The sequence below is a fragment of the Quercus robur genome, chromosome 9 (genome assembly GCF_932294415.1).
Source record: "Quercus robur chromosome 9, dhQueRobu3.1, whole genome shotgun sequence".
Classification (NCBI taxonomy): domain Eukaryota; kingdom Viridiplantae; phylum Streptophyta; class Magnoliopsida; order Fagales; family Fagaceae; genus Quercus; species Quercus robur.
This window is the reverse complement of record NC_065542.1, coordinates 11,631,392-11,763,725: the sequence shown is the minus strand read 5'-3', so window position 1 is coordinate 11,763,725 and position 132,334 is coordinate 11,631,392. Positions and strand designations below refer to the sequence as shown.

Below are 132,334 nucleotides of genomic sequence, written 5' to 3'. Positions count from 1 at the left end.
AAAAAAAAAAAAGTGATAAATAAACAAAGTGAGGTTTCAAAAAACAATACATAAACTAAATAAGCTAAAAACTAAAGGAATAGCGGGTGCAAACAGATCCTTATTAGAAAGTAACAATAATAAATGATACCACCGCACATCCTTGATGTGATACTCACTCTACAAGATAAGTGTTTGTGGTGTGTGGAGGGCAAAAGTTGAAATTTAAGTCTCTAAGAGGGAGTTTCATACACATATACACTTAAATTAGGTTAGAATAGAATTTTTATCTTATATAAAAAATAAAACAATAATAAATGATGATGACAATGATGATGGTAATGACCCTATATGGAATCCTTGTAAAAATGTAAGTTCTGATTTGTATTCCACTAAACAAAACGACGTATAAAAGAGTGCAAGTATTCGTAAAATGTTAAACGACTAACCGATCATGAAGTTTTGAGGGAATCCCAATTCCCAGAAATGGTTTGTTATGGCAGTGGCAATTGATTTCAGGGTTTATATATTGTCTTTGGCTTGTCTCTTTGAAACGCAGTGTAGTGTGACTGCTAGCAGTGTCCAGTTTCAGTTTGACATATTCTAGTGTTTTAAAGAAGGTTGGTGTGGCATTGAGTATGACAAAGAGAGAGAGTACAAGTAGGAAAAGAATGAACGCAAAATATGGAACGGAAAGTTAGTAGTGTGAATGTGTTATGTATTCGTGGATTACATCACGTCTCTTCTTTTCATGGACACATGGTTTCCAATTTTTTTTAAGTGGATTATTTATTGTGATCTATTTCAATTAAATGTCTTTTGCTTTAAAGATATATATCGAATTCCTATCCAATATATCGAATTCTTATCAAAAAGAAAGAAAAAAAAATTATATATATATAGGGTTGGGTTCAAGTTACACCTGGTGTAACTCTAAGTAATGTTACACCACTTAATATTTTTTAATTGGATGTGAATTTTAACAAATCTACCGTTAGATTACAATATATTTGTAGATTTTTCATGCTTGTAAATTTTCATGTTGATCAAAAATTAATAACCATGTCATCAATCAATTATTTAAATTCAAATTTTTGTAGTTTAAAATAATGTACAAAATATGAGTTTATTGATCGAATAGTAAATAATATCCAATTGACATGAAAATTGGCAAAAATGTTAAAAACATATAAAACATGTTATTCAACAGTGGATTTTCAAAATATGAATTTTATAACAAGTTATTGGGTGGTGTAACATTACTTAGAGTTACATCTACGATTTGTTTGTTATTCTCTTTCTTTTTGCCTATATTGTGTTTTTATACATGTGCTTCCATGTACATAGTTTTTATTGACAACATTGATGAATATAGTAGAAGTTGTTTAGTAGCCATTGCATTTCTTGTGAGTTTGATTTTGCTGATAATATAGAGATGATTTGCTGATGGAGGAATTGGGGTCAGTGGACTTTCCAAATTGTTTTCTTTTCTTCTTTTTTTTGCCTTCCTTAACACTCCCCTCAAGTTGGAGTTTACCACAATTAGATGTCTTTTAGTTTTAATGTTCCGAATTTTGGAACCAGTTTTCAAAATAAAAAGATATATCAATACAAATCAAGATTTAAGGTGACAAATTTAAAAAGTGTTTTTTTTCAATTCAAAATCTATTTATTTATTTAAGGCGAAAAGCACCTTTTAGTCCCTACATTTTCAGCTGATTCCTATTTTAGTCCCCCACATTTTATTTTTACCGCTTTTAGTCTCTATCCTGAAAATGCTTCCCGTTTTGGTCCCTACGGTTACATCAGAAACGGAGAAAGCTGACGTCGCAAACGGCAGGAATAAATAATACTAAATTAATGTCCATATGGCCTAAATTAATAATAAAAAAATGTTTTTTGGCATTAAAAAATGCCACGTCAACATCTAAATTAAAAAAATTAATTTATTAATTTTAACTAAATAAAAAAAATTAAAAACAGAATTAAAAACTAAAAATCATATGAATTGAGATCTAAGTGTGTCTTGAACAAGAACAACAAGAACACAAACTCAGATCCAAGAACACAAACCCAGAAATTAAAAAACAAAAAACAAAAAAAACAAAAACAAAAAGCAAAACCCAAAAACACCACCACCACCACCATTTGAAATTTCAAATTTGATCCAAAACGAGGTCGTTTTGTTGGTATTTATGCAAAAAGAAGATACAAAGAGAAGAAGAAGAAGAAGGAGGTAGTGATGTCAGATGCATATTGCTTAGACTGTAAGTGGCAGACGGAGGTGGTGTTCGACCACTCGGCCGAAGACACCGTGTGTTCGAAGTGCGGGTTGGTGTTGGAGTCGCACTCGATCGACGAGACCTCCGAGTGGAGGACTTTCGCAAACAAATTGGGCAACAACGACCCGGTTCGTGTCAGAGGGCCGACCAACCCGCTCTTGGCCGACGGAGGGTTCCCCACCATCATAGCCAAGCCCAATGGCGCCACCGGAGAGTTCCTCTCCTCCTCTCTCGGCCGATGGCAGAATCGTAGTTCCAACCCCAATCGCGGTGTTTTTGGGTTTTTTTTTGTTTTTTTTTTTATTATTTTTTTTTCTGGGTTTGATTTCTCAGTTTGCAGCGTCAATCAAGTCCACCAATCTCACCGCCAATCTGGTTTTGTCTCCTCAATATGGGTTTTGGGATTGTTTGTGGATGCCGATCTTAGTTTCTACCACCGGGTTTCTATGTCAATCTGGGTTCTACCACTGGGTTTTAGTCGCATGGTTTGTTTTGCTAAAAACTATGAAAGACCACCTAAGTTTGCTAGGTTTCTATCTTGCTGGGTTTTTAACAATATCGAGTTTTTTTTTTTTTTTTTGGGTAGCTAATTTGAGTTTGGGTGAGTTTGTAGAGAAATTAAAATTTGGGTTTAAGAATTTCTGCTTTGATTCATGGTTGTGCTTTGATTGAAATTAGAGAATTTAAGTTTGATTTGTTCAAAATTTTGAGTTTGGGTTTTTTTTTTTTTTTTTAATTTCTGGGTTTGTGTTCTTGTTGTTCTTGTTCAAAACACACTTAGATCTCAATTCATATAATTTTTAGCTTTTAATTCTGTTTTTTATTTTTTTTATTTAGTTAAAATTAATAAATTTTTTTTTTTTAATTTAGATGCTAACGTGGCATTTTTTAATGCCAAAAAACATTTTTTTATTATTAATTTAGGCCACGTGGACATTAATTTAGTATTATTTATTCCTGCCGTTTTTTACGTCAGCTTTCTTCGTTTCTGATGTAATGGCAGGGACCAAAACGGGAAGCTTTTTTCAGGATAGGGACTAAAAGCGGTAAAAATAAAATGTAGGGACTAAAATGGGAATCTCTTGAAAATGTAGGGACTAAAAGGTGTTTTTCGCCTTTATTTAAAATACATTCTTCTTACTTTTTAAGAAGAAAAACTACTCACTAATTAAACTTTTGTATTTAAGTTATACTAACATCTAATTTTCAAATGATAATATGAAAATTTATCCACTTAAAGCATAGAACAATAGAATCTAACTAGTTTATCAATCACTATTGTGACTTCAATTAATAATAAAATCATCCAATACCATCAAATTATCCAAACAAAGGCTTTAACACATAACTTGATAAAACAATACTAACTAAAAAAAAAGATTAATTTTATACAAAAAATTCCAGATCATGGTCGTTTAGCCATTTTTTTATTAAAAAAAAATTATGATTTTAAAAAAAATTTAATTTATTCCTGGTAAAGCTAGTTAAGCTAAAACCTAATCTCCAATTTTTATTTTGATGTCGAGAGAGAGACTGATCATTTGATTTATGGCTGTATAGGTAATTGGATGACTATAGTTAATAATTTACAATGTAGGACATCTATATTTATATATATCTAAAAGTCGAGACGTAGAATTTAATGTTGTTGTACTCCTGTTGAGCTACCTCATCAACCACATCATACTTTTTTTTTTTTTTTCCTTTATATTTATTTTATTTTATTTTATATAAAATAATTAAATATAGTTAATGGACAAACCTATTAATGCACTCCATTACTATTCAACATGTTACTATTCTTTTTTTTCTTCTTTTTTTTCTTTTTTTTTGAAGAGGAAGACATCCTCAAACTTCATTAAATGAAAATAGAATCAAGATACAAAGCTTGCACTATAGGTGGAGGGGATTCCTCCATCCAGATAACTTCATGTGATACATTTTTCTGCATGCCTAGCTAATAGATGGGCTACTGTATTTGCACTCCTTTTAGCAAATTGCACTTGCGACCGTCTAAGACCGTTGAGCAGACGGAGTACATCCTGAATTATGTGGCCCACCCGAGACGACAAACTTTTCTTCAACACTAGTGCAGACATGACCAACTGATTATCTCCTTCAACGACCAACTTCAAAAAGCCACACTCCAATGCAAATTCCATGGCACGGCGACAGGCAAAAATTTCTACTTCCTCGCTACAAGACATTGATGGTCCTTTGCCTGAAAATGCAGCCATAACTTCCCCTTGTTCATTACGTATGATGGCACCAATCCCAGTGGCTCCTTCATCCTTAAAAATCGCAGCTTCGAAGTTGAGTTTAAAGCAAGTCAAGGGTGGTGGTCTCCAACTGATTGGGTTCAAGCTTAAATAACTTGTGGATAGTCGGGACTAAGCTCGCCTAAACTCCTCAATATAATCTTCTACTCTTCTGTTTAGAACGCCAGGTGCCTGCAACTGTTTCCCACGGATCATAGCATTTCTTTGGTGCCATATTATCCAAGCTTGCACTAGGAATAATTCAAGCTCATCAGTGGTAAGCCTAGCGATCAACTCTTCCCATAATTGGAGCATGTCATCCTATCCCACATGGCACTTTTGCAATCTTGCCGACCATCTAGCCCAAATGTCCTGAGCCACGCCACAATTCCACAATTCCACAGTTTCCGGTTCCGTCTTGCAAGCTTCACAGCAGTTATCTTCAATAATTCGCTTCTTTGACAGATTCACCCGTGTTAGAAAAATGTTGCGGCAAGCTTGCCAACCAAAAACTTTAATTTTGTTTAGCACCTTTAACTTCCACAGGATTTTCCACACACTTCCTCCCACAATGCCCCTAGAACTTTCTGCCCAGTCCAATTACCTTAGCAACTGTCGCGCCTCATGATAGCCCGACCTCACAGAATACTCACCCGATTTTTCGCCAAGCCAGAACAATGTATCAGAGATAAATCTACAACTAAGCGGCACTCGCAAAATGGCTTTAGCATCATCACGATGAAAGTTCTACAAAATAGATCCTCTATCCCACCACCTTGAAGCCTAGTCTATCAGCTCAGAAACCATCATCCTCTTTTCAATGTTTTGTGCCGGATGTAGTACTCTGTTTGTAGGATGGTTAGGAATCCAAGCATCATTGAGAATTCGTATGTGACCTCCATTACCTACCCTCCAGCATGACCCCCTTTGCAAAATTGGTTTGGCTTCCATGATGCTCTTCCACGTGTAGGAGCTGTTAGGCGAATCAATGGCCTTTAAAATATGGCATCTCAAAAAATAGTGATCTTTCAAGCACTAGAAAAGCAGCGACTCCTAGTCTTGCATCAACCTCCATCCTTGTTTTGCAAGCATTGCTAAGTTGAATTGACGTAGATCCTTGAAACCCATCCCTCCTTTTGATTTTGGTCTAGTTAGTTTGTCCCAACTTAGCCAATGAATCTTCCTCTCATTTCTGACCTGTCCCCACCAAAACCAAGCACACATGGACTGAAGTTCTTCACATAACTTAACAGGCAATTGAAATACATTCATTGTGTACGTTGGGATCGATTGTGCCACTGCTTTGATTAGAATCTCCTTTCCTGCTCTTGATAGAATTTTTCCTTTCCACCCTTAAAGCTTTTTCCAAACTCTATCTTTGAGAAAAGAAAAGGTATGGTATTTTCTCCATCCCACCAGTGTTGGTAATCCTAGGTAGGACTCAAACCTCTCCACTTCACTCACTCCAAGTATTGCCTTGATCAACTCCCTTTTCTGGGGTGAGGTGTAACTACTAAAATAGATTGATGACTTCTTCATATTTATGCATTGACCTGAGGCTTCTGCATATAATTTCAGTATCTCCAAAGCTTACTGTGTCTCCCTTTCTATGCTTGGCAAAATAAGAGTGAGTCATCTGCAAACAAGAGGTGTGAGATTTTTGGGGCTTTCCTACAAATAGAAACACCATGGATATGTCCCTCCATTTCTGCTATCTGCAAGAGAAATGTGAAGCCTTCTGCACATAAAAGAAATAGATAAGGTGACAGAGGGTCTCCCTGCCGGGGTCCTTTAGTGGGAGTAATCATACCATATGGTTTACCATTGATCAAAATAGAAAAAGAAGTTGAGGAAAGACAACTCATCACTCTGTCAACCCAAACTCTTGGGAAATCCAACTTAAGCATAATTTGCCTTAAAAAACTCCATTCCACCCTATCATAGGCTTTGCTAACATCCAACTTCATAGCTAGTGTCCTTGTTTTACCTTTTTTCCGACCATGCATCATATGTAAGGCTTCATAGGCCACAAGAACATTGTCTATGGTCAATCTCCCTAGGACAAAGGCACTCTGGGTTGGGGCAATAATATGGGCAATATCTATTTCAACCTGTTTGCCAAAACCTTTGCAATAATTTTGTAGATAACATTGCAGAGAGTAATAGGTCTATAATCAGACATCTTAATAGGATTTTTAATTTTTGGGATGAGTACAATATGGGTATGATTTAGTGCAAGCAACATATGACCATTATTAAGAAACTCAAGGACTGCAGACACAACAGTATCACCAACAATATGCCAAAATTTCTAGTAAAAAAAGGCATTCATACCGTCTGGTCTAGGAGCCTTTGTGGGTCCCATTTGGAACAAAGCTGCTTTTATTTCATCTGTATTGAAATCACTGGACAGTGTTTGTTGCATATCACATGTCACCTTAAGTGGTACTACTTCAAGGCATTCCTCAATTCTTGTACACAGGCCTGTGGAGAATATATTATTGAAGTATTGTACAGCCACACTTGCCGCATCTTCCATATCTTCTAACCAGTTACCCTGTGGGTCCATGATTCCTTGGATGAGATTTCTCTGCCTTCGTTGGGATGCCTTTAAGTGAAAAAATTTAGAATTTTTATCACCATGTTTGATCCAATTCACCCTTGATCTTTGGGCCCAATAAATTTCTTGTTTTCTAAGCCATTCATCCAACTCCTTACTAGCCTGAAGAAAATCACTTCTGTTCAGTTGTGTTGGTGGAGCACAGTTCAGTACCTCAATCCTTTTCTAGAAGCTTTTTATTTCTTCTATACCTGGATGTGTTTTTGAGGCACCCCACACCAGCAACTCCGAAGCACACGCACTGATCTTCTTGCTGACTATTTCCAAGGCCGACATACACCCTTCTCTATTTGCCCAAGCTTCCTGAATTACCTTCTCATAGTCATCCCAAAGTAACCAAACTTCTTCAAACTTAAAGCCACGTCTCCATTTATGGCTTCATTTTCTGGAGAATCAGAGGTAGATGATCCAAAGCATGTGAGATAATATGAGTTATTGTAGTTCCAGGAAATTTAGACCTCCATACTTGGTTCACTACCGCTCTATCCAACCGTTCCTTGGTGTTGGCAGCCCCTGGTCGTCTATCATTCCAAGTGAACGGATAGCCTATGAAACCTAAATCAATCAAATTACAATGCTCCAATGCTTCACGGAACGCATCTAATTGTTGAGCGGGGCCAGTCTGCAATCGGGCTTTTCCGACGAGCTTAACATCTCGTTGAAGTCACCGATACACATCCAAGCACCATTAACAAGGGAACAAATGTGAGAAAGGAGAGCCCAAGATTTATATCGATTTTGCATCCCTAGCCAACCATAAAAACCGGTTAATACCCACTAAAATCCATCACTCTTGGTCACCGTTGCTAAAATTTGGTTGTTTGAGAACTTAAAAACGTCTAAACCGATATCTTCCTTCCACAACAAAGCAAGTCCACCACCAAGACCCAGTTTTTTAACAATAAACCAATTCTTATAGGGTAGTTCCTTGCACCACTGAGTTATGCCTTCTCTGTCGAGTCTGGTTTCCATGAGGAAACGGATGGAAGGCGCTTGTTCCTATATGATTTTATGAAGGTTTTGAACTGTCCAAGGGTTCCCAAGCCCTTGGCAGTTCCAACTAAGTATTTTCATTGCTCCCGGCAAGGGTGATCCTCCAACCCCACCAATATAAAATTTGAATTACCATCACAGATCCCTACTCAGGAGCGCTTCTAAATCAACATCGTAGACCCTTCTTCACAGTCCTCGTCCAAGACGTTTCCCACTAATCTTTCTCCCAACTTAAGCTTGCTGGTGGTAATATTTAAGTCTGACAGCCCAACATCCATTCTACTAATCCTAGTCCACTTAGTTTTTAGTTTGTTAGGCTGTGTATCAGCCAGGCCTAACTCATTATTGACTTCCTTCAGCCCATTATTAGAATCTTCATTCAAATTTAAATCCACATCTCCACTTGGTGCTAAACTCGGCACATGATTGTCCATAATAGGAACCACAGACGGAATACCCTCCGAGATATTTGCCTAAAACTTTGGACCAATCCCATCCAATCCGTTCTTGCCATAATGGGCTAGATGGTTGTCATTGAGGGTCAAAACCCTAGTCATCACCTTCTCCGCTGCGTTCGCCACACTGCTTTCTACAGCTTAGTTGTCCTCCTTGTCCACCTATGCATCACCAGGTGAACTAACATTACTTCGGCGTGGTGGGGATCTATTTCGTCCACTTACTGCTTTCAGCTAGTCCCCATACTGATAATCAATAGTAGTAGACTTTTTTGACGCTGCAAAATGTGCTGGACAGTGTCGGATATCATGCCCTAGAACCCCGCAATAATGGCAAAACACTAACAACCGTTCGTACTTATAATCAATCCAATGATGCTTCCCATCCGATCCCATCAGAAATCCGCCTCTACGAAAGGGTTTGGAGATAGGTAAAGCAACCCTAACCTGTAAGAAGAGATTTAAGTCATCTGTTCGCCGTCGTCGTTCCACATCCTCAACCACCCCCATCTTATTTCCTATCTCCATCACCACCTTTGGGGACATCATATCAAACAGCACACCCCATATCTAAACCCACAATGATGCGTGCTCCAAGACTACATTATTAGCACTCATACCTCTTCTCCACCGAGTAAGCATCAAGAATTGGTTATCAAAACTCCATGCCCCCCCCCCCTAAGGATACATTCAAGGTCATATTCAAATTGGAACTTGAATTGGAAAAGGTTGGAGCCCACCTTAGAAATCTACAGCTCCTAGACCCCACGCTTTCCATAACATGTTTTTTGCTGCTTTACGATTGTAGGGTTTACATGTTAGAAATTTCCCTAACAAGCTTAAACATAGCTATCAATTTCCTCCAATCTGCCCTCGTCTAAAACCTGTATTTCTTCTTCCTCTTTAGACGTTAACTTCAGATTCACCATATTGTTAATAACATCTTCAACCATAGTTGCTATCTCTAAACAATAGTGTCCAGTCTACAGTGAGTGATACGGAATGGGTAAACATGTGAAGGGGTAAGAGAAGAGGGAGAGGGTAAGGAGAGTAGAAAAGTTTGAGAAAGAGGGAATAGAATACCCTAGGGAAAACCCAAGGAGGAAGGGGTTGTTTTCACGAGAAGGAGAGCTCCTACAAGAGGAGAAAGTCTATAAAGGGATACTCTTTTTCTCGTTACTATTCATTTGTTTTAAATGTAAATATTTGACTATTCAACTACCCAAATTGATTTCAACTTTTCATTTTCTTCTTTCTAATTTCAATTAATTGTTAAAATTAAATAATTCATTTTCATTTAGTGATTATATGCACATGTTTACTATTCATTACAAACGTTACTATTCATTAGATGCAAATGTTTAACTATATTCAACTATCCAAATTGATTTCAACCTTTTGTTTTCTTCTTTCTAATTTCAAGTAATTGAATATTTAAACTTTTCATCTTCCTATTCTAAATATATATATATCTCTCTCTTCTTCTCTTCCTCCAAGCTTTCCTCTCCCTTTTTGCCTCTTTATCTCCCTACTACTCTTTACTTTACCATTAAACTTTCTTCATCATTTCCTCTTTCTTATATTTTAACTCTTCTTCTCCCCATCTTATTTTGTATAAATTTGATATCATTTATTTGATTCAATCCATATTTTTTTCCATACAAAAACTGTGAGTACTCTCTCTCTCTCTCTCTCTCTCTCTCTCGATTTTTGTTCTTTTTTATAACTCTAATTTAGCTTGATGGTTTTTTTATTTAATTTTTTGGTGTTGTATTTTTTAAATTTCCTATCACAAATCACTCTTATAACTTTGGTTGAATTTTGGTTTGGGTTAATATGTAGTTTTTTTTTTTTAAATAAAATTTGAGTTTATATCAAAACAAAATATATATGGCTACGAATTTGAATGTGCATACCAATGGACTTCCATTGAATAGAGATGTATTCACAATGTTTTTATCTTCATATAATTCTTTGGTAATGTGAATTTGAGAAAGAGAAAAGGGTAGGCAAAGGATGTATGATCTTTCATAAAATCCCCTATGTCTTGAAGAAAGTGGAGGGCCTATTAGTCTCTCTTCTACTAAAAATTTTGTACAAAAAGCCTTTTGCTATAAGTTCCTTGACTTTTTGTTATTTTGTAATCGCTCTATAGTCTATACTGTGACAAAAACTGAATAAAGTTTTTTTTTTTATTTTTTTTATTTGTAGAGTATCAAAAAAGTAAATAAAAAAAAATTCATGATAGTAATTTTGTATTGTTGCATCTCATGTGGTCGATAAAATTTCTTTTAGAAATCTTATATGTTTTTCTCAAATCTATTTGTTATTTTTATTTTGGTTATTTTATTACAAATAATTAGCATCTCTACCATCAAATTTTTAGTAAATCTGAACTTTCTTAGTAAGTTTTTACTTTGCTTAGTTGGTCATCTTTACTAAAAATGCCAAAAAGAGAATAATATAAAATATAATTTACTTTATAACATCATTATGCTATTAATGTTTTTATGTATAGATACATAAGGAACTTTTTCTTTTTGCATTTTATTTTATTTTATATTTCCACTTTATAATATATGATTTATTGATAATGATCTATTGCATAGTTATCTTTATTTACTTTTTCACTTAGTTTCAATTGTGAGGAAGAAAGAGACGTGGATTTATGTTTTTGAGAAAAATATATCTATAAGAGTTAAATCACATACATTTGTATAGTAATAAACAAAGTATACATAGTTACAACTTGATCTAATAGTTCTCACACTATCAAATTTTTTTTTTTAAATAAAATTATTGCATTGTGTTTTCATACATATCTCACTATATATAATACCTTACTACAAAATATATTTTTGTTACACTACAAAAAATTTCTAATTTAAAACATAATTTCAAATAACACATATTGAATTTTTAATAATATACAATCTAATATATTAATTCAATGACTATCCAATAAAAAATAATCATATCATATTTTCCCGTGCATTGCGCGGGTCTGCAACTAGTACATTTAAAAGTTGAAGGGTAACATTTATTGTTGCTATACTCTTATTGAGCCAAATTAAAGTGTTGGACTTTGTGGAGTTTATTGTGTTTGATCTAGATTATGACCTGACCCAAAATAATATTGTTACGGTTTTTAATAGGAGATTTACTGAGGTTTAGTCCAAATTTTTGGCCCGTTTTGTAGCCCATTGTGAATCCTGTGCATAGGATAGAAAAACTGTGGTTTTGGAAATTAGGGTTTTATGTTATTTTTTAGAGAGAAAACTGTACTGCCACATCTTATATTTTTCCTCAAGAATAGTAAAATCTCTGCAACTCTGTGGACGTTGGCAAATTGCCAAACCACGTAAATATTGTTTTGTGTGATTGTTTTATTTGGCATATATTTTTCTCTATTTTTTGCATCTCACAGATCTGGGAATTCGTATATATTCCCCTATACAACGTAGCATTTGGGTCTGCTTTGGTCCACTTTAGTTAATTCGGTCCAATTAGGTTCATTCGATCCATTTTAGTCTACTTCAATCCATCAGTCTATCTCAGTCCGTTCGGTCCACTTCGGTGATGCTTTTGGGAGGAGATGTTCTTGTAGAAAGAGGAAACACTTCATTGGCAATTATGTTCTTGATAAAATTACATTTTTATTATTATGTTATTACAGTCTTGTATTTTTTTTCCTAATATAAGTGATGAATTTACTTATATTTGCTTCATCTTTAGGTCATTCAAGATATATAGAGGATGAATCATTTGTAAGGAGCACTAAAAAAAAATTTCAACAACACATTACATTATTTACTATATATCTCACTTTATATAATAATTAGATTTAAATACATTATGTTCCTTGAAAAAAAAAATTACAAACTTTAAAACACTTTCAAATAACAAATACAGATAGCTTAATTTATAAAATCTATTATATTGTATCAACTATACTTTATTAGAAGTTTCTCAAAAATAAACTACAATTTATTAGAAAATAACCATATCATTTTAAGAATATCTATAAATCTCATCTACTATTTTCATTTTTTCACTTAACGAAAAAACAAATCGTCAAATTTTTTACAGTATTGCGTAGGTTTGCGACTAGTTTATTATTGAAGTCTTAAATTACTAGAGTGATGCTAAAGATACTATAAATTTTACTATATAATATTTACAAACGGATGTATCACCATTTATTATGTTCTTGAAATCTATCGATTACATTCATTACAACATTAATTTGTAAAAATTCAGTAAAATTTGTTGTAACTTTAGTTTTTTCCAAATTATTTTGGAAATTTGATGATAAATGGTGATTTGGCACACTTACACCAATTTTTGAAAACCATTTTAGAATTTCAATTAACTTGAATTTCTATTGACCCACAATTTTAGGGGTCATATTAGGGTGAAAAAGAGAAGAAATAGCCAATCTGTCATTTTTTTTTCTAATAAGTATAATTGTCAAACAAAAATTTTAGGGCCTCCCTCATAGGGGGCCTAATTGGCCTAGCCTAAGAGCAAACGCTGGTGGGACCCACATGTGTTGATAACATGAAATTAATATATATTTTTGGCTCATAAAGTCAATGTTTGTTTTTATTTTGATCTTTCACATTTCAAAATTTTCATTTGATAGGCCAAGAATGTATTAACCCTTATAATGAATTAACCAATTAATTAGCCAAGTTAATTAATTAATTCAATTTGCATGCAATAAGCATGGTAGCACAAACAAATCACCAACTAAGTAAATATGCAGCAAAAAATAAATTGACATGGTGATTTGTTTACGAATGGGGAAAATCTACACGGCAAAAACCCCACCGAGTGATTTTAAGGTCACCACTCCTGATAATCCACTATTATCACAACAAGCGGTTACAAGTAAAGGAATCTCAATACCTTATACCAACCTACAGTTGAACCCTTACCCCAAAACTCAATTGAACTTGTTTTGTAGTGACAATCTCTTCTTTCAATGCACGGCTCCTAGTACATGACTAACCAATTCGATGCGCGGATGCTAGTACGCGGCTTACACACCAACTTGAGAAAGATGTTGGCTACAAAGTTCTTCAGTTCATCAACACGATGAAGATCATGAAGCTCTTTGATTACAAAACCCTACAGTGTACAAACACAGCAGCTTCTTGAAGAGAAAGATGAATTAGGGCATATGTCTCCGGTTCACAATATGCTTGTGAAAAACTTTTGCATTTAGGTGCATCAGTTGTGACGGCCCTTAAAACAATCCTTATATATGTTTAGGGTTGTGAGAAAAGAAAGCCCAGACATCTATACACAGATTGGAGTGAAATCAGATCTGAAAAATTAATTCTCTTAAATCTCGATAAATACCCTATCTGTCGAGCAGCTATTAAGTATCAGGCTGAAACTACTTTTTAAACCTTGATAGATACTAGCTGTCAAGCTTTAAAATCCAGCACATCTTCACTTGATTCTTGGACAGACTTGCATAATTTTAACACTTGAACTTGAAACATTGTTCCTTGAAACATTGTTCCTTGAAACATTAAACACATCCTAGATCTACCCAATTACAAGTAAAGTGTATTTCATCAAAAGATTAGTCAATTCTATATTGACATATGTTCCTAATGTAAGGTTGAATTTAATCAACCATGTGTTAGCTTTATTCCGTGACAAATTTGCTTGTAATACAACACTTAAAAACCCTGTATTTATGTGGGAATCATGTAAGGGTAGTGTGTAAGAGAGTGTGAAGAAATGCTCAAGACTATGCAGTGAAGCAGGGACTCGCGATTGGATCTCGCGGGAGGCTCGCGGCTTGCAAGCCGCCAAAAGTTGCACAATTGTAGAGCGTGCAGGGGAGCTGAACAGTCATGCCAGCTGGAGCACTAAAGGAAAAAAATCCAAACTGGCCACTCAGTTAGCTCGTGGCTTGAACTCGCGACTTAGTCAAGTCGCGAGGTCAAGTCGCCAGCCAGCCCTATTTTGGAAAAACTGACTCTTCGCATTCCATTCTCACACCAGTATAAATACCTCTCATTCCCACAAAATATAGGTGGCTATTCAGAAAGAAAAACCCTAAGAGAGGTTTCTTCAAAACACCCACCCAATTAGAGAGAGCTACTCATTCTTAGAGAAAAATCTTTGTAGTCTCTTCTCATTCCCTCTCTCATTGTCATACCTATTGAGAGGAGATTTCTATCCAAACACTACCCACACCCATTTAGAGTGTTGAGTGTTTTTGGAGCTTTGGGAAGCATTGGAAAATGCCAAGGATGGCGAATGCTATGGATTATAGTGAAATCCGGTAAACTAGAAAAGAAAAAGGTTCGGCGCAACCTCGTTAGAGCAAGAAGTTTGGAGGGCTTAGGTACATCGGGTAGATTAGGCTTGGAGGGTCTATTACTGTTCATGTATCCCAACTACATTTTCTAGTGGATTATTGACCGCTTGGAGGGCGGCGGAGAGGTTTTACGCCGAGGGCTTCGGTTTCCTCTTTGATAACACATCGTGTGTTGTCCTTGTGTTTGCATCTCTCTTCCCTTTATCTTTGCCTTTTATTTTCTGCTGTGGATGTGATTTTAATTGGCATAGATTGTTTTTCCAATTCTGTATTAAGCTTTTGTTCATGTTCCGCACATTAACTGTTTGATATAAAGCTTGAATTGGTAATTTGTATATTGGGGGTCTAAACGTTCAAGGATATTTATACACATATTTGAACTTTCACCTAACATGATTCACATATGTCCTAACATCATTTTTTATCCTTCTTATTTGATTTTTTTTCCCCCTTAGTGTCAATTCTCATGCTCTAAAGAAGAAACAATTTACTGCAACCATTTCAAGATCTACTCCAGGACACTGTCCTTTCAGCTGCTATTGTGAGCCAAATGTAGAGTCATTAAAAATTTCATTAATAATCTAAGAAATCAATATATGCTATGTTGCTAAAGTGAACTCGCATTGTACTTTAATTCTAAAAATAACAAAAAAAATCCAACTAATTCATGGCTTTTACAATATTGAAAGGTTTCGTACGTATAAATCAAATTCGACATTGTGTTACAGGCAACTTCTTGTTTATATTATGTGATAAACTCTAGCTACCCCAGAAAAATGTTGTTGCTAGTTGTATTAACAATAGCCTTGGTCTTCAAGGGTCATCCATAGATCCTCAACATATTAGTCAAAGTCAGCCACATCTATTCTTTTCTACTATTCTATTCTATCTAAAGTCGTAGTCTTTAATACTTTCTTAATTAACATGTCATTTTTTATTACTTCCACTCATTTTATTTTTAGTCTTCCTTTACCTTTTTTCATTTCCTCAACTTGAATGAATTCACTATTTCTCATTGGTGCATTAATTGCCCTCCTCTGAACCTAACCAAACAAATTGGACATACAAGATTTCTATTTGGTCATGAAAATTAAAATTAGTATTCAATTTTGAAAATTTCAGGATGAAATTTACTTGGTTGAATCTCATCTTGGTGGAATAACTATGGACGTTCTTGTTCTTAGATTAGCCTACAATGCTTATGTAAACAATATGTGGGGTGAGAGGATTGAAATCATCAAAATATCTGTAAAGAAAACAAAACAAAACAAAAAACATAATATCTGTAAATAAAGTGCTACATACCCAGCTGCCAAACAAAATTGACAGACTCAAATCAGAACTGAGTACTTTCAAGTTGTTGTTTATTTGTGTTATATGTCTGACCTTTCTTTTATACTGATATCTAGTGCAGGTTTTCTTTTTTGCTTTGATTAACTTTCTGTTTATGTATTTTGCTCACCAATTTCTTTGCCGTTTGCTTGTGAAAGAGTGATTCATTATGTGCAGAAATGTAAGTTCATGATTCTGACATACCCATATAGGCTTAAGTTCATATTGCCGCTTGCTTTGCTGCAAGCATTCCAATAAGAGAAACCGACTCAGCATTAAAAACATAAGCAATGCCATATTTCATTAACCAAATTTTTTGTCTGCGTTTGGCATTAGTTTATTTGACTTTTTGCTAAAAGTAGGCTAATAAAAATAAATAAAAAATAAAAGAGGTTTTAAAAAAAGCTATACATAAATAAAATGAGGTTTTAAAAAACGAAACATAAACAAAATAAGCTAAAAGCTAAAGGAACCACGGTGCAAACAGACCCTTATTAGAAAGTAACAGTAATAAATGATGATGATAATGACCCTATATGGAATCCTTGTAAAAATGTAAGTTCTGATTTGTATTCCACTAAACAAAACGACGTATAAAAGAGTGCAAGTATACGTAAAATGTTAAACAACTAACCGATCATGAAGTTTTGAGGGAATCCCAATTCCCAGAAATGGTTTGTTATGGCAGTGGCCTGAAATGTGGCAGTGCGCAATTGATTTCAGGGTTTATATATTGTCTTTGGCTTGTCTCTTTGAAACGCAGTGTAGTGTGATCTGCTAGCAGTGTCCAGTTTGACATATTCTAGTGTTTTAAAGGAGGTTGGTGTGGCATTGAGTATGACAAAGAGAGTGAGTACAAGTTGGAAAAGAATGAACGCAAAATATGGAAATTATTGTTAGGGAAATAGAGAATTGTAGAACGGAAAGTTATCAGTGTGAATGTGTTATGTATTCATGGATTACATCACGTCTCTTCTTTTCATGGACACATGGTTTCCATTTTCTTTTAAGTGGATTATTTATTGTGAACTTTATTTCAATTGAATGTCTTTTGCTTTAAAGATATATATCGAATTCCTATCCAATATATCGAATTCTTATCAAAAAGAAAGAAAAAGAATAAAAAATTTATATATATATATATATATATATAGAGAGAGAGAGAGAGAGAGAGAGAGAAAGAGATGGGGTCAAGTTACACTTGGTGTAATTCTAAGCAATGTTACATCATCTAATATTTTTTAATTGAATGCGAATTTTTATGTTTATCAAAAATTAATAACTATGTCATCAATCAATTATTTAAATTCAAATTTCTGTAGTTTAAAATAATGTACAAAATATGAGTTTATTGATCGAATAGTAAATAATATCCAATTGACATGAAAATTGACAAAAATGTTAAAAACATATAAAACATGTTATTCAACAGTGGATTTTCAAAATATGAATTTTATAACAAGTTATTGGGTGGTGTAACATTACTTAGAGTTACATCTACGATTTGCTTGTTATTCTCTTTCTTTTTGCCTATATTGTGTTTTTATACATGTGCTTCCATGTACATAGTTTTTATTGACAACATTGATGAATATAGTAGAAGTTGTTTAGTAGCCATTGCGTTTCTTGTGAGTTTGATTTTGCTAATAATATAGAAATGATTTGCTGATGGAGGAATTGGGGTCGGTGGACTTTCCATATTTTTTTCTTTTCTTCTTTTTTTGCCTTCCTTAACACTCCCCTCAAGTTGGAGTTTACCTCAATTAGATGTCTTTTAGTTAGGCTTTGGATGGCATGGGCTTTAAAGATTTGGAAAAATTTAATGAAGTTATGCTTGCTAAGCAAGTGTGGAGATTATTGGTGGATCACTCATCTCTATTTTTATCGGGTCTTTAGTGCGAAATATTTCCCAAGTGGTTCAATTTTTGATGCTAAGGTAGCTTTGGGATCATATTCTTGGCAAAGCATTGTAAAGGCTAGAAAGCTTGTTCAATCCGGATTGCTTTGGAGTGTTAGGAGCAGTATGAAGATTAATATCTACAGAGATAGGTGGCTGCCTAGAGTGGACTCGGCCTACGTAGTTTCTCCGAAGAATAAGGAGGCTTTGAATTGGGTAGTTGCTAGATTGATGACATCAAGGGGGGAGGGTTGGAATGAACAGCTAGTGGATGCGCTTTTCTTGCCGTTTGAAGCACATAGAATCAAGGCCATCCCATTGTGTGTCACGGACTAGGAGGATTGCATCACATGGGCGAGGTGCAGGTCAGGCTCCTATTCAGTTAGAACGGGATACTAGATGTTGTGTGAGACCAAGCTGAATGCCTTGCCATCTAGTTCCAGTACTGACGGGGTTAAAACCTTTTGGAAAAGTATTTGGCATTTGAAAGTCCCCAATAAGGTTAAGGTGTTCCTCTGGCGAGCTTGTTCAAATGCGCTCCCAACTAAGGTAAATCTGCAAAAAAGAAAAGTGTTGGATAATACTATGTGTGATCAGTGTGGTTGCAGGGCTGAAGACGAGTTACACACTATCTGGGATTGTGATAATATCCGTGAGGGGTGGGTGCCTTCTTTTGCAGATGTGAGGAGTAAATTTCAGAGCATTGAATCAATGAGTGACCTGGTTAGCATCATCAAGGCTAAATGGAAAAATCTGGAGGAGTTTGCGATGATTGCTTGGCTAATTTGGTTTCAGAGAAACAAACTAAGAATTAATGAAGTTGCCATGCTGAGTAATAAACCTGCACAGTCAGCTACGGCTCTGTTGGCTGAGTTTCATCATGGAAAGAAGCAACAAGAACCGAAACAAAGGGCTGGGCCGGTTCGGTGGCAGCCTCCACTAGTGGATACAGTGAAAGTCAATTTTAACAGGGCGGTGTTCTGGTAAGATCAGGAAGCAGGCATTGGGGTGGTCATACGCGACGAAGAAGGGCAGGTTTTGGCTGCTTTTTCTGAGAAGGTGATGATGCCAGCATCAGTGGAGATCCTAGAGATGTTAGCTGCACGAAGAGCTGCAATCTTTGCTCGGGAACTTGGCTTTCGTAAGGTGTGCTTTGAAGGTGATGTAAAACTTATGATGAAGAGCTTGTAGGCAGAGAAGGATTCTAATGCGCTAGCTGGTCGCCTAGTAAAAGACTTCATGTCTATGGGGTTTTTTTCAATCCTATTCTATCATCCATGTAAGGTGGCAAGGCAATCGTGTAACCTATGCTCTAGTTAGGGATGCTAGGTTTTCTTTTCCTTTAAGAGTTTGGATGGAGGGTGTTCCACCAAACATTTTTAGTTATGTTGTTAAAGATTTGCCTACGTAATAAATAAAACCCGAGTTGGGTTGTTCCTCAAAAAAAAAAAAAAAAAAAAAAAAAAGATGTCTTTTAGTTTTAATGTTCCGGCAGTTTTCAAAATAAAGAGATATATCGATACAATTCAAGATTTAAGGTGAAAATTTTAAAAAGCTTTTTTTTCATATTCAAAATCTATTTATTTATTTAAAATACATTCTTCTTACTTTTTGACAAGAAAAACTACTCACTAATTAAGCTTTTGTATTTAGGTTATACTAACATCTACTTTTCAATTGATAATATGAAAATTTATCCACTTAAAGCATAGAACAATAGAATCTAACTAGTTTATCGGTCACTATTGTGACTTCAATTAATAATAAAATCATCCAATACCATCAAGTTATCCAAACAAAGGCTTTAACACATAACTCGATAAAGCAATACTAACTAAAACAAGATTAATTTTATACAGAAAATTCCATATCATGGTCATTTAACCATTTTTTTTAAAAAAAAAAAATTATGATTTAAAAAAATTTTAATTTATTCTGGGTAAAGCTAGTTAAGCTAAAACCTAATCTCCAATTTTGATTTTGATGGAGAGAGAGAGAGACCGATCATTTGGTGTATGGCTGTATAGGTAATTGGATGACTATAGTTAATAATTTACCATGTAAGACATCTATATCTATATATAATCTATATATTACTAAAAGCTGAAGTATAGCGTTTAATGCTGCTGCTCTCATGTTGCGCCACATTAGCTGTCACGTCATTCTTTTTTTTTTCTTTTTTTAAATATAATTTGTCCTACAATTTTAAAATGGTTTTTACAATTTTCAGCCCTATAAATGCACCTCACTACTTATTTATTTACTTCCACTATCACCCCATAATAAATCTAGCCCACTATTTATTTATTTACTTCCACTATCACTTTATAATAAATCTATATAATTAATCCAGCTCACCTCTTATTTATTTAGTTCCACTATCAAGCCCAACCCAAAATCTTTTTAGTTCAACTTTAGGGTTTTGTGCAAGCCTCTTTAGCTTAAAGGGAAAAAAAAAAAAAAAAAAAAAAAAAAAAAAAAAAAAACGTTTTTTTTTTCAATTTTCTTATAATTGTTTTTAACATTTATTTTCTCCAACCTTTCTCTCTCCCTTACCATTTCATCTCTCCACTACTTTTTCAATCTTTCTCCCTCCCTTACCTTTTCATCTCCCCATTATCTTTTCATCTCCCAACTACCCTCTACATTAATATCATTCTTTCTCTTTAACTTCATCTTCCTTTTATTTTGTCTCTTCTTATTCACATCCTCTTACTATAAATTTGTTACTATCTCTTCTATTCTATTCATAGTTTTCCCTCACAAAAAAAAAAAAAAAAAAAATGGTTCTCTCTCTCTATCTCTAAATTTTTTGGTGGATTTTTATTTTTTATTTTTCTTGCATCTCTACTTTAGGTTGATAATTTTTTATATTCTTTAAAACTCTATTTTGGGTTAATGCAATTTAGTTTTTTTTTTTAAATTGTTGTTATTGTTTTTTATTTATTTTATTCTCTTTGATTGTTAAATGTTATCCTATTGCGTTCTAAAGAATTAAATATAGCATATAAAAATATAATATTATTCTATTACATAGCATGATTTGGATAATTTGGTATTTATTCTGTTACATAGCATGATTTTTTATAGTGTTCAATTTAGATGTTAAACTATGAGACTTTACTAATTTTTGTTTATTTTTTAATCCTTTGTGGCGGACAAAGTACTCTTAATAGTTGTATTAGAAGTACTCTATAATGCCATTCATTTAAAGAAAAGCAAAGGTTAGCCAAACAAAAATAATCGGATAGGTGACAAATTTTAACTTTTGTAATTTTATTTTTATTATTATTATTTTATAACAATGCATGTATAGAAATTTAATTCTTAGATTTTGCTAATAATTTTTTATTTGATAATATGTTTTGGGTGGCCAAAATTATAATTTTTACAAAGAAAATAACCTTAATAGATTATCAAAAATAAAATTTTATCCTAATATTGGTTCAATTAATCATTGTTAAGTTTTATTACTTTTTTTTAGTTTACGTTTTTTTGGTATTTTGGATTGTTCCTTTATTACATTTATGATTGTTCCTATAATAAATAAAAATATAATTACAAAATACATTACTCATCATTAGATTAGTTTAAATTGTAAAAAAAAAAAAAATTATAAAACCATCATAAAAATAATTATCACGTGCAACGCGCGGGTTCGCGGCTATTACATCTAAAAGTTGAAGCGTAGCATTTATTGTTACTATGCTTTTGTTGAGCCACATCAACGTATTGGCCTTTGTGGAGCTTAGTTGTGTTTGATCCGGATTATGACTCGACCAGAAATAATATTGCTACAGTTTTTAAGGGGAAAATTGGCATTTTCCCTTAATTTATAAACTATGCAGCAAAATGTCTATATTTTGAAACTATTTAGCAAAATATCTCTGTTTTTTAAACTTGATTTTGACAAAATCGAGTTATGTGTAAAACTCAATATTCTCAAAATCAAGTTCTATGTATATTTTTAAGTGAAACTCAACATTAGCAATGTTGAGTTCCACTTAAATTTTCCAAAAAAATTAAGTGGCAAAATATGCATAGAACTCGACATTGCTAATGTCGAGTTCCACCTGTAACTTGATTTTGTTAAAATTGAGTTTTAAAAATAGGGACATTTTGCTAAATAGTTTCAAAACATGGGCATTTTGCTGTATAGTTTGTAAATTAGGGACAAATGTCCATTTTCTCCCAACTTTTAATGGGAGATTTACTAAGACTTAGTCCAAATTTTTGGCCCATTTTGTAGCCCATTGTGAATCCTCTACGTAGGATAGAAAAACTATGGTTTTGGAGATTAGGGTTTTATGTTGTTTTTTAGAGAGAAAATTGTACTGCTGCATCTTGTATTTTTCCCTGAAAATAATGAAATCTCTGCAACTCCGTAGACGTAGGCAAATTGCCAAACCACATAAATATTGTCTTGTGTGATTGTTTTCTTTGGCGCATATTTTTCTCTAGTTTTTTGCATCTCACAAATCTAAAAATTTTATGTATATTTCCCTGAACAACGTAGCATTTGGGTCCGCTTTGGTCCACTTTAGTTAGTTTGGTCCAATTAGGTTCATTCAATCCATTTTAGTCTACTTCAATCCATTTGGTCTATCTCGGTCCATTTGTTCCACTTCAGCGATGCTTTTGGGAGGAGATATTCTTTTAGAAAGAGGAAACGCTTCATTGACAATTATGTTCTTGATAAAATTATATTTTTCTTATTATGTTATTAAAGTCTTGTATTTTTTTTTCTAATATAAGTGATGAATTTACTTGTATTTTTTTTTCTAATATAAGTGATGAATTTACTTATATTTGCTTCTTCTTTAAGTCATTCAAGATATATAGAGGATGAATCATTTGTAAGGAGCACTAAAAACAAATTTCAACAACACATTACATTATTTACAATATATCTCACCTTATATAATAATTGGATTTAAATACATTATGTTTCCTTGAAAAAAAAATTTTCAAACTTTAAAACACTTTCAAATAACAAATACAGATAACTTAATTTATAAAATCTATTATATTGTATCAACTATTCTTTATTAGAATTTTCTCAAAAATAAACTATAATTAAATTACGATATCATTGTAAGAATATTTATAAATCTCATCTACTATTTTCATTTTTTCACTTAATGAAAAAACAAATCGTCAAATTTTTTACCATATTGCGCAGGTCTGAGACTAGTAAATTATTGAAGTCTTAAATTACTAGAGTGATACTAAGGATACTATAAATTTTACTATATAATATTTAAAAATGGATGTATCACCATTCATTATTACATTCATTTATTATGTTCTTGAAATCTATAGATTACATTCATTACAACATTAATTTGTTAAAATTGATCAGTAAAATTTGTTGTAACTTTAGTTTTTTCCAAATTATTATGGAAATTTGATGATAAATGGTGATTTGGCACACTTACACCAATTTTTAAAAACCATTTTAGAATTTCAATTAACTTGAATTTCTATTGACCCACAATTTTAGGGGTCATATTAGGGTGAAAAAGAGAACAAATAGCCAATCTATCATTTTTTTTTTCTAGTAAGTCTAATTATCAAACTAAAATTTTGGGGCCCACATGTGTTGATAGCATGAAATTAAAATATATTTTTGGCTCATAAAGTTTGGGTTTGTTTTTATTTTGATCTTTCATGTTTCAAAATTTTCATTTTGATCCTTCGTATTTGATTTTTTTTTTTTTTTGGTTCCCTTAGTACCAATTCTCATGCTCTAAAGAAGAAACAATGAACTTCAACCATTTCAAGATCTACTCCAGGACACGGTCCTTTCAGTTGCTATTGTGAGCCAAATGCAGTCATTAAAAATTTCATTAATTATCTAAGATATCAATATATGCTATGTTGCTAAAGTGAATTCGCATTTTACTTTAATTCTAAAAATAACAAAAAAAATCCAACTAATTCATTGCTTTTACAATATTGAAAGGTTTCGTATAAATCAAATTCGACATTGTACTACAGGCTACTTGTTTATATTATGTAATAAACTCTAGCTACTCCAGAAAAATGTTGTTGTTAGTTGTATTAACAATAGCGTGAAGAAGACCATGAAGTAGAACACAAAGTGAGACAGGATTTTATTCCTCCCCCTAAACCACTAATATAAAAAAATCCATTCCCTACAACCTTCCAGCTAAACCCACAAATTTTCCTTTTTAAAACCTCATTTTTCAAGTCAACAAAATACAATTTTTCTCAAAACAAAATGAGTACAAATACCCTTTTGAAATTTGAAGAATCAAGCTCTAGCCACCAAGGCATTCATCATAATTTGCATCAGCAAAAATATCAAAATTTTCTTTTAATAGCACCAACCACATAATTCCTCCAATTCAAATATAAAAGAGGGCTCATGGATCCTAAATAGAGATGAGAACATGAACATTGTCAAAATTTGAGATCATGAAAGAGAGTACAAAAGATTTACAGTAAGACACTTTTATTTGGAGTACATGCAAGTAATACAAGTACAGCTAACTTACAATAATCTTTTATTATTTGCTACATTGTGGTTGCTTCAATGCATACAATGTGAAATGAAACCGATGCTAAACTCAGAATGGGGTTATTGTGTTACATTGAATTAGAACATCATCAGTCTTTTGAAACTTAGGAAGGAGGCAAATGGCATTGTACTGGCTCAACCGTAATGCATAGCTGGCTCTAAAAGCTTTCTACATGACCCTATGCGGTCAGGTGAGATCAACACAAAGGTGCATGGTTGAATAAAACTGTCTATATCAAGGTGGCGAATTCAACTTGTATAGGTAGAGCTTTTTGAATTTCTCATGAACTCATTGCCTTTTGGGAATAAGGAAGCATGACATATGAATACAACTAGCCACATTACACATTCTATAAGTGTGGCCTTGCAACCTCTTCTTGTCACTCTATAGACTACAACCCCAGTGATATTGCCATATCATCCTACCTCCTACTTGTACCTTTTTTTTTTTTATCTTGATTGTCACCAAGCCTGAGAAATAAAAGCTCAGTGATTCAATGTGATTCTGCAGACTGAAGATGAGACCAGTATTCCTTGACAAGCTGCCCAAACAGTGAACCTTCTCTCTTCATTAACTTCATTGGCTCATCATACTCCACTATTTTCCCTGAAATAGAATGGAAAGATTTCCTTCAAAACATTTGAACTTAAACATTTCACCACAAAGTTAACTGGTTTACATGACTATCATTTTCTTTATGATTATATGGCTTCTTGTTTACTTAAAAGGTGAAATAACATCAGCTTGTTCCTTACAATATGAATTGCACATACAGTTGACAAGCACCATCAAGAAAGTGGAGAAACTGCAGCATGACCCATCTGCTCATTGATCCTACAAGTCGATACTAAATTACTAACCTGTGTATAATTCCCCTCCACACCACCCCCCCCCCCCCCCCCCCCCCCTTCCTCCCTCCCAAAATAAAAAAGCCACAAGGACTTTCTTATTTTCTGAACTAAACAAAATCAGGTAAATTATAATTAAATCGTAATCAGATCAACCTTCTTAAAATGATAATCCAATAATATCTCATCTACCAAATCCTCTACACTTTATAAGTTCTCACGAAATAAACTCGAAGGATTCTTGAAATATACTCAAAAGGATTAAGTAAAAAAACCAGGTTTCAGTTAGATAAATATGGACTAGAAACTTCACAGAATAAGATTACCTAACATCAAAATTATGAAAGACATTGAAACAAAAATGAAGGTTCATATCATGCACACATAAGGAATATTCTATTGATGATGGTTAAGGTAATTAATGCAACTCACCATCACTAATAGCAAGAACCATTGTGCAATCCATCACTGTCGGTATCCTGTGGGCCACTGTAATCACAGTACAATCAGCAAATTCAGTCCTGATTGTTTTCTGCAGAATCGTATCTGTTGCATTATCAATTGATGCAGTTGCTTCATCAAGCACTAATATCCGACTTCTCCTTAAAAGTGCACGCCCCAAACAGAATAACTGCCGTTGCCCCTGGCTCCAATTTGATCCATCTTCCAGAACTGAAAAACTAGTTGTTAGTTATCACTGGTGATCATAACCAAAAGCTAGTGTAAACAACATAAATAACAAAGCCTTACCTAAGGAGTCTAAGCCCGTTTCTTTCTCCTTGACAGCCTCGTCCAGTTGACACTTCTCAAGAACCTTCAAGTCAACATTATCACTTTAATATTTGATCCATGAAATAAACAAACAAACAAAAAGCTAATTTTATACAGAAGAAATTTCAACCAAAGCTAGACCTACTGATACAGAAGCAACCACAGGTAGAAAAGAATTGGAGAATTACCTCCCATATTTCCTTGTCAGAATGTTGAGACAAGGGATCCAAATTGAATCTCACAGTCCCATTAAAAAGAGTAGGATCTTGAGGTATTATACCAAAACGCGAGCGAAGATCATGAAGTCCAATCATAGAAATGTCAGTTCCATCTACTATAATCTTCCCTCCAGCTGGCTCCACTAGACGAAATAGAGCACCTATGAGAGTAGTCTTCCCACTACCAGTTCTGCCAACAATACCTATTTTGTGCCCTCCCTCAAATGTGCAACTGATCCCCCGAAGAACAAGTGGTGCATCAGGCCTATATCTGATCTGTTTTAACATTGGTGTTCTTAGAATCTCAGCATAAGAACCTTCTTTAATTTTAACATTAAATCAAAAAAATAAAATATATATATATATATATATATATTTACCTGCAAATCATGTATCTCAACTTTACCCACAGATGGCCAATTTGTTGGAGGCCGGTTCCCTTCTATTACTTCAGGGGCCTCACTAGGTATATGCATGTATTGATTTAGCCTTTCTACAGAAATGATGTAATTTGCTAAAGTGCACTGATTTTGAATTGAGAAGACAAGTGACATGTTTAATGAAAGACCATAAGAAAGTGCCATTCCAATAAATCCTGCAATAAAAGGAGAAATTGTCATAAAGAATCTAATACGCATATTTTACGGCTCAATATAACTCTACAAGCGTGTTTAAAAAACCATCTCCAATAAATTGAAGCATCTATACAAGAACTGTAAATCGTTAAAGATAGAAAAAATAACTCTTCAAGGTAAAACTCACCAGAGCTAAAAGTTCCGGGAGGAAGCAAAACCATGCAGAGTGCTGAAGAGGCAAGAACAACTGCACTAAGTGTTTCTAATCTTTGGATCAACCACTCATTTGCTGCAAAACTATGGAAAAAAGGACTAGCATTTCTGTCAATCAGTTCAAGATTCTTTGCAAAGAATCGGTCTTCCTCCTCAAAAGCTCTTATAGTCATGGCTCCTGCCAGAGACTCAGATAAATGATTTGCTACTAAAGACTTGGTTGTGCCATTGATCCGCATAAACTCTTTTGCTGATGAAAAATAATATCTCTGTAGATTAAGAATTCCAACAATTAGAACTTCTTCATACCAAAGAGGATTAAAATAAATATTTCCATCACACACACACACAAAAGAAAAAGAAGAAGAATCCAGTTCAGGGAACAGGAGATGAAGGCAGTGGCTAGTATACAATTGATCCTTTCAGATGAACACTATTCTCTAGTTTTCAAGCTTTTTGCAAAAATCTCAAATAATGTATATATCTCTTCATCCATTGCACAGAGAATAAGTAAACAAAATATATGGCTCCATGAAAAGAGAGAGGCCAAAATAATCAGACAAGAAAGAAAGGAAAATCTATTCATTATTTAGTAATATTAAAAGCAATGCTTATGTTTAAAACTTCGTAATATTACATAACTCGGAGAATTTTTATGATTTCCTGTAATATAAGAATTACACCAAATCTCTTCCTCATTTTACCCGGTGGCATCCTGACTTTGTCAGATTGCTTTGATCTCTTGATTTCACTTTGAACTGTTCCTAATTCAAACCAATTCAAACATCTAAATTTGTAAGCATGCATTGGAGATTGGACTAAGTTCACTTCATCATCTATTCTCGTTGTCAATAATAGCACAGTACCAACACAAATTAAGGCAAAAACACTATTTATGTGAGAAATATCTAAGTCAAATGAAGGAAAACTTCGTCCAGTGGGAATTTTTTATTGAAATGTTTATGGTGTTACCTGTAAAAGAATTGCCAGAAAAAGCATTGGTATGGAGACAAACAGAACTTGCCAGGTAACAACGGCCAGAACTCCAAGATTAGCATAAGCATTAGTGGTAGCCCCCACAGCAAAGATAAAGCTGAAAGGGACATCAAGATCGACGATACTCAGATCAGATGAGACCTAGACAAGAAAAAAATGATACCAAACCATGTTAGTTTCACAAATCTCTTTGATCTCTGAACACACACAGATTCTGATCAAGATTCATACCCGACTAAGTATCCTTCCCAGAGGCGTGGAGTCATAAAAAGCCATTGGTGCACGAAAGAGGGAGTTAAGTAGCTGTGAAAATAAAGATTTTGATGATTGAAGACCCAAAACAACTGAAAAAAGTGATCGACCTAGCAAAACTAGTGTTGAGGAAATTCCAATCAGCAAGTAAACCGTTATCAACCGCAGTGTGCTAACATTGGGATTTTCAACATTAGCAGCCATCCAAGAGTTCTGTGATATCTGACCAATCACAAATATAATGTGACAAAGACTGGCCATGGAGAAGTACAAGAACCCCTTGTTCTGATTTAGATATTGTAGATAAGGTCTAAATCCCGTGTCTCCAATTTCTTTCTCCTCTAGCTTGATCAATTGGTCTCCTTTAGATCCTTTAAATTGCTTCTCTACATAAGTCTTCCTGATATCTCTCGCAGCTGTTCCAACTCCCTGGGCAGCAGTAACATCTGCAAGCCTATCAGAACCAGCAGTCTCTTTATGTGCATTTACAAGATCCTGAAATTCTTGACTTAAGGCCAATAATTGATGATAAGGAGCTGCTTGTAGGATTTCCCCATCTGACATCAACTGTCAATAGTATCAAACTTAGGATGATTGTGTTGATTGACAGGTTTGATTAGCAATAATATTTATTAAAAAAAAAAAACTACATACAAGAAAAGTTAAATCCAATTATCTATTCACTCTTAGTTAGTTATTAAGTCTTCTTATTGGTGCAACTTTTAAGGACAAAATTGGAAGAAGAGTGAGATTCCATTCATCTGTGGTGTATGAGCATATTGATAAACCAGAAAATCAATCTGAAATATTTTTTATGGGCATTTGGTGGCAAGAGTCACCAGACAGAAATCAGAGGCTTTTGATTAAATAATGTAGACATGGAAGATTTGAGATATCTTAGTCTTGATAAATTTAAGAACTTATTAACATGAAATACCATATAAACAAGTGTTGAGTGAGCTTAGTCTGTTAGTAATAACTGACTTCACCAGGTAATAGTAAATCTGTGAGTCTCACCCTTTCTATAATGCATCTCATGATTAAAATAAATAGAAAACTGCTAGGTTGGATGTGTTTGAGCAGAATGATGTGGTAACCAGAGGACTAATAACCCCCAGCCAATTCAAAACTTTTAAGTAATTAGATTTATCACAAAGATTGCAAGGGAAATAATGAAGAATTTTGAGGAGAGTTCTTAAAGTAGAATACTGACCAGAACAGAATCAAATGCAGGCAGGAAATCAACTTGGTGGGTTACAAGTAAAACTGTCTTCCCAGAAAGTGCTTCCATAACATAATCCTGCCAAAAAATAAGTTAGCTTTCACATAAAGCTATTAGTTGAACAAACAAGACATTGCATACTTTAAGAAAAAAGTGATTACATTGAATAAGCTTGTGGCAGTTTGTGCATCAACAGCACTAAATGGATCATCCATGAGGTATATATCAGCATTTTGATAAAGAGCACGAGCAAGTTGAATTCGCTGCTTTTGACCACCGCTCAGATTAACTCCTCTCTCCCCTATTTCAGTGAGATCACCATAAGGAAGCAACTCAAGGTCCTTTACCAGTGAACACCTTTCAAGTGTTTCTCTGTACCTTTGACTGTCCATTTCAGACCCAAACAAAATGTTCTCTTGTATTGTCCCTGTCTGGATCCATGCCGTTTGAGAAACATAGGCAATCTTCCCATAAACTTGAGTCTGAAAATTTGAAAAAAGAAACCAGATTCATCATGGTTAATACCTTTTGATCTTTTGGAATTCGTGATAGGACGACATTCAAAAACATATCTATGCTAAACTGATTAGAGGATTTACTCTTAACAGGAAATAGAAGTGCAGGGAAACATAGGATAAGAGACAACTCTGTAAAGGTTAAAATATATTATGTAATAATAAAAAGAAAGGAAAGGAGCAGCAGGAACTCACAGTTCCCTGAATGAGTGGAACTTCACCAAGAATTGCTGCAAGAAGGGTTGATTTGCCTGAGCCAACTTCTCCACATATAGCCACCTTTTGTCCTGGTCTGATCTCCATATTTATGTTTTTCAGCGTCGGCTTTGATGAATTCTCTTCCCATGAGAAATTGGCAGACTTGATTAAAATGGTGTCATTTACACTGTCCACATTGGTCTTCCTCTGTATATTTGTGCTCTGCAGCTCTGGTGCCTCAAGAAATTTCAAGATACGTGTAAATGCAACCTTTGCTTGAATGACCACCCCAATAACATCAGGAATAGATCTAATGGGATCCTGAACAAGGCGTAAAGTTGCTACAAAAGTGAAAACGTTATTTGCATGCAGAGGAACTTTGAGAAAATAGCATGCTCCAAAGGTTGCAACAGAGACCAACACAGGAGACGTCCAAAAGAGAAAGCCATTATATGATCTTCGTAACTGCACTGCTGATAACCATTTGTACTCCACCTTCCTTAAATTTTCAATTGCATTTTTGAAATGTTTTTCCCACGCATATAATTTCAACACCTTCATGTTGATAAGAGCCTCGGTACTAGCCTTCAGTCTCTCATCCTGTGCAGCCATAAGCTTACTTTGAAATTCATGCTGTAACTTTGCAAGTGGAGCATTGCAAAGCACGGTGAGAACTATCACCACCAAAGATGCAATTGTTGCTAGCCCCACTGCACGATAAAGAATAACTAACGCAATACAGAGCTGAAGGCTTGTTGTCCAAGTTTGATGGAACCAAAATGGGAACTCGCCAATCCTATAAGCATCCACAGTAACATAATTCATGATCTCCCCTCCTGAATGCGTCAACCTAGCAGCATTGGATAATCTCAGTTGTTTCTTGTAAATGGCAGCTGTGAGCAAAGACCTCACTTTCAGACCAATAAGCCTGCAGCGGAAGTACCACTGCCTTTGAGCTAGGGATTCTATGCTCTTTGAGAAGAAAAGTGTTATTGCCAATACATAGCCTTCATACTTGAAACTTTCTTTTCCCTCAGCAACCAATATAAAGGCATTCAGAACTAAAGGACCAGCAGATAGCGTAATTATCTTTAACAAAGCAAAGAATCCAGATATAAGGATCTCTTTCCAATGGCAAATAATTATTGTCCTCAGAATCGATGGTTGGGAAGTCGGTTCCTTTTGCTTCTGTTTGTTAAGTTGCTCCAAGAACAACAAATAGCAACTTTCTGCTTGATCTGCCTTGCGCAATTTTGGTATATCTTCATCCGCAAGAGTTTTCTCCCTGCCCTTTTTCATCAATGAATTCATCCACCAAAAAGAAAATCTACTAAAGAATCCAGCTTTGGCAAAGGTAGTAACAGGGCAAACAGAATCACTTTTACTTATGCCATTGGCCTCGCCATTTAAAGGGGTATAAAGAGTACTTTCACTGATACTCTCATCACTTGCTTCATATTTATACCCCTTGTACGTACAGAACAGCAACAATATAGCTCCTGGACAAGACAGGATATCTAATGCTGCCTTAATTGATACTTCTTTCTCTAAAATGGCACCAGACAGAGATAGAGCGCAGACGATTACGGCAAACAAAAAGGCAAGAATGCTCAATAGCCTTAATGGTCCTCTTGGAAGCTTTTTTCCCTTAAGGCTCACAGCTAAACTCACCAACAACCATGTGAACCCTTGAAACAACTGTAGTAACCACCCGTCAAGAGGTAAAGCAGTCTTCATTTTCCTCAATTTCTCCTCCAAAATCCAAATGCCAAAGCACAAGTAAACGAATCCAACACAGCCATTGAAAACTGCAGAAAATATCTGCAAATTTGAAAATCCTTGAAATCGAGCTGGAACCACAGATGATTTAGATGATGACTTCTGAACCATATTAAATATAAGCAGGGCCAAGAGCAAGATATCGAAGCAAATGATCAACATGTGATTAATACATGATGAGGGATTGCTTAAAAACACAAAATCAGAACTGCATGGCTTTCCACTACTGTCTGAACAACCAGACTCCCCGCAGAATATAGTCCACAAATCCTCCATAATCCTTTTCTCTTTGCTCTTCAACCTCTGTATTACATACAAGAGCATAAATATACACATACCAAGTTACATTTTCTATCAATTCATTGAAGCAGCCAACCAATTGAATTCAAGAAGCAAATCACAATTAAAAATTTTGGGGGGAAAAAAAGGAAAGTAGAAAAGAAAACACCATTATGCAGCACCATTACACAAACAAGATGAAGTACCCCACCAACGAAATTTTAAGTGCAAGAGAACAAAAACTCAGAAAGTTCAGGGGGTCAAAACCATTAGTGTAGCTGAAACACATGCAATAAAACTCCAATGTAGCTGTCTGCTAGTGAAAAGGAGTTACACTTTAAATTCAGAAAAGTTACTTTACAACCAAAAAAACAAAGAATGACTAACTAATTCAGAGAAGTTCAAGGAATCTAAGCTATCTAGCAGAGCTGAAGCACTCTCTAAGGAACTTCTCCAAATGGTGTGAAATATTGATGCCCATGATACAATAACAACAACCAAGTCTCAAAATTTTGGTGTGAAATATTGAAGCTTTGTGATGTAAAACATATTAAAAGGCTCATGATAGTAGAGAACGTACCTTTGTTGGTCTAAGAACAACAGCTTTTTCTTTCTCTTAGACAGTAGTTCATACAGTGCTCTGGTGAAAACTGAAAATAGTCCTACAAAAGAACCCAATTCAACACCATTTATAACAGGTTATAATGGCCTTCATTAACAAAATTCCATGAGTAACAGACAGAGGACCAGGTAGAAACAGTACCAACATTTAAAAATAAAAATAAAAAACCAAATAAAATGACTTCCAATACGACAAAAAATTATGACTGAGATCCACATATGCCATTGAAAAATACGTAAAACACTCTGTCAAAGAATAATATATAAAATAACAAAAATCACAGATACAGAAGAAGTAGTCAAAACGACTTAAACAACTGAACCATATCAAGATAAGTGTACTACACTTATCAAAATCCTTTATTTAATACAAAAAGCAAGAACCCAATTTAACTTTATTAAAAAATTTGACATCCCAAGAGATTATTATAAATTAAAATTCTGATTTGTGACCCACATGGAGAATTAACAAACAAAACCATATTCAAACGCGTCAAAAACTCACAGATATAGACGAAGGATGAAAACTTCAAAAGCAAACTTTATACTTTATTAAAAAAATGTAAACTGACCAAGGATCGCTAAATGCAATTAATGCTTGTCTGTCTTTTCGTAAACCCGAATGAGTCAATTATTATGGGATCTTGCTGTTTTCTCTGATTTTGCTATATATCAAAACGTCAGAAGTAGTGGTGTGTTGCAGTCATGCAATTATTTTATTGAAAAACAATGCTGGCGTTTCATTTCAATGAGAATAGGTAGGTATTATGTGGCTAATTTGGCTTAGGCTATGTGTGTGTCTCTGAGAAACAAATGAGAAAGAGAGAGAAACTCAATGTTTGACGAAAGACATGATGATGGGAACAATATATTTAGTGAGGTGGTCGGAGTAGGAGGCGAAATCGAACTCTAATGTCGTCATGGCTCACGTCCCACCTTGGATGTATCACGTGTCTCTGAGCAGAAAGAGAATCTGAACCGCAGACTTTTATTGCCACAACTTTGGCATAACTTGTTAGCAATAGGATCATATGAAAGCGACGAACAACCCATCGCAATCTATAATTGTGAGAAAATAATGAGATAAGAACGGTGATTCTAGAATTAATGAATTAGTAGAACGAAAATCCTAAAAAAAATGTTTAATTCTAAATTGGTCCTATCTTCCTCTAACAAATTATGTGATAATTGAAGAGATCTTTTATGTTTAATTTTAGTCACATCACTGTTTCAATAAAATAGCTCAGCTTTTATTAAAAGCAAACAAGGTCTCCACCACAAGTTATCAAATAAAACATAGTTAATAGTTTGATAGACACCTATTTCAGTAAGTGCATCAACTTGCTTCCTTGACGAAGCAAATTAGTGTTTCTTCTGTCTATATTATCTCTTTAAAAAAATAAAAATAAAAAATAAAAAAAAGGAGAGGTAGATGCACAATCATTTCTGCCTCCATTTCTACTCTGATTGATTTAATTCCGAATTGATGTGCTACAGTAAACCGACAAAGTATTTCATTTTATATGTTTTTTTGTCAAATGACAATTTTTTTTTCTTTTTATAAAATGTTAATTGGAAATAGAAAAAAGTTTCACTCAATTTCTTGTGTACCTCAAATGTTATGCAACTATGGTGTGAATAAGTCAGTATTTTTTTTCTTCTTTTTCTTTTTTGATGGAAAGTTAGAAAAGTCAGTATTTTTTTCTGTGTTTATAGTAAAACTGTTGAAAAAATCAGATACATATAATTTTTATTTTATTTTATGTTGAAACATAAATGGTGTTTTTTTTTTATTGACCATAAATAGTGTATTGGTCAATTATAAAATGGAAAATCTTCTCCAAAAAAAAAAAAAGTATAAAATGGAAGAGTGGAAAATTTGGAATAAATATTTTTATTCCTTCCATGTCTCGTCTTCTAACTTTACATAAAAATAAATGCATGGATCATTGTCGCAGCCTATTTTTCTTTATTCACACGTATTTTTGTTTTATTTAGCTTCTTTTTTTTTTTTTTTTTTTGGTTTTAGGCAATCGTATCGTTTTGGTCAAATATTTCAGTGGTGAAATTTACTTGTCGTTGAAACTTTAAAATCGAAAATGATTTATGATGGATTCGAATCATTTGATTTGTCTTCCTCAACTAGCTAAGAGAGACCGTCTCACAAATTCATTAGAGCCACACATTCCATTCCATCTCGTGTGCAGAAAGTGTAGGACTCATGCTATTATACAACACTAGTCATTATTAGTTTTTTAATGCCAAAACCCATAATTATAACTATTAAACCGCAAATATATAAGGAAATTAATAATAACCACATATATAGAATATGTAGTCATAACCAAATAATATTCCTATATTAGTATCTTATTATTAGCGTTCACCAATTACAGAATGTCATCCAAGAAAAGCAACATATTATGTCCTTGATTTTTGTTTCCATTTTAAGTTTTGATTACTTATATTAATAAAAGAAATAAGGGAAGTGTGTGAATTGTGATTCATGAAATATAAAGAGAAGTGTGGACAGACAGAATTTTATTCATCCTACCCACATTACATATACACATAACTACCAGCATTAATTAGCATACCTCCACCGTTGGTGGATTTCTCAAAACAAACAAAAATTGTTACAAATATTAATTTACAAGGCTATCTCAAGAAGTAATTCACAAAGCAATTGTGTACCCTCCCTTATTAGCCCCACTCACCCTTCAGGCACAAACTTCCCTATACGCAATTGCAACAATAACCTTAAGATCAAGATTAAGAGGCTGAAATTAATCATTTTTAGGCTACACCACTGAATTATTGTGTGACACACACACCTCTTTAACAATCCTCATTCAACTAAAATAATAATTTTACACCGATCTACCCACCCAACAATTGGAAAAGTATTAAGTACTCTCAAACTATGGCAAAATTTGTTGAATAGTACTTTTTAAGGAAAATTTTAGATGGATAGCACAAGGGTGAAGTTATTTAGTTATGTAAACTCTTTCTAGAACTTAAGTTTGTCAAACTCGAGTTCCAACTCAAAATCGAGTTTATCAAACTCAAGTTTCAATTAGTTTAAGTCGCATAGCAGTTTGATGTTGTATGACAAATTAGAACTCAAGTTTCCTAAACTCAATTATGGGTTGGAACTTGAGTTTGACAAACTCAAGTTCCAAAAAGAGTCTACATGACTAAGTGTGCATTTGGTTCCACTTTAAGGAGCCAAAACACGCATTTTCGAGCTAAAAATCCAAAAAGCATGTTTGGTAACAAAATGCAAACACACATTTTAGAAAAACCCATTTTCCAAATACAAAAGACTCGCAAAATATTGTGCGGCAGCTGGGCACGAGCTTTTGCAAAAAGCCATAGCGCATTATCAATATTACTGTGGGAAGCTACTGTGAATTTCCCAAATTGCCCACTGTGTTTCAAAAGGTAGATCACGCTATCTACAGTCCCCAATTCCAGAACTAGATCTCATCTCTCTGCTATAGTGGATATTACTGAAGTGAATTAGGTCTTGATTCTTGATGAGAATTGCAGAGTCACTAATCAACACAATGATGAAAAAGCTGCCTCAAATGGTGGTGTCGAAGTTGGTCTTGATTCTTGATGAACCATGAGGCGAAGCCTCACTGCGAGAAGGAAACTGTAATTTATAGAATTCACTTTGTTGAAGTGTGGGTACTAGTTTAAGCATGCAATATGTGAAACACAGCGTCAGAGAGAGAGGTGTTGAAACTTGAAAGAAGACAAAATGTGAAGAAGTGTGTGCGTGTGTGTGTAGGAAAATAGAGATAAGGGAGAAATAAAGAAGACAAAAGGTGGAGGAAAAAAAAAAAGAGGAGTTATGTTGGTTTTACGTGTGGTGTGGGGCAAGGGCATGAACAAATTTTTTTTTTTTTATAAGTAGCTTATGAAAAAAAAATTATATTAGAGTAATGTTATCTTTAAAATATTTTTACAACAAATTTTAGTTAACAATATTTTTACAATAACAAATTTTAGTTAACAATAAATTTTATTTATTATTATTATGTAGTTTTTTTTTTGAGTATGTATTTTTTTTTTTTTTTTTAACAAACCAGACAATGAGCCTGGGACTTTATTGAAAACCAAACCTAATGAACATCAAAACTAGCCGCAGCCATTATGTCCTCAGGCATAGGAGAGGTCCAAACCTGATAGCCATCTGAGTATCTAGCTTTTTTGGCTAAGAAATCAGCCACTACATTTCCACTACGTTGAACATTAGTAAAAAAACAAGACAGGAAAGATGAAGATAAAGAACGAATATCCTCCACGATGTTTTCGTAAGTTGCTAACACTGCATTTCCCTGGGAAACCGCATTTGTAATGATCCCTAAGTCTCCTTCAAAAGTGACACTATGAAGACCTTTTTTTTTTTTTTTTTTGAGAAGCTAGACAATGAGCCTGGGACTTTATTGAAAACCAAACCTAAAGAACATCAAAACTAGCCACAGCCATTATGTCCTCAGGCATAGTAGAGGTCCAAAGCTGACAGCCATCTAAGTATCTAGCTTTTTTGGCTAAGAAATCAGCCACTACATTTCCACTACGGTGAACATAAGTAAAAAACCAAGACAGGAAAGATGAAGATAAAGAACGAATATCCTCCACGATGTTTTCGTAAGTTGCTAACACTACATTTCCCTGGGAAACCACATTTATAACGATCGCTGAGTCTCCTTCAAAAGTGACACTATGAAGACCAAGTTCAGCTTCAAAGTTGACAGCACGCCGACACGCCACTACCTCCAAGTCTGAGACCAAATTCGCCATCGGGACCGCCATGGATAGGGCTCTGACTGGCTCGCCGCGCCAATCTCGAACGATGACTCCTATCCTTGCTGAGTCTGTCGCTCCAAAAACTGCTGCATCGAAGTTGATATTATGTGTGCCCCAGTCAGGTGGGCGCCATTGTTGCTGTAGAATTGGCCGAGGCTTGGATTGATCCTCCACCTGTATCGCCAAGAACTCCTGGAGCAACGAGCTTGCTACGATGCAAATTTGGGATAGAGGATGGGCTTGCCAACCGAAGTGAATGGCATTTCTTCTATTCCACAGAGACCAAGTTATCACTGCAAATAGTTCTTTCCGATAATCCTCACCAACCTGCGAAAACCGGTCAAGAAAGTCACAAAATCTCAAAGGAGGGGGATGGAGCGCAGCTTGGGACCAATGGCATGAAGCCCACATCGTTGCCACTTTGTTACATTGCCAGAGAGCATGCAATGAACTTTCCGATTCTCTATTACAGAGGTCACATATGTCTGAGTTGACGATCTGACGATGTGCCAAATTGCATTTCGTAGGGAGAGCATTGTTGCATCCTCTAGTTGATTTAAGTATGAAATAAACTCTCTTATATATACATTGTCCTTTTTGATAATTTACAGCTTAAACCACTACTTTTATAAGTGCTAGCTAAACATTCAGTTTTTTCAAAAAAAAAATTTTACAGTCTTTACCAAACACTCATTTTTTTTAAAAAGCACAGTTTCATACTGTACTTTTTAAAATCTCCACTTTTTCAAAAAGCCCAGTTTCAAAAAGCTGAACCAAACTCACCCTAAATAACTTCAACCGCATACTATTTTCCTCAAATTTTCCTTAAAATTAAATTACTAGTCAGCAAATTTCACTCTCAAACTACAGTAACTTGGGTACTCCTTCCTCTTACGTGAATGATAAATCACACCATAAATTTAATTAGTAAAACTCACTAAGAGAATGAATACTACATCGTTGTACTTCCAAAGTGCTGAATTATGAATCCCAACAATTGTTATATAATGTCACACCTCATCATTTATAATTTTGAGGTGCAATGATTAAGGTGAGTTGATATGTGCATCTATTTCCTCTATTTTATGTTAGTTTATAATTTAATGATTATATTTTTTGTTATTAGGAGTTGAGTAAATAAATAGGAGTGGACCAAATTATTAGGTTAGTTTTTGAATAAATATTTTCTATTTGTAGCAAATAATGATGAGTTTTCTATTATGTTTATCTTGTAAAAGTCTAATTATTGAGTGAAACTTTACTTTGGACTTTGGTTTCAATGGAAAGAAACAACTCCTTCTTTGCTAGACTTTTATTTTTGTCCAATTCTAATGTCAGTTAATAATACATAATAGTTTTATGATTTAGTGGCATTATCTAGTTCTAGGCTAAATTCCCCCTCTTTTTTCTTTTTTATAATTCAATAATTACAATTAGGGATGGTAACCAGATGGATATACTCCCCACCCTTGTCACCATGTCGAGGAGGGTGGTTGCTGCCCCATCCTTGGCCCACCCTATTTTTGAAAATAGCTAAGATTATGGAAAATTAAAAGAATAAAATCGATTACAAGAATACAATATCTTCAAACTTCAAATATTATATATCTTAAAATTTCAAAATATTTTTATAGAGTTAAGGGTTAGAATTAGAAATGTTAAGATAACAATATTGTTTATATATTAATTTAAGGGTGTATGCAGGTCAGTTATTGGGCGAGGGTTGCACCCTCCCCTTCCCTAAACCTATTATGGCCTTTGGATATTAATTTTAGGGTCATGTTAATGGATGCCCTTAAGACAATTGTTAATAAACCATAATAGAAAAGTTTTAACACCACTTTTATGGAAAATATAAAAATTTGTCAATAACATTCATTATTTTATCATTTTCTCAATAAAATTTTTCTAAAAATAACTCATAAACCAATACCCTAAAAGCATTGATTAACATTTCCCTTAATTTTAACCAATACCCTTTGCCTATACCTTGTTTGACTCAAGGGTCAGGTAAAACCCACCTCATTAAGGGCAAGTCAAATTAGGTACTTGCAGATCAAATTTTAATTGTTATCCTTAGTTATAACTATGGGGAATGGGAATCTGAACTCTGAATATCCTCATACAAAATACAAGGTCCTTAATAGAATATTCCCTCCTAGGCTTATTGTTATTTTAAAAGAAATACAAGAGTTAAAAGTGAATATATATCATGTGAGGCCCAAAATATATCAAAGTCTCGATAGAGATATAACATTAGATTATTTGTGACATATAACATCATTCTTTGTCTTATTAGCAAAGAAAAACATTTCGGCATCCTTGTCTATCTTGGGTTAACAGGTGTTAAAAAAAGCTTCAGCTTTTTGGAATCATACTTTTATCAGTTTATAACCTATGCTTGTGCATAGCTGCAATTATATGCATGGATGCTCAAACAAACTGAATTTCTTACTTAACAATCGCATCAATTTACAACTATGTTGTTATAAAATTTTTGTGGCTTTACTCAATCAAATCAAAGGGCATATGTCAATGAATAATCAAAGGTAAAAAACAGAGTTCTATAATTATACGTCCTGTCACAGGAAAAAAGAATCAAAACCAAATAACATATAGGGAATTTTTCCTTTGCAAATTGCAATAACTACAGATAGCCCTTCAAGCCTCAACTATCAGTCTATCACCTTTCCTCTATCAGTGTCTCTCTCTTTCCCAAGTGCACTTATGCATTATACCAATTCGCATCACATCATAAATATAAATACTTCAGAATCGAATTATTCCACTTAAAAAGCATATAATAGTTCCAAAAAAAATCCATATAAAGTTGCAAGATCTACAGATATTAAAAAATATTCTTGTTATTTGAAACTTGTGAAATTCAGAAACTTTTTATCTCAATTAATTAGAGAAAAAAATTAAGTAATACAAATGAGAGGATACTTTTACACTTCAACAATAGTACTGCATAACTTCTCTTCATAGCCTTTTTTTTTTTTTTTTTTGAGAATCAACCCTGGTATTATTAAATTAAGAAGGAAAATCGGCAACAGCAAAATTAAAGAAAAATAAATTCTAGTGGAATAAACTCCATCCAAATTGCTAAGAGAAAAGAAAACCTAGCTTTCAACGGTAAAACATCATATATAACTAAAATAATTGTAAAGAAAGTTTAACATTTGAAATATAATGAAGTCAAAAATTTAAGAGCTTTATATATAACTTAATTGACACCTCCTAATTAATGAAGTCTAAAATTTAAGGGCTTTATATATAACTTAATTGACACCTCCTAATGTTTCTAACGAGAATATCAAATGCCTCTTTCATTCATTATAATTATCAAATTTATTAAAACAAATTTTATTGAAAATTTTACATAGAAAGTTTTTATACAACACATTGTGATTTTTTTTTTTTTATTATTAAATAACGTATCGTGAATTGGGACATTATTTGATTTAGAATGTTTATATAAAATTTTTTTTAACAAGTTTAAAATAATTAATTTGGACCAATTAATATCATATTATCATTTAATCTTAAGATTAATGTCTAATGTGGAATATCCATTTGAAGACACCCTAGTGGTGGATCAAAATCATCAAATAGACTTAAAGAAATTCCATAAATTTGAATATTTCAAGTTCTAACTATCACGCCATCATTATATAGGATTTACAGGTGCCTCATATACAAGAGATGGAATAATCTGATTAAAGACTCTAAAACATCAATTCTTTATAATAATAATTAAGAGAAGATCTGGTCATTTAAGATTTAAATGTAGATCGAAACAGAATAAATAACATAAGAATGAGGGACTCCACAGTCTCCATGACGGTAATAACAACTTTTATAAAAGTGCATGCCAGAGAATGTACTTTTTCTACGTACAACTAGAACATAAATCAACAAAGTGATCAAGAAAGATACATAAATAAAACGAATATAGTCCTTCCGGATAAGAATAAAATATGCTTTCCCTTACTTGTTCAAATAAATTAAGGTACTTTCTTAAAAAAAAAAATAATTAATTAATTAAGGTACTACTCAACAATATATAGGTTTTCTGACTTTCCGCATATATATATATATATATATATATTCTAAACCTGAATGGAAATAAAGAATCTAGTGGGCACAAATGACGAACTTTAATTGTACTTGAGGTCATTTATAAAGGAAATTCATGGAATTATTTAACGATCCATTTGGGAAGGGGCTGGGAAATGAATGGATTTGGATAAATCCTTATCCTCTTTGGGAATTTAGTAGAATGAAATGAATTAATAAAATGAATTTCATCGTAAGTGAGAGAAGAAGGATTCAAATTGGGTATTACTAAACTCCAGGGTTCTTGAGAGTTAAAAGGGAATGAAACCCAAACATTTTGCTCAAATACTCTATGAGCCATTTTTTTTTTTTAAACGGGCAAATTATATTTTCGATCACTAAAATTTGGGATAAGTGTGCTTTTACTCCTTCTATCACGCCCCGAACCCAACTATAAAAATAGGCACGTAATAACTGCCGCACGCTTATAAAGTAAACACTCTACAAGTGTGTGAGGTCTTCTTAGAAACTAAAATTTATCCTCAAAATTAAATCAAATAAATCCAAAATACCTCAACAATTTCTTTATGAATAGATCTCCAAATTTAATAAGAACAAAATCCAAACCTTATGTACATAATGCCAATTGGCCAATAAATATCAAGGTTTTGAAACCCGGACCTCATGATTCTGAGAACCGTGAACAGTTCTCGCAGTTCTCATAGGTTCCTTTTTTTAAAAAAAAAAAAAATTAAAGCCTTAAACTTCACCATACCGGAATATTTACTATTTTAGGTCAGAAAAAAAAAATCCACTGGTAATGAATTTGAATAAAAGTAAAAAGATATCAAAAAATGTATGATCTGACCTAGAAAACGTCTGATCTTTGTTTCAGTCTCTTTGCTTCCCTCTCAAAAAACGTCTCACATAATCCAAACATAAAACACAAAACAAAATCCAATTCTTACAATAAAGTTGAATTAGAACAAGCAAATATGAAAAAAAAAAAAAAAAAAAAAAAAAGAAGAAAAAGAACAAGAACAAGCTGATCTGACCCAATCTGGTGGTAGGGAGGAGGACGAACGGCGGTGGGGCGGCAGGCAAGGTAGTGCTGCATGGTGAACGCTGATCTCCACTGGCTTTGTCCTTTCGGCGACCTCGATCTCCACTAGCCTTCGATCTATGCACCTCGATCTCCACCGATGCTTCAGATTCTCCTCTCTCTCTCTTCTCTTTTCTCTGATGTGAATATGTGAATGTGACAACTGTGAAGTAAATGTGAGGTTGAGAGTTGAGTAATAAATTGGGTCCATATGAAAATGTGTGGTGGTCTTTATCCCTTAGTTTTATTTTTATTTTTTTTATGTAATTGTGTGGGTTTTTTTTTTTTTATTCAAACGTGTGGTATTTAATATTAAGAAATGGTCATTAAAAAATGCTACCAGAATATTTTCACAATAAATTTTAAGTAATAGATTGTTATTAGCTAATATTGGTGAGTAAAAAAAAAAAGTCAATGGTGGGTTCAAATTAAAACTAGAAACAACTTTCTATATAAGATTTTGATGTAATTCTTATAAAAATATTGCGAAAAATATTATGGATATATAACATAACAATTCTTTCTTCATCTACTTTTGAATTGTATTGTTTTTTTATCTCTTCCTTTAATTTCATTTACTTTTGTTTCTATTGCTTTTTTAGGTTTGTGAATGTGAGCTAGACAGCTGGTCATGTGGGCATTGGAAAGTGGAAATTGGAAAGACAATCTGATGCTTTTAATTTTCTTTTTTATAAAAAAATGGTTATTATTATTATTGGATAGGTATTTCATATTTGGGTTATAGATGGATATATTAGACATAGTTAAAATATGGATTTATAGTTTTAATTGGACTATTTTAGTTAATTTTTCTATTTTTTAATAATTTAATACTTTTATATATATTTAAAATAATTATTAAATTAATTATGACGTCATCACGATTCTACCCTGGTTCGACCTTGGTTCGACCTCAAAAATCTTGAACCTCTCCCTTTTACGATTCAATGAACGGTCCGAGTCTGAAAATCTTGATAAATATAAAATTATTAGAAGACCATCTAATCCCAAAATCACTAAGCTTCTATTCCTACTCACAACACAACATCAAAACTTCCAAAACTTACTATTCTTCATAATCTGAAACTTGAGGGGAAAAAGGAGTGAGCTAACAACTCAATAAGTAACCAAAATCCTAATAAGTTCTATCAAGCAATAGATCTGTAAAGGAAAAGATGTAATATGTGTTTTCAAAGTTATAACATACTACGTGTTTTCAAAATAACTGAAGAAGTTTCGTAGTCTTAAACTAATAAGTTGCACATAGATTACATACTTTAATCTTAAAAATATATCATAGATGGCTTAGAAAATAGTCAGTTTTCCATAAATCAAAATTTATAACTTACAATAGGTTTCAAAAATACATAAGCAGTTTAAGTGACTCAAAATAGTTCAAATACTCAAACGTTTCCAAAATCACATATATAGTTTTAAGGGCTCCAAATAGTTCAAATACTCAACATTTCCAAAATCATATATGTAGTTTTAAGGACTCAAAATAGTTCAAATATTCAAACGTAATTTATATTCTTAACAATCTTATGACTATGGTCACGCTATATTCTCGTGACTAGGCATCAAAGTACCAATGAATAACCCCCCATTAGCTGGGTATCAAAGTACCAATGAATAACTTTCATTGGTTTGGGTATCAAAATACCAATGAATAACTCTCATTGGCTGGGTATCAGAGCACCAATGAATAACCCCCATTAGTTTGGATATCAAAATACCAATGAATAACCCTCATTGGTTTGGGTATTAGAGTACCAATGAATAACCCTCATTGGCTAGGTATCAGAATCAATTCATAGTCAAATTGTCCATAATCATATATATGAAATCATAGTTTCTAACAAAAATATATCTTATTCAAGCATGTATATAAAAATCATATACTTAGTATTAAAATATATTTGTAATAATCCTTTACTTGAAATCAGTGATACTATAGAAATAAAAATTCTAACAATTATAAACAATTTTCAGTAGTTAAAAATACAATAATATAAGCAAAATAAAATCTAATTAGGATAAGGTTACTTACCTTCAAAAGCCACACCAAAAGGAACTTCTCCCTAACACTTCTTCTAAAATCTTTAAATATCACCTAAAACAATTTTTAAATATTTTTACTCAATAATCAAATAATTTAAGAAGGATTTATAACGGTACCCAGCCAGAAGAGAGATTACTAAAAATATCCAATATTTATCCACTTATCTGACACCAAATTCCACCTAATCATAATATTTTTCTTTATACATATATTATTATTTTTTTCGGCCACAACTAATGTCCTAGAGATAAGACCATAACTCCTATTACTATGTAGGCACGTGGGTCATCCTCAAGTACGTGTGTTCCTGTGTTTCCTTTCCTCTTCTTCTTTTTTTTTTTTTTTTTTTTTTTGACCCCTACCAAAACCAATAAACAAAATATAATAATAAAAAGAAGTTGAAGGCTGCTTTGTTTCTTGTTTTAGCCCTCATCTATACTAACACACTCACATCATCAATACGATGCTACTGCTGCATTGACTTTCCTACTCACCAAAAGTACAACTTTTTAAGGCAAAAGTTGTGCAGAACTGGACCACAATGACCATGCCTAATTTTCTGTAGATCCATCTATACTTAACGCAAAAGTGGCCGTAGGAAAAGAAAATCTATTATCGAAACAGTACAGATATCAAGAATATAATTTAATCCCTTCTTTGGTTCAGATCGTAAAATTAATTAGATATTTAAATTGTTTCACTTTTTGGGCAAAATACTCATATAAAAAAATACTCTAATTCCAAATAAACTCTTACCTCAATTGTGTAGTCAAACATTCTCTCTTTGAGTATTTTGAGTAGTCTTCTTTCTCAAAACGTCTGTTACTATATGCTGACTTAAATTAGACTATATATAGCTATGGTTTTAACATTATTTTCTAAAAAACCCCTTAGAAATATTAATTATAAAATTGACCCCATAAACAAATTTACTTAAATAACCTTCCTTTTAATCTTTTTTTTTCCGGGTATTACACCTTCAAAGAAATTTTATAGGCAAAAAAATTTTTGTCCCTCAAATTTGTAGTTGCTTTCATTTTTGTCCCTCTATTTGAGTTTTTTTTTTTTTTTTTTTTTTTTTTTTGAGAGAGAGAGTTTCAACTTATGGCGTCCGCTCCTGATGATAGCTCTTTATCATCAGACCAAGACACCAATCAGTTTTTGGTATAGGCGGGGATTGAACCGCAGATCTCTTATTCAACCATCAAAGACTTTACCAGTTGAGTTAATTAGAACCCACTCTCTATTTGAGTATTTTGAGTAATCTTCTTTCTCAAAACATCTGTTAGACTGTTACTATACGCTGACTTAAATTAGACTATATATAGCTAGGGTTTTAACATTATTTCCTAAAAAACCCCTTAGAAATATTAATTATAAAATTGACCCCATAAACAAATTTACTTAAATAACCTTCCTTTTAATCCTTTTTTTTTTTTTTCCAGGTATTACACCTTCAAAGAAATTTTATAGGCAAAAAATTTATTGTCCCTCAAATTTGTAGTTGCTTTCATTTTGTTCCCTTTGGTTCAACTTTTTGACCCTTAAAATATGGGGTTAATTCTATTACCGTCCCTTAAATATATCATCGGTTTGTTTTTAGTCCATAAAAAATTAGGGTGCCCCTCAACATCCGTTTTATTACATAAAAATAAATGGAGAAGACCAAATCTAAACATTTTTAAATTTGAAGAATCAAAATCAAACTTACACTAAATTTTTAAGACCAAACAATAAAAACTTCTACCAAACATTGCTCTACGATCTGGCTCAACTTGCTTTTTTGTTGCCATCGCTAATGCTAGGTGCATGGCAGACCGCAGAGGACCTCAGATTTAAAGTAATGCACAGACTAACCAAAACAAAAGGAAGCAAACAAGAAAATAATAGTAACATATATATATATATAGAAGTACAAGTACAAGTACATGGACCATGGTGCATCCAAATTGACCCCACCCCGATCATGAATCTTGATGGTGATTAATGCATATATCTAAAAAAAAATAAAAGGAGAGAGAGAGAGAGAGAGAGTGACAAACACACTATGATGGATTGGGGTATTTTTTGTGGATACTCAATGTGTACATGTTGTGCATGTTGAGAACAGAAAGTAAGGAGAATTTATCCTTTGATTGCTTTTTTTCAAGAAGAATATGAAAATGGTTGATGTCATGGTGTTTGATTATACCAATGAAATGAAATCATGTTATGGGGGTGAATCTAAATTAAAAGATGGAAGCTAGCTTGAAATCATTGCTCTGTAGGCTATCTTTGTGGTCTCTGCAGTATGTTACATTTGGCAACAAAGGAATGCGTTGATTCATTAGACATTAAGGCAAAATCATGTCTGAGGATGGCATCATAAAAATGATACAGTGAGAAGTAAAGAAAAGTGTTAAAAAGTGCTAGAAAATAATTATGTAACTCTATAGAAAACAGCCTTTCTATGTTTAATAATAATATGGTTGATGGGTAGTGTTTATTGAGTTGAAAGTTGCTGTTTGAGTTGCTGTACTAAACTATTATTGCTTGATGCTTAATGAAATTTTTTGTTCATAAAAATAATAATAATAATAACAAACTCATTTATATATATATATATATATATATATAATTTGATAGCTATTGAAAATGGGTTTTGATTCTCTTACCTCAATTATTTCACATCTCTTTTCTTATATCTATTTTTATATGTCAAAACGTAGATATTCTCACATCTATTGTGAATATGTTATAAAATAGTAGAGGTAAGTGAAAGAATATATATATAATTTGATAGCTACAAGGCTCTTAACAATTCATGCTTATTAAATCTATAAAGTTCAGTTATTACCTTTACTTATAATATGAGGATCACCCATTTTTTTAAATGGGTTTTGATTGTCTTACCTTCATTATTTCACATTTAAAATGGGTTTCTTATATCTATTTTTATGTGTTAAAACTAATATATTCTCGCATTTATTGTGAATATGTGTATAAAATAGTAAAAGCATGTGAAAGAATATTTAGCTTTGTTAAAAGCTTGTGTTCTTTTATTCAAATTGACCCCACCCCCATTATGATGATGATTCCATGATTTTATGACTGGTTGGAAGCCATAGCTTTCATCATGTACCTCTCCATTTTTTCAACATGGACAACAACGTGGATGATTTCATTACCATCCACGTTCTTGTCGATGATATATATAAGAGTGTTTATAAATTGTAATCATTACAAGTTAAAAAATTGAAGTCTGATGATAATCATTAGTTGCTTAATTGTAACCGATATATATACTAATCTTGGGCTTTGCTCCTTCAGTGTCAAACAAAATGTTGGGAAATTTAGACCCCAGTTAATAGAATTAACAAGTTTTAAATCTAAGTTGTTAATTAGATTTATTATGAATAAACCTTGTTATAACAAACAAACATCAATATCATGTCAAAACCATGCACAGCGGAATAGTATATAAGACAATATATAATAACCCAAGAAAACCAATGAAACAAACTAGTTTCACTGTAAAAAAACTTAGGGGAAAACCTTCCCGAAAAACAATTCACTATAGTAAAGAGAATTTTCAGATCTAGTACAAAACATTTGTCCCTAGACCCTACAAACCCAGTAGATGAACTTACAGCAAAAACTTTCTACCGCTTTAAAATCTCTGAACTCTCTAGTATATGAACGCCACTAATGATGCACAGATCCTAGTACGTGACTAACTCCCTTGCATGAATCCCAGTACATGACTAACTCCAGCAACTTGAAGAAAATGTTGTTGGCTACAAAGTTCTTCACTTCATCAACAATAAAGATTAAGAAGTACTTGGTTACAAAACCCTAAGATGCAAAGACACAATAACTTGTTGCAGAGAGAATAAGGCACTAAGTCACTTTCTGCATGTGTTCTCCATTTATGATGGCCTTTAAAATAAGCCTTATATATGTCTAGGGTTGTGAGAAAAGAAACCCTACACATACATGTCAGCTAGGGCCAAAAATCAAATCTGGAAATTCTAATTTCGTAGATCTCAACAGATTAAGCTTTTGTCCAGCTTCGTTCTTAAATCTAGATAGATACTTTTTCTGTTGAAGTATTTGTCAAGTTTTAATCAATAATTTTTCTTCACTTGTTTCTATTAGTTTTTAAACCCCTTAAAAACACAATTGAATTAACCTAGGTAATTAGCCAAGTTGTTACTTAGTCCAAATTCCAAATCTAGGTTATCACAGTCAAACAATCATATCAATGTATAGCAGCGGAAAATAAAAAACACAACGATATAATAACCCAGGAAAACCAAACCGGTAAAAAACCTGAGGAGGATTTAACCTAACTATCCTCAAGGTAAAAAGCAAATCCACTAGAAATAATCAAAGTTCATACAATAAGACTTACAAGCCCCCACGCTCGACTTCTTATTGCTACCCATCAGTAGAACTTACTGACACGACCACATGCAAGCTCTGAATCCACGAACTTCTTCTTTCTTTGGCCTTTGCAAAACACAAATACCCACGTTTGTGACTTTGAAATCCCACTCAAAAGTTTAGCAATACAAACTCTCCTGTTTAGGCGAAAATGGGTAACTAGCAATAAAAAACCAACTATATAGTTAGTAGGTCCAGTTTGGAAACTATATCATTTATTAACAACTCGAGCCTCAAAGGCTTGATTTTGGGCTTGTAAATCGAGCCTTTGAGGCTCGGTTTGCATGTTCTAATCGGGTCTGACTTGGCATTTTTTCCACATGTCATCTACTTGTAAATCGAGTCTCTAAGACTCGATTTACATTTACAGTAAAAAAAAAAAAAAAAAGATTTTGCCTTTACACCTTCTCACCTCAACAACCAACAAAACCACAGCAACAACAGCAATCCTAACAAAGAAAACCACCAAGAGAAGAAAGAGAAATTAAAAAAAAATTGAAAAAAAAAACCCAGAAACAGGTCGCTGCGACCCAGGCCACGTGACCCCAGGCTTGGGTCGCTTGCGACCGACCTGTTTCTGGGCGCGAGCCCAGGCCACGCCAGCCCCAGGCCGCGCTGGTGAGGTGAGCTGTTGCGTGGCCTGGTGAGGTGAGCTTTCTCTAGATTCTTTCTCTCTTTTCTCTGATCTGGGTTCTTCTCTCTTTGTTTCTGGTTTTTTTTTTTTTTTCTTCCTTCTCTGGGTTCTTCTCTCACCAGTGCAGCCTAGGGCTAGCGTGGCCTGGGCTCACACCCAGAAACAGGTCGACTGTGACTTGGGTCACAAGCGACCCAGGCCGCGCGAGCCCAAGTTGCCTGGGTCGCAAGCGACCTGTTTCTAGGTTTTTTTTTTTTTTAATTTCTCTTTCTTCTCTTGGTGGTTTTCTTTGTTAGGATTGCTGTTGTTGCTGTGGTTTTGTTGGTTGTTGAGGTGAGAAGGTGTAAAGGCAAAATCTTTTTTTTTTACTATAAATGTAAATTCGAGTCTTAGAGACTCGATTTACAAGTAGATGCCACGTGGAAAAAATGCCAAGTCAGACCCAATTAGAACATGCAAACCGAGCCTTAAAGGCTCGATTTACAAGCCCAAAATCGAGCCTTTGAGACTCAAGTTGTTAATAAATGATATAGTTTCCAAACTGGACCTACTAACTATATAGTTGGTTTTTTATTGCTAGTTACCCATTTTCACCCTCCTGTTTGTAACTCTAAGACCACCCTTAAAGGTTTAGATCATCAGCACCTTTGATGACTAGAGAAGGCAACAACTTCTACAATATCGGATCTTGAGATTCTTCAAGGAATAATATCGGTAGAAGACATAAGAGAGCTTTTGGGTACAAAACCCTAGATCTACAAAAGAGGCACAAGATGCACTCTCATCTCTCTAAAAAAATCTCAAAACCCCATCTAGGGTTAGCTTATAATGTCCTTTAAATACTGGAAAAAACGGCTTGCAATTTGGGCTTCAAACGAATAAGTTATGTACTTTTTACGTTTGCTGATTTTGCTGATATGCGATTTTGGATCAATCGAGCCTGTCTTTCGATCGATCGAACCAACCAGCTTGTAACTCATTTGTTTTTATCCCAAACTTGAGTTTTTTGTCTTGGGCTTCAATGTAGACCATTCTAAACTAATGAGACTTAGTTTTTGTCATGTTTTGTCATGGTTTGCCAACATTACAAACTCAAAACCTAATAGTTTCTTGATTAAATTTTTATGGCTTTAATACTTGGCTTGAACAACTTATTTCTTGAAGTACTAAATACATCCTAGATCTACCCAATTACAAGTGCATTTTGTTAAAAGATTAGCCAATTACATAAAATATGTCCCTAACAATCTCCCCCTTTGGCAATCCATTACAAAACGACAACAAACAAATGAATCATGAGAGAAGTCGTAAATCACTAGACTCATAACCACTTGTTGGATTACAAAACAAATCTAACCATACTAAAAACTCTTGAAAAACATTGCAAGAAGAGAGTTCATGGCACGATAGACTTTCACAACCTGTCTTTCTGAAACACTTAAACAAAACTCATCAAGACATCATGTGTGAAACAGAAATAAAGATTGCGTACATATAGAAACATGTGTATAAAGAGAGAAAAAAAACAACACATGTAGAAGTATATGAAGAAGACATACATTATCATATATATATATATATATATATATATCAATAATAAGCACAATGTATGTAAAAATGGCCATAAGACCGGTGTACAAAAAGCTAAAAGAAGCTCCTAAAACAACATAGAAGGTAAACACTCCCCCTAACAAGATGAAACACAACTTCCCCTTACAAAGGCATGTATTTCTCCCCCTAACATGTAGAATCTTAGAAAGAACCCACCTTTTCTCCCCCTTTTGTCATGACTGACAAAGGGTACAAGAAGCTATAAAACTTCACCCGAGAAACAAAAAGATGATCAATGGGGCATAAGGAATCCATATAAATGCATGAATGTAATGAAATAAGATGCTATCAAGAGAAAACCCAGAAATCTCAATGGATCGAGGATTTGTCGAGAATCTATTGAGCAAACAGAGAGCTCAGAAATTTTCCTCAATGGATCGAGAATCTATTGAGGATATGTTGAGATCACAAGAAGAAGGCTCGATAGAAAGGATATCTATCGAGCAGACAGAGAGCTCAGAAATTTTCCTCAATGGATCGAGAATCTATTGAGGATATGTTGAGATCACAAGAAGAAGGCTCGATAGAAAGGATATCTATCGAGCAGACAGAGAGCTCAGAAATTTTTCTCAATGGATCAAGAAGCTGAAGAGGATATGTCGAGATCACAAGAAAAAGGCTCGATAGAAAGGATATCTGTCGAGGATGTGTCGAGGAGCTGTCGAGCTTAAAGAAAAGAGCTTTTTCAAGAAGGGAAAAACACATAGAGATGAATGCATAAAACAAGCTACTCGCTCAAACATCAAACCAACATATTAAGCTCTCAAAACTCATCTCAAACAAGATGCAAAGCATATAGATCCACAAACACACTAAACAAGTCTAACCAGTTTTATATTTCAAAAACAAGTTAAAATAGTTTAGCAAGTGTATAGTAACACATGTATTCCTTGTGATGACCAAATCACATTATACCTGCACATGTATCAAGAGTAGCAAAGAGTTTGCATGTTGTGTGTGAAATATAACAAAAGTTCATAAGTGTCTCATATTATGAAGATTTGAGACTAGAGAGAATCAAATACGGCCACACACAATCATAACTATTTGATAAGGACTATCACCTTCGAGGTACATCATATAACTCCCACATCTCCTAAAAATATGCTTACAACCATATTAAAAGCATTTTGATTCTTTTTGCTTTTATTTTTCATTGCATATTTTCTTTTTGAACATATCATGCATAGGTATATAAGAGAGGAAATAGATACCCAATTATGTAAGCCAAAACATAACAATTTTGCTATGTCGAAGCACATAGATGTTATACATGATTGGCGGGTTTTAATGGTAAGATGGTTATTTATGCCTTTCTCTTAGGATTTTCTAGTCCTTCCCGTCAAAAGGAGTGATATGAGTATGAGAGGTAAGAGACGATCTTAATCGTACTCATCACAAACACGAGCCATAAAGCTCACTTGATTAGTTGTGCATTGAGATACTCATATAAGCTACAAGAGATACAAAGTTTAGAAACTTTGTTTCAATGGCCATCCAGGGTACACACAAGTACCAATATACACAAACACACACTGTTTTTGCATTTTTTTTTTCTCTTTTTGTTTTATTTTGAAAAACAAATATAATATAGACTAAACAACCAAACAAAAACAGACAAATAACATGAAAGTATGAAGATAGATGCAGATGCATGAAAGCATGATTCCAAAAGTAGATAAGAAATCAAGCAAAGAGAGTCATATTTTTGATATAAAGAATTAAAGCAAAAGACAACAGAAAAGACAATTACGTCTTAGGCTCCTTTCTATCCCCACACAATGCGAGTCTTTAGCTATGAAGATAAAAAGGCATGTGTCTTAGTATGTCTACTAAAGGACATTGAAGAATTAGAATTCTCCTGAAATTGAGTTAAAAAGCTCAAAACTTTTAATAACTCTCCAAACAAAGGTGTAGTTCCTTGAGAGGAAACCTGTGACCGTTTGGACACTTGCTTTTGATGATAAAACTTAAAGCAATTAGGACAAATGTGTCCAGAAACACCACAATGGTGACAAACATGAGTAGTTTTAGGGGCCGGAGGAGTCAACATATCCTAAGTCAGCCTTATCAGAACTAGACTTTTAAGCACTCAATACCTCATCAAATTTTACACTAGACATCCTCTCTATTTAAGTTCTAGCTTGACTAAGCTCAACCTCGAGATTATTGACCTTCTCTTCTACTAAGGTGTTCTCCACAACAAGAGTCTCAACTAATCTTGTAATCTCATCTAGTATGACTAACAATTCAACTCTATCAGTTTTTACCTCATTAAGCTCTTTTCTACAAAGATGAGAAGCCTTTTTTAGATTTTATAAATTTAGTGCATAGCTTATCATAGGCTTCCTGAAGGGTCAACTTCTTGGGTACTTCATCATCAAAAGAATCCTCACTATCACTAGCACTCTCCACAATCACCTTATCGGTTGTGGCAGCAAAAGCCATATAATGACTGCATTCGTCCTCATACTCATTAGAAATATCACTCTCAAAATCACTCAAGGTAGCAACCAACCCTTTAACTTTTGAATTCTCAGTCTTTTCCTTTACAAGATAGTTTGGACACTCTATCCTCATATGACCAAAACCTTTGCACTCATGGCACTAGATAAGAGGTTTCTCATTCTTGCCCTTCCTAGAGGATTTAGATTTCCTGGGAGGTTTGTCCTTATCCTATTTCCTATATTGAAGAAGCTTGATAAACTCATTAGCTATGAAGGTTAGATCCTCATCCTCATCATCATCTTCATCTTCATCTTTGCTTTCATCTTCATCTTCAGTGACATCAATCTCTTCCTCTATACCCTTAAGAGCCATGTTCCTACTCTTTCCACCTTTTCCCATTTTACCTAATCCCATCTCATAGGTTTGAAGGTTCCCTACTAGCTCAATCAAAGGAATTTGATCAATGTCCTTCACTTCTTCAATGGCAATGATCTTGGCATGGAATCTTTCAGGTAGGGACCTAACGATTTTCCTAACATTTTGGGTTCCGCGATAGATTCTCCAAGATTGAAGGCAAAATTCATAATATCCTTGTATTTAGCATAGAACTCATCAAAGGTCTCATCCTCCTCCATCCTTATTTCTTCAAAACTACTAGTGAGTCTTTAAAGCTTCATAGTCTTTACTGCCTTGGTACCTTCATAGGTGGTCTCAAGAATGGTCTATGCTTCCTTGGCAACTTTCGTGGATGATATTTTCTTGAATTCCTCATTGGTCACCCCACTAAACAAAGCATTCAAGGCCCTACTGTTGAAATTTGCCACTTTTATTATTGCTTCACCCAAATCCATCGGCACTTCCTTTGGCTTAATCTAGCCAATTTCAACAGCTTGCCATACTTTTTTACCTAAAGCCTACAAAAAAATTTCATGCGAACTTTCCAGTATGCATAATTAGTGCCATCAAATAAAGGAAGAATTAAAAGAGATTGTCCACAATCCATGAGGGAAACCTTCCTAAAAAGCAATTCACTATAGTAAAGAGAAATTTCAAATCTAGTACAAAACCTTTGTCCCTAGACTCTACAAACCCTGTAGATGAATTTAAAATAGAAACCTTCTACCACTTCAGAACCTCTGAACTCTCTAGTATATGAACGCCACCAATGATGCACAATCCTAGTACGTGACTAACTCCTTTGCACGAATCCTAGTACATGACTAACTCCAACAACTTAAAGAAGATGTTGTTGGTTATAAAGTTCTTCACTTCATCAAAAATAAAGATCAATAAGTACTTGGTTACAAAACCTTAAGGCACAAAGATGCAATAACTTCTTACAGAGAGAATAATGCACTAGGTCACTTTCTGCATGTGTTTTCCATATATGACGGCTTTTAAAATAAACCTTATATATGTCCAGGATTGTGAGAAAAGAAACCCTACACATACATGTCAGCTAGGGCCAAAAATCAAATCTAAAAATTCTGATTTCATAAATCTCGCCAGATTAAGCTTTTGTCGAACTTCGTTCTTAAATCTAGGTAGATACTGTTTCTGTCGAGGTGTCTGTCGAGCTTTAATGAACAGCTTTTCTTCACTTGTTTCTTGGTCCAATCTTCATGGATTTAATACTTGGCTTGAACAACATGTTTCTTGAAGTACTAAACCCATCCTAGATCTACCCAATTACAAGTACATTTTGTCAAAGGATTAGCCAATTACATAAAATATGTCCCTAACACAAACAATCAACTGGAAAATTGTACATACACAAAAATCATGCAAACTATGCAACCTCCAATTATTTTTATGTTTTCATGTTCTTAATTAAGGGCATGACTCATATACAAAGATCAGTCTTGGCAAGTAAATTTGCCCATAATCATTCAATAAGATCTCTCTCTCACAGATGTGTACGTACACTACACAGTTCTTAAAAAATGCATGCCCTACTTTTTGTTAATCAATGAAAAAACAAGACCTCAATAATTTAAGCCTTGCACTGTCGCTATAGGCTTCTCTGAAAAAGCAATATATATATATGCTCATACAGTCTAAAACTGTGTAAGACTAAGGTCATTGTTGACCCAACAGCATATTTCTTTGTTAATCTTGATAAAGAAACTAATCTTACATATTTCATGTAAAAATTCTCAAGAAAATGGAGATAGATCTTCTGCACCAACTAGGAATGGGACAGTAACTATCTATAGCCTTAGTCATGAACATCACGTGAGAATGCAAAGTTATCAACTCTAATATATCCATAAATTGTCTAGTTCACCATAGACATACATAATATCCAAAAATATATATTTTTTGCATGATGATAATGTTTCATAGAATAAAATTAATCTATTATCATCAAATTATGAATTCTAAATGTTGCTACAAGCATCTTAAATTCAGCCACCATCATCAAATCATTAAAGAAGAACATTTTGCATTTAAAAAAAAAAAAATTTGTTGCTACAAGTGTCCTAAATTTTAAATTACTAATATCTATAATATGACTCAAGAATTAACCTAAAAAGAACCTTAATTTTTTTCTCAATTATCACATCAAAGGGAAAAAAAAAAACAAATATTATTTTAAGCAACATCCACTTCATTAGTCATATTATTTATTTTTAAAATATTTTAATGAATTATCCCCCAACACAAACCCACATCCTCACACACTTCCAAGTTCACTACTCTACTATAGCAGCAATGAGATGGTAAAAAAAAAAAGGGGACAGATTTGTTTTTACTAGCTGTGAGGGTTTACAGTTTTGTGTGGCTGTGTTGAGATAAGCATTGTTTTGTTAATATTAACTAAACAATGAGGCTGGCAGCAATATTAAGGAGAAAAAAGCAAAAGGCACATAGCTTGAGAATGAGAATGAAGAGGAAAATGTAAAAGCTTTGTTTTGAAATGGGCTAACATCTATTCTATTTGTAGAGAGTATGTCATTGTTCACTAGATTAATTACAAGTCTTTGGATAATTGGAGAGCTCAACTATTCTTTTATTTGAGGAGAAGTTTTACTTGTTAGACAAAGTTTAGGTCTTTTGAACAAATGGGGGGGCCAGTTGTAATTTTTTGAGGGGCCTATATCTTTTTGCTATATATGCTGTTGAAAAAATTTAAAATTTTGGGCAACATGGCTCTGCCCCTAAATACAAGTCAATAATGGCCCTAGCATGCATTTCTTTTTCAACCAAAGCTGGATCAATCCCATCAGGCATGCAGCACCATGTGTTACTTTTCATTAGGTTCATATTGCGTAAATATGAATAATTCTAGTACCAAACATTTCCGCACGTTTCTTGCAACAACTATTTTATGTGACTGTTCATTTGTCACATCATTTGTCACATCATTTGTCACTTTCATATTGATTCACTATTTTTTCTCTATCACTCAGTCAACCACTATGACATTTGTGATGAATGATGCGTAAAAGTGTCTAATACTAAAAAAAATTGAGATCCATTTGTTTAATTTTGCTTTGAGAAACAAGCTAAACTTGAACTTACAAGTTAAATTATTTGTTCACTAATCTTATTTATGAGTTGTGTATGAGTAACTTATTCTCTCATTCGAAGTAAAAACTAAAAACTATGGTTAAAATTTTTTACCCATTTATAGTCAATGTTAATCATAAATTTTTTATCTTTGTAAATTGTAATCATTACAAGTTTAAAAAATGAAGTCAATGATAATCATTAGTTGCTTAATTCTAACCGATATATATAGTAAGGGAAAAACTTAAATACAGTACCTTGGATACCCCTTTTAAAATTAAAACATATGTTCACTTAATAGTGCAACTTCCGTTTTCTTCTCCGTTTATTTCTTTTTCTTCTTTTTTTTTTCCCCTGTTTCAGACTAAGACTTCCCACAAGAAAACCCCAAAACCCTAAAACTATTTTCTTCTCTTTCTCTCTCTCTTTCCTTCTCTCTCACTTAAATTGGGTGAAATAGATGAATCTAGCTATCTGAATTCTCTATCTCACTCTATTTTTGTAGATTGGTTGGCTAGCATTAAGAAAATTCGTTGGTATGTATTGGCTGAATCTCATTATAGGTTCTCAATTCTAGTTGCTGGGTTTGTTTTATTTTGAAGTTTGGTAGAGTTTTTCTTTGTTGATTATGATCTGGGTCTCAATTTTTGTTATTGGGTCTAGGTTATTATTGCATTGGTTTGTTTTGATTTGGGTTTTCAATTCTAGCTACTAGGTTTGTGTTATTTTGAGGTTTGGTAGAATTTTCCTTTGGCTATTTCTAATAAAGGTTTCAATTTTGGTTAATGGATCTATCTTAGTATTGCTTTGGTTAATTTTGATTTGGGTTTTCAATTATAGTTGTTGAGTTTGTGTTATTTTGAGGTTTGGAAGAGCTTTCCTTTGGCTATTTCAGATGAAGGTTTCAATTTTGGTTAATGGGTTTGTCTTAGTATTGCTTTGGTTAATTTTAATTTGGGGTTTCAATTCTAGTTGCTAGGTTTGTGTTATTTTGAGGTTTGGAAGAGGTTTCCAATGGCTGAGTTCACCTTGATGAAGCTAAGTTCTAATTTATTTTTTTAATGTTTGATTTGCATATTTTGGAAGTTGCTAGATTGATATTAGCAATACTTGGAGATGTTTTAATGGCTAGTGAATTTTTTTGGTTTATTTGCCATATCTTCTAAGACTGCTATGGTGACTAGCCATTAACATTGTAGCTTGATTTTTAAATGTGGTGTGGCATTGATTGGTAACTTTACGTCTTAAGACATAAAGTGAATTCTGTTTTTTACTTTAGTGAATTCTCTTTTGCAATATGACATGTGATATTTTTATTATGAGATTACAATTTAATAAAACACTGTTTACTTCATTTTAACAAAACATGATGATTTTGAATTTTTTATGGGATTTTGTAGATGATCAAGGAAGTTTTGTTGGCTTTGAATGAAAGAAGTGGGTTGAGTCCATATGCTATAGAGAAGTACATGGAAGAGAAGCACAAGGATGTGCTTCCTCTGCAACTACAACAACAAAGGCTATGAAGAAACCTGATGCTGCTGAAAAGGCTATGAAGAAGGTCATGAAGAAAGTTGGGCCTAAGAAGACAAAGAAATCAACACCTGCTAAGCCTAAACAGCCCAAATTGATTAAGTCTCCTACTGCTAAGAGAGCCAAGAGGACCATTGCTTGAGTCTGTAGAAATTAGATAAAAATAAGTGGTGTTTGTATTTTTGAAAATAGTTTAGGTCTCTATGTATATGAAGTCTATGGTTTTAATGAAGGAAGTGTTTGAGTTTGCTTAGTCTTTTTTGTTTGTTTGTTTATGTTAGGATTAGTGCCCTAAATCCTATTGTATGATACTATGTATGTTATTATGTATGACATTATGTATGACTTAATATTGTGATTAATAAAGTTGCTTTATTATTATCTAAAATGATGGTAACATGAATATTTGGACATTATCATATAGTCCATGAGATGCATAGTATGTGATTTATGTGAAAAGTCATAGAAGATATAAATCACAAGTACTTTGTAAACTCGGAATTTTAGTTTGTAGTCGATGATGAAATTGGACATTTCATCTGTGAAGACTATAACATATCAACTAAGATGATTTGTCTTGATCATTGAAGTGAAGACTTCTAATTGATGTATTGATATGTTTTAAGAGTTAAGACATATTGAACTGGACGGCTGTGAGATTTATTATTCTCCTAAAGACGGTCAAATGAATAATAAATCTTACGACTTATATTTACATAAACTCTTAATCCTGAGAAAATAATAAACCTGATCATGGAGTGTAGGTTGCTTTGATATATCAGAAGTGAGATCTAAAGTAACGGTCAAAACCTCAGTATGTTGGGCAGCCACATTTAGTGTTAATGGAACATATATTCTCAAGATAGAATTCATAATCTCTTAACGGAGATATAAAATATTCCTTTGAGATAAGTTTAATAGGTTCGGTTATTTAGAGAGTTAGGCCTAACCACTTTAGTAAGGAATTACTAAAGTATATATTTATGAAATTGAATTTCATAAATATATGATGAATAACTTAAAGGGTTAAACCGGGTACTCAAAGATTAAGATGTAGTAAACTACAAAGTGGCAAAAAAGATTTGACAAAAAAGCCCAAGGCCCATTGGAGCTAGAGTCTTATTTATTCCCTTTTGGTTCCACTCCAAGCCACATACTAAAACCCAATTGGAAAAGCTTAAAAGGCTAACCCAATTAGATAATCAGTTATAAGAAGAGAAACATACAAAATTTAGAAATGTGAACATGAAATGGTTTTGTATGTGAGTGTTGGACACTCTCTCATTCTCCCTTGAACAAATTCATAGAAACAGATTGAGAGACCACACTTCTTGGGCACAAGTGGAATTGGAGTGAAGTTTAAAAGTGTTCTCAAGAACTTCTGATCTTTGGTTTTGAAATTCACCACACCAAGGTATACTCTCTTATTCTTGAATTCTAAAATTTACATAGTACATGTTATCAATTGCGAATGAAGTAGATCTGTTAATTTTCTGCTACATATGTTTTGTATGCGATATAAACATGTATTTTTCCATCAAATGGTATCAGAGCGGTCTTCAATTTCAAATCTGTATAACATGTTTTGTGAGTTTTGGATTTAGAGATAATAGTTTCATGATGATAGAAGATTATATATGTATTTAATTTCCTGCATGGTTGTTGAATCTATGGTTTGATAAAAACTGACATGGATGTTATGATGTTGTTTAAATTTGAATTCAAGTATGTTGAATTGAATTTAAGGCCATAACATCAATGGAATTCAGTTTTGATATCAAATTCTATCTATTATGTTCATATGGTGGTTGTTTGTTCATGAAAAACCGTTGAAAATTGTCTACATCTTCTCTTTAAAAACTGAAAACACGCATTTTTCACAGGTAACCTTCTCACGAAGTTACTCGCGAAAAAATGCCTCTGAAGCACAAAACTTTTTGCGAGTAAGCTTTACTCGCAAAATAGTTGTGAGACAGTTGCGAAAGTTTCTATCTAAATTTTGTGTTTTCACTATTTTCCCTTAACTCATTTTCGTAGGAAAAGCTGAGTCGCGAGATTCTCACGAAAATGCCTCTGAAGGGAATTTTGAATTTTTTCTAAGTGTTTTCAATTGTATAAAGAGCAAGGTTGTGTGTGATTAGATTACACATGTTTAAAAAATAAAAACCTTTAATTTAAAACATCTAGTGGGAGAAAGATACAAGGGTTGGACCTCACGGCCTCCATTGTCGGTTTATAGTAGTATGATTAAGGACCTCGCCTTGGCGTATATGCCTTTCTCCCTTCGGAGGGTGTTTAATTCATGGAACTACAAATTAAACTTCTTAATGATGGATGATATGTGTTTTCACATTAAGAACAACCATGCTACCGTGGAGTTACTTAATGACTCACATAAAATTCAGTCAGTGGTGTACACTAGACTAAGTTTAATGTTAACCTCCCTTCAGAGCTATATCATTATTACTTAGAGGCTAAAGGAAATATGGCATGTTATTAGTGTTTGATAAGAGTTATCATGATAACACTAATAATGAGAATAGTTCTCAATCAATCATAGTGTTTATAATTTACTTGCTTCCAAGGAATTTTAAACATGGGATTGGGTTGTCGTTGCATATATTATATTATGGTTTTATTAAGGTTCAATACTATATGTTTATATGCTAAATTGATAATGTCCAGTTTACTTATTATATTCATGTTTATTATTTTCAGATTTGATCATGGCATCATTTAGCCCACTTGTTACTATTCTTAATCAAAACAAACTAACTGGATCCAACTATGTTGGCTGGAAAAGAAATGTGTTTACTCAACCATGTCCTAGTTTTCCTTCAGTAGATGCTCCTCCTGAGGAAAAACAGCGATATGATCGTTGGCAGAAATCTAATGAGATGGCAAAGTGCTACATCCTAGCATCCATTTCAAATGTTCTATAGCATTAAATCCAGGATGTAGAACTAGCTTCGAACATAATGCTAAGTCTGAAGGAGATGTTTGTTGAGCAAGGCCATTCTGTAAGGCAAGAAACTATGAGGCAAATTTATAATACCAAAATGGCTGAAGGCAGTTCAGTTAGGGAGCATTGTCTTACAATGATCTCTAATTTGAATAAACTGGAAGTTTTAGGTGCCAATATTGATGGAGAATCCCAAGTGGATATGATACTCCAGTCACTACCGGAATCATTCAAGGAATTCAAACTCAATTATAATATGAATAGAAATATTTATTCATTGTCTGAATTAATGAATGAGTTGGTAACGGCGGAAGGCATTCTTGGTACTTCTAGTGTTGATGCTAAGATGGCTGAAGCTTCTACTTCTCAACATAAGTCGAAAGGCAAAGGTAAGAAGAAGAAGAAGAAGGACTTCACCAAGCAAGATGGTAAACAAATTGCCTTAGGGGTTTCCAAAAAAGGAAAGAAGATCAAAGGAAAGTGTTTCCATTGTGGTGAGAAAGGACATTGGAAGAGGAATTGTCCAAAATTCTAAGCTGCCAATAATAAGGGTATGAAAAATTCATTCCTCCTTGAAATATGTTTAGTACAAAGTCCCACGGATTCCTGGTGTGTGGATTCAGGTTGTAGTAATCATATCTACGATTCTTTGTAAGGGTTCCAGGAGACCAGAAAGCTTAATGAAGGGGAATTGTTTCTTACTTTGGCTGATGGAAGCAGGATTCCGGTTGTAGCTGTTGGAGTTGTTAATTTATGCTTTTAGTCTAGGGTTTTAATATTGGAAGACTGTCTATATATACCTAATATTCGTAGGAATTTAATTTCTGCAACTTATTTAGGTAAACATGGATATTGTGTTATCCTTAAAGACAATGTTGTAATAAAGAAGAGTAAAGTGTTTATCTGTTCTAGCAATATTGTGGATGGTCTTTATATTTTAACTCCTAATAAGCATGAATTATATAATTCTAAATTAGATAATGACTTTCATGTAATATCATTAAAGAGAAAGTTTCCTTATACTAATGATGCATATCTTTGGCACTTGCGTTTGGGTCATATTAATCCAAACAAAATTCAAAGACCGATCAAAGATGGACTCTTAAAGCCATTGGACTTTGATGAATTTCCAGTTTGTGAATCTTGTTTGGAAGGCAAAATGATCAAACGACATTTTAATGCAAAAGGTAGAAGAGCCCAAGAGTTGCTTGAATTAGTTCATACGGATGTTTGTGATCCTATGTCAACCCAAGCAAAAGGAGTTTATGAGTACTTCATCACTTTTACCGATGATTACTCAAGATATGGTTATGTGTACCTAATGAAACGAAAGTCCGAAACCTTTGAAAAGTTCAAAGAGTTTAAGGCTGAAGTTGAGAATCAATTAGGTAAACGCATAAAGGCTATTCGATCTGATTGTGGTGGCGAATACCTTTTGGGATTTTCAAGGATTACTTAACTAAAAATGGGATTGTCCCAATTGACTGCACCTAGAACTCCCCAACAAAATGGTATAGCAGAAAAAAGGAATATGACTCTTTTAGAAATGGTTAGATCCATGATGAGTTACTCAACTTTAAAGATTTCTTTTTAGGGTTATGCCTTAAATACAGCAATACATCAATTTAGTTCCATCAAAATCTATTCCCAAAACACCCATGGAATTGTGGAGTGGGCGTAAGCCTAGTATGAAATATCTCCACATTTGGGCTTGTCCAGCACATGTATTAAAAGGGAAGCCTGATAAATTGGAACCAAAATCATAAGTGTGTTTACTTGTAGGTTATCCAAAAGAAACTAGGGGTTATTTATTCTATAGTCGTAAGGATAACAAAGTTTTTGTGAGTACAAATGCTAAATTCTTGGAAAATGACTATATGAATAATTTTACTCCTAGAAGTAGAGTTGTATTGGTTGAAATGAATGAACCTGTAAATGAACAACCAATCGATGAAACTAGGGATGATGTGGCTGTATTAGATACACCACAAGATATTACTCATGAGATAACTAGTACACAGGTGCCTCGTCGTAGTGGGATAATTGTTCGGCCTCCTATAAGATTTATAGGTTTGGAAGAAACTTATGAAGCTATCTTAGAAGAGGCTGAATCGGATCCCTACACTTATGAAGAGGCAATGAATGATACAGATGCACATCATTGGGTCAAAACTATGAAATTTGAATTAGATTCTATGTATTCCAACCAAGTTTGGGATCTTGTATAGGCGCCTAACGACATTAAACTTGTTGGTTGCAAATGGATTTACAAGAGGAAGAGAGGGATAGATGGAAAGGTTGAAACCTTTAAAGCAAGGCTAGTGGTGAAAGGGTATACACAAAAAAAAAAAGGTATTGATTATGAAAAAACATTTTCACCAGTAGCAATGCTTAAATCTATCAGAATTCTCTCATCCATTGATGCTCATTATGATTATGAGATTTGGCAAATTGATGTCAAGACTGCTTTTCTAAATGGCAATCTTGAAGAAGAAATCTATATGATGCAACTGGAAGGTTTCATAGCAAAAAACCAAGAGCATATGGTATGCAAGTTGAAAAGGTCCATTTATGGACTTTAGCAAGCATCTAGGTCGTGGAACATCAGATTTGATCAAGCAATCTAGTCATTTGGTTTTGAACAAAATCTTGATGAACCATGTGTGTACAAAAGACACCGAGATAAGTAATAATGTTCCTAGTACTTTATGTTGATGATATTCTACTCATTGGAAATGATATAGGGGTAATGTCATTGGTAAAGGTTTGGTTGTCAAGCCAATTTGATATGAAGGACTTGGGTGAGGCTAACTTTATTCTAGGGATCAAGCTTTAGCGAGATCGCAAGAATAAGATGTTAGGCTTATCACAAGCTGGATATATAGATAAGGTTCTAGAACAGTTTAGCATACAAAACTCCAAGAAATGATTACTTCCTTTTAGACATGGAGTTCCTCTGTTTGATGACCAAAAGCCTAAGACTCAAGAGGAAGAAAATATGATGAGACAAGTTTCTTATACTTCTGCAGTAGGAAGTCTCATGTATGTCATGCTTTGTACTAGACCAGATATTTGTTATTCAGTTGGCATGGTCAACCGATATCAATCAAATCCAAGACCAAAACATTGGCAAGCTGTAAAGCATATTCTTAAGTATCTACGAAGAACGAGAGATTATATGCTTGTTTACTGGTATGAGAATTTGATCCCCATTGGCTATATAGATTCAGACTTTCAATCAGATCTAGATTTCAGAAAGTCCACTTCAGGTTGTGTGTTCACCTTGGGAGGTGGAGCCATAAGTTGGAAGAGTGTTAAGCAAACTTATATTGCGAACTCCACCATGGAAGCTGAATATGTTGCTACTTGTGAAGTGGCAAAAGAAGTTGTCTGGCTCAAGAAATTCCTTTCTGATCTTGGTGTAGTGAGAATGGAGCAAGTTCCTATCACATTGTTTTGCGACAATGGTGGAGCAGTTGCACAATCCAAAGATCCAAAGAATCATAAGAAGGGAAAGCACATTGAGAGAAAATAGCACATCATTCAAGACATTGTTGCTCGTGGAGATGTAGAAGTTGCAAAAATTAAAAGTGCAAATAATCTAGCAGATCCCTTTACCAAAGCCTTGCCTCAAAGGACTTTCAAGTCACATTTGGAGGGAATAGGAGTTAGATTAGTGCACAATAGTCTTAAGGGCAAGTGGGAGATTGTTAGGATTAGTGCCCTAAAATCCTATTGTATGATACTATGTATGTTATTATGCATGACTTAATGTTGTGATTAATAAAGTTACTTTATTATTATCCAAATTGATGGTAACATTAATATTTGGACATTATCATATAGTCCATGAGATGCATAGTATGTGATTTATGTGAAATGTCATAGAAGATATAAATCACAAGTTTTTTGTAAACTCAAAATTTTAGTTTGTAGTCGGTGATGAAATTGGGCATTTCATCTGCGAAGATTATAACATATCAACTAAAATGATTTGTCTTGATCATGGAAGTGAAGACTTTTAGTTGATGTGTTGATATGTTTTAAGAGTTAATACATATTGAACTAGACCGCTGTGAGATTTATTATTCTCCTAAAAACGATCAAATGAATAATAAATCTCACGACTTATATTTACATGAACTCTTAATCCTGAGAGAATAATGAACCTGATCATGGAGTGTAGGTTGCTTTGATATATCAGGAGTGAGATCTAAAGTAACGATCAAAACCTCAATATGTTGGGCAACTACATTTAGTGTTGATGGAATATATATTCTCAAGATAGAATTCATAATCTCTTAATGGAGATACAAAATATTCCCTTGAGATAAGTTTAATGGATTCAGTTATTCAGAGAGTTAAGCCTAACCACTTTAGTAAGGAATTACTAAAGTATATATTTATGAAATTGGATTTCATAAATATATGATAAATAACTTAAAAGGTTAAACTGAGTACTCAAAGATTAAGATGTAATAATCTATAAAGTGACAGTCTACATTTATGACTTTGTATTACTATGAATATTTTCTAAAGGGGTTGCATGAACAATAAAGTCTTGGGATATAATTATTAATAAGGCCTAGAATGCAATTATATTTATGTAGTGGTATTAAATATAATTAATGGTAACTTTGGACTCGTCAAGAGTTAACAGAAAAGCCCAAGGCCCATTGGAGCTAGAGTCTTATTTGTTCCCTTTTGGTCCTACTCCAAGCCATATACTAAAGCCCAATTGGAAATGCTCAAAAGGCTAGCCCAATTAGATAATCAGTTAAAAGGAGAGAAATATACAAAATTTTGAAATGTGAACATGAAATGGTTTTGTATGTGAGTGTTGGACACTCTCTCGTTCTCTCTTGAACAAATTAATAGAAATTATTTGAAAGACCACACTTCTTGGGCACAAGTGGAATTGGAGTGAAGATTAGAAGTGTTCTCAAGAACTTCTGATCTTTGGTTTTGAAATTCACCACACCAAGGTACATTATCTTATTCTTGAATTCTGAAATTTACATAGTACATGTTATCAATTATGAATAAAGTAGATTCGTTAATTTTCCGCTACATATGTTTTGTATGCGATATAAACATGTATTTTTCCATCAGTTTAGACATCAATGCTGAATAGAACTGACTTTTCTTTGCTTCCTTTGTAAAATGGGTTGCTAATTTTTTGAACTTTTATCTTGTTTAGTCATTCATTGGCTTAATCAATTGTTAGTTACTGCTGTTAAGGTTTTTTTTTTTTTTTTTTTTGAGTTATAAGTGGGCATTTATGCCATTTCATTTGAATTTATTGTGAGTTTTGGCTCTATGTTCACCACAGGTTGCCTCATCCTTTATAAAAAGAGTCCACCAGCCTTCATTTGCCTGCACTTAAAGATAATAATGGGAACTAAGAGCTATGTGTATAGATGTGCAATTCATTTGTGTGGAAGTGCATATTTGTGTATATGAGAATAATTTTCTATGATGTGAAATGATATTGTTAGTTTAGTATTGGCTGGACATGTTGTTAAACTAAGAAATATATCAGTTTTTAATTTAGTTCATAAACACACTTCCAAGCTGGGTTTCTGATATCCAAAATACCAAAGTAGGTACTATTTTTCCAAGCGAGTCTTGCATGAAGTGGAGATATGATCTTGAAGGCAAAGCATATAACTAGTATAGCAATTGGCTACATTCATTTATGATCCAATAAGTACAGCCCTCATCCAAAATCAAGAAGACCCTAAGATTTTCAAGTACACTAATTAAATAATCCACACAAAAAATTGTACATGTACAACAATTGGCAATATTCAACTCAAAAGAAATGAATGATGCAATCTGTAATATTATGACCACATTTATTGATTACCACGTTCACCATTAGATACATAAGCAAGCCTGGCAATTGCATCAATGAGTGCAATTGCATCAAGAAAACAGTAGCCCATATGCTACAGGCAGCAGCTATCCAATGTAGAAATCCAGTAGCTACCTAGTGCAAAGAAGCCAATGCAGAGGGAAAAAACAGCAATACCCCACTGCATGCAACAACAAGACCCGACACTATGTATCAAGAAAAATATGGTAGTGCTTGAAGTGTGGGCAAAAACAGTTCAAGTTTGAGATGATTGTAATAAATAAAGTAAGGCAAAAACAGTTCAAGTAATCAAAAGGCCAGTAGTGAATTTGGACCAAAAAAAGTATCCAATATTGAAGAAGTTACACTTGATGAGTTATAATAATAAAAGTACCCAAAACACGCATCAGTAAATAAACTGATATGCGACAACAAAACAAAGTAATGTCACATGTAGCAATTAGTAAACAAATTATTGATCACATGCTATAGAACACAGTGGTCTGCCAAGAAAACTCCTTGTCCATGTTATAGAGCACAGTGATCTGCCACACTAAACTCCTTGCCCATGCCAAAAAATTGTTGATTCATCCAAAGCCACACTAATCTTCTTGCAATCTAAACTCCTTGCCCATGCTACAAAACACAATGGTCTACCAAAAAAAAACTCATGATTTATTAATCACATCAATAAATAGTCTATAGCCTAATTCTTGAAATTTTCATTTATACTAAAAAATATATATGTGCACAAAATACCTTGTTAATGGTAAGCTGTAAATACTACCACCACACTAAGTACACATCCATGGAATCTAATGACTACCAGTACCACTATCCCTTGTAGAATAATCAGACGCAATGCTTGATGCCTACCATTTCCAAGTAAAATTGAAATAGAATAACCACTAAGCGGAAACAAAATAAGAGTAACTTCCAAAAGAAATAAGCACCACTTAGATTCTTTCCTTCAATAAAACAAAATATAAGACACCTCCAAGTATGAAAATAATATTTAAAGATCATAGAATATATGTGCAAGAAAATTACATGTGTTACTTGTGTATAGTCAATAGATAAAGAAGCTGGGATGTTGACAGTAGTACTTCTCACAAGAGTTTCTCCACAAGGATGCCTCCTTTTCCTAGATCATTTTTCAATAAAACTTTTAGGCCGACCTTTAACACAAGATGTTAGGTTCTAAAGTTTAGGACTTTATGTATTTAGAACTCTAATTTGTATTGTTGGCAAACCATGATCAAAACAATGTGTTTAGAAGTGTTTAAAGCTAGCTCAAAGTTGTATGTCAATGTAAAGTTGGAATCGAGTGTAAAGCAGGAAGCACTGTGGCTTTCAGCCTGGCTCGATCGATCGAAGCTTAGGCTCGACTGATCGAAGCTCGGGCAGATCGCTTTTCTGCAGAATTTTCCAACTCAGCCCTAGTTGTTTTAAAATGTTTTTAGGGTTTCTTATTTGTCCTAAGTATAAAAGGCAAACCCTAGCCACGTTTTAGTGTTGCTCATATTGCAGTTTGTGTAAATCTCTTGTGAGATTTAGAGGAGCTTTCCTTTACACAAACTTAGGGTTTTCAAGGAGGAGATATTTTTCTACACCTTGATGATCAATTCAGTTGCTGCCATTAAAGCTTAAAGAATACACAAGCGGGGGTGCTTGTAGCTGGTGGGAATCCAAGAAAGAAGGAGTTCGTGGATTCGAAGCTTGCACATGGTCGTGTCAATAAGTTATACTGGTTGGTAGCATTAGGAAGTCGAGCGGGGGTGCTTGTAAGTCCTTTTGTATGAACTTCGATTCTTTCAAGATAGTGGATTCAAGTTTACCTTGAGGATAGCTAGGTCAAATCCTCCCCAAGTTTTTACCGGTTTGGTTTCATGGGTGATCATATCGTGTGTTATTTATTTTCCGCTGCTTTGCATGATTTGATCTTTATTATTGTGATAACCTAGACTTGTTTAATTGGACTAAGTAACAACTTGGCTAATTACCTAGGTTTAATCAATTGTTTAAGGGGTCTAAAAACTGTCACAAGATGTGCCTTTTTTTTCTTAATCCCAGTTGCTTTATAAGCTATTATGACAGTGCAACATCTACATGTTCATTATGAGAAGGATCCATCCCAATTTTATTGGAAGGTAAATCTGGTTTTTTTTTTTCAAAATCCTTTCCACATCAAGATTTAATTCAACCATTTTCCTAGCTAAAAACATAGATGCTTCTTCAGTTTCGGCAACCTTACTTGCAATGTTAATTGCATTATGACACAAATCTTTGTATTGATTTGTTATATCCAACTTAGGATCTTCTTTCAAAATGCAACCATAGCTATCTAGTACACATCCAACTTTCGCTTGCTTAGTCCACCACTTCAAAATGTACCGAGAAGGAAGTAGTTTTATATTTTGAATACCTAGCACCTTTAATGCATGACTACATAAAAACCCAGAAAACTCAAATTTGTTACAACTGCAAACATCTGTTTGGTCTGTAGAATTGAAGATAACCTTATGTTCTCGAGTACTCCGATACATGCAAACCTTGTACTCAAATAATGGTGAAATATCATAGCATGTATCAACAACCATGTCCAAAGACTTCTTATACTTTTCTTGAAAGAAATTAAAGATTTTGGGTGTGTAAACATCCCTTCAGTTCTTCAATAAAAGCACTTCCACTCTCAAAACTGGCAAACGCTAGCTCATGTCATAATTGGAATCCAACTTATTGGGGCGTAGGTCTTCAAGTAACCTTTCAAAATGACTAAAAAATTCCAACACATTATTGGTTGACTTTAGATAATGTCTCAAGCGACTATTGAAGCTTTCACTCAATTGTGTGGTTGTTATATTTATGCAAAAATGATTTCTACCACATACCATTTACCATTTTTCTCTAACTTCAAAAATGAATTTCAGCCAGCTATTTTCTTGAAGACTGTGAGAGTGCTTTTTCTCTAGCATTCAGGCCCCAGGATCCTGGGCCGAATAGTTGTAGTTTGGTGGACCGGGCTTTGATTCACCGCAGCTAAAGGGCTATATAAGAATCAAGTGTTTCACAGGGCATGCTTTTTACAATACATGTAAACTAACAAACACAAGGATATTTGTATTGAACAACAATCACAATAGTAAAGTAATGCAGAGAACAAAACAGTAAAAGCACAAAGTAATGGTTAGGGATCCTCAAATCAATAAAGAATATTTCATTGACTTTTCTTTATTATAATTACAATACGCTCACTAAGACGTGATACAAGGTTCAAGTAAGCTCAAAAATTACAGTCATAAATGGTTATTCTAACCTTTAAGACTTGTAGAGTTTGATTCTTTTTGAATCCGAGTATGTGCTATAGTGGCTTTCTCTAGGATACCGGGAAGTGATTTCACTAGTTTTCTCTGAGTTTTCTCTTTCTCGATAGTATTTTCTCAATGATTCTCCTTTCTCCAAAAATTCCTCCTTTCTTCGCCATCCTTCCTCCCTTTTTATAGTGTTATTCTGGAGTCCCAGGGGAACCATTGATTCCCCTGTTTTGCCATCTAAGTACCAGAGTATGTGTTGTGCCCATCGCCCAGAAGGTGTAGTTTCCCTGTTCTTCATTCTTTCCTTCCTTTTTAGTTTTGTTTCTTTGAAAGTCCATGGTTGACTACCTATTTCAGAGCACGCTGAGGTCACGCTATTCATGGTCCAGCTTTTGGCCGTCCTTCTTCTTTATCTTTTTTCTCAAATGGGCAGAACACCACTCTATCGGTTTGAAAGTTTTTCGCTGCTACTCCCTTTTTTATACTTCTTCATTCTGATTCCCTGAGGTGCTACCCACTTGCGCTGTGAGAAGTCGCTGGGTTTTTCTCTTCTTTTTCTTGCTGGGTCACTTGACACTTGAGAAGGACGTGCCCTTTCCTCTGTTTCTTGTGTTCTTTTTTGTCTTTTTCTTTTGAACTATCTTAATTCTTTCTTGACTGTATTTACACGTCTGAGGGATCCCGAGCCTTTTGACAGTCTCTGAGGATCCCGGCTAAGCTTTCTTCTTCAATCTTCTAACATGGGCTTCTTTTCTTTTTCTTTCTTCTTTTCTCATAATCTTCTGGGCTTGCCCTTTTTTCTTCTTGATGCTTTTTGGGCTTCAAGCCTCTTGGGCTTACCATTTCTTCTCTTTTCCATGGCCCCTTGCGCTTATTTCTTTGGGCTTGGGTACTGTGACTTTTTAGACCTCAACAAAGACCATTTTTATCTAACATTGATTCCCATGCTTGAAAAAAAGTATCCTCATACTCATGATCACACATACAACTTTTAAATTCGGCAGCAAATGAATTTGAACTCTGAAAATACCTGTTGAGTTTTTTGAGAGCATTTTGATATATATGCCATCGACATAAACGATGATGAGATTTTGGTAACACTTCTGCAATTGCTTTAGCCATTGCTGGTTCTTGATCAGTAAAAATTGCAACTAGCTTCTTTCCACACGACGCTTTTAAGAGGGTTCGAAATAACCACGAAAAAGTTTCAGCTATTTCATCATACAACAATGCAACACCAAAGACCACAGATTGTCTATGATGATTCACTCCAATTATAGGTGCCAATGGACTATGGTTTTTATTGGTTCGATACATAGTATCAAAACAAACTACATCACCAAATAAATCGTAATCCACAAATATTTTAGGATCTGCCGAAAATATATTAGTTATTTGATCATCAACATCCAACTGTATCTCATAGAAAAATGAAGCATTTTCAGACTTTCTCATCTCAAAATAATGAATAAGGGTAAATGCTTCTCCCTCTTTCATTTCCCTCATCCGTTTAGATTGTAAATGATTACTGATATCTTTAAGAGTAAAACCAAGATTTTCTCTACCTCCAGCTTGTTTACTCATGAACTCAAAAAGTAATTTTTGCCTAATCCCAGAGCGATTTGCTAATTCAGCTTCAGCTGCTTGGGCAGCTGATATCTTCCTTTATGATGGCAATTTATGTTTACTCCGTGGAGTTACAACTTCATGATTGTGTTTCTGTTCAAAAAGGGTAATACGATATTTACCATTTTTTTGACGACTGATAACCATTTGGGCTTCACAACCACATCTTAATTCCATTCTAGATTTCTTTCCATCATATGCAACTTCCTTCTTTTAACTAGCTTTAAAACAACAAAACTTGCGGGATATGATAGTTGTTTTATCTGCCTTACTTCTGTTCAACCAATCTCTACAAATATTGAATCCAACATATCCAACATATATATTATAATATAGATATGCCTCATCCTCTGAATCAAACTCCATTCCAATTTTTGGAGTTATATCTTCTTTAGTGTCTACATTTTCTCCAATTTTTGGAGCTGTATCTTCCTCTGAATCAATAGACATAACTTCTTCAAGGTTGCTCTTCCCATCTTTCTCCATAACCTATAAATTAACAAACACAATTTATTGCTTTTGATGAACTAAGTTCACTAAAAATATTTTTAAAAAAAATACTACAATATATAATGGAATTGTTGAAAGAAGTTTTAAAAAAAAAAAAAAAAATTGCAATGTATATGCATGAAGAAAGAATCAATAGTATATTAATCTAGTAATGTTTATGTTTTGCAATGTTTTGCTAATATCAATCCAGCAACTTCCAAAATATGCAAATCAAGATATTTAAATTTAATTCTCTAAGATTAGTATATGATTGCTATTCTAAGAATCTTTTGCCTTTCCAACTTCAAATTTTTGATTTGAACTATCAATCAAACACCAAAGACAAACATCAAAAATTGAAAAAAAAAAAAAAAAATTAGAACTCAGCTTCATCAAGGTGGACTCAGCCATTGGAAAACTCTTTCAAACCGCAAAATAACACAAACCCAAAAACTAAAATTGAAACCCCAAATTAAAATTAACCAAAGCAATACTGTGACAGACCAATTAACCAAAATTGAAACCTTCATCAGAAATAGCCAAAGGAAAACTCTTCCAAACCTCAAAATAATTCAAACTCAGCAACTATAATTGAAAACCCAACAAACCAAAGCAATAATAACATAGACCCAATAACAATAATTAATACCTAGATCATAATCAACAAAGAAAAACTCTACCAAACCTCAAAATAACACAAACCCAGCAACTAGAATTGAAAACATATAATAAGATTCAACCAATACATACCAACAAATTTTCTTAGTACCAGCCAACCAATCTGCGAAAAAAAAGCGAGATAGAGAATTCAGAGAGCTAGATTTGTCTATTTCATCTAATCTGAGTGAGAGAGAAGAAAAGAAAAAAGAGAAAGAGAAGAACAGAGAGGGAGAGAGAGAATGGTAGGAACAAAGAGTGTTTGGCGGGAGTTCAAGAGTTAGAATGTCTTAGTCAGGAACGGGGGAAAATAAAAGAAGGTGATAGGCCACAAACTGAATGACCCCTTGTGATAGAAATTATTAATTAATTAGCTAAGTTATTAATTAATCAATTTATCATGCAAATGCGTGGTAGTACAAACAAATCACCAATAAACTAAATATGCAGCGAAAAATAAAAGACACGGTGATTTGTTTACGAATGGGGAAAACCTAACGGCAAAAACCCCACCGGGTGATTTTCAGGTCAACACTCCCGAAACTCCACTATTATCACAACAAGTGGTTACAAGTAAAAGAATACAAATACCTTACTAACCTACAGTTGAACCTTTACCCTAATACCCAATTGAACTTATTCTGTAGTGACAGCTCCCCTTTCAGATGCACGACTCCCAGTACGTGACTAACCAATTGCGCGGATCCCAATACGCAACTTCAATCACCAACTAAAAAGGTTGTTGGTTGCAAAGTTTTTCAGTTCATCCAAACGATAAAGATCAAGAAGATGCTTGGTCACAAAACCCTACAGTGCACATACACAGCAACTTCTTCTAAAGAAAGAGATAAACTATGGCAAGAACTTCGTCTCCGGTCACAATTTGCTTGAACAGAGTTTGCTCAAAACTTGTGCAACTTGTGAACACTTTGACGGCCCTTAAACTGATCCTTTTATATGTCTAGGTTTAGGAGAAAAGAATGCCCAAAGACATTCACGGATCCCAAGAAAATCATATTGAAATTTTGAAAATCTTAAACCTCGACAAATAACAAGTGTCGAGCAGCTGTCGAGAAGGTGTCAAGCACACCGAATGTAGAACAACTTTCTTAAGCTCGATAGATGCAGTTGTCGACCAGCTGTCGAGATTTAATGATTTTGCATTCTGAACTTGTTTTCTTGAACAGACTTGAAAGCTTCAACACTAGATCTTGAAACAAGGTTTCTTGAAGTATTTAAAATATCCTAAATCTACCCAAATACAAGTAAAATGCGCTTTGTCAAAGGATAAGCCAATTACATAAAATCATGACATATGTTCTTAACAAGTGAAACACATATGTCCTAACAGAAGGAAAAGAAATAAACAAAAAGAAAATGGTAGTTTCACTATTAAGTAAGTGGGCAGGTGTTTTAATTTTAAAAGTGGTACCTAAGATACTGTACCTAAATTTTGCCCGTATACTAATCATGTTGTTTAAGTAAATTAGACCTGTATAGTTCAGTTATCACCTCTACTTATAATACATGTATCACCCATCTTTGAAACTGGGTTTTGATTCTTTTATCTCCATTATTTCATATCTCTTTTCTTATAGCTATTTTTATATGTTAGAACGTAGATATTCTCGCATTTATTGTAGATATGTGTATAAAATAGTAAAGGTAAGTGAAAGAATATATATATATATATATATATATATAATTTGATAACTACAAGACCCTTAACAACTCGTGCTCTATTGGATCTATACAGTTCAGTTACCACCTCTAGTTATAATACAAGTATCACCCATCTTTGAAAATGGGTTTTTGATTCTCTTACCACCATTATTTCACATCTCTTTTTCTATATTTTTTTTTTATCTGTTAAAATATAGATATTCTCCCATCTATTGTGGATATGTATATAAAATAGTAAAGGTAAGTGAAATAATATTTAGCCTTGTTAAAAGCTTGTGTTTTTTTTATTCAAATTGACCCCACCCCGATTATGATGATGATTCCATGATTTTATGGCTGGTTGGAAGCCATAGCTTTCATCATGTACCTCTCCTTTTTTTCAACATGGACAACAACGTGGATGATTTTATATGCACGGGCAGCACAGCTATGTTACCACTTATAATAAGTTTATCACCGATATTCTTTGAAAATTTTATGCACAAACCTCAAAGTCCAATCACTATCTCTTCAAAAACAGGTCCAATCAGTCTCCTAGCTAGTTAAGTACGTCCTACTTTAAACAAGAGAGGAACCAAAAAAAAGAAAAGTACCAAAATGTATGAACCACAGCCATAGGAAAGACGATGCCAAAATGAAGTTTTGTCTCGTAACGGTTGGCGAAATTGACAAAAAGCCTTATGCTCATAAATTTATTCACATGGAAAGCCTGCTTAGTGCTCACACTGCTGGAAATAGATGTATGGTCTATTAACTGAACCTAAATGATTTGTCCTCAAATTTTTCGTACCTATGGTAATAAAATCAAGATATCAATCAGTTTTTTATGTAAGTAAGAATTAAACCCTTTTTGTGTGTAGACAAGAATTAAACCACAGATCTCTTATTCAACCATCAAATACTTTACTAGTTAAATTAACTGGAACTCACACCAAATAAAAATAATTGTTTTCTTAAGAAAGTTATTGAAAGCACTAAAACTTCTTAAAAAATCGTTTTGTGACAAACATTTGGTTATCAAATAATCATGACCCTCAATAGTTTAAAGAAGAGAGAAGGTGAAGAGAGGACATTTCTTCTATTTTAAGAGAGAGAGAGAGAGAGGACATTGTTTTAGGTTTAATATCTCAAAGGATGGAACTACTGACCTTTAAAATACTTGAATTTGTCATATAGAAACCACATATTTAATTTTCATCCTTCAAAGATTACGAGTATAATAGAACAAATCAAATTAGAATTTTCTATTTCTCAATCTTTTCAGTTGCTTCTACGCAATTGAGATTGAAAATATTGAGAAAAAAAAGTTGTTCATAATTACTAGTAAAGGCTTCGAAAAGAGTTATGGATTGATAATTCTTTTAGAAATAAAATGGATTTATTCTTATCAAACACGAGAAAGGTAATAAAAATTTTTGATAAAAGACAATGTTTCTATAAGATAATGACCTTAAAAAAGAAAATTATTTCTCTAGTGACCTCAATTAGTGAAGGAGAAAGGATTTTCCCCAATAAGTGCAAACTCAAATTAAATAAAAAGTATTTTTCTGTACAGAAGAATTCTTGTTTCAAATTAATACCCTGTTATAATTATTCTCAATGATTTTCCATATTTAAATAGTATTATATCAATATTTTTTGCTCTCCTTATCAATGCTTACAAAAAAAAAGTTGATTAACCAAACTAATTCTTAAATTAAAATATAAATTCATACTTATTAAAATAAAACAATATTTAGTACCAATTAATAAATTCAACTAAACCTATTAATAATTGAACAAATATAATATCCAAGAAACTTATTAATCAAAATTTATCAAATCATTGGTAATACAATTAATTGCAATTAAATTAAATAAATTATAAGAAGAAAACGTTTCATTGCTACAATATTCAAATATAGAGAAATAGGTAAATAGGCATTTAAAAAAAAATTCAAACAATCAAATAATCCAACTTAGACTCAAGACTCAGGAGTAGAGCAGCTCACATTTTAGACGAAAGTAGACTCTGATAGGTAGAAGTATGTTGGACAAAAACTTTTAGCTTTTCTATTTTGTTTCATTTTCTATTAAAAAAATAACAAAATTTTTTTATATAAATAAATTAATTTTTAACCTTTTGTTACATGTTCGGCCAAAAATATTTATATCAAAAACTATATCTTTTGATTAAGTTACTAAAAACTAGATACTAAACCGACAAAAATCGGTTGATTCACAAGGGGAAAAAAATTACACTCTCTCTCTCTCTCTCTCTCTCTCTCTCTCTCTCTCTCTCTCTCTCTCTCTCTCTCTCTCTCTCTCTCTCTCTCTCTCTCTCTCTCTCTCTCTCTCTCTCTCTCTCTTGCAGAATAGGCTATTTGGTTTCCATGCAGACTCCATCACCACATGCGTCACTTGAAAACGAATGCCGGCCACTAGAAAACAAGTATATGTTAAGTAATACTTTTTTAAAGTACATTTTTTCTTTCCTGAATATATAAATATATATAGAGAGAGAAATGTTAACAAGCACGGGACAACGCTTGTTAACATTTCCCTTTTTCGGTCTCATTAACAAAAAGAAGAAAGTTGTTAAAAAAAATTTCAAAAAAGATAAAAAAAAATTGCTAAAAACTGTCTAAAAATCTGAAAAACTGCCAAAAAAAAATATGTTGTTAACGGACACCTTACGGCACCGTTAACACAACCCCCCACACACACATATATATATATATATATATATAATGTTCTAATAATTACTCTTTAATTGTCCTTTCCCTCTCTACCCACTCTCTGCATGGAAACATTTTTCCCTAACCATTACACATGCTTTCTCTCCAAAGTAATTTACTTTTTAAATAAACGTTGTAAAAGTTTGAATAAAATAAAAAGAAATGGTAACTTGCATTTTTTTTCCATAGAATTAATCATGTGCTCGAATTAGCTCGACCACTTCAATTACCTGGGGCTTTGCTCCTATTCATTGTCAAACAAGGTGCGGTTTAGATCCGGATTATTTTGCCAACGTTTGTGTTTGCGTCTGCATTTGTCTCTCTTTTTTTTTTTTAGCTGCTGTTCAAGAAGATAGTGCCGACAATAGTTGTAATATTTGACTTTTCAATCCTTTTCAGCACATCAGTGGGTCCTGTGAACAATGTACGAGACCCACAAATCTCACTTTTCAACAATTTTTCGTTAAAAATGGGTCTCATTACTATTCACATATTTAAAAATTATTTTGGTATAGTATTTTCAGTTTTCGATTTTAACTAAATAAGTTCTATCCAGACGAACCTATGTATGCAACGTCCAATTATTTTATGTTTTCATGTTCTTAATTAAGGGCATGGCTCATATACAGAGATCAATCTTGTCAGACAAATTTGCCCATAATCATTCAAGAGGATCTCTCTCAGATGTGTGTACGTACACTACACAGTTCTTAAAAAATGCATGCCCTACTTTTTGTCAATCAGTGAAAAAACAGGACCTCAATAATTCAAGTCTAGCACTTTCACTATAGGCTTCTCTGAAAAGCAATATATATATATATATATATATGCTCATACAGTCTAAAACTGTGTGAGACCAAGGTCGTTGCAGACCCAACAGCATGTTTCTTTGTTAATCTTGATAAAGAATCTATTTCATGTAGTGCTTATATATTTCATGTAAAAATTCTGAGGAAACTGGAGATGGATCTTCTGCAACAACTAGGAATGGGACAGTACAGTAACCATCTGTAGCCTTAGCCATGAACATCACGTGGGAATGCAAGATCAATAATGGCCCTAGTATGCATTTCTTTTTCAACCAAAGCTGGATCCCATCAGGCATGCAGCACAATGTGTTACTTTTCATTTGGTTTGTATCGCACGTGAATATGAATAATTTTAGTACCAATCATTTCCGTACATTTCTTGCAACAACTGTTTTATGTGACTATTTGTTTGTTACTTTCATATTAATTTATTATTTTTTTTATATCATTCATAGTCAACCATGTATGACATTTGTGACGAATAATTTGCCAAAATGTGTGGTCTTAGAGTTATACTTGATTGTTATTGTATAGCAAGGAATAATAATAAAAAGGAGTTAGTGCATTGAGAAATTAAATTGACTCGATCAACCGGTACAAGCACACAAAACAAAACGTAAAATAGAATATACCCTTCCAAGTTGGTCATTGTTCGTATTCATCAATATGTACACCCAGCTCGCTGTCACACAAAATTAACAAAACATAAAACAAAATAAACCCAGCAAGGTAAAATGGATGTCTCTGTGTGATTCTATAAGTGTAGATAGTTACTTCATATTTTTGGAAATGGCTCTTTCTACTTTCTGATGGAGTGAGATCGATGATATTTTGTTTTCACATTAATTATTGAAAAAGAACAGATCCAGCTCATTGTGCTGACTGATAAGTAAGAACCAACCTTCGTACACACATAATAAATGAACCTGAGAATCCAACTCCAACTGGGCCATGCTTGGGATTGTAATAAATTTCTATGACATAAAACTGAGTCTAATACTAAAAAAATTGAGATCCATTTGTTTTATTTTGCTTTGAGAAACAAGCTAAACTTGAAGTTACAAGTTAAATTATTTGTTCACTAATCTTATTTATGAGTTGTGTATGATTAAGTTATTCTCTCATTCGAAGTAAAAACTAAAAACTATTATTAAAATTTTTTACCCATTTATAGTCAATGTTAATCATAAATTTTTTATCTCTGTAAATTGTAATCATTACAAGTTTAAAAAATGAAGTCGGTGATAATCGTTAGTTGCTTTATTCTAGCTGATATGTACTAATCATATTGTTTGAGTTAAGTAAATTAAATAGTACTAATTTTCATTGGCGAACTTTATAACTGATAATCACTATTAGCTGCTCAATTATCACTTATTTGAATTTGGCTTATATTTTCTAAAGAAAATAACAAAACTATTATCTATTCCAAGTTGAACTATATATAAACACATGCAGATATGTTCTTTTATTTTGAGTGCCCCAGTTGTATACATGGAACATACAAACCTTCAAAGCAAAATAAAATGGGTACCTTCCTAGGAGAACTAGCACAGAATGGTTCAGAATATAGTGTGGTGGCTACACATTGGGTTTATTGTAGCCCAACATTTTAGCAACACTGGTCCACAATAATATACTTGGCAAACATTGAATTCTAGCTCATTTTTTTTAGAAATCTATCCAACTTGAATTAAAATTATTTATTGTTAGCCCATGATGATGCTTGCCTATGAATTATTATTCCTTGCGGAAAAGCCCAATAGATGGCCCAAAACCTAATTGGGGCAGCCCGGCAGAGAAGTTTTTGGGTTGGTAAGTGGGAAACAGCTACATTTGATGAATAAATGGAAGGAGAATCTGGATTGATTATTAGGATTTTGTGGAGTTCTTTAAGGTATCTCTGTCATTAAGTTTTTAAAATTGTATCCATAAATTTTGAAATTAATAAATTAAATTTTGTCATATTATTAATAATTTAAATAATGAAAAAATTATGAGTCACTTTTTAAAAAAATTTAATGATATGGAAAAATCTAATTTATTCATTTCAAAATGAATAAAATAATATTTAGGGGGGCTTTTTTGTAGAATTACCCTAAAAAATTTATAGGATTTTAATTTTTTTTAAATTTTATTTAATATTTTGAGTGACGATCCACAACTTATGGGAGTTTTTTTATAGTTTTATTTGAGTTTAAATTTCTACTTCTTTTTTTCATTTATAATTTCTTGAATTAAACACCGTCCAAGTAAATATGTTTCTTGATTTTTTTTTTTTTTTTTTGGTTTTAAAAACAATATAGGCGAAAGGCATCCAATTCTAAAAGATGATTGTTATGTAGGCTATTTTCCGGCCCACCTTTGGTCACTTCTCTCTCTTTGTCTTTGTATGTGTTATTGTATATCATGTTTTTAGAAAAATTTAGATTGTGTTCAAACTCAATTTCAAAAGTCTGATATTGAGCTCAAACTCAAACTTAACTTAACCAATGAATCTAGCCAAACCATGATGAGCTCAAGATCTAGAGAGCATGAGTTTAAACATAGTTTATAAGTTCGACATCGACCTTGAACATTTTATTTTTGTTCTCAAGCCGATGTCACTCATTCACTACTAGGTCTCAACTAGGTTAGGTCCTACTTTTTCACATTTGTAAATAAATCTGATACGGTTATACCTACTTGGCTACTTATATTTTTCAATTTTTTTTTTCCAAAAAATCTTATACATACAAGGAAACCACGTTGCATACAACTAAACTGCCGTTTTACATGGGTTTAAACTTTAAAGTAAGGCAACTGGCACTGAAACCCAAACTCACGCAACCTCCGACATCAACAGCTCACCTATCTCCAATTTTCTCTCCTTTTTAAGACACACACATACATATACAATTGGAAGATTCTGAATCCAAACACTGGATCTGCTTAGCACTTTTATCTTTCAAGCACAGAAAAATGCATGGTAAAGGATCCAATACCCGCCTTTCAACTATGGCTTCTCGGTCTCGAATCCCAACTCTCTTGCTCTTCATGTTCTCCACCTTCGCTACCATCTATGTTGCTGGCCGGTCAGCTCTCTTTTTTTCAATGGTTTTTTGTGAATTTGCATTTGTTACTAATGCAAAGTTTCTAACTTTTTGAATTTTTTTTTTTTTTTTTTTTTTTGGTCTCAATTTTTGGTGGGGTTGGTGTATAGGCTATGGCAGGACTCGCAGAACCGGGTTTATTTGATCAAAGAGCTTGATAGGGTAACTGGGTTGGTGGGTATTCCTTGTAATGCTTCAATTTTACTTATTTGTGCTTGTTTTGGAATTTTTATGTTTATTTGGGATTTGGGTTTGTAAAATCAATGCACATTTGTTGGAGCTTTGCAAAAGTTAAATGATTGTTGCAATTTGTCAGATCACTAATGGCATTGTTAAATTTCTAGTCTGAAATATCTATTGTGAATACATGCAATGCGGGCTAATTCTAGTTTGGGCAATTGTTCCATCATTCAGCCTTGGAAAATTATGCTAACTGCATAATTCTTACACTAGTTTCAGTAACCTATCATAGAAGGGGTTAGTGACATAATCTGGATGTCCCATATGTAACAATTTTCATTTAATATTTGGTACATTGTTCACAATGGGGTTGCTGTACAATTAAAATTTCGATTGCTCCTCATTTCACACATGAATATCTCACATATATACCAGCGCTAATGCTTGATTCTCTTTGAATTAATTAAATTAACCGGTGATTTTATTTTTTTCTACTTTAGGGGAAAACTGCCATATCAGTGGATGATACATTGAAAATCATAGCCTGCAGGTAAGCTGGTATTCATGTGTCATTTGGTTTTATATATCAGGACTCAGGTTGGAACAACATCAACCCGAGTCCTGATTATACTTATCAAAAATATATATTGTTCTTCAAATATACTTATGATCCTTAACTGCTGTTTAGTTGAGATTTTCCATAATTATTTTAAAACTTTGCCATGGGTCTGATGTATGCTGTTTTGCTTGTTAGGGAACAACATAAGAAGTTATCAGCCCTCGAGATGGAGCTGGCAGCAGCTAGACAGGAGGGTTTTGCTTCATCGCGATCAACAGAGGCTAATGAGATTACTTCTAAGAAAAGGCCTCTAGTAGTTATAGGAATATTCACAAGGTTTGGCCGCAGAAACAATAGAGATGCAATCCGAAAGGCATGGATGGGAACTGGTAAAATATTTTTATTCTCTTTTGGATAACATGCTCTATATCTTGGAATGGTAATCTTCTTTTTGTCCATCTCATATGTGTTTGATATCATCCAGTCTTACATGCTCTATAATTGCATTACATAGACAGGGTAATTGTAGAACTAGAACAGTAAATGAATATGACAGTATTCAAGGGTTCTATATGGAATTAGGAATGATCACATAAGTGTATAAATCTGCAACTACAAGTAGGATTTGTGTGGCTATATTGTAGTATTTAAGATTTTTGGCAATTAGAATTTCCCATGGTAGCCATTGGGTTATGCATTTATGAATCTATATGGAAGGACTAATCTGGAAGCATGTTGCCAAACAAGTAAAAACTTCTGGCTGGTTTTGGGTAGGTCATCTAAGCCTGATCTATAGAAACAAGCAAAAAGAGGTGTTAGGATGTTAAATACATAAAAGAACAGTTACTTTATTTCAAGATGTCCTAGTTGGATCCTAGAGGAAAGCATCATGGAGACTAAATTACTTTAGTTATCAGGAATGCATAAAAAACATTAAAAAAGATAAGTTAAAGCCAAATAATTTGTGGATGTGATCAGAAAACTCATGGGATTGATGTAGTGGTTAACTGTAGTAGACTTTTTTTTTTATAAATAACTGTAGTAGACGTATTCTGCAGCATAAATAGTTTTATAATTATTGGACTATGTTCATACCCTCTCAATAATAGATGATATACTTGAGGATTTGTCTGCCTTGTAGCACTGTAGCTTGCATGTATTATCCTTTGCGGTCAGGCTAAGTTGCATATGAGTTGTGTATAAATTATTTGATTCTGGAACATTCTTTCTTTCCAAATCATTTTACTTCAAGTAAGCAATTATTTCTTTAAAATTTATAAGAGTTGTGAACCAATTGCTTCAACTTTGCAGGTGCAGCTTTGAAAAAAATGGAGAACAACAAGGGAATAGTTGCACGATTTGTCATTGGAAGAAGGTTTTCTTCTTTTTTTGTTATTTTGTTTTCTTCTGTTGTGACCCATACCAAAGAAAAGTATGGTGGTGGCTATAGCCTTTTCTTCTGATGATATTTTCCCTTGCAGTGCAAATCATGGGGATAGTTCAGACAAGAGTGTTGACATTGAAAGCAGACAGAATAATGACTTCATTATTCTTGTATGTCATCAAACTAATTATAAGTGCTTCTCCTAGATTTAAATTCCTTAATTTTTAATTGGTTCTTCCTATTAAAAGATGGTTAATCCTGCAAAGTGAATTGTGAGACAACCAATGAGTACAAAATAGAGAATTAGAGAATATGATAAAAAAGCAGCATGATTCCAAAGAAAATAGAAATATTGTGGGTACACAACTGTTGTAGTTCCCAAATATGTCAAAAGTTTAGTTTGATTGTGAATTACATGCTCTGCTCTGCCTCTTCTTTCTGTGTAGAGATATAGAACCGAGGGTAGGGAACAAGATCCAAACAACATAAGCTCATTTACCTGATCATTTTCACCCTTCTTGTTGGCAGGATAACCATGTGGAGGCAGATGAGGAGCTTCCAAAGAAGACTAAACTATTCTTTGCTCATGCTGCAGATAAATGGGATGCTGAGTTTTACGCTAAAGTCAACGATGACGTTTATGTAAATATTGGTTAGTACTATCTTTAATTAGATGGATTAATGGGTAAAATTCAAACCAGTAGGTGGATTAAGTGTCTTATTCACTTTTACTGTATAAAGGTAGAAAGATGAGTAAGTTATACACAACTCTGATATTCTAAAGACACCTGCTAATGGCATGTGTAGTAGTTATGCACAACTGTGATATGCCCAAAGACGTGCTAATGGCATACGTAGACCTCCCAAAATAATAATAAAGTTGGTTATGAAATCATCTATAGAATTAGAAATTTGATTATTGGTGAAATTACATTGTAATCATATTGTTTATGGGGGAGCCAATGAGCCCTAGCTCAACTGCCACCTCCTCCTCATGTAAGTGTTAGGTGGAGGGTGAGGTCATGGAGTCAAGACCATCGGGTGCGTGTGTAACTTACCAATAAAATATTGTTTATTGGGGATTTCAAATTAAACCCTATAGTTTAATAAGTTACAAATCAAATCCTATAGTTTTATAAGTTATAAATTAACCCTGAACTTTTCAATCCTTTTCAATCCAAACCTTGAGTCCTATGGTCAATGATGGAGAGAGAAAGAAGAAGGGGCTTGAATTGAAAAGATTTCAAAAGTTCAGGGTTTTATTTGTAACTTATAAAGGTATATATGGTTTAATTTGTAACTTATCAAAAAAAATATATGGTTGAATTTTAAACATCCCCTAAACTATAGGGTTTAATTTGTAACTTATGAAACTATAGAGAAAGAAGAAAGGGTTTGAATTGAAACACTTTTAAAAGTTGATTGTTTAATTTGAAACTTATAAAGCTATATGGTTTAATTTGAAACATCCCCTAAACTAGAGGGTTTAATTTGTAACTTTTGAAACTATGGGATTTAATTAAAACCTTCTCTAAATTATAGTATTTAAAATGTAATTTTCCCTAGACTATCTACCTTCAATGTTTGGCATCCATCTAGTGTTTTCTCTTCTCACAAGACATATAGGAAACTTTGGTTACTGTTCATTTTTATGGATTTTCTATATTTAGGGTTTCTTATCAACAATGTATTATAGAAAGAGTCTTTTTCAGATTTTGATAAAATTTCAGTCTGTACGAGAACATGTTTTCATGGCCCATATTTTTTTTCCTGCACAGATGCCCTGGGCACTACACTTGCCACTCATTTGGACAAACCTCGTGTATATATTGGATGCATGAAATCAGGAGAAGTTTTTTCAGAACCGTGAGTCTGGCCTTAAAATCTAAGTATAAATTGCTCAGAAGATACAAGTTGAATTAAAATTTGAAGATCTTCTGTACTTCTCATACTTATAGTTACTGGACATTTTCAGGAACCATAAATGGTATGAACCAGATTGGTGGAAATTTGGCGATAAAAAATCGTAAGTAATACTGCAACTTACTACATCTTGTAATTCAACATAAGAGAAAGAGTTACTGCATTTCATGATTGTTACATGAGCAAGTTATGAAAATGTCACCGACTAGTTTGAAAAATACAATTTGGACAAATTTTGACCAATGTAGTTGATTGCAGATGTTGCTGGAACATGTGTTTCTATGTCACACACTATTTAGCTTGGCTAAACATGCATTATGTGCTTAAACTCACACATTTGGAAATTTATTTCCATAAACAAGATTACTTTCTAACTTTTCTGCCTCTTCTTTCTTTGGGATTTGATTATCAACTATAGTATTATGCTAGATGAATGTATAATGAAGGTAGAGGCCTTGATACCCACCTAGTCAAGTGAGTTCTGGTTAAAAATGAATCCATGAAGCACCTTGGTTTCCTTAGTTTGCTTTTCCTGCCAAATAGATTGTTTGATGGTCATAATAATCATGCGAACATGACTAATTTAATTGCATGATCTACATTTTACAGCTATTCATTTAAGAATGATAAGAGTATGATTATTTGTTTCCCTTCCATCCCAAATCAGTCTTCATGCTTTAAAAAGTCAACATTTATAACTTTTCAAAGGAGAAAAGAGATGGTCAACAGTAAGGAAAACTAATAAGTGGGTCATCACTAATTTAACTGTGCCCAACCAGTATTACCCTTGTCTTATTTTTTAATTGTGATGGATAATTAATTAGGGGCAATTTAGGAAAAGTGGATACAAGGGATGGCATGGGTTGGGCTTAGTGGGTTTTTTTATCTAACTTAACTGACCTAATCCTAAACTAATAGTAAGGGTTTGGATTTAGCTTTAAATCTGCTGGGTTTTGGGAAGGGTTCAGTTTTTATGCCCTAGGTACTCAAACCCAACCTGATTGTGCATATAAATTACTATATTATCCCTTCTATTAGTTTTGACTTACACACACACACACACACACACACAAAAAAAAAAAAAAAAAAACCCCAAGATATTTGTAACAATTTAGGTGGTGTTTTGGTTTCTAAATATCTTTTGGATGGATAGAACTTAAAACTATGTGATGTAAAAAACAGTAACGTTAAATTGGATTTTCAGTATGTTTTTAGTGGGTTGAACATTATGAGTTGTGATGACAATTGAGTAGTTATAATGCTTGAACATTAGATTATAATAAAAATATGGTTTAATTTAGTGTAGAAGTGTGTACTAATACATTCATTGAAGGAGTAGCAAAAATATATATATATATATATATATATTCACAATTTTGCGCCCTGAAACTCAAATAAATTTTTTGCATCCTACAGATACTTTCGCCATGCTTCAGGTGAGCTATATGTCATATCACAGGCTTTGGCAAAATTTATATCAATAAATAGGTCAGTTCCTTTCTTTTTTGGCTCATTGGTTTTATAAATTATAAGCAATCACTTTATGAAGCAAGAACTAAATCAAGGTCTATTGAGTATGCAGATCTATTCTCCGTACCTATGCCCATGATGATGTCAGTGCTGGATCCTGGTTTATTGGGCTCGATGTCAAACATGTTGATGAATCAAAGTTTTGCTGCTCATCTTGGTCATCTGGTCTCTCTCTCTCTCTCTCTCTCTCTCTCTCTCTCTATTTGTGTGTGTGCATATGGCCATGCTTGCAATAAAATTTTAAATGTTAATTGAATAATTCTTACAGTAGTATCAAACTCAATACCGCTTATCTAAGTTAAACCTTTTACTTCTCTCATAAGATTTATGGCCTGTTTAAGGGCCTCCTTCCGATGAACAACAATATATCCGTATAAAATAAATGCTGGAATGGAAATCTGCCTATCGATCAATTAAAATTACTCTCTTTTTTTCAGGAGCTATATGTGCAGGTGTTTGATTTGATTAACTTCAAAGATCATTAAATGGAAAAATGAACCAGGTGCTGTTGGATTGTTTTGAAGTTGTTGCTATGCATCTCAGCTGTTTTCAGTCTTCTTGATGTGAAGTTTTGATAGAAAAAAGCATTTCGCTCTGAAAATTTTGACAAAACAGGGCACCTCTCATTGAAATCTCTCTGTCCCATCGCTTGAAATATTGAAAACAGTCTTGGTTAAATCTGTGTACATTCTGGAGATAGGAGCAATCAGTGATGCAGTATTAGCACACAATGATTGCGGAAGACAGGCAACCCAAACCGATAATAGAAAAGTGAAGAATACAAATTTTTTTGTTACATGATTTATTGTTACTGTCTTCTTGCTTCATTGTTAGTATTTTTAGGCTAACTTTTTCATTTGGGTGCACAAAGCGTGTGGCACATCCTCATGTGGAAAATAGGGGGGTGTGGAGGATTGATTATATTGAGAGTGATTCTTTTTCATGTTGGAACTTTTGAGAAGTAGATGTGGTTTTCATACAATCATGTTGTTTGCTGCACTTTATGGCACAATACAATGAAATTTATTTACTTCTGCTGACCATTTCTAGAGCATTCAGTAAGACATCTAGTGGGGATGGCAACTTTGACCGTTTCATGTCCATTGCCAAGAAGCATAAACACGGGAACTTGATTATTTTTGCCTGCTAAGTTGGATCCAATGTTTGATAAACTCATACAAATTCCAACCAAAGTTGAGACATGCGAAAGCTCCTCAAGTTAATACCCCCTTAATGTGTATGGTAAACCTTATGAACCATTTGTATATGCTGTATAACAAAAGACACCAGTCTGGAGCAGAAAAGTTCTTCTACCCACCCGATCCAATGTAGTCTGTTTCATTAAAAACACAACCATTTAATCCATCATCCATCCCACACAAGGTTGTGTTGGAAGGATGATGCATATCCCAGAGATTGTTACTTGATCCCAATTACCAATTAATTACACATTTAGTGCAGATCGAATAATTTTAAAAAAAAAAAAAAAAAAAATAGTTGAAGATTTACATACTTGAGGATATGGTCAAAGGGAAAAATCTTGATGTGTCGCGACTTGTCTTTATTAGAAGATTACATAGAAGCTCGGCATATTGAGTATAACTAAAGCCCTATCTCTTTGCATCCACTAACTGACGACAAAAAATAACTCAACTTTATCGACCAAATGGAAAAATGAGATCAGGATGCAAGAAGCCGATGAATCTTCTTACAAAATGCAAAGTGCCAACTTTAACTAAAAATAAGGTTACTTTTTTTTTTTTTTTTTTTTTTGAGGAACAAAAATAAGATTACTTTATTGAAGTTACTTTGTAAAAGTTAAGTTACTTTATTAAAGTTGATCGATTAACAACTACTTTTTTATTATCTATTATCTTTACATTCTTTTCTTCCGGAAAAAGAAAAAAATATGTTGTCTCAAGGTCCCATGAGAGATGAGACCTCTCTCACAACATGTGTAGGTTCCACACACACGTCCCATGTGTTGTGAGACAAAGGTCTCATTGAGAAACAACCTCTTTTGTAGATATCACCAAATGTACTAAATATAAACACTAGCAAAGCTTTAAACTCTTATTATGTTAATTGTATCTACCAAAATCTTGCCTTAAAATCAAATTTACTAAATACATAGCATTAAATACCTTTGACCCTATGGTTTGATTAACCAAAACATCTTTCCAAGAAATAAAATATTCTTAGTCTTAGTATTCGCATAGACACTATAGCTCAATTAGCAGTTGTAGATAAAATGCTCTTCCGAAAATATTGATGCTTATGAAGAGTATTATTGACTTATTGCCATAAAAGGAACTGATGGTAGAGAAACGAAAATAAAATATAAAAAAATTTCTTTTTTTATTCATGTCATTCTCATTTCTTCTCAGATATCAAGTGGTAAATAGAGACGTTTCTTCGAGCAAAAACCACTTAGTTCTGAAGACAGGATAGTCATGTTTATTAAAATCTTTATTTAATAATAATAATAAGTTTTCATTTTTTTTCTTTTTTTTTTGAGAAACTAATAAGTTATCACTTAGTTGTTAAAGAATGTAGTGTGACTCAGCTAAGGTGCCTCCTTGAGTAAAATCTCTGTCCATGAGAAGAGAGGGCAAATAAAATAAATACATAAAACCTTCTGCTGTTGAACAAAACCTGTTTAATTTATTTACACAATATATAAAGGAATTCTTCTACATGATAAGATAGTCACAATACACTATTGTATGGAAAATGTTAAAAATGAACGAAATGGAACCATCCTTCGACATTGTACTAACAAAACCCATAATGTTTTTCATCATCAGAATAAAGCCACAATTCTCAAACAACGACCCAACTGTTTGTATAAAACCAATACTCTAATATTCACTAGTACACACAGCAACGTGTTTCCTGTATCCTTACGTTGAACTGTTAAGGAAATGAGTTATTGCCTTGTCTGTATCGTTGTCAAACATGACTAAGGCTTCTGCAACATTGCTCGACGAAAATCCCATTTCTCGGAGGAGCCTGTAGCCTTTGACAAATTCCTGAACCTTCAGCAAGTGAAAGCAAAGACATTCGTTTTAATCATCTACTAGAAGAATCAAATTTAAATGCAAAGCTGAGGCAGATCACCAGGTATAAGAGCAAGAAAAGATAAGAAGGTCCACACTAACTAGTACATACAAAACACGAAATCTTTCTTGAGCCAAAGATATTTCCATGAAATAAATGAATAATAGGAATTCCATCATAAGACTATGATCATTCAATAAAATAGATGAATAATAGGACTTCAGTCATTTTTGGTAACAAGTGAACCCCAAGGTGCAAATGCTAGAAAAAATAATTACAATTGAACCTATCTTCCTTTTCTTTGCCTATCCATTTTGAACTTCGACTTGGTTAGGAACCTTGTGGCCTTTGGACAAGCACAATACAATGGCCTTCCTCTGAAGATAAAACTCCAGAAGACCATGGCAATATGTCCTTAACAGTCACCCTTACAAACAACAACAATTGGAGTAAGAGATGTTCCAATATTAAATGTACATGTGCCACACATCCAAAAAGATAACTATACAAATGTCATCATCAATTCTTTACCCACACCACAGGAATAACTTCAACATAAAGCCCATTCTTTAGAACCCACTTATGGTGCAAAACATCCAGGAAAGTCAGTACACATCATAACAACCCCCCTCCCCCCCCCCCCAATTTTCTCATCCCCACAGTACTTCAGCTGTAACAATTTTTTGATAGGTACTTCAGGTGTTACAATAAAAGTTAAAATCAAGAAAAGACTCAGGAGCATACCTTGGTTGGATTGTCTCCATAATTTGCAACTGCAAGAGGAACGGCTTCTCGGTTGAGCCCCATAGTAATATATTTGTTCACCACAGGATCTCCAACAGGGCGCTGCTGCAATTTACAATACGATCACTTCATAGCCCAAAAGTGGAAAGCTAATGTAATTTACAATCCTATTTCTTTTTTTTGATAAGTTCATTTACAATTTTTCCTGAAGACAATGTATTTGTCTAAAGTAATAAACCATAAGAACACTTTTTTTGGCTGAATAGTCACAAACAATTAGGTAACGAGGGCTTTGCATATGAACCCCTGATTAAATATATGGGAAACTCTAAACCATGATGAAATTGTTCCTTCACAGTAATTATTGTGACAATTAGAAAATCAGGTAAAGTGATTATAAAAAGCAAATATCACAAGCTAGTATAGCATTGAAAGAAAAATGCAAAAATCTCTATAGAAAATGAGCCTACCATTGAAGATGTAGACTCCGTATTTCTAGATGGAAGGTTTTCCAGCCCAAACCTGCTCCAATTCTGGCTGTCCTTCTCTGCTTCAGCTAAAATTTTTCTCTCAAATTCAAAGTCAAACTGGAAATTGCTCCGGGGAATATCTCCTATTTGTGTTGACAATTGAGGCTACAAGATAAGCAAAAAAAAATCTTAGTCCAATTTAAAGAGCATATGAAGTAACTCTTCCCCCTTCTCATTTTTCCACACTTTCTCAGCTACAAGCAATGTAACTAATGCAAAGTAGACAATTCAAACACTTGCTCATGCGAGTAGCATTTCTATCTATAATTAAGAAGTTACGATTGTCAAAACTCATAAACACTTCAAGAATTTTCAATTAATCAGACCGGTCAAGTACAAAGTTAAAAATAGTTAATAGCCTGATCCTGAGACACATGAAGGACCACTGTGATATTAACATGTTTTTATAATCTTAATGCAGACCCCTACTAATTAGATGGCTAGTCTCCTCCAAAATCAGAACTCATCCCCTTACAATAAAAGATCATAAATCCTCCCCCCCCCCCCCCCCAAAAAATCTATTTAAGTTCCTAAAAAAGAATAGCATAATTGTATCACAGTTCATCAAACCCGGTCCACATTACAAGTATAAAAAAGAAAAAGAAAAATGAACAAGAACCAGATAGCCACTATGAAAGGCCAATTCCAAGCCAAATAAATAACAGTGATGTACAACTAGCATATAAGCTCACTCAACCAAATACTAGATAGTATTAAAAAAAAAAAAAAAAAAAAAAAAACACGGGTCCTGTTAACGGGTGCCCATATGGCATTTGTTAATGAACCATAAAAAAAATCAGTTTTTTTTTTTTTTTTTCTTTTCCTATTAAAAGTTTCTAAAAATATATCCTAAACCAATCCGTTAACTTTTCCAAAATAACAATCAAACAACGTTAGGATTAGAAGCAAAACATCATCAACAGCAGCATATGAGTTTTGTGAGCACAAAGCATTTTGTCTAATAGCAAATGAAAAAAGCGTAAACTAAATTAGGAATAGAAAGTTACCGGAGGAGTGATCCGATATTGGGGTTTGATGGCAACCCTAATGCCCAATCCAGCTGCAACAAAATTAGACATATAATTATTAACAAAATTAAAAAAGAAGAGGAGGTAAATGAAGAGAGAGAGAGTGAAATTACAAGAAGGGGAGGAGTGGTGGTGCTGGTGGTGGGAAGAGGTGCGGGTTGGCGGAGGGTTCATGTTGGGACCGGGTTGACCCACCCGGGGATATAAGGATGAGCCTCCTCCTCCTCCTCCTCCTCCTCCGCCTCCGTACATTGGATGGTTGGATGGTGCCGATGATGTGGAGGATGTACGGTACATCGGTGAGTCGTATGTTGAGCCGGACCTGTTCCTGTAATCGTAGTCCATCTTCCTTTTTATATATAATTTGAGAGAGAGAGAGAGAGAGAGAGAGAGAGAGAGATTGGTGAGAGTCAGAGATCTCTGGGTAAAGTAAAATCTCAAACACTACGCGTAACGAAATAGACAAGGGAAAGAGAGAGATGAAACTTGGAATTGGTAGGAAGAAAACGTGTTAAGGCCCGAATGGGCTAAAGCTAACTTGCCAATTTCTCTTTTCGCGCGTGCGGGAAAATATTGGACTAAACACTCAGCCCAAATTTACCTATTTAAATATATATATATATATATATATATAACCGAAATAATATTTTATACCACCATATTTAGTTATATTTAGATAACACTGTTCCTTTGTTCCTCGTGCTGCCTTTCTTGTTTCTCTAATTCTCTCTTACTGTTTAACAAATCACACTTCCTTTATGAGAAATGCAAGGGATGGCAAAAATACCTTACTCCCCCTTGAGTGGACTTTTCCCACCTAAATGAGGTGGAAATGAAACACTCATGACCCAACTCAGTCTCACCTCACTGTCATTCTTAGCATCCAAGTGCCAAAATAAATTTTTTCCAAATAAAAATACTAAAGATACTACAAATTTCAGCATTAAGAGTCCCGAATTCATGTTGGTTTTGGCACTAAGAATTTTTAATTTATAATTATTCCATAAACCTCTAAATAACTACTCTAATGCACCAAAACATTTTTAAAAACTTAAAATGTAAAACTTATTTTTCCTTTTCACTGAGAAAAAACGAGCTTCAACATGACTTTGACTCTATTTACAAGGAAGACTACAAGAAAGTTTAATAACAATTCTTCCCACCTTCCAAAAGTGAGGTCATTTATTCTTGCATTCAATATGCTATAATTTAAGGAAAGGGATTAACATTTTAAAAAAAAAAAAAAAAAAAACAAACAAACAAACAAACAAACAAATTACATGCCCAAAAAGAAATTGATAAATATCTACAGGGATGAAAAGCAATATGGTCATTGAGCAAATACTAATTTATCACTAACCAACTAGATAAAGAAAAGGCACCAATTGTAAAAGGAACAGATACAACTTACAAGGCACTTCAGAACTAGAGATACACTAAAGGTTAAGAGGGCTACACAATTACAAATTAAATATGTGGTCACTTGCACCAAATATGGCAGCATTAAACTGTCTAGTATTCAAGTCACTCCCCTCCAAAGCACTACCAAACCTGTCAAGCCACTGAGTTGGGCTTGGGTTGTCACTCTCCTCTACCCACTCTGAGGTCATATCAATGTCATCAAATTGAATAGGATCAGCTTCTAAAGACTTTGTTCTCATCTGTCTTGCCAACTTCAGATTGTAATTTATATATACAAGGTCATTCAGTGTTTCTTTATCGATCTTATTCCGCTTCTCAGAGTGGATTTGCTGAAATGTGTTCCAATGCCTCTCAAAAGTGAAACTGCTACAAACTTGACTTAGTATTCTAATGGCAACTCGTTGCAAAACAGGTGCAGAATCGCCATATTGTTCCCACCAAAGCCCTACAATGAAATTAGCAGCAAGTTTCAGGACAACATAAAAGCTTAGAAGGGACCAAAAAAGCTGGAAGGCTGCATATTACAAGGCCCAATGCGTGTTTAGCTGCAAGTTTGCTAATTCAACAACTAAGAAGTGTAGACACACACAGAGACATTACTATAATGATATACAAGCCATCAATCCATGAAGGTGGCAAAAAAACTAAATATGAGAAAATCCAAACAATTTTCTGTCAAACCTAGTTGATGGTATTAAAAAAAGTAGAAGGCGCAGCAGCATCTTTGGGTCTGAATATTTACATCTGTCTGACTGGCATAACTAAGAACTCATATGAAAATGCTTGATGGTATAAGAAATGTATATGACATCAGAATACATATACATCCGACTATTTCAAATGAGAAGATTGATCAAATGTTTCTTTTATTATAAGATTGACTAACCTTTTGGTCTCTTTGTTCAAGAATTTATCACATTATCAAATTACACTTAGCTTTACCTAGATTTTAACTATTCAGAGATATATATATATATATATATATATTAAATTTATGCAGAAAAAAGTATTATTAAATCTGACATCTATTATTTTTATGGTAAAGCCAAACCCTAAATTTTATTGGAACTCCTGAACTCCATAAATCTTACTTCTCAATCCAGTTCAAATTTGTGTCTGAACTAAACAATTAATTCTACAAGCTTCCAACCTGGGACTTCGAAATACTATTGTTTAAGCAGGATTCACCTAAAATAGGATATTTCTACAGCTAAGCGATCATTCCAACCATGATAGTCATAATGATGCACTATAATGGGATTGCAGTTGGTGTATAGGATGCAATCTGCTCCTCACATCTGTCTATTCCACTAAGATGCTGAAAAAATGTATAGCATACAACTCACTCTTTGATGCTTATAGACATCTTATAGAATACAAAATCATGTACTTACCAGGTGGAACGGTGTCTCTAGCTTCCTTTGCTAAGTTACAAGCAAACATCCCTCTCACCTTAGTAAAGGTGCATATTTGATTCGTGATGTCACGTCTCATATCAGGCATAGGAAGTAGAATCTCCAGAACTTTGTAAAGATCTTCTTTCATAGCTGGAATAAATTTCATTTCTGGATTATACTGGATACTAGGGTTCAAAAATGCTGCTGCTGCATGTAAGGGTGAATGGAGTTGTTCCCGCCACTTTCTATCTACTATATCTAAGAATATCTTGCACTTATTCTCATCCATTATATAGTATGTCCTTATCGATTCCTTGGCCCTGGTCATTAGCTCATAAATAGAACCCACAGCTGGTTTCCCTGCAGATACTTCCCTCAACACTTTTAGAAAAGGCTCAGAGATGGCCACACTTTCTTCAACTGCCCTCCAGAAATCATTATCCTCAACAATGGCAATACAATTTATGCTCTGCGGTTTATTTGTGTATGAGGAGTTCGTAGAATACTCAGGGCTATTGAACATAACCTTCAGTCTAGACCTTTGCTTCAACAAAGACTGCAGTGAGAGGAAGTTGGATATGGACTTTGTGATACCAGTCTTAATAAGTTCCTGTGCCCCAGTATACTGTTTCATCAAATCAAGCATCAAAGCACTATTATATATAAACTTTGTTATGGTTTGTGCTTGTAAGATACATCTGTTTACCCAATCTACCTTTGAAATTTCCTCCAAGATAAGATTCAAACATTGAGAGGCACAGGGAGACACAAAAATGGTTCTGTAGTTCTGCATGATATGGTTTGCAATACCAGTATAATTGAAACTACTATCCATGATAATTTGCACAACATTTTCTGGGCCAAAATCTTGAATAACAGAATCAAATAAATCAGCAAGGCATTTTGTGTTCTTGAAATATGAAGATGCATCTACAGATTTGTGGAAAAAGGTCCTGGAAGGAGACGAAACTAAAAAGTTAATCAGAGCTCTTGATTTATTGTCAGTCCACGTGTCTGCAATAATGGTACAACCTGTGGTTGTCCATTCTTTTTCTACATCTTTCAATTGAAGGCTCACCTCTGACTTTATCCTTTCCAACCATATAGTCTTCAGTATCTCTGCTGATGGACCTGTAAATCCAGGACCACACTTTGCTACTGCATCAATCATAAGCTGATAGGATGAAGATCGAGCAACACTGAAGTCCAGCTTATTCTCAAAAAAGAAAAGAGCAATATTTTTCTCTGCATTTTCTTGGTTGTTCAAGGATGGAGGAGCCATTGGTGATACAGTAGGGAAGACTTTCTGAATTGGAGATACGACTGACTCCAAAGGCATAGAAGCTTTAACCATGGATATATTGCCAGGAGGTTTGGCTTCTACTAGCTTTGGCTTTGTAACACAAGAACTTTCTTTAATCTCCTCCTTTTGTGCTATTATAGCTCTCACCCTGTCAGTAACATCATCTCTCACTTTGGTACATGGATTTACACCTTTACTTGGAAGTCGAGATAGATGATGCTTCAATCTACTGATTCCACCATTCAAAACTCTCTGGCAAAATTTGCATCTCACCTTATTTCCTTCCAATTTCTCAGCATATTCCCAGCAAATATCTTTTTCTCGAACCACTGCCAGAAGAAAAATGTATAATTAGTTCATATAAATGTTAGTAGTTTCTGCTTTCTTGATATCTCCCACCAAAACAAACTAACCATAGAGAGTTGACACAATTAACTTCAAAAAAAAGCTGTCTTCAACTTAAGAAGCAATATATACATATTTGAAATATTAATTTGGGAAAAATAAACAGTATACAATTATGTAAAGGCACAGTTATCAAGCAATTGACAGTGTTATCAAGATATAATCACACTAAATCATAAACTTTCCAGTCGTTTAAAGCATTTATTACACAGGACTGCAATTCTACACGCACTATATTCTTAACAACAATCATAATGGCATAAAAAACGAGGACTTACTGAGGGTGTAGAAGCCGTATAATTCTCCTGTAGGTCAACCTACACAGGAAGCAAGCCAAAACTGAATATAAGTAGCTGGATAATCATGCATATAAAACATGAATTAGTTAAGTTTTCAAACATTGCCAAGAGCCCAAGAAAAGAACGAACCTAAGGAAAATACACAAGCCCTCCTGATGTAGCAACCCAAAAAAAAGTACTTGTTGCACACTCAAGAATACACAAGCAATCATCAGAGTAACACGGATGACGGCACATTTTGAATAAGATCAAATTCACTACCAATATCAACTTGATTGAAATTCTTAAAATGTAGATATAAGATAAGTAATCTCAATGAAATGTGTGATCATTACTTAAATGACATAGATAAACGATAAATGTTATAGTTATATAGCTCAAATTATGTCCCCTATAAACTGATTGAAACAGAATCAACACAATCAAGCACAAATATATTGTCAATGTCTTGGCCAACTTCCACACTGTTATAGTCATATAGTTCAAATTTTTGTGTTTTTTCTTCTCATTTTTTTTTTTTTTAACCCAGAATTGTGAGCATGGTTGGCACATGAATTCATGAATTCCAATGAAACCCAGTTCTGAAATAAATCTTATTGCCTCCTAAATTCTCATCCCAGCTTCACACATTTCGATAAAATTTTAACCTCTCTCTTTTCAAATAAATCCAACACACTATGAAAAAGATACATAAACAGTAAAACAGATACAGACAAAAAAAAAAAAAAAAAATTTGGGTTTCCTTCCAAATCTGCTTATAGAAATCAACCAAGCTCCAAATTCTATTTCCCATAAAGGATCTTCGATTAGGTTATGTAAAACAACTTACATTTTCCCTGGAATTTGCAGACCCAGTTTGCATTTTACCAAAAAAAAAGTTTCTAACTTTCCTTTATTTTCCTCCATTTTCTCACAAACCAAACAAGTAATAGTTCAGATTTGCAGTAAATCTGAGCCATATAAGAGCTGAAAATGTTTTCAAATTATAAGAGCATAAAATATAAAAAAAACAGTTACTAAAAATTAAAAAAGAGCAAAAACGGTTTGGGAGAGAAATTAAAAATAAGAAAAATGAAAAAAAAAATAAAAGTGAAAGAGAAATAGCGAGAAATTTAAGGAGCTTACTGAGAGAAAGAGATTGGTCTTATCGACGGAGAGATAATCGGAAGTTTGCTGAAGATTCTGGTTCTTTTTTTTGATTTTATCGCGATATTTTTAAGGGGTGTTATGGCGGATTTTTCTTTTTATTTTTTTTTGGGGGTTTTTGTCTTTTAATAAATCCTCTCTTTTCTCGTTTTCTTCGAATTTTTGAATTTCTTTTTTTATATTATCTTTTTGTTTCTGGCGATATATCGCCCGGACAGTGTGTGAATCAAGCCAATTAGGAGTGAACACGTGGATAAGGATTTTTGAGAGAGTGATGAGGGTGAGTTACGACGTCGTTTTATGTGAGTTTGGAAATTTAAGAAAAAAGAATTGGGCGATGGAAGCTACTCTTTTGTATCAGAGCCAGGTTTCGATCCTGGGACCTGTGGGTTATGGGCCCACCACGCTTCCGCTGCGCCACTCTGATTTGTTGATATATCTCTCAATTATAAAATATATAGACCATAGGTTTAATGAAAAATGCATGATTTAGTTGGCCATTGGTCTGTTACGAAATTTTAGGCTTGATAATAGAAAACATAATCTTTTGCCTTTTGTTTTGCGGGCCACAAGGAAGATATAGACCTTTTTGCTTTTATGGACTCAATAAATTAAAAACAATGATTCATAGGCCTATGGCCCTAAGTTGGCAATCTCCTTTTTGCGCATGTCAATTTTGAAGTAAAATATATTCCATTGACGGTAAAATCCTTTTACAAAAGGTTATAAAATATTTTACATTTAAAATTTTGGTAAAATATTTTATAAAAACACATAGTAGATTCCCCTCTCCTCCATCTAGTGGCTAGTTCACTGATTTGATGGGCTAAACAGTTGATGCCAACAGTCCAATAATCGGAAACATTATTTCGCCAATGTCCAACGGTCGAAGCTGCCATTTCAATGACCAGTGTCTACAATCCAATCACTGGAGACCACTTCGACAATAAACCACTAGTTTTGGTGATTTGCTTAAAAAACTTTACATGTCATATCAAACACCTGAAAATGTTTTATATGTAAAATATTTTATGTTTGAAGATATTTACTTTAAAACAAACCGAGCATTTGTGTTGGAATAAACCACTAGGAATGAGTGAAGAGTTTTCTCCATTAGCTTCTTGTCATCAAATACAAATCATCTATACCACTTTTTGTATTACACTTTATGTTCTACCAATCATGGTATACCATGTATTCACTTGACTTTCCTTATAAAATAATAAAAGTTTAACATAGAAAAAATTTAAACAAATGGCATACCATGATTTTTTTTTTTTTTTTCCAAAAGTGGGCTACCCATCCATTGAGGGTGGGCGTGCACTTTAACCCAAGGGCAAGGGGCATGCTAGATATTGACTCCAAGGTGGACAAATTAACATACTAACCACATCCCATTTAGCCAATCCGAACATACTAAGTTACTCGATTACAAGCTTATTTTCTACTAAGCTCGGTATACCATGATTGGTAGAACATAAAATGGAACACAAAATGTGATACAAATAATTTGTCTTCTTTGTTATCATTATTTGAGTGGGTTGTTTATGTGGAATACAAATCCCCTGTCCCATTTACCATATATAAAAGTTTAACATGGAAAAAAAGATCCAAAAAAATAAAAGTGGAATAAAAATAATTTCTCTCACTTGCTATATATTCATATAACTTTCCTTATAAAATAAAATTAGAAAAGTTAAAAGAATTTGTTGTGAAAATCGAAAAAAAATCAACAAAAGACATATATTCATTCCACTTTTCTTTTCTTTTCTTTTATATATATATATATATATATAAGATTTTGCAGTGAAAATGAAAAAAAAAAGTAAAAAAAAAAAAAAAAAAAAGAATTTGCAAAGGAAGCCCTGCTTTTTTATATCAGAGCCAGGTTTCGATCCTGGGACCTGTGGGTTATGGGCCCACCACGCTTCCGCTGCGCCACTCTGATTGGTTAATATGTATTTTTTTTCAATTAGTTTTATACACTATTTTACAAAAAAAAAAAGAAAAATGCCCGGTTCAATTGGGCCTCTGGCCTGTTAATGATTTTCAGGTTAACAATACAAAACCTATTTTTGTTTTGTTTTGCGCGTCAAAAGAAAGACATGGACCTTCTTTTCTTTTTCTTTTTTTGTGCCCAGACAAAAGAAAAAAAATTATTAATATGCCTTTAAGTTGGTACTCTCCTTTTTGTGCATGTCAATTTTTGTGATGGGATGAGTGATAACCACTAGGAATAAAAATCCTTTGTCTAACATGCTATATATTCATATAATTTTCCTTATAAAAAAATAAAAAATAAAAAATAAAAAAACTAAAAGATTTTGTAGTGGAAATGGGAAAAAAAATCAACAAAGACACATATTCATTTGACTTCATTTATAAAATAAATAAAAAGATGTTTAAAATCGAAAAATAATGATAATAATATAATTTGCAATGGAAGCCTACTCTTTTATATCAGAGCCAGGTTTCGATCCTGGGACCTGTGGGTTATGGGCCCACCACGCTTCCGCTGCGCCACTCTGATGGGTTGATATGTACTTTTTTCAATCATATTTATACACTATTTTTTTATTTTTAAATGCCCGGTTTAGTTGGGCCTTTGGCCTGTTAAGGAATTTCAGGCTTAACAATACAAAACCTTTTTCTTTTTCTTTATTTTTGCGGGTCAAAAGAAAGACATGGATTTTTTTGGGTCCAAAAAAAAGAAAAACAATTATTAACAACCAAACACACCTATTTTCCGGAAAATCATTTTCGGAATCACTTTGAAGTCGATTCAAACGCAGCCTAAGATACCTTTAAAAGTTGGTACTCTCCTTTTTGTGCATGTCAATTTTTGTGATGGGCACTGGGACTGGAAGATGAGTTTTGTTTTCTTCATTAGCTTCTTGTTATTATCACTTTTTTAGGTGGGTGACCAACATTATTCTTTAGTCAATGAACATGACTTCTTTGAATTTTCTCTATTGATTAGAGTTAAGAATTTCTCAGCTGTGTTCCATTTTAACTGTTCAAAATTCTTAACTCTAATCAATAGAGAAAATTTGTGATTACAATTAGAATAAGCAAAACGCCACGTTTCCTCAATGTCTCTGATTTTCAATTCCGTTCGAATTGGGTTTTCATGTCAACTTCTTTTTCTATTTTTCAAACAAAGCTTTGTTGAGTGCAATGTGGATAAATTTAACTTTAAGAAAAAGAATTTTTTTTTTTTTTTTTTTTTTTTTTTTTTTTTTTTTTGCATTTTGACAAATTTTATAATTCGGAATTTGGACCTGACCTGGAAAACGTAGCACTTTCTCAACTTTTTTCCTCAATTGTTTGATTAAATTATGAACTTCTGGACATGGTTGTGTTAGGTAACGTACATGATTAATTTTTGTAAAAGCATATAATATTAGACATATTAACATCTCGTATATGTCCAAGCATGTTGGCCTAATTTGGTTAGCTGGGAATCTTATAATAATTTGAATTATTAAAGATAATGACATGTACATGTATATTGAAAAATATGGATGATCAAAATAAATGTATCGCATTGGATCATTGGTAATGGAAATATAGTAGGACATATAGAAAGTGATATTATCATATAGGACGAATTACAACTTACCTATATGTGGTTTGGTTGAAATTTAAGTTGTCTATCTATGGTTTGAAATTTGACATTTTACCGACTTGAGGTTAGCTCAATTAAAGTTTTGTAACTCATCTCTGTTAAAAACAGGCTAAATATGTAATTTTGCTCCACTTTTATGTCTCTCTTCTCAAAAAATACAAAAAATATAAAAATACAATATCTATCTATGGTTTGAAATTTGACATTTTACCGACTCGAGGTTAGCTCAATTAAAGTTTTGTAACTCATCTCTGTTAAAAACAGGCTAAATATGTAATTTTGCTCCACTTTTATGTCTCTCTTCTCAAAAAATACAAAAAATATAAAAATACAATATCAAATAAGATAAAAAAAAAATCCGGTAGAACACTTGCATCATGGGATTTCAAATCACAGGTAGGCAACTTAAATTTTGGTCAATTTTCAAATGAGTAAAGTGTCAAATTCCAAACCAGTAAAACCATAGGTAGACAATTTAAATTTCGATCAAACCACGTGTGGATAAGTTGTAATTTGCCTTATTATATATATAATAATGGTTTAGTATAAGACTAAATTTTGGACTCATTCATGCTTGTGGTCCATGAAGTACTATGTTCAAGATTCATGCCATGTTCTTTTAATTTTGTAAGGCAATTTCGTTTTTAAAACTCTATCATGACATGAATATGATGATCATTGAGGTCGTATTTTTAAGCATTATGATGTAGAGGAATGAAAAAGAATGCGACAACAAGATTGCTATAATCATCTCATGGAGGCATAAACAATCTCACTGACAATTTAGTGAAATATATAAATAACATATATAAGACAAAGAAGAATGTATTTGTTTTGAAACAGAGCAGTTGATAAAGGTTTTGATAAACCTTGCTCCTCAACCAGCTAATGGCACATATCTCTGTCGAAACAATATATTGCTATCTTACATTTTTGTTTGGTAGAATACAATGTGAATTTCATCACAACCCATAGACTAATTAAATTCCTGTAAAAAACTGTCCCTAAGTTTTCTCTTTTCTTTTGCATGTCCTTTGGAAAGAAATAGGATGTACCATTTGGTTCATAGACCATTAATATAATGCACACGTACCTCTACAACCTTTAGGTCTTTTCTTTTGTTTTATGGCTTTGGCTTATTTCAAAACGTAAGTGCCTTGAACCCAACACTCACCTTTGTAGGGTTATTTCAGGTTGATGGCTAGTTTAGCAAGTTAACACGAATTAATTTATTTATTAATTATGTCAAAATGGCTTGACCCATTTTGACGCAAATCCATATATTCATGTCATGTTCGCGAGTCATGTTAAATATCATCACCCTTATTCTATTGTCCATTTCCTAAAAATTGAAAATAAAAATAATTAATTAAATCTTTCCTGCAATTGATTTCATTTGAATGAATATATTAACATGTGGTTTTAAAAGTTATAATTTATAAACTTGTACTTAGTTATATTCGTTTTTTCATTCATTAATTCAATATGTTGAGATTGTAATTTGTTCAATGGATTTACTTTTACAATAAACTTGATTTTTTTTTTTTTTTGGTGAACAATAAACTTGATTTAAACGTGTATTTTTTTTTTTTTTATCAATTTTGGATTAATCTTTATTAAAGGATTAAACCTCATTCAAGTGAAATATAATTTTTTTTTATACTAAGTATTAGCAAACCATATTCAATCCATCTGATTGATGGAGAAACGGTAAATAGTAACCTGATTGATGGAGAAACCGTAAGCAGTTATTACACATAGCTTGTTTAGTTGTGCAAATTGCAAAGTGCTAATCATGTTTTAATTTGGTTGAAACGATAAAAAGTGGGAAGATTGAAAATATTTTAATTTTCCACCATGTGAATTTAGTTGGAAGGATGAAAAAGTAGAATAATGTAAGATAAATATAAATTACATTTGTTTGGTTGAGAAGAATAATGAAAGAAAAAAAAATGTAATTTGTGTAAATTTACTAAAAATGGTTTGGAATGGAAAAAAAAAAAATGATAGTTGATGGGTAAGAAAAAAAAGTTGAATGGAATGGCAGTTAAGTCATTTTGACTTACCTCCCTATTTTCATCTAAGTTTTCTTCCTGATTTGAAGAGAAAACAATCGATAGATTTGAGTGAAAAACACTCGAGTCCACTTTTTTTTTTTCTTTTTCTTTTTTATTGTTAATTAAACAATGAAAATTTTCAATATTCCACTTACTTTCCACCGAAAGTTTTTCATTCTTCATGTTTACACCTCGACCAAATATTGACTTAAAGGAGAGTTTTAAAGAATTTTTGGGGAAAAAAAAGGAGATACGTCAAAAATAGTTGGTGAAATTGGAAAAGGCTTTTAACCCCGCCCAAAAAAAAATTATTTTATAGCTTTAGGGGGGGAAATTTTGATATATAGAATTTTTGAAAAAATAAATGTTTTACTATTCTTTGATAAGGAAGTTTTTCTATTCATTGTCCACGCTTTATAATTGCAAAGTTTTAAAGTACCATATATACTATTCTCTATTTTGTAAATAGAGAGAGAGAGAAACACCTAAACACCTAATCTTTATTACTTTGGGACCCTCTAGTTTGGCTTTTACGAAAACAAATAACATGATTTTGGGTGATAATTACAGTGTCTAGAAAGTCAATTTTTGACCATTTTATCACATGCTGCCATGTCTCATGCGACTAACTATTTGAAGAACAAATGAACTGGATAGTCTGGATCCCAATACCTCTCCATAATTTACCATATTTTCTTTTTGTATCGTACTGTGATAAAAAGGAACAATATAGTACTTTTTCTTCCTAGATTCTCTCTTCTTTAATTGAATCTTTGATTGACTACTCTTATTTTTCTTTTTTTATTAAGGAGAAGAGTTGCACCATAAATTTTATATCCAATTGCACAGAACTGCTTGAGAGCATTTCTATTTTTTATTCACAGATTTTCTCTACCACTTCTTGAGTCCACTATATGAATGTGCCATATAGCATCAAAGACTCTCACTTTCACACATAAACCTTATATGGTTTTTTTTTTTTTTTTTGTTAATTATAGTAAAACTAATTACAAATTGAATCTTCCCTCCACCACTTATTGTAACAATTATCAAAAAAGAATTTTTAAATTTAAAATCCTTGGAAAAGAGTCTAATTTAATTGATAACTATATAGTTAATTAGAGTTTTCTCATATGCAATGCAAGTATTAGTTAACAATGTTAGTTACTGCCTTTTCCAAGTAGCTACTCTTTTTAATTTAAATGATAAAATTTACGTAGCTATTCATTTGATTGATAGTTTTGTTTAAAATTGTTTTGGTTTCGATAATGACTGGTGGTTATTTTGGGGAGAGTCTCCTCAAGTTTTGTTGCTGTTCTTAAATTAAAAAATTAACATAAAAATGTAGATTTATTATTGAATTACATCATTCTAGCTCTCATTTGTGAACTTTGCAGGGTTACATGTACCATGTGGTGCCTTTAAAACCAATTTGGAAATTGGTAGAGTTGGTGGCGTGTTTAAGTTTGTAATAGGTGTCATAGTGTTTACTAATTGAATATGAGATTCTAACATTAACTTGACATTTATTTAGAGAAATTAAACAACTAAATGGAAGATTTTTGTGTTTGTATGTTTTTGCTTTTGTTTATTGTGTTTGCGTACCTTAGTATGCATGCAGGTGGGATAATAAATTTGTGCAATCCGGTTAGTTGGATGACATAAGTTAACAATTCTTATTGAGAAAAGTATTTAGTAGTTCCATCGGATTTATTGTTTTTTATGTTTTTTTTTTTAATTATACAAGTCAACTATATATCAATAATGTGTTCTCCATTACTAAGTTTTGGTTATATATATATATATATATATAGTTTTTCAATTAGCCCATACATTGCACAAGTAAGAGAGTAGTATTCAATATTTTGAATTCAAAACTTGAAAGGCTAATAAATGCGCATGAATTGAAAGAGAACTTTTATATTTCATTTTCTTAAACAATATAAAAGGCTTTATTAATTAAACAAAGAGCTAGAGAATTGTTATAACTATTCTACATTGAGTCAATATAACCTCTCTCAAAAAAGACCAAACTTCAAGTACATACAGTGCAATAATTAACACTATCAATCTATCACTGGAACACACACATATATATGAGAAATAATATGTCTACAACATTTTTATAACAAATCCGATGGGTTGTTACTGGTTGTTATTGTTGGGGCAAAAAAGTAATCTTAGTGTTAGGTTCAAATTTAAACCAATAACAACTAACTACCTATGATTTGTTGTAGATGTAATACCTCTCTTTATATATATATATATATATATATCATCCACTTCAATTTCAGATCTCAGTCGAAACTCACAAGTTAACTAGATTAGCATATATAATATAATGGGTCGTGATAAAATAGGGTCTAAGCTTAAATATTGCCATGGTAGTGATAAAAAAAAATAGGATTGAAGTTGGAAGCTTAATTATGCATATAGAAAGTAAAAGGAAATAGAAAAAATTAAATAATTATGCAGATATAGTAACGGTCCCAGTTAGGCACAAGCAGACACACACACACACCCAAGCTTGGCTTGCACACTTGAAATACTGACAGAACTGAGCAATATTTTAATATTGCTTTTTTATCTAATTATTTTGATCATTAATTTTTTTTTTTTCACTTTAAACTATTAAAAATATTTTATTTTTTTGTCCTAAAATTGTATTAAAAAAATTTTTTTGTATCACTAAATTATTGAAAAAGTGTTTGGGATGAATTTTTATTTTAATAAAATTTAAAAATCAAAATAATATTATAGTAATTAATTAATTAATTTTCTTGATGAACAACATTGCTTGCTGGTTTAATAGACAGGGAGCAGCATATCGTGCAGTAACTTCGCACGTGGAAGTAGGTTCAGCTGTGTCACTGTCACGACCATCTCCATTGATTGGATGAAGCTTGAAAATTAATAACTATATATATATATATATATATATATTTTTTTTTTTTTTGAGGAAAATAACTATATATATTTAGAGTATATTGTTGTAAACTTTTTTTTTTTTTTAGTGTGGAAATTATGAAAATAAAATAGTGAGTCCATATGAATTTTATAATTTCGCCACTTACAAATTACTATGTAGTAAAATTATGGCAAAATTATGAAAAAATTTATAACAGTCAAATTAATTAGTCTCACACAAGAGAGATGACTTTTTTTTTTTTTTTTTTTTGGGATAAATACAAGAGAGATGACTTAGAACTTAGAAGTCAACTATTCATATTATTAGACTGTGACTAAACGCTCCAATCCTATAGTAAACAGAATCGTACAATTCTCCTTTTTTTTTAATTAATTTTTTTATTATTCATTCTCTTTTTCCCGGCTACCCAATGAGAAAGAAAAAAGTGTACAATTCAATTTGGTAGGTTACCGAACTTACCTGTGGCAAGTTTTTTCAAATTTCAAACTTTATATGTTTCAAAAAAATTTAAAAAAAAAAGGTGTTATCTCCTTAATATATTGAGATTATTTGTAATTAGTTTCTTAAGAGATCTTTTAATTCTTAGAATTTGAGAATAATTTATATTGTAAGCGCTTTCCTTGTACTTCTTATTTAAGTTTAATGCAAGTATTAAGATGATTTAGGCACTTGCTTCGAATTAGTTTGCTTATATTTAAGAATTGAAATAAATGAAAATCATTCATATCCTTTCCTCTTAATTTTGAAAAAAGAAAAAGAGAGTGTATAATTTCTTAAAGTAATTTTACTCTAATGCACGCGCCTCTATGGTAAGTGGACTTATCATTAATACCTAACTATATATAATAGTAATATATATCTCATTCAATTCATTTATTTATTATTTTTGATGGATTATTCAATTCATTTAAGTTACCCACTTACCCGCCTCACCGCCCACAATTAGTATAACTTTTTTTTTTTTAACTAAATTTATATATACTCTAATTTCATTTTCTTTGCTACGATCACAACTACCAGTCACATACAACTCTTTATATATATATATAGAAAGTACCCAATAAAAAAACCATTAACAAACAAACAAAATTTCTTTCTAAGAAGAAGAATGACTGAATAAGAACAATCACTGCTAAAATTCTCGAGCTCAATAACTATGTTTAATTGCTACCTATCTTCTTAAACTTTCTTTATTTTCATGAACTCTCTCTCTCTCTCTCTTCACCCACATGCACCCTCCTGTTCGTGCGCTACAAAGAAAATAATATCATAGAAACAGAGAACTTCTTTGGCACACAGCTTGCTTGGCTTCTCTCAATGATTATCTAAATGGTTTTCTTATTTTCTTTGCATGTGACACTGCTTATTTAACAAGCATACACCAGCTCATCCTCCATCATTACGTAACATTATCATTGCAGTGTTCCCCAGTACGGTTTTTTTTTTTTTTACTCTGGTAACTGTTTCTGAAAGTCCAAGAATATGTACAAAGCTTTAACTGGCTATTCAATACTTGCAAGAAAGGGAACAAGTTTGGTCTGATCTGGAGCCATGAAGTAAGTTTTTGTGTGTTTTTGTTTGTGTCTTTCTTTCAACTGTATATTTTCTAGTGTTTCTCTTTGAATTCTTTATTTGGAATCTTTTGAAAGAAAGGAACCTTTTGTGCCTATTATCTGTTAGTATGAAACAAAGAGTTCTGTTAGGCTCAATAGAGTAGCTATTCTTGGGTTCTAAATTCTAAATATTGAAATGTCTAAATTTTGAAGCTTTTGAATTCTGTCTGCTCTTATGTAAGAGACCTTTGGGGGTTTGTGAAGGAGCAGAGAGCCAAAGTCAATAGAAGACAAACAAAATACAAATTTTCTAGATAAAACTGCTTATCTTGACAAAGTAGAGCACGGGCAGAATATTTATAAAAGTCAATCTTTCATAACAAAATTTCCAATAAATGTACCTACAGCTAATGATTATTTTATTAGCATATTCTTTATGTTTAGCTTTCAGACTCTAATTCATCTTCTGCTAAATTCCATGTAGATGTGAGCAAGTTTTGACTACACAGTTTCATTTGAACTGCAAATTTGCTTGACCACTTGGTTCTGCAACTCTGATTGAGAAAATGAACAGCAAAAAGGCCTTCTTGTTCATTTTCTTTTTTGTGTCAATTTTCTCACAAATTGCTGCTGACCCAGTTGAAGATAAACAAGCATTGCTTGATTTCTTTCACAATATCTCACACTCCCACTCTCTCAATTGGAAGGAGAAAACTTCTGTATGCAAAACCTGGACAGGAGTGACCTGTAACAGTAATCAGTCCAGAGTCATAGCCGTCCGATTGCCAGGAGCTGGTTTACAGGGTCCAATTCCATCCAACACACTCAGTCGTTTATCAGCAATTCAGTTTCTAAGCCTCAGATTGAATGCCATATCAGGTCCTTTCCCCTCTGATTTCTCCAAGCTTGTAAACTTGAACTCCCTTCATCTTCAATATAACAAGTTCTCTGGGCCATTGCCTTCGGATTTCTCAGTTTGGCAGAATCTTTCGATCATTGATTTATCAGACAATGGCTTTAATGGGACTATCCCTTCATCAATTTCAAATTTGACTCACCTCACATATTTGAATCTTTCTAACAACTCTCTTTCGGGTGAAATTCCTGATCTCAATATTCCTAGTTTGCAACTGCTAAATTTGGCCGACAATAGTCTTACTGGAAGCGTGCCAAATTCCCTTCAGAGATTTCCAAGTTCTATGTTTTCAGGTAACAATCTTACAATGGAAAATGCTCCTTCTCCTGCTTTTCCGGTTCAACCACCTAGTGCTCAACCATCAAAGAAAGGCATAAAACTTAGTGAACCTGCGATATTGGGTATAGTCATCGTTGGTTGTGTTCTGCTGTTTGTGATTGCTGCTGTTTTTATGATGCTTTGTTGTGCAAATGGAAGAAAAGATGGGGTTCAAGGGAAGGAGAAAAAGAAAGAAGCCTCTTTAAAGAAAGGTGCTTCTGAGAAACCAGATAAAAGTGAGAAGCTAGTCTTTTTTGAGGGAACTAATCTTGCATTTGATTTGGAGGACTTGCTGAGAGCATCTGCTGAGGTGCTTGGCAAGGGAACATTTGGGACAACATATAAGGCAGCTCTGGAGGATGCAGGTACTGTGGTGGTGAAGAGGCTTAAAGAAGTGAGTGTGGGGAAACGCGAGTTTGAGCAGCAGATGGAGGTGATTGGAAGTATTAGGCACGAAAATGTAGCTGCATTAAGGGCATATTACTATTCCAAGGAAGAGAAGCTTGTGGTGTATGATTACTATGACCAAGGGAGCGTGTCTGCAATGTTACATGGTATGTTACACCTTTCCTTTTCCCCTACCTTGCCAAAGTAGAAAATGTATATAATGTGAGGTAATGGAAATTGTGAATCATCATTTGTAGTGTTACTTCCCTGTGAATTGCTTCCTGCTTGTTGCACTAAAGCCTGATCATAAATTTGGGTCGAGATAAAAACAGAACCTTAGGTTATAGGTGGAATTTGTTAATTACTAATTTTTTTGCATGTAAGCTTAAACAAAAATAATCATTGTGATCACAAGGTCCTGTCTGACTGCTTTTAGTGGAGGTTTCTTGATTAAAGTAGGATTTCGTATGAAAATTCAGCTGCTGTTCTAATTCTGAATGCCAGCATGTATGAACATCGAAAAGGAAACATAAGGTAGAATTATATGAAGCTGTTCTCTCAATTCTTTTACAGTCCACCTTTGTAGTTTTATTCTTTTATTGTCCTTGCAATTTTTTCTTGGGTTAAAATATATACTGTTTTAAATTCTCAGGTTATACTTGTTATAAAGATGTTAATGCATCTAAAAATTTTCAGGTAAAAGAGGAGAGGAGGGCCGGATTCCATTAGACTGGGAGACTCGGCTAAGAATTGCAATTGGTGCAGCAAGAGGCATTGCTTATGTCCACACACAAAGTGGTGGGAACAAACTTGTCCATGGAAATCTAAAAGCCTCTAACATTTTCCTCAACTCCGAAAGATATGGTTGTGTATCTGATGTGGGTCTAGTAGCATTGATGAATCCAATGCCAGCACCAATGAGGGCTGCAGGATACCGAGCCCCAGAAGTCACAGACACCCGGAAGGCAACCCAAGCATCTGATGTATACAGCTTTGGGGTCTTGTTGCTTGAGCTCCTCACTGGAAAGTCCCCTATACAAACCACAGGTGGTCATGAAATTGTTCACTTGGTCAGGTGGGTGAATTCTGTGGTTAGGGAGGAGTGGACAGCAGAAGTGTTTGATATAGAACTTTTGAGGTATCCTAATATAGAGGAAGAAATGGTAGAGATGTTACAAATTGGGATGACTTGTGTTGCAAGAATGCCAGAGGACAGACCAAAAATGCCGGATGTTGTGAAACTGGTAGAAGAAGTTCGTCGAGTGAATACAGGAAGTCGACCATCAGCTGAGCTTCGGCCAGAGATTACAAACCCCGCACCTATTGCAGCTGATATAGGAGCAGCCACTGCATTAGCATCTTCCTCCACGACACTTTGAAATTCTTTTTAGTAATTGGTTGTTGCTATGATATATACTTTTCTATTTTCCATTTCAAATTCATAATTAATTGAAATTGAGTTGGGGGAACGCTTTTGATCTGGGGTTGTTTGTGTATCTTAAATTATGTGACGAACTTGATGCCAAGATTAATTTTAGCTACCTTGTCCAGCTAAAGCTTTAAAGTTGACTTGCTTTCTTGGCTGTCCTATTCTTTGGTTAGGACTTGAGTAGTTAGGCATGTGGAGTTTAGTTGTCATTGCTAATATAAACCAATTTGTTATTGTATTATTTATTTAAGTGCTTAGAAGTTATGCATGTGGAATTTAATGGCCATTGCTAATAAAAAACAGTTTATCTGTGCTTGTACACTAGAGCAGATCAGTGCAGGATATATGCTTTCTAGATCCACATAATTTCGAGCGTCTATTGGCTCATAAGTCATAAGTCAAAACCTACCTACTTAATTGGATTTAAGTATATATAATTATATAGCAAACCAATCCCCATTCCCCACCCACCATTGAAAATTATTCCAAACAGACCCCATTTTTTAAGAAATAAGCAACAAGAAGGTCATCCACTGGACAGAGAAAGAGTCGTGTAAGAAAGGTCTTCCAGAGTTTAGATAGACATATAGTATCATACAACTATGACGTGGCTCACAGAGTATAACCGCATGCACTGACTCAGGATAGATTCGGAGGTCAATTATCATCTTTCTTTCAATTTCCAAACTGCTTGGAGATTTTTCCGTATTTTATGGTCATAAACTAAGGTATCTGAGGCAGCTGTTTCTTTAAAACAAATTGCTTGTATTTGCTTCCTTCATAATCATACTTCTGCCAGGAGGATTATATGGATTATCACAAGAAATGGAAAACCATGTGACATACATCACAAGAAATGTCAGTCAAACGATTTTTAGATCATTTTGAATAAATCTATATAACCACATTCAATGATCTCATACATCCAGATGAAACTGGATTGAAGTTGGAAAAAATTACAATATCTTCTTTTATACAAGATTACACACAGGATATTTGAACTCAAAAGCAAACCAAAAAAAAAACTATATATTTCTCAAAGAAGCTTGATGCCGAGCGCAACCTTTGGATGCCATGTTTAAAGAATCACTCGTCTTTACTATATTTCCAATCCCTTGCAGAGTCCACAACACGCGATGGCAAAGGAATGAAGTGCAACTCATTTTCTCAAGATTCTTGTTTTAACACCTCCTGAAATAGACATACAATATGGCTTTAGAAACACTTGAAACCAGTATAACCAAACCAAAGTTGTAAATGCAGTATAGCTAGAGTAATAAATCCAAATGATCCAAAAATTATTTCTTAAAAAATAGTTCCACAGCCCACAGACCTTCAACTTCCTCGAATTGTACTTCCTTTGTCAATTCAGCGCTTGCCTGATACTCAAAACTACAAGAGTTATGGAGCAACAAGTTAGTAAGAGCAATTTTAAGAACAAATTTCAATTATAACCCTACTGCAAAAACTCGTTGAGGGAAAAAAAAATTTGCCAAAAGAGAATATATAGAAACTCATAAGAAAGCACTATTTCAAATAACGATGAATGTGAGCAATAAGTTTTTTTTTTTTTGGATAAGTAATGAATGTGAGCAATAATATTGCAGGTATATCAAAATTCCAATATATTCTAAAACCAATAAACTAAGATCACTACACCAGCACCATTATCTTTTTGTAAAATAAAAGAAGACCACTCCATCAACTCTCACCTAACAATATCTCTCCACATACATAATTATACAGAAGCCATATCTGAAGTATCCTACCTATTTTCTCACTTCATAAAGCAAAAACGGATCTTCCTATTGCCTACAGCTTCTAACAAGAGTGCAGTAAAAGATATTTATATGCACCATTTATGAAGATTAACGGATCCTATAGAGGAATCTATTGATTCTCTCCCAAGTTGTTAGACCATGGGTATATCAATATCCACATTGAGGCAAAAGTATGGAAATAAAACTAAAGTCTAAAGAAGATTATGTTTTCCTTCTTATTATACTATCACATGCTGTGGGTGAGTGTTTGTGTGCAGAAATCAGTGACAGGCCTTAGAAGCAACTCCTAAAGACATTCAGTATGTGAACATATTAATGCAAAACTTAATCAGTGACAGAACTTCAGCTTCTGTAAACCCAAACAATGACTACAGCAAAACTTATGCAGATCATCAAATAATCTGGGTGAACCCCACCTACGCACGATGAGTGGTCCTACAGAAAAGTAGAATGGTGTGTTCAGATGAATTAGCTGGAAGAAAACCTCATGGCCACAAAGTGAACTGAAGGTTTCATCGATTTCCCAAGGTTCTTAAACTCTCCTGATGAAAGCACACATACATGGAAAAACTAAACCTTGAATGCTTGATGCAAACTTCTAAAGACAGTAGAACATTCCATTCATATAAACAATGATGATCTCACATGAAAACAAACACAAAAAAACCCTGATATAAGAAACAGAAAGAGTATTAGCTTTTTTTACCTATTTGAAAAGGCCACCTCAACTTCACCCGACGCACTCTTAGTAGCTTCAACTAACACAGTGACAATTTCAGTCTTCCGGGTACTGGCCATGAGTATATCATACTCTGTAGGAATGATTATTGCAAAGAAATTGTCACTTAGTTCACTCAAACACATCTTCTCCACAGCTGCCAGGGAAATCCTCCGTTTAAGTGCATCAGTCTCAGGGTCAAGAATGTAAATGGCGAAGTCGGTAATTAATAAGATACGCCGTTTCATCTTCCCTGAACCAGTGAACTTCAAGACTTTATCGGCAAATACAACTTGCTTGTCACCTGAGGAGATAAACAAATGGAGTAGCATTTAGACATACAACTATTAAATAGACAAATCTCTCTATTGTGCATGGATGTTTTTTTCCTGCCTTTCCAGGTTGGGGGCTGATGAGAGACTGCAAAATACTTCTACTTAATATTCTATAATATATGTTGCTAAAAAGAGCATTGAACCTACATACTTACACACAAAATTGACCATTCAGGAGACCCAAAATTAAGGAAACTCCAGAAAATTCCAGAAAATGTACATGTAATGATTATTTCTAGACTTGATATATCAACTAGGAAAACCTTCAAATTGGGGTTTAGGTCTGTCTACAATCAACACAGGTTAGGTAAGTGATGAAAGACAGCAAGACAGATTTGCAAAATAGGAAATAAAAGGGGAAATAAGAAAGAAGAATGATTCTAGAATGATTCTAGACTTCACCACCTAAGGGTTCTTGGAAGCACCACCAAGCTTAAAGAAACATCTCTAATCAAAATTCTCATTCAAATTGCACAACCTCAAACTATTCCTAGAGTCCCTTTTTAATAGAAAGGGACTCTCAGACAAGCCATCCTTCGTTTAAAGGCAGTCCCCCACTCATCTCTTGGCACATCCTAATATGTTGATAGCCATTCTTCAAGTTTTTCTTTGTAAAGATCGTGACTCCTGCTATCATATCTAGCATATCATCTAACCTTAGAATAGGAAAGTGATATTTCACAGTGATCTTGTTATTGCATGACTATCCACACACATTTGCCAAAAATACATCCTTCTTAGGGGTTAAAAGTGCAGGTACTGCACAAAGGCTTAACTTTGACAAACAAACCCTTTATGAAGCAATTTTTCTAGTTGCCTCTTTATCTCAACATGTTAATGTCTCATCCTATGGTGAGGAAAGTTTGGGAAAGCTACTCCTGGGACAAAGTCTATAGCATGTTGGGCGTCAAGCGTAGGTGGCAGCTGGTCTGGGAGTTCTTCCAGAAAATTTTTTTACAAGTACAAATTAAATTGACTAAAAGAAGAACAAAAGCTTCTCCAAGAACACATGCTGTGTACTAAAGGTGCATTGAAATCAAGTAAAATTGCAATAATCAAGAAAATCGAAGAAATTAGAGAATGAATATGTTAATCTAATGTTATTAGGAGAAAAGAATTTGAAGGATACAATGTAAGGGGTTAGAGCAGTTTCAGGTGGGTATTTGAATGGCTTTTCCATCAATAATGAAAAGGGTGATACAATGGTGATTTCCCATCTCCTCTTTGTTGATGATACTCTCATCTTTTGTAAAGACAATGTATTTCAACTTCGTTTTTTAAGACGTATCTTTTTTTGTTTCAAGGTTGAGGATCAATCTGAGCAAATAGGAATTGTTCAATGGGTTCAATTTCGAATGTTGAGGAGCTGGACAGTTACGTTGGTTGTTGTGTTTCTTCTCTTCCCATTGGGTCTGCCTTTGGGAGCTCCATTCAAGGCAAAGCACATTTGGGATTCTCTTCTGGAAAAGATGCAAAAGATACTGCCTGGTAGGAAAAAAATATACCTTTCTAAAGGGGGCAGGCTCACTCTAATCAAGAGTACGTTATCTAGCCTTCCAACTTACTCACTGTCTGTGTTCCCTATGCCAGCAGGTGTGGCTAAAAGATTGGAAAACTCCAAAGGAATTCTCTTTGGGGAGAGAAGGGGGGGGGGGGGGGGGGGTATAGGTGACGAGTTCAAATTTCATTTAGTCAATTATAAAGGTTTCTACGCCCCGATTAGCAATTGTGAGTTAGGTATAAAGAATCTGTTGCTTTTTAATAAATTTCTGTTGGGAAAGTGGTTGTGGCAGTACGAGGGGGAACATAATGCGTTGTGGAGTAAGATGATAGATGTGAAAGTATGGCACCACTTGACAAAGTTGGTGTCCTGCTGAGGTTAGGGGACTGTATGGGGTGTGCTTGTGGAAGAATATTTGCCAAGGCTGGGACAGATTCTCTCATTTTGTCACATAAGGTGGTAGGGATGCACTTAAAACTTGCATTTGACTTGATTTGTGGACCGGTGAGACTACTCGTTAGAGGAGGTAACCCAACCTCTTCAACTAGCTTGCAACAGGGATGCTCAAGTAGCATATTAATTAGAATACAGAAATGGTTGTTGTTCTTGGAACCTTCCCTTCATTCAAGTGGTGAATGATTAGGAGCTGGATTCTACGACACTTGACACAACTGCTACACTTACATGCTGCAAAGATTCAGCATGGGGAGGCAGATGAAATATCTGAAGTCTGTCAAAATGAAAGAGCATTTGGAAAGTTTTTGTACCACCAAGGGTGTCTTTCTTCTTGTGGTGTGTGACATTAGGCAAGAACTTGACCACAGAACTTGAGGGAAAGAGATATCATCATTATGAGCTGGTGTTTTATGTAAAAGACATGGTGTGAATGTGCCTCACCTGTTTCTCCATTGAAGTGGCTCGTGAATTGTGGTCATTGATTCTTTCCATGTTTGGGGTTGCCTAGGCTATGCCATTTTCTGTCATAAAGCTGTTCGCTTGTTGGGAGGGATCATTTGATAAACATGTTAAAGGGAGGATTTAGAAGGCAGTTCCTTTATGCATAATCTAGTGTCTTTGGAGAAAGAATAATGCCTGCTGCTTTGATGGTGAAGAACAAGACTTGGCTAAGTTGAAGTTCTTATTGCTAAAGACCCTTTACAAATGGATAACCTCAAGTTGATTCTCTACTGTGGACTGTTTGGAGTTTTTAGATTCTTTACACTTTATATTGCAGAAAGATTACTAAATTCTCCAAGTTGATTCAACCATGCAATAAATGAGGGAATGTTTATATGTATGATCATTATTGCTCTATTTCATTGAAAATTTTATTTAATTTTGATTTTTTTGCAGAAGGATTTTTTTTATCCCTAAATTTTAAATATTTAACAAAGAAAACTCTAGTTTTCCATGTAAAATATTTTTGGGGTAATGTTATTGTGTCGTTTGACATTGGATTTGTTAAAGTTTCCTAGAACAGGCATTATGATTGATCAGAAGTTGAACAAGATCTAATTAGAGTCTTGCTGTGACTCAAAACTTAAGAGTCTCTTTTTTTTTTTGATAAGTAAGAATGATATATACACGAAAGGCTACTCTATGCAAGAAAAACACAGAGCAAACCAGAAAATTACAAGAATGAAAAAAGAAAACAGGGAAAATGCATGCAAACCAAAACTTAAGAGTCTCACTAAGGCCTTCCGAGCTTTCTCACCTATAAGAATCTTGATGGAGTCTTACCATTAGACAAAATGCATGCTATATTTGATATCAAAGTCCACAGAGACAAGTAGCTAAGTTACATGCCTTTAGCTCACACAACTATTCAAAGAATCACAATCAGAAAATCTTTTTGATTAATTTCCCTAAACTCCCATAATCAACTTACACGTTAAACAACTCTATCAGACACTCAACTTGGATTATTTGATTAAACCCAATACACGAAAAGCACAAACTTTTGAGCACTCTACATTAGACATAATAGTAGAGCACACGTATTGATGGCACAAAATGAAGTACACAAAGCACAACTATTACCTATATTAATGGCGAATAACATGTCATGTAACTCTAGAACAACTAGGAAGCACTATAACAGAAAGTAGTCTCCTTTACTTGCCATCAAAATGGTATCAGAATCAGACACACAATGACACAATGTACTCATCCCACATAAAATATATCAACATAACATCAGATACCCACATTACCAAATGCATATTTCCCAATTCTTATAAAATGAAAATTGTTTAATTCAATTTTTTGGGTCAAAATCAAAGTTCCAAACTTTGATTAAACCAGAATGAAACGAAGCAAACCAAGATTGACCCATGTCAAATTTCACAATCAATTTCATGCCCACAACAAGAATTTAGTAAAAAAACCAAGACCCATTAAAAAACGAAACGAGTCAAACAAAAAGAGAAACGAACAAAGCTGACCTTGTTTCTGCAAAATTTTCATCAAGTAGGGATGTGAGGCCACGTCAATGTAGTCACCCTTATAGTCTCTGTGAAGCGAGGCTCTTCTGCGAACCTTGACGCCCATGAACGGTTCTTGATCTTCGGTGACGTTGATATCTGAGAGTCTGAGTCGCAATCCATTTCCCTCTGCGCCGTCCTCAGCGACGTCGTATTTGGGTTCTTGGGATTCGTCGATTTGGACCCGCCTATTCGATCTGATGCGATTCATTGTTTTGCTTTTTTCCGGGTTTGGGAATTGAGTCAGAGTCTGACTCGGTTTGAGTGAGTTGAGCGAGTTTGGTTTTGTAGCGGAGAGAAAATTTTGAGAGGGCTAAGCTGTTTCTGTGCTGTTTGGTGCGCGCACCATGTGGGGAAGGTGAGAGTCGAATCGATATTCTCAATCAAATGGCATAATTATTATTTTTTATTTATAATTAATAGCATAATTATTGTTCATTAAAAAAAGAAGGCATAATTAATTTTAATAATTATAAAAACATAAATAAATACAATAATATAAAATCGGAAAATAATAAAGGACTTTGTTAATAAGTGCTAACCAATATCTGTTAATGAACTAGCTATGGTTTATTTACGATTTATCACAAATTTCACTGCATAGGAATTTGGCAAAATTTTACTTTTCAGCTTAGTTTATTACAAAATAATTTGATTTTCTCCATCTAAATTGACACACATTTAATACCTATTCAATTTTTTCCACATCCCTAAAAAAACTTAAATAATTTATCAGTAACAGGTACTGTACAGCACCCGTTATAAGCACCAATAGTAAATAGTACCTTTTGTTAAATAAAATTGTAGATGTTTTTTTAAAATAATTTATGTAAATATTTTTAGGCCAAAATATTTACATATTTTTTATTTTAAAAAAATATTTTTACGACTTATTACATAAGAAAAACAATGTCATAAACACAGAATAATGGATAAGTGAGTCTTGTATCATAATGGAAGCTATAGTATTTTTCACTTATTAAAAGTTTAAGTTAAGACATTCAATATTCAAATTCTCAAAACACACACAAAACAATGTTAAAGGGTAATTAATTCTTCAAGCATAAAGCATAAACATAGAAACAAACAAATAATTTTGAACTTCCCATTCAATCATATCAAGTGCATAAAGGCACAATGAATTCATATAAGTTGCTTAAATAAATAAGCTTTTGTTAACAATATTGTATCTCAATTTATTGACATTTTTTAGTTTTTTTCAACAGGAACATTCATGATTCAAATCATTTTAATTGATTGACACCACCACCGCTACTCTCTGCCACTACTGACAGTCTATTGCTACCAACCTTTGCCACCATTGGAAGCCAGTTGCTCTGCCACTACCGGTAGTTTTCATAGCATTTTTAACCAAATGATTGAAATTTTTTTTACCTTATGTAACTTTACGCTTTGGAAAAATATTTTCCGCCGAACCAAATCAATATTGCCTAAGGGGCGGATTCAAATACGTGTCATTTATTGTGAACAATGTTATAAGATTTTTATTTTTATTTATTTATTTTATGAATAAGAAAATCATACCAACCAAAATAAAAATAATACATCTCAAACAACAAAAATAACAATCCCCAGGTAGACAAAGCACCATAACAACATTTTCCCCGTAAAACACCTAAACAACTACCTAAACACAAGCAATAACATCTACTCCAAAATTAGAAGACTACACTGAAACAACACCTCTACCTCTACCATACAACTCCAAGAACAAATGAACCAATCAAAACCCCCCAAAAAAAAAAGAAAAAAAAATGCCAAATCAATCAGTATGCAACTACAGGCCAGGAAATAGAACAATAATCTTACAGCTTGTGAATTTCAATGTTACACCTTTTTTTTTTTTTAGAAGAATTTTAATGTTACACTTGATTATAATAAATTTGATATAATTTTTAAAGATGCAATCCTTGTCAATTAAACCAATAAAAAATAAAATATGATTAAGAGGCTTATGATTTAATGTCATAATTGCAACTGAATTTTTCTTATATAAAGATCCCCAAATATATATATATTTTAATTTTTTTTTATATAAGATAGAAATTCTACTCTAACATAATTTAAGTGCATATGTGTGTGAAAGCTCCCTCCTAGAGACTTGAACACCGGCTCTTATCCCCCATACCCCACAAGCACTTATACTTGTGGAGTGACCATCGCACCAAGGGTGTGCGGTAATAAAGATCCCTAAATCTTATTTGTAATGCTAACATGACAGTATTATTTAGTGTAAATGATACAATTAACTGAATCATTAAATATAATAAGGCTTCCAATTGTCGTTAATCCCAAACTGGGTTAGAGACAAAACCAATAATTCCATCTCAACACGTAAGAGCATTCTCATAAAAAATGCTAAAATGCTAAAAGTGCTATTAATAACATCAAACACACGAAAAACAAACTACATCAAAGATGTTAAATCTTATAATTTTTAACACCCAGCTACAATGGGCTGTCATAGATGACAGCTCACTATAGCAAAAATCTCAAAACTTAAAATAGTCTTTTATTAAGTTTCTCTCTCTTTCTCAATAAAATATAATTTCTCTCTCTTCCTCATTTTTTTTTTTTTCTCTCAATCCAGTTTTAGCCTTCTTCCTTCTCTGGTTTTATTTTTTTTTTCAATGCCTCTCTTCTCCCTCTCTGGGTTCATGGTCGGCATTCTTGAGTTGGAGTCGGCCTTTTTTGCTGAAGTTGAGATTGGAGAGGCTAGGCTGCTAGGGTGGTGGTTATTTTTGTGGCTAGGGTGGGTATTGGTTGGGGTTTTGTGGTGGGTTTTGGGTGTAGAAAACTAATCTGAAGAATGGAAGAACAAGGGAAGGGTGGTGGGTGGTGTTGCTCGATAGGTCTCGCTAGGTTACTAATGGTGCTTCTTTATTTTTTTACTTAGGTTGCTGGGTAATGGTGGTGGGTTTGTGGTTGGTGTGTCATGGGTTGAGGCAAAGAGAGGATGAGAGGGAAAAGTGGGTTGGTGTGCCGTGGTAGTGTTGTGGGTAGTGTTGTGTGGGTTGAGGCTGGTGGGTGGTGTTGTGGGTTGAGGCCAATGGGTTGTGCCGTAGGTTGAGGTCGGTGGGTTGTGCCATGAGTGGTGCCGTGGATGACGCTGTGGGTTGTGTCATGGTGGTGCCGTGGGTATGTGGTGGCTTGGGTGATGAGAATAAAAAATGATAAATAAATAATATTTTAATGAAGTGATAAAAAAATAGAAATTTTGATATTGGTGTATTGAAAAGTAATATGTTAAATGGTATAAAGTTGGGTTTTTAGATGCTAAATGCTAAAATTTTTAAAACCCTATGCTCTAAAACAAAGAACCCAATCCAATTTTGTTCAACAATTGCAAAATAATAACTTTCATCCTTATTATTTTATTTTATTATATTTTTTAGAAATAACTTTCATCCGTAATTGACTTGTCTTCTCTTCTTTGCCTTTCAACTATGACAAAGTATATTTTTATTTTTGACCAATTCATATGCTATGCCAGCACATTTCTTTCTTGCACCTTATGGTATTTGAGAAAATAGGAATATGTACTTTACGTGTTTTGTCATTTTAGTGCCTATTAATTTAAGCCACCACCTTTTGTCTTAATTGCGAAGGTTTTTATTATTATTATTATTATTATTAGCTTATAAATCATTAAACCACAAAATAAAAAAGGTCCACCTTCTACGTATGTGGTTAAAAGAAACAAAAAGAAGGATTCCAAACCCATAGATAACATCTTAGGTGTAGAAGTTTGATTTATATCTTCTTTTTTAATTTTTAATTACAATTGTAACGTCTATATTTTTTTTCTTCAAAATATTGAATGGAAAAGAAAATTTGGTCACAGAACGCGGTTGTGTAAGTTGGCAAATCATAGGCATATTATTAGATGGATTGCTATTTAAGAAATTCAAAAAAAAAAAAAATTGGAAAAAATTTATTTTATAAAAAGAAAACGGTAAATTTATTAAGTAAAAATAGTCAAATCAACTAAAATTAAGCATTATGTGATGAAATATCTTTCATCCAAACTGAAAAAGTACTAACATAAATGGTGAGAATTTTTGCATGTTCAATTAAATGACTAGAAGAGATGATAGAAACAAGGTAAAAAAAAAAAAAAAAGAAGAGATAATAGAAACATTCTCATTTCTCAAAAAAATTGATAATTGCTATTTTTTTAAGTAGCAATTATTACTGTGCTTTTATTTACTAAGAATCAAATAAAAATGATTGAGTTCAAGTTTCTAAGAGAGAGTTTCACACATATATATATTAGACTAATTTAGAATAAAATTTATAGCTCATATTAAAAAAAATGGAATAATGATGAGATTTTATTGTTATAATTTGGTTACCTAAAATCAATGAATCAATCAATCCAACTGTTAAGACAATCGGGGGGATGGTGGTGCACTACTGGAAAAAATGTTGTGGCAAAAGAGATTAATGATCTGTTTGAATATCACTTATTTTGCTGAAACTGAAAATTTATTACTAAAAATACTATAGATAAATGTAAAAATTAGTTGAGATAGTACAATGAAATCCATGAATAAGTATTAAAAATACAGTGATATTATGAATAATAAAAAAAATAAATTAAATAGTAAAATAATTTTTATTTTTTATTAGTATTTAAACGGAAGCTAAATCTCATCCAATAAATTAAAAAAAAAAGGCTAATTTTTAAAAAAGGTATAAAAAAAAAAAAAAAAATTGGCGTGAGCGTGAGTCGGCAAATGAAAATGAATTGAAGAGAAGTCCACTTTCGGCGTAAAAAGGGAAACAGCAATCATATCGTAAAGAAGACGCAAACGCGGGACGGGACCCACTATCAAATTATAAAAAAAACAAAACAACTCTCACCCAATCAAACTCTTCCTTCTTTCTTTCTTCTTCTCTCTTTCCACCATTTCCATTTCAGAGAGAAGAGAAAGTAAATAAAAAAAAAAAAAGAGAGGAGGAAGGAAAGGAAAGGATCTCTCTCTTTGTACGGCTCCTCCATCCTCTTCAACCTCTTTCTCTCTCTAGCTCTATATCTCTCTCTCTATATATACTGGTGTTTACGGTCGAGACGAGAGTAGTGTTGCGTGTTTTAGATTTTTGGATTGGTGATCTTTTGTTGAGGGTTTGGGGATCTTGTGAAATTAGGGTTTCTCGATATGGCTTCCAAGCGGATCTTGAAGGAGCTCAAGGATTTGCAGAAGGATCCTCCTACTTCTTGCAGTGCCGGTACTCCATTCTCTCTCTTATCTTCAACTTTGTTTATGGTAGCTTTGTCTTGCTTGATCTCTGTAGTTTTATCTTTATTTTTACTTATCTTTTTTTTGCTGTAACTTAAATTATTGCCGATTTGTTTTTTATTTATTTATTATTTTTGGTTGATTTGCGAGCTTTGTAGCTCAACTGACACCTTCTGGTGTTTTCAACAGAGACCTCATAATATAAATCCCACCTACCCCAGCTATTGAATTATCAAAAAGTAGAAAAAAAAAAATTCAAAATTGTTGAGTGTATATGTATTTTTTAAAATGAATTTTGATTGATGTAGATAAATATGGAGAAGATGCATGGATTATGATCTGAATTCATTGCAAAATGTGTCCAATTTTGTGTATGGAAATTGGGTCATCGGCGTCTGAGTTGGCGGTTGCCCCATGTTGTATGGTTGGTTGAGGTTTTGTCTAATCTGTGAATTTTAGGCTGTTGGGTTTGAAAGGGTTATGGTATTTTTAGAGATTTTCGTGTGATGATGGAACGGATTAGGAAATCGAAGCTAAAAGTAGAAAAATTCTCTCTCCAATAATGGGTAAGTTTAGTGAGTACTAATTTTGTAGTGCTTCTGGCATTGATGATGGGTTTTAACACAGTTTGAAAATGCAATTTCTTGATTGCTGATTGGTGGTGCGTGTGTGAAAGGAGCGGGGATTTATTGAGCAACTGTTGCTTCATTATCCAGTGGCTACTGGTATGTGGTCTTTTGTGTTTGTTTTGTTTGAGATATATTGTGGGATGCCTAGGACTCTGTTTGAGATGTTGGAGTGTTGGTAAGGAAGATTTCACTGGTATAAAGTCTCAAAGATTTGGAGGGTTATGTGGACAATATGGCGAGACAGAAGAACATTGGATGGAGTTGCAAGTCCTATATATGCTATCAAACAGACTTTTTTTGAGGTCCTTGTACACTTGGATGTGCGTGCCTTGGACAACATTCCCGCTTCATCTTTTCTTGACTTTCTATTGTATTTAATTATGTGATTGTAATTCTTTAGGAGTGGTTTGCTATGCATTCTGTGCATGTGAACCGTCTCCTCTTCTGAATAATATAATTTTTACTTAGCAAGAGAGGGGGTAAAAAGGATTGTTGGGGGGGGGGGGGGTTAACATATTTTGGAGTACTTATGTCATTTTCAGAGATTATGCATGACATCGTAGTCTTCTCATATAATTTCGGTTTAAATGTACCTAGTTACCGTCAGCCACTATGACCTTGGAATTATTCATATATCTTGAGGCAATCAAACCTTGATCTTTTGAATGGGATGGAATTTAATATGTATTGCAATTGTGCATTTATGAAGAAGGGTAGATTCAAGGAACTCTCGATTCCATTATTTTTGGTAGTACTTGTTTTGTTTAATAACACTAGGACTTTATCATGCGCAGGCTTTATTGCCAGGATCTATTTTAAGGTACTACTGCAACACTCACAGATGTTCACTTTCTATAGTTCCTTTTTTATTTTTATATTTTTTATTGGATAAAGGACAACATTTTATTAACATACAAGAACAAAGTCTCCAAGCAGTAAGTGACGGCACAAGTCAAATGACCACACAAAGCTCAACTAACTAAGAATAGAAACACACTCTCCAGAGACTGCACACAACCCTGTTTTGCAGGAAATTCTTGAACCTACTATCTCCCACAAGCCTAAGTCTAAAATCACTTCTTATATACTTGAGGACGCTCTCCTCAGAGAGGATATTACAACTGTAGACACAGGCATCTCCCTTGATCAAAAGAAAGAGATAGTGTCAGCAAAAGACTCTCTACTTATTCATATCTTTTTCCTTCAAAGCATGGACTCCCCAATGCACTGCATCATTCTAGCTTAACAGGTTGCATACTGCGGAGACAACCTTAAAATCTGAATGCAAATTTTCTTAGAGAAAGGCATTTGAAAAAAAAACAGTGAATGTTTCCTTGCTAACCCCAAGCTAGTAATCTTTCTATAGTAGTCAATCTATCTTTGGTTGCTAACCATGCCACAAAAGCATGCTTAAGGATATTACCCTTGCACCAGATGAGATTTGCCCACTCCTCCTCCTGATGTTTAACCTGGATTGCTTCCCAAGTAGACTTACAAGAGAAAATATTTGATGAAGGGAGCCAGAGTACAGAATCTGACTGGCCAGGTCTAATATGAAGAGATCCTGCTTGAATTGACACAAGATCATTTGATCTAGCAGGTTGCCAACACCATTGACCATCTTTTAGAATACTTGATATTTTTGCATTTACAGTACTTGCAGCACTATTCAACTCCTGGTGGTCAAACCTATTGTAAAGAACCCCCAAAGAAGGCAATTTTCCAACCATTAAAAAACTGTCACCTGACTTAATCATGTGCTTAAGCACAGCTTTAGGCACTGAGTTCAATTCAGGAGCTTTCTAATTCTGCAGTCCCAGGAACAAACCTGAGGCACAACCACCATCCAAAAACCTTACCCTTCAAAAGAGTTGATGAATCTAAATAATTTATAGTATGTTTGCATAAATTGGGATGAAGTTGGACCACCATTATTATCTCTTAAGTTTGTGGTACAAAAACTGAATTTATGAGTGTAATGGTTCAGCCGGTAAACTCTTTTTTAGTAAGATCTTTAATTTATTTTAAAATATAACTTACCATTAAATTTATTAAATTTTAAGAAGTGCCACCTTTTCTTCTTATTATTTTTTTAAAGAGTTTTATAGTTGGCCCACACAAATGTTTTTTATGGGTGCAAACTATGAGGGGTATTCTAGTGCTGAACATATAGCACTCAAATATTTTCTAAATTTCAGTGGGAGCAATTGCCTCAACTCAATGTAAGGTAGTTTCACCCATGCTTTTGTAATGGCTGTCTAGGTGTTGAAGTTGGGACCAAAGAATTTGTTTTTCCTGCAAAAGTTTACTCTAGTTAAGGACTTTTGATAGCTTTGGATTTTTGTTCCATATAAATTGAAATTTGTAATTTGTTATGAACATCAATCATGAAGTTTTGCAATGATTTGAGGATCCTTGTCTGGAGTTGGATGGGGAGAGTGATGGTAACCTTTGAATGGAGTTGGGAGAAGCATGTTTGGGTGGATTGTTGTAGTGATACTGTCTACTTTGTGTTGACTGGACCAATGATCGGGCTATGCTACCATTCTCCTGGTTAAACTGGCAAATCTGGCTTGGTCTTCTAAATTTTAATATTCTTCTTGACCTGAGCTACCCACTGGGGTCAACGCATGGAAGTTTGATGGATCAGAAATCAAAAAGATGCTCTACAGTTTATCAAAAAAAAAAAAAAGATGCACCTACATTTCTAAGATTTGCAGGAAAAGAAAAATTCTTTTTTCTCTCAATACCCAAAACTGAAGGAAACTCTTGATCTAGTGTTACATTGGCAACCATATTCTCTCACTTTTTTTGGGTTTCTGTATTACGTCAATTGTCCATATGAGTTCTTTGCTGTATTATTGGAGCTAAAGCTAATGTATCTTCTTGTAAGAGGCGTAAAATTTGTGCTGCAGTATCCTTTAATTGTTCTTTTTTCATTTTATATACATTTATTTTTACTTATTGGCTCACAGTATTGATCTTGCAGGCCCTGTTGCCGAAGATATGTTTCACTGGCAAGCAACAATAATGGGTCCTCCAGACAGTCCTTATGCAGGGGGTGTTTTCCTAGTTACTATCCACTTTCCTCCAGACTACCCATTTAAGCCCCCCAAGGTACTTTGTTCCTGCTTTATGTTTATATTGGAAATTATTCATGCACTATCTTAAAGTGTACTTTATATAAATTTCCATCGTTCTTAGTTGCAACTCTGAAGTTTACTCATAGTGCTGCTGAGATTGAAGTGTGATTGGCTTTGAACTTAAGTTAATCTCTACTATAGTGTGCTGTAACATACTGAGTCTTTTTTAAGCTGTTATCGGTGTTACTTATTTTTCTTTTTGTTTTTTTGGCTGCATTTACTTATTTTATGTTGGAAGCATTTATTGTGTTGTGTATTTATTTGAACTTTTTGAATGGAAAACAATTTATTGGTTTACATTTATTTGGTAATTGCACCAGAGGATTTGGCTTCAATTTCTAAAAAGAGGTGCCAATGTGAGTTTAGAATTTTGGGATGTATATTTAGGAAAGTCAAACATGCATGCCAATAATAATAATATTATTTATGTACATTGTGTTTTGAAGTATCATCAATCCTTGATGTAGCTCTCTCTGTCTGTTTGTCTGTTTCTCATACATTATGTATCATGCAGGTTGCATTCAGAACAAAGGTGTTTCACCCAAATATAAACAGCAATGGGAGCATTTGCCTTGACATCTTGAAGGAGCAGTGGAGCCCTGCCCTTACCATTTCCAAGGTATTTGTCCTGTAACCTTGTAAGCACCATTTTGTATATGGAAAGGCCCTCATCCTAGAAGTTATGGATTACTGGTTATCATAATGCCATATTTCTGGCGGCTTACATATCAAAAGATTTTTTTGCAAGCTTATGATATTTTACGAATGAGAGTGTTCATCTTTGGCAGCTTTAATATGCTGAATCATTGTGACATAGAACTGATAGATTTATCTCCATTTCTTTGTATCTCTTGGTGGGTGGAATAGACAGGGTCAATTACAAATTATTAGTGCACCTGTATGTAAGGATGGTAATGGGCTGGGGCCGGATAGCTCTGTCCCCCTTTGTGGGGTGAGGAAAACTTGCATGAGGCTGGAGCAGGGCATGTTGGGGCCAAGCCATTTTGCCATCCTATTGAGGTGGTGCCAACACTGATGAGTGTAAGAGAAATAAGAGAGAAAGGGGAAGGGTGATGGTGAGAGTACTGAGAGAGAAAGATGCATATTTTAGATGGTAATAGGCTATGTATAAAATGATTAAGTTCTACATAAACTACATAAATAATTTAAACACACACACTGTGAGATGGGGTGGGAAAAACCACTGACTGGGCTGGTCGGGTTGGAGCCCTGGGGGAGAAGGTGGGGAGGGAATATTTTGCCATTCATAGGGGGATACTACTGATACAGCCGTTGAATGTTTTTTGTTAATAATGAGCCTATATGAAGTAGGGCATCATACTCACGTGTTTGCTTTCTGATGGATGTGGTTATTTGACATCTTAAAAAGTACCAATTATAATTTCATTTCTGTAGATTTTAATTTTTTGTGATTGGATTTATAGGTACCCCTAGAGATATTCCTTTGTCAAGCTTTCTCTATTCAATTTAACTGAGTAAAATCAATTTTCAGTGGGTAAAAATTGTTTGTTCTGTTCATCGTTAGGTGTTGCTTTCAATCTGTTCTTTGCTGACGGACCCAAATCCTGATGATCCTTTGGTGCCTGAGATTGCTCACATGTATAAGACAGACAGGAACAAATATGAAACAACTGCTAGGAGCTGGACCCAGAAGTATGCCATGGGCTAAACAAGCTTTGGTATGTGAGGGGAGGGCACCCTTGTTTTCTCTGTATTTTTCAGCCTATGTATCAATGTTTGTTGTATCCTCTACCCCAAAATGAACCAAAGAAGAGGTTCATAACATTTCTCAGTTAAAGATGAAAGAAAACACAAACACATGTTTGATGTCTTGTTGTATGGATAATTGGATCTTTAGCACAATGAAATGTGTCTGTATTAACCTTGTTTCCATAATCCTTCTGATTAGTGAGGACTGCATCGCCATTATGGTTTCCTGTTTTTAATTTTCTGTTGGGAGAGGATTTTCTGGTTTTGTCTTTCGTTAAAAGGAGGAAGAATTTTCTGTTTTGATCATCCTAGTGCTTCTTGATTAAGTATGGGATTCTATATGGGATTAGCTGAAAAGATAAGTTGGGCTTTAGCAATTCTTAATCCTGTCGAGTTATTGATATCCTTTGGATTGGATCCCAGCCCTGCATTTGGGGAGGGAATATATGTCTAGCTTTCTTTTATTGCTTGGCAATCGTAAAACAGAGAGAAGAAATGTGTGTTTTGATGACATAGCAAAATCCAACCTTTTTTTTTTAGAGCAAAATCTAACTAATTCATTTTAATTGTAATAAGTGGAGTAGTCAGGATTTCTATTTAGAGAAGTAAAATTAATTTTAAAAATATTATTTGATATTAATAACAAAATAACTAAATTGCAAACTAATATACTCATAAAAAATCTAATATAAATGTAAGTAGTAATTCATTTTTTGTAAGTTGTAACTCATTTTTTCGCACGTTTAATCTACTCAAAAGTCTTTTTATATTTTGAAATTGTTGAATGACTTTTTACTCCTAATAGTCCTTTAAAAAAAAAAAAAATTTTAATTCCTAATAGCTTATGCATTTGGTATAAATTGTATTGAGATTTAGTGCAATAGCAATACACCATGCAATTAATCATAGGGTATAAAAAAAGATGTTAAAAAATAAAGTGAAAGTAAAATAGTAAAAAGTTGAAGGTTAAAAATTATTTTATTCAAGAGTTGAGATTAAGAATGACTTTTGAAAATTTTAATCTCAATCTTTAATTTGCTATTGCATGTTGTAATAACTATTGCACTGGATCTCAATTTGTATAGACTTACTTAACTTTTTGCTAGAAGCACGCTAAAATAGATTTGTATTTTGAAAATGAGAAAGTGAACTTTTTAAAAATGGTACATAAAAATAAAAAGTTTATAGAAAAAGCACATAAATACATAAAATTTAGACATTTAATTCTATTTCTTAAAATATGGAAGAGAAAATTGTAAAAAAAGCCTTAGGGTATGTTTGGCCACTTTTTTTTTATACCGATTTTCTACTTTCTAGGCCAACAAATTTGTTTGGTAACTCAAAATAGACGAAAAACAAAAATGGTTTCTTAATCTCAATTTCCGAAGAAAACTGAGAATAGCTGATAACTTGTTTTCAGTTATGAAGTCTAGGCTTCGAGACCTAACTGAAACAAAAAAGTGAAACCAAAAGCACAATAACAAAGTCCAAATTAAACTTGCGGCCAAACCCAAACCCACTACTCTCTCCTCCCTTCTTCCACTTTCCTCTCGTCATCCATGAAATCATTTTTGGTTCACAGCTTGATGTGCAGAATCACCAAAGATGACAAACTTGAGCATCAATTAGCAGTGATACATGAAGAAATGACCTAGGCCTAGAGTTAAATGAGATTTCATGTTCAAGTTTTGGTCTTATGTTTTAAAGATACAATGCCTATACGTTCGGACTTTAGTGAGCTTGTTTTAGTCTGGCAACAAATGCATGTACCTGCTATGCTGACATGTGATTGTTTAGACACATCTTTCTTTCTCTTATTTTTTTTAAATAAAAAATTCATAAATTAGCTTAAAAAATAATATATAATATATTAGTTCATCACTTAGTTAATGGTCTGTTCTTCCCCCCAAAAATATGTTAAAAAGTCACAAGAAATTCCCATTCTTGTTTTAATAAACTAACCAAATGTGTTTTTAATTTTGGAAACACAATAAATTTTTTTTTTCCAAAACAAGTTTTT

The 132,334-nt window shown here is 33.6% G+C and overlaps 11 protein-coding genes and 3 non-coding genes across 17 annotated transcripts; 5 read left to right on the top strand and 9 right to left on the bottom strand.

The window, feature by feature from the left end:
• Positions 1 to 24,620: 24,620 nt before the first annotated feature.
• Positions 24,621 to 34,043, bottom strand: LOC126700269 (ABC transporter C family member 10-like). Its single transcript, XM_050398343.1, has 13 exons — positions 33,764 to 34,043; positions 33,151 to 33,232; positions 30,510 to 32,594; positions 29,961 to 30,281; positions 29,791 to 29,877; positions 28,557 to 29,144; positions 28,302 to 28,466; positions 27,304 to 27,598; positions 26,922 to 27,136; positions 26,512 to 26,817; positions 26,303 to 26,366; positions 25,985 to 26,224; positions 24,621 to 25,310 (listed from the first exon to the last, which is right to left on the bottom strand). Exons 3-13 carry the CDS (start codon positions 32,565 to 32,567, stop codon positions 25,198 to 25,200), a joined length of 4,452 nt encoding a protein of 1,483 aa, XP_050254300.1. The 5' UTR covers positions 32,568 to 32,594; positions 33,151 to 33,232; positions 33,764 to 34,043; the 3' UTR covers positions 24,621 to 25,197.
• A 3,615-nt stretch (positions 34,044 to 37,658) lies between these two features.
• LOC126700716 (uncharacterized) lies at positions 37,659 to 54,482 on the bottom strand. Its single transcript, XM_050398913.1, has 2 exons — positions 54,276 to 54,482; positions 37,659 to 38,336 (listed from the first exon to the last, which is right to left on the bottom strand). The coding sequence occupies exons 1-2, from the start codon at positions 54,480 to 54,482 to the stop codon at positions 37,659 to 37,661; spliced, it is 885 nt and encodes a 294-aa protein (XP_050254870.1).
• Positions 54,483 to 59,203: 4,721 nt separating this feature from the next.
• Positions 59,204 to 59,589, top strand: LOC126700715 (histone H1-like). The gene is made up of 2 exons (XM_050398912.1): positions 59,204 to 59,383; positions 59,425 to 59,589. The coding sequence occupies exons 1-2, from the start codon at positions 59,264 to 59,266 to the stop codon at positions 59,536 to 59,538; spliced, it is 234 nt and encodes a 77-aa protein (XP_050254869.1). The 5' UTR covers positions 59,204 to 59,263; the 3' UTR covers positions 59,539 to 59,589.
• Positions 59,590 to 64,745: 5,156 nt separating this feature from the next.
• Positions 64,746 to 65,893, top strand: LOC126700714 (secreted RxLR effector protein 161-like). The gene is made up of 2 exons (XM_050398911.1): positions 64,746 to 64,921; positions 65,302 to 65,893. Exons 1-2 carry the CDS (start codon positions 64,746 to 64,748, stop codon positions 65,891 to 65,893), a joined length of 768 nt encoding a protein of 255 aa, XP_050254868.1.
• A 6,545-nt stretch (positions 65,894 to 72,438) lies between these two features.
• Positions 72,439 to 73,641, bottom strand: LOC126700713 (protein FAR1-RELATED SEQUENCE 5-like). The gene is made up of 2 exons (XM_050398910.1): positions 73,439 to 73,641; positions 72,439 to 73,192 (listed from the first exon to the last, which is right to left on the bottom strand). Exons 1-2 carry the CDS (start codon positions 73,639 to 73,641, stop codon positions 72,439 to 72,441), a joined length of 957 nt encoding a protein of 318 aa, XP_050254867.1.
• Positions 73,642 to 82,262: 8,621 nt separating this feature from the next.
• Positions 82,263 to 89,221, top strand: LOC126699376 (hydroxyproline O-galactosyltransferase HPGT1). Its single transcript, XM_050397134.1, has 12 exons — positions 82,263 to 82,584; positions 82,713 to 82,776; positions 83,283 to 83,332; positions 83,537 to 83,730; positions 84,653 to 84,716; positions 84,823 to 84,895; positions 85,254 to 85,377; positions 86,504 to 86,591; positions 86,701 to 86,751; positions 88,065 to 88,136; positions 88,231 to 88,343; positions 88,616 to 89,221. The coding sequence occupies exons 1-12, from the start codon at positions 82,472 to 82,474 to the stop codon at positions 88,636 to 88,638; spliced, it is 1,029 nt and encodes a 342-aa protein (XP_050253091.1). The 5' UTR covers positions 82,263 to 82,471; the 3' UTR covers positions 88,639 to 89,221.
• A 1,599-nt stretch (positions 89,222 to 90,820) lies between these two features.
• LOC126700494 (uncharacterized) lies at positions 90,821 to 94,019 on the bottom strand. Of its 2 annotated transcripts, none has more exons than XM_050398668.1 (5): positions 93,654 to 94,019; positions 93,520 to 93,572; positions 92,453 to 92,617; positions 91,983 to 92,087; positions 90,821 to 91,216 (listed from the first exon to the last, which is right to left on the bottom strand). In XM_050398668.1, exons 1-5 carry the CDS (start codon positions 93,883 to 93,885, stop codon positions 91,082 to 91,084), a joined length of 690 nt encoding a protein of 229 aa, XP_050254625.1. In that variant the 5' UTR covers positions 93,886 to 94,019; the 3' UTR covers positions 90,821 to 91,081. The 2 variants fall into 2 exon arrangements, with proteins under 2 accessions (XP_050254625.1, XP_050254626.1); XM_050398669.1 differs by having other exon boundaries at positions 91,983 to 92,084.
• Positions 94,020 to 94,873: 854 nt separating this feature from the next.
• Positions 94,874 to 99,659, bottom strand: LOC126700493 (uncharacterized). Of its 3 annotated transcripts, none has more exons than XM_050398665.1 (4): positions 99,492 to 99,659; positions 98,346 to 98,384; positions 96,357 to 97,991; positions 94,874 to 95,407 (listed from the first exon to the last, which is right to left on the bottom strand). In XM_050398665.1, coding segments are annotated over exons 2-4 (2,043 nt in total). In that variant the 5' UTR covers positions 98,347 to 98,384; positions 99,492 to 99,659; the 3' UTR covers positions 94,874 to 95,000. The 3 variants fall into 3 exon arrangements, with proteins under 3 accessions (XP_050254622.1, XP_050254624.1, XP_050254623.1); XM_050398667.1 differs by lacking the exon at positions 99,492 to 99,659 and adding an exon at positions 99,196 to 99,424; XM_050398666.1 differs by lacking the exon at positions 99,492 to 99,659 and adding an exon at positions 98,496 to 99,160.
• Positions 99,660 to 99,867: 208 nt separating this feature from the next.
• Positions 99,868 to 99,939, bottom strand: TRNAM-CAU (transfer RNA methionine (anticodon CAU)). Its single transcript has one exon. It is a non-coding gene; the product is annotated as a tRNA-Met (tRNA).
• A 1,449-nt stretch (positions 99,940 to 101,388) lies between these two features.
• Positions 101,389 to 101,460, bottom strand: TRNAM-CAU (transfer RNA methionine (anticodon CAU)). Its single transcript has one exon. It is a non-coding gene; the product is annotated as a tRNA-Met (tRNA).
• A 510-nt stretch (positions 101,461 to 101,970) lies between these two features.
• TRNAM-CAU (transfer RNA methionine (anticodon CAU)) lies at positions 101,971 to 102,042 on the bottom strand. The gene has a single exon. It is a non-coding gene; the product is annotated as a tRNA-Met (tRNA).
• Positions 102,043 to 109,206: 7,164 nt separating this feature from the next.
• LOC126700221 (probable inactive receptor kinase At4g23740) lies at positions 109,207 to 112,974 on the top strand. Its single transcript, XM_050398254.1, has 3 exons — positions 109,207 to 109,682; positions 110,164 to 111,467; positions 111,997 to 112,974. The coding sequence occupies exons 2-3, from the start codon at positions 110,246 to 110,248 to the stop codon at positions 112,677 to 112,679; spliced, it is 1,905 nt and encodes a 634-aa protein (XP_050254211.1). The 5' UTR covers positions 109,207 to 109,682; positions 110,164 to 110,245; the 3' UTR covers positions 112,680 to 112,974.
• A 612-nt stretch (positions 112,975 to 113,586) lies between these two features.
• On the bottom strand, positions 113,587 to 119,930 carry LOC126700222 (uncharacterized). The gene is made up of 4 exons (XM_050398255.1): positions 119,509 to 119,930; positions 115,217 to 115,532; positions 114,063 to 114,121; positions 113,587 to 113,920 (listed from the first exon to the last, which is right to left on the bottom strand). The coding sequence occupies exons 1-4, from the start codon at positions 119,756 to 119,758 to the stop codon at positions 113,889 to 113,891; spliced, it is 657 nt and encodes a 218-aa protein (XP_050254212.1). The 5' UTR covers positions 119,759 to 119,930; the 3' UTR covers positions 113,587 to 113,888.
• Positions 119,931 to 124,463: 4,533 nt separating this feature from the next.
• LOC126700259 (ubiquitin-conjugating enzyme E2 10) lies at positions 124,464 to 130,500 on the top strand. Its single transcript, XM_050398324.1, has 4 exons — positions 124,464 to 124,800; positions 128,430 to 128,557; positions 129,098 to 129,202; positions 130,130 to 130,500. The coding sequence occupies exons 1-4, from the start codon at positions 124,731 to 124,733 to the stop codon at positions 130,271 to 130,273; spliced, it is 447 nt and encodes a 148-aa protein (XP_050254281.1). The 5' UTR covers positions 124,464 to 124,730; the 3' UTR covers positions 130,274 to 130,500.
• The last annotated feature ends 1,834 nt before the right edge of the window (positions 130,501 to 132,334 follow it).

Bases quoted from the DNA above. Each gene is read 5' to 3' on its own strand.
- LOC126700269 (XM_050398343.1), bottom strand. From the start codon at position 32,567: ATGGAGGATTTGTGGACTATATTCTGCGGGGAGTCTGGTTGTTCAGAC. The intron at 30,282-30,509 runs GTGAGTTCCTGC...TCAAATTTTCAG, and splicing joins TTCCACTCATTCAGGGAACT to ACTCAAGTTTATGGGAAGAT. The intron at 26,367-26,511 runs GTAATTCTCCAA...GTTGACTTGAAG, and splicing joins CTGACAAGGAAATATGGGAG to GTTCTTGAGAAGTGTCAACT.
- LOC126700716 (XM_050398913.1), bottom strand. From the start codon at position 54,482: ATGAGGATAGAGTGTCCAAACTATCTTGTAAAGGAAAAGACTGAGAAT. The intron at 38,337-54,275 runs GTACCCAAGAAG...CGGTTTTCGCAG, and splicing joins AGGATTCTTTTGATGATGAA to GTTGGTGAGGATTATCGGAA.
- LOC126700715 (XM_050398912.1), top strand. From the start codon at position 59,264: ATGATCAAGGAAGTTTTGTTGGCTTTGAATGAAAGAAGTGGGTTGAGT. The intron at 59,384-59,424 runs CTATGAAGAAAC...GCTATGAAGAAG, and splicing joins TGCAACTACAACAACAAAGG to GTCATGAAGAAAGTTGGGCC.
- LOC126700714 (XM_050398911.1), top strand. From the start codon at position 64,746: ATGCTTAAATCTATCAGAATTCTCTCATCCATTGATGCTCATTATGAT. The intron at 64,922-65,301 runs GTCCATTTATGG...ACTTCCTTTTAG, and splicing joins ATGGTATGCAAGTTGAAAAG to ACATGGAGTTCCTCTGTTTG.
- LOC126700713 (XM_050398910.1), bottom strand. From the start codon at position 73,641: ATGGAGAAAGATGGGAAGAGCAACCTTGAAGAAGTTATGTCTATTGAT. The intron at 73,193-73,438 runs GTTGAACAGAAG...GCCATCATAAAG, and splicing joins TTCAATATTTGTAGAGATTG to GAAGATATCAGCTGCCCAAG.
- LOC126699376 (XM_050397134.1), top strand. From the start codon at position 82,472: ATGCATGGTAAAGGATCCAATACCCGCCTTTCAACTATGGCTTCTCGG. The intron at 82,585-82,712 runs GTCAGCTCTCTT...GTTGGTGTATAG, and splicing joins ACCATCTATGTTGCTGGCCG to GCTATGGCAGGACTCGCAGA. The intron at 83,731-84,652 runs GTAAAATATTTT...TCAACTTTGCAG, and splicing joins AAAGGCATGGATGGGAACTG to GTGCAGCTTTGAAAAAAATG.
- LOC126700494 (XM_050398668.1), bottom strand. From the start codon at position 93,885: ATGGACTACGATTACAGGAACAGGTCCGGCTCAACATACGACTCACCG. The intron at 92,088-92,452 runs GTAGGCTCATTT...TGTAAATTGCAG, and splicing joins CGGAGTCTACATCTTCAATG to CAGCGCCCTGTTGGAGATCC. The intron at 91,217-91,982 runs GTATGCTCCTGA...CACTTGCTGAAG, and splicing joins ATGGAGACAATCCAACCAAG to GTTCAGGAATTTGTCAAAGG.
- LOC126700493 (XM_050398665.1), bottom strand. The intron at 95,408-96,356 runs GTAAGTACATGA...ATTTCATTGTAG, and splicing joins TAGAGACACCGTTCCACCTG to GGCTTTGGTGGGAACAATAT.
- LOC126700221 (XM_050398254.1), top strand. From the start codon at position 110,246: ATGAACAGCAAAAAGGCCTTCTTGTTCATTTTCTTTTTTGTGTCAATT. The intron at 111,468-111,996 runs GTATGTTACACC...AAAAATTTTCAG, and splicing joins CGTGTCTGCAATGTTACATG to GTAAAAGAGGAGAGGAGGGC.
- LOC126700222 (XM_050398255.1), bottom strand. From the start codon at position 119,758: ATGAATCGCATCAGATCGAATAGGCGGGTCCAAATCGACGAATCCCAA. The intron at 115,533-119,508 runs GTCAGCTTTGTT...TTATCTCCTCAG, and splicing joins GAAAATTTTGCAGAAACAAG to GTGACAAGCAAGTTGTATTT. The intron at 113,921-114,062 runs GTCTGTGGGCTG...TGTCTATTTCAG, and splicing joins ACAATTCGAGGAAGTTGAAG to GAGGTGTTAAAACAAGAATC.
- LOC126700259 (XM_050398324.1), top strand. From the start codon at position 124,731: ATGGCTTCCAAGCGGATCTTGAAGGAGCTCAAGGATTTGCAGAAGGAT. The intron at 124,801-128,429 runs GTACTCCATTCT...TTGATCTTGCAG, and splicing joins TCCTACTTCTTGCAGTGCCG to GCCCTGTTGCCGAAGATATG. The intron at 128,558-129,097 runs GTACTTTGTTCC...TGTATCATGCAG, and splicing joins ACCCATTTAAGCCCCCCAAG to GTTGCATTCAGAACAAAGGT.